At 38.4% G+C, this 137,381-nt stretch overlaps 9 protein-coding genes and 2 long non-coding RNA genes across 21 annotated transcripts; 5 read left to right on the top strand and 6 right to left on the bottom strand.

Moving 5' to 3' along the window:
• Window positions 1-4,727: 4,727 nt before the first annotated feature.
• LOC149041873 (uncharacterized) lies at window positions 4,728-7,525 on the bottom strand. The gene is made up of 2 exons (XR_016179306.1): window positions 7,387-7,525; window positions 4,728-5,246 (listed from the first exon to the last, which is right to left on the bottom strand). It is a non-coding gene; the product is annotated as an uncharacterized LOC149041873 (long non-coding RNA).
• Window positions 6,135-15,770, top strand: LOC113671588 (testin). 2 transcript variants are annotated; one of them, XM_027187835.2, is made up of 7 exons: window positions 6,135-6,345; window positions 6,475-6,560; window positions 9,921-10,221; window positions 10,670-10,900; window positions 13,085-13,303; window positions 13,800-13,948; window positions 14,227-15,770. In XM_027187835.2, the coding sequence occupies exons 1-7, from the start codon at window positions 6,232-6,234 to the stop codon at window positions 14,951-14,953; spliced, it is 1,827 nt and encodes a 608-aa protein (XP_027043636.2). In that variant the 5' UTR covers window positions 6,135-6,231; the 3' UTR covers window positions 14,954-15,770. The 2 variants fall into 2 exon arrangements, with proteins under 2 accessions (XP_027043636.2, XP_027043644.2); XM_027187843.2 differs by having other exon boundaries at window positions 6,175-6,345; window positions 6,475-7,305.
• An 83-nt stretch (window positions 15,771-15,853) lies between these two features.
• Window positions 15,854-18,278, bottom strand: LOC149041872 (uncharacterized). Its single transcript, XM_089180823.1, has 2 exons — window positions 18,092-18,278; window positions 15,854-17,535 (listed from the first exon to the last, which is right to left on the bottom strand). Exons 1-2 carry the CDS (start codon window positions 18,129-18,131, stop codon window positions 16,007-16,009), a joined length of 1,569 nt encoding a protein of 522 aa, XP_089036949.1. The 5' UTR covers window positions 18,132-18,278; the 3' UTR covers window positions 15,854-16,006.
• A 2,019-nt stretch (window positions 18,279-20,297) lies between these two features.
• On the top strand, window positions 20,298-74,862 carry LOC113671721 (dystrophin). 5 transcript variants are annotated; one of them, XM_089180816.1, is made up of 73 exons: window positions 20,298-20,928; window positions 21,089-21,267; window positions 23,529-23,590; window positions 24,359-24,454; window positions 24,724-24,801; window positions 24,902-24,994; window positions 25,705-25,796; window positions 26,150-26,230; window positions 27,014-27,129; window positions 27,772-28,082; window positions 28,777-28,992; window positions 30,205-30,386; window positions 31,742-31,886; window positions 32,115-32,281; window positions 32,713-32,875; window positions 33,223-33,405; window positions 33,775-33,936; window positions 34,437-34,769; window positions 35,014-35,337; window positions 35,805-35,981; window positions 36,413-36,562; window positions 36,834-37,160; window positions 37,507-37,827; window positions 38,306-38,431; window positions 38,544-38,726; window positions 39,104-39,424; window positions 41,468-41,641; window positions 44,698-44,847; window positions 46,357-46,674; window positions 48,290-48,529; window positions 48,656-48,794; window positions 49,307-49,440; window positions 49,739-50,011; window positions 50,396-50,567; window positions 50,647-51,021; window positions 52,226-52,440; window positions 52,796-52,948; window positions 53,273-53,434; window positions 53,796-53,971; window positions 54,264-54,414; window positions 54,607-54,918; window positions 55,338-55,605; window positions 55,855-55,997; window positions 56,120-56,236; window positions 56,402-56,617; window positions 57,125-57,279; window positions 58,924-59,110; window positions 59,768-59,904; window positions 60,025-60,217; window positions 60,746-60,979; window positions 64,984-65,118; window positions 65,615-65,840; window positions 66,106-66,166; window positions 66,379-66,440; window positions 66,729-66,803; window positions 67,192-67,402; window positions 67,746-67,831; window positions 67,923-68,002; window positions 68,217-68,294; window positions 68,734-68,845; window positions 69,028-69,082; window positions 69,198-69,237; window positions 69,339-69,410; window positions 69,840-69,979; window positions 70,354-70,425; window positions 70,643-70,690; window positions 70,830-70,868; window positions 71,168-71,192; window positions 71,300-71,391; window positions 71,512-71,743; window positions 71,842-72,109; window positions 72,199-72,254; window positions 73,437-74,862. In XM_089180816.1, exons 2-72 carry the CDS (start codon window positions 21,210-21,212, stop codon window positions 72,213-72,215), a joined length of 11,487 nt encoding a protein of 3,828 aa, XP_089036942.1. In that variant the 5' UTR covers window positions 20,298-20,928; window positions 21,089-21,209; the 3' UTR covers window positions 72,216-72,254; window positions 73,437-74,862. The 5 variants fall into 5 exon arrangements, with proteins under 5 accessions (XP_089036942.1, XP_089036940.1, XP_089036943.1 ...); XM_089180814.1 differs by lacking the exon at window positions 72,199-72,254; XM_089180817.1 differs by lacking the exon at window positions 72,199-72,254 and having other exon boundaries at window positions 71,842-72,130.
• Window positions 24,235-31,057, bottom strand: LOC149041871 (uncharacterized). The gene is made up of 4 exons (XR_016179304.1): window positions 30,918-31,057; window positions 29,918-29,986; window positions 26,510-26,655; window positions 24,235-25,401 (listed from the first exon to the last, which is right to left on the bottom strand). It is a non-coding gene; the product is annotated as an uncharacterized LOC149041871 (long non-coding RNA).
• A 2,927-nt stretch (window positions 74,863-77,789) lies between the features above and the next one.
• Window positions 77,790-84,353, top strand: LOC113671605 (neuronal acetylcholine receptor subunit alpha-7). The gene is made up of 8 exons (XM_027187854.2): window positions 77,790-78,064; window positions 80,084-80,247; window positions 80,634-80,678; window positions 80,810-80,919; window positions 81,511-81,655; window positions 82,108-82,363; window positions 82,553-82,725; window positions 83,337-84,353. Exons 1-8 carry the CDS (start codon window positions 77,998-78,000, stop codon window positions 84,024-84,026), a joined length of 1,650 nt encoding a protein of 549 aa, XP_027043655.2. The 5' UTR covers window positions 77,790-77,997; the 3' UTR covers window positions 84,027-84,353.
• A 464-nt stretch (window positions 84,354-84,817) lies between these two features.
• Window positions 84,818-91,766, top strand: LOC113671626 (neuronal acetylcholine receptor subunit alpha-7). 2 transcript variants are annotated; one of them, XM_027187881.2, is made up of 8 exons: window positions 84,818-85,047; window positions 87,487-87,644; window positions 88,204-88,248; window positions 88,592-88,701; window positions 88,787-88,931; window positions 89,371-89,611; window positions 90,126-90,298; window positions 90,544-91,766. In XM_027187881.2, exons 1-8 carry the CDS (start codon window positions 84,969-84,971, stop codon window positions 91,183-91,185), a joined length of 1,593 nt encoding a protein of 530 aa, XP_027043682.2. In that variant the 5' UTR covers window positions 84,818-84,968; the 3' UTR covers window positions 91,186-91,766. The 2 variants fall into 2 exon arrangements, with proteins under 2 accessions (XP_027043682.2, XP_027043675.2); XM_027187874.2 differs by having other exon boundaries at window positions 89,371-89,626.
• Window positions 90,348-103,992, bottom strand: LOC113671642 (neuronal acetylcholine receptor subunit alpha-7). Of its 3 annotated transcripts, XM_089180820.1 has the most exons (10): window positions 103,764-103,992; window positions 103,548-103,671; window positions 101,062-101,185; window positions 100,473-100,600; window positions 100,150-100,194; window positions 96,225-96,334; window positions 94,903-95,047; window positions 94,337-94,592; window positions 93,518-93,690; window positions 90,348-92,720 (listed from the first exon to the last, which is right to left on the bottom strand). In XM_089180820.1, the coding sequence occupies exons 3-10, from the start codon at window positions 101,138-101,140 to the stop codon at window positions 92,013-92,015; spliced, it is 1,644 nt and encodes a 547-aa protein (XP_089036946.1). In that variant the 5' UTR covers window positions 101,141-101,185; window positions 103,548-103,671; window positions 103,764-103,992; the 3' UTR covers window positions 90,348-92,012. The 3 variants fall into 3 exon arrangements, with proteins under 3 accessions (XP_089036946.1, XP_089036945.1, XP_089036947.1); XM_089180819.1 differs by lacking the exon at window positions 103,764-103,992 and having other exon boundaries at window positions 103,548-103,721; XM_089180821.1 differs by lacking the exon at window positions 103,764-103,992 and having other exon boundaries at window positions 93,518-93,657; window positions 103,548-103,718.
• A 1,544-nt stretch (window positions 103,993-105,536) lies between these two features.
• LOC113671615 (neuronal acetylcholine receptor subunit alpha-10) lies at window positions 105,537-113,074 on the bottom strand. Its single transcript, XM_027187865.2, has 7 exons — window positions 112,895-113,074; window positions 109,954-110,159; window positions 109,568-109,612; window positions 109,186-109,295; window positions 108,594-108,994; window positions 107,899-108,071; window positions 105,537-107,451 (listed from the first exon to the last, which is right to left on the bottom strand). Exons 1-7 carry the CDS (start codon window positions 112,992-112,994, stop codon window positions 106,837-106,839), a joined length of 1,650 nt encoding a protein of 549 aa, XP_027043666.2. The 5' UTR covers window positions 112,995-113,074; the 3' UTR covers window positions 105,537-106,836.
• Window positions 113,075-115,821: 2,747 nt separating this feature from the next.
• Window positions 115,822-122,886, top strand: LOC113671653 (neuronal acetylcholine receptor subunit alpha-10). Of its 2 annotated transcripts, XM_089181027.1 has the most exons (9): window positions 115,822-115,946; window positions 117,475-117,671; window positions 118,192-118,355; window positions 118,864-118,908; window positions 119,643-119,752; window positions 120,174-120,318; window positions 120,755-121,010; window positions 121,530-121,702; window positions 122,109-122,886. In XM_089181027.1, exons 2-9 carry the CDS (start codon window positions 117,587-117,589, stop codon window positions 122,850-122,852), a joined length of 1,722 nt encoding a protein of 573 aa, XP_089037153.1. In that variant the 5' UTR covers window positions 115,822-115,946; window positions 117,475-117,586; the 3' UTR covers window positions 122,853-122,886. The 2 variants fall into 2 exon arrangements, with proteins under 2 accessions (XP_089037153.1, XP_089037154.1); XM_089181028.1 differs by lacking the exon at window positions 115,822-115,946 and having other exon boundaries at window positions 116,798-117,671.
• Window positions 122,887-122,956: 70 nt separating this feature from the next.
• Window positions 122,957-131,390, bottom strand: LOC113671661 (neuronal acetylcholine receptor subunit alpha-10). Of its 2 annotated transcripts, XM_027187912.2 has the most exons (8): window positions 131,140-131,389; window positions 129,729-129,883; window positions 128,671-128,715; window positions 128,041-128,150; window positions 127,150-127,294; window positions 126,517-126,784; window positions 125,645-125,817; window positions 122,957-125,224 (listed from the first exon to the last, which is right to left on the bottom strand). In XM_027187912.2, the coding sequence occupies exons 1-8, from the start codon at window positions 131,204-131,206 to the stop codon at window positions 124,466-124,468; spliced, it is 1,722 nt and encodes a 573-aa protein (XP_027043713.2). In that variant the 5' UTR covers window positions 131,207-131,389; the 3' UTR covers window positions 122,957-124,465. The 2 variants fall into 2 exon arrangements, with proteins under 2 accessions (XP_027043713.2, XP_089037152.1); XM_089181026.1 differs by lacking the exon at window positions 128,671-128,715 and having other exon boundaries at window positions 131,140-131,390.
• Window positions 131,391-137,381: the final 5,991 nt, after the last annotated feature.

Genomic DNA, 137,381 nt, shown 5'->3' with positions numbered 1-137,381 from the left:
GCAACGGTATCGCTTTCGTGAGTCGTCGAGTAAATCTCTACATTCGTTGCCACTTTCATAAATATATCTCGTTTTACCGGCTAAGCAGTAATTTTTGGCAAAGACGTCGGTCACTACCTCAAGCCGATAAATAACTTATGAATCCTCTCTTTTCTCTCTCTCTAATCACTTTGGTTGACAGAAAAATATTGGTTTCAGAATGACTTCTTTGTATTGTAAGCGATAATGTCATTAATTACGTTAATTGACAAGCGGCCTAAAAATCGCCTGCAATTAATTATAATCGTTCACAAAAAGTACATAGAAAGTTAAAACGTGAGGTATTTGGTTACAGTTGAACTAATCGATGGAACTTTCATTCATTTGATATCTGAATTTTCTCAAACAATTTGTTCGTAGTAAAAGGGCGAGCGAAGTTTTAATTCCAGTTCTACAACAAATATACGCTCTCGGTGAGTCTTTCTAAGTCCGTTCAATTTAGACATTTGTACCGTAAATTGCACAACAGAAACTGACGGAATTCAACAAGAAAAGGCCGCAGTAAATCCCCTTGTGTCTCATTGGAGTGTATCGTTCGAATTTAGTTTTTGTGGAGGGAAGACCAGATTTACACACGTCATTGCAGCAAACAAACAAGTAAACTGTCACAAATTCAAAATAAAAAATTTGAATGTACTAACAATTTCTTTCCTCGCTGTTTACTTAACGAACAGAGGTAAATCTCTGTACATGAATTAATCGTCGATGAGAGTGAATAATACTTTCCGTAATATCATGGACTGTTTTTGAAGAAAACATTGTGGTAACAGTCCTAACCAAACTAGTTTCGTTGTTTTTCAAAAGGGAACATGCGCTCTTTTTTCTTTTCTTACGCGCTATATAATTGACAGGTGTCAGATTGTGATCGACAGATACGTATAAAATGTTTCAAAGTTTGTTTAGAAGCCTTGTAAATAGAGATTACTTCATGGAAAATGCGCGCGTACGATTTTTATTCACGAGTTGTGTAGTATTAGAAAACGAACGAGTGAGCGCGGCGAACGAGTGAGTTTTCTGATACGTATCAACGAGTGAATGAAAATCGTACAAAGCATTTTCCATGCTGTAATGTGTTTATTTCATAGGTGCTGAGGTTTTTTCGTGTTGTCTTTGGTAGACAAATAGCACAAATGGGGCGATGAAAAGCGTAAAAAGTAGTTTAAAAATTTCTCAACAAGTTAATAAAAGTGCATAAAGTTCATAACACTTAAGCTTACCTTTATGATTGATTATGCTGGCAGAATAGCCCTTTTTCTTCAAATGTCGTTCGAAGCTGGCCATTAAACTTCGAAGCGAAGTCGGCTCGTACTCGTTGCCATCTTTAGTGCGTAAGGAGGTAATAAATTCGCTAATGAATTCATTCAACTCAGCCGCTGGAATATCTTCAATTTTCCTGTCTTCGTCCTTCGTTTTCAGAAATCTTTCAAGCAATCTTACATCTCTTTCAGTTTTTTGAGCGGTATTTTTGTTTTCGTGTTCTAAAATGAATTCTTCAACTGAGTAAACAGAAGCGAACCTTCCCTCGGCCATTTTTCAAAGCGCGCGGGTTTTGCGCAACGGCTCTCGCATGACGTTCTCTTCAGTACGTTCTTTCATCATTAGTGAAATTTCGTCGTTCGCGTTGCTGATTGGACGAACGATAATTTTTCACGGTGAAATTTTGTCGTTCGTACTCCTGATCGGCTACATTTAGAATCAGTACGAATTTTATTCACTACGATTTTTGTGGGTAAATCTCAGTACCTATGAAATAGATCACCTTTATCATTACACAAATGAAAATGCTTCAGTGAAGCATCTCTCTTTAATTTGCGTCACCTCTATTTTAACTACCATTTACTCGCTCAAAAATTGTTCAGTTTATGGAAGATCTTGCCGTATTTACAGCCCTAAATCATTCGGGTTCTTTCGGAAAGAATTTCGTTAAGTTTAAAAAAAAAACCTTTTATTTACCGGCTAAGGGTCGGTCCATATGTTGAAAAACTGTGACCAAGGTTTTTAAAATGCTGGCCGAGGCTATTGACCTCCCAACCGGCCATATGTATAGTTCAGCATGTAAAATAAATGAAAATGGGAAACGGATCCACTCGACTGGAGGGAAAAAAATTACCCATCAAACGAGAAAGTGAATTATAAGATATATTTGTCCCGTATTTTAGCTCGAAAGACAAACCCTTTAGGTCTGGGAGAAAGAAGAGAAAAAGGATGAATGTTTCGTCCCCTGTGGCAGATGTATATTATAAGCCGACACGTACATAAAGTATAGTTTATAATTTACCTTTAACTTGGTTTTTCTTTTTTTTTCTTTTTTTGCTCCGTCAGACATGATATCGGTTTTTCAATTCATCCCAAGACAATTTTTTTTGTTTGAATTCGTTTTAAGAAAGCAATTATACCAATAAGAAATAAATAACAATCATCAAAACTGAAATAGAACCAAAAATTAAGATATGACTGAATTTTGAATTCTTCATTCATGCACTGTATCTCAGCTTTGATGATTGCTATTTATTTCCTATTTGACGTTTTTGTAGGATATATTATATTCATACACGTATTTTTTTTCTTTTCATTTTGGTGGTCTGCCCATCTAATTCCCGAAGCGCTTTCTGAGATTCCCGATCCCTCTCCTACTGCTTTCACGCCTGACAAAACAGGAAAAAATCAAAAGGAGGACGATACAGCTGTTTTGAAACGCCATTTGACGGGGGTAAATCTGCTTTTTGTTCGACACTTTAAATATCAAACAAAGGAAATTTGTTCCTCTTTTAGATTCTGGCGGTACGTTTTTAATTTACGCCTGCGTGAAAGAGATATCGCCCGAGACCCTTCGCTCGGTCGTGTTTTGATCAAAAACGCCTTGTTAATTTCACGCCACCGCTCGGAGAAAAAGTAAAAATGACGAGGGAAAAACTTTACCTTCAAGTTAGAAAATTAGCGAAATAGAAAGCCACAATATTATAGTTTAATATTTCAGAGGTACATTGAGTGCTTTTTCCGTAGAGAATCCGCACGATGGTAAAACATTCGAAAATTACACTCGATTTGAGTGAGGCGTTGAAGTGGGCGTGGTCACTATGTTCATGTTAAGACTATTTGTACCCCATGAGTTTGATATGAGGAAATTGATTTGTTAGCATTGATGTTATTCTAATTTTTCTTCACGAAAGGAATTAATTTGCAGGGCATGGGGTCTCCAGTCAGCGAATATTTAAACACTTTCCCCAAGTTATTCCCAGGATCTCTATTCTAAGAACAGATACATTGCGCAGGAGATTTGATCAAAGCAGGGACAAGTAATTTGTTGGAAAGGAAGTCGGACATGTTTTTGTGTCTTTTAAGACATTTAGGAAAAAACCCAGCAAAATATGATGCTTACCCGGATTAATATGATAGTTTAACTGCAAATAACTTTTTAATGCGGTAGGGAGATTTACTTAATCTTTTCTGGAATGTTCCTGTCTCATATGTGACCATTTTTCTTCAGATGGCTAATTAAAGATACGATAAATCTTTCGGCGATAATCGGCTCGCTAAATTCCATCAATTTTTACAGCCCGAAAGTATTTTGAATGTATCAGTACATGGCTAAATATTTCCATATTAACCAGGGCTTAAAAAAATATAATAGCGTAAATCTCTGTACTTGTAGTCAGGCAATGTATGTATGTTGAAATCCTTTTCTGAGTGAAGAATGACACAGTTACATTCGGTTCAATGCAGTGCATAGTAGTGTTATTGCGTCGACATCTGATCAGTTGTGTTCATACTTTTTCCTTCCTCTTTTTTATCCCTGTATTTGTCATCATTATCACTCATCGTTATCCTGACCTTGCTATTTTAAGTTTCTTATTTTGGTTTTGTTCGGTTAGGTGGAAAACGAGGAGTGCGGAGTGCGGAGTGCGGAGTGCGGAGTGCGGAGTGCGGAAAATGAGGATTGTGGAAACACAGGCAAGAAATGTTCAAAGGCTTCTTTTTCGCCCTCGATGGATGTTTGATGGCCGAGGCCGAAGGGACTAAAAGCAGTAGTAATTATTCGCGTACCTGTAATTACGGACATAACACAATCAAAGAATATTATGGAATAATAGGTTATCCTTGCTCCGCATTTTCTACACTCCACATTTTCCACGCTCCTCGTTTTCCAGACTCCGCACTCCTCGTTTTCCACCTAGCCGTTCAATATCATCTGCAAAAGCTGATAAGAGGAGTATTGGTACTAATATGGGAGAAAGTGGCTATTAATAGGCTGTGCAATTGATACCATAGCTTGAGGTTTCTTGGCTTCCTAGCGAGCGCGACATTTTCCCTCGCGTGCTCCGCGTGCCGCGTGATCTTTCATTAGTGACGTGGTTAAGTGATCAGAATTTACGGTAAAGCCAAAGAGTAATCTTCTTGACAAGACTTGCCTGATAGGGAAGACTTAACATGACGCCACGGCCCCTCCCCCGGATGGAGTCGCTTGTACTTTTATATAGGTAGGCTTAAATGCCTCTTACTTGACGGTAGTGCCTTTATGTTTTTTTCCTATGTTCGTTCGTTTTGCTGTGATTGTTTTTTTATTTCTATCAGTTTAAGACACGAAACACCGAAGCTCGTTGATCATCGAGACCTGCCAAATGAAAATAAAGTGGTACTGCATTCTATAAATCAAACAAATTGACTTAAAAATTCAACCGGCAGACCTGTAGAATTAAAATTAATTTATACCGAGTTGTTTCTACAATATTTAGTTAATCGACAACCTTTATTCCTTCCTTATCAACCACACAAGAGGCTTCCGATATTGTTGAAACGGAGAGGTATGTAGGAAACGTAAGCATACTCCATTATGGAATCTCCGTAGCTAAGAGGTACAGAAAACGATACGGAATTAGAAGTCTGGGGCTAGTTTACCTTCGTAATTAGTTCAATGCGCGGTGAAAACGATAAAAGTAGCAGAGCCACAAAAACGTTTTGTTCGGAATTCTTCTTGTAGCTTCGTCGCGCAATAGTGTTACACATTAGCCATGCAGTTACACAGGTTGGTGCAAATTCTCAGCAGGAACCATACACTTCCTTTGCTCCAAGTTGCCCGTGACGAATGAACGTTACACCTCTTCTGGAACTGTGACGTCTCTGAACTTTCTGTCGCCAGACGACATCATACGCCGTTTTCTAATATCCTTACTTGTATCACAAATAGAATTCGGCGTCAGAAAAAAATTCTTGGTGGGAGAGAAAAACAAAGAAAGAAAGCAGAAAACAGATTGTTAGGAATGTGGATGATTACAGGAGATTATTTGCGAAAGTATTTATCGTGAGTTAATAAACTTGAATTTTCCGGGAGATTTACATATCAAAACTCTTTCTTTCCCATTTTGTTCGTCATCAGAGTTTGCAGGATATCAAGAAATTTGTAAAACTTTGATCTTCTGCGTGAATCATCGGTAAAAATATTTTGTCTGAGCGGAAATTCAAGCTTGATTGACAATCTGTTCTTGAACTTTGACAGTGACAAAGTGAGCATTCAAGATAGCATTGATATTTTTGATTCAAATCTTATCTTAACTCGCAAACAAAAACACAGAGGATTTCTTAAAATAAGATTAGCTTTAAATTATAGATATTGTTTCCATATCTACATTTAATGTAGCGGATGCAGTTTAGAAAGTTTAAGAAAGCGCTAAGGAATTCAGACAGAAAGTGTCCCAAGGTGGATTATCGTGAAAAGCCTGTTTCCGGATTTACATGAACAATACCAGGCATTTTTTTCTCTTTAATTAAAAGCACCCGAGCCTTCGTGTAATAAACTTTTCAGCATGTTTCAGAGAATCCTTATTTTTTTTTTTTTGCATTGGCTGTACGTTATTTTTTTTGTGTGTACATCCTGAACAGTTGTCATACTCGAAGAAAATCTCGTACCCTGTGCAATGAATTAACACCCTCACTGTTGGTTTTCTCTCTGTTAACTCGTAATAACTTTTAAACACTTCCGGAAGGCGCACAATTGTCCTCTTTTTTCTACGCACGTAGTGACACACAACTTGCGCGCATTTCCTCGCGTGTCCGTCCGCCGCCCGCGCGTCTAAAAATGACATCCGGCGCGCCCTGAGGGACTGAAATATGAAAACCTTGTTGGATAAATATCAAAGCGGGATTTAATTTCGTCAATGCATCGCGCTTCGCTTAACCTCTCCAGTGCATGCCACAATGAACGCTGGACGCTCTAGAACGCGTACTGCTGAGAATATGGACAATTTTCACCGCTTCCTGAGTACCGACGAGATTAAAATGGGTTCGGAGCGCTCATCTGCATCGAAGAAAGTGAGAGAGACACTATCAAATCATTTTTTTTCCCCATAATTATTTAAATAACGCCTCTCAGACGGCGACGACGGGTCGTAGTGGAGGCTGGCTGGTCAAGCTGAGTCGAATCTTTCCTTTTGTTCTCAGGGAATTTTACTACAGAATCTCGACGAAGGAAAGCCCTGTCTTAAATGTGGAGAGAAATGTTCTGGTTTCAGTTTGCACGTGTGGCGGTAAGTGGCGCAAACTCAAGCATCTTAAATTTGTTTATTTTTTGAGTCCATCTTACGCATACTCTCAGTCGGGCTGTCAGCGAGCAAAATGCGCGCACGAACTGAGAATTATTGAAATCGAAATTTTAATCCCGTTGTTTAGACTAAAATTATTCTGTGTGTCACTTAATTAAGTACAATAAAACACTTTGAATTTATTACGCGCCGTGTCGTTCCCACCCGCAGAAAATAACTCTAGAGCAGTAAATTATTCGCTTTCGTATAATACTTCTTCGCTTTGATTGTCTCTTCAATTTTTCGCATGTTAAGGGTTTGTTTAAAATTATTGATCCCTTAAAGCGCCTTTCATATCTATTGATCCACTTTATCATTTCGCGATCTCTACGCTAAAGTATCATGAAAGTGAAATACCCACACTGGTTGCTAGAATGTAATATGTCAGTGCGGGCTGGCAATAGCGACTTGTCATTGTGGATATGTGTCAAGTTGCGAGCTGCCGGAGGGCATTAAAACTTCGATTTTCATTCATTAGCCGCTTCAGTGACTAAATACACAAGCTGTGCCCATGTAAAGCCCGTTATGAAAGTGCCTCGTAGATAATTTTTTTCTGTTCGACCCCTGCCGGTTTGTTGGGATACTTAAAACATTTCGATTGCGTGAGAAGCCTGTTTTAACACTTTATGGAGACTGTGAAGAAAGTAGAGACGACAAAGCCTCCTCAAAAACCACCAAGACCTAGTATAAGGTTAGTGAATTTCAATTTCGCGAATGAATGAACACACTGTGTAAGAGCTCATTTTAACTAGTACTGATTAAGAACAGATACCTTATTCGTGTTTCATTGCTTGCCGCTTTGATCAAGAAAACACACTCAAGAAAATTTCACTTATCAGTGCTTAGTTCAAAGAATTAAGACTTGGTGAGATTTTTTTGAACGTTCCTAGCGTAGGAGCAAATTTAAATGCACAAGTTCTCAGTTCTATTCTTAGCCGTAGAAAAATCGAGCGATATTGACATGTTATTTTTATACATGAATCGTGACTGCCGAGCAGATATCAGGAAATCGTGGTAGGCTGTACTGCCGAAGAATGGCCGACGTCTACAAACGAAAATTACATTGCAGGAGATTTTTAAACTTTCATTTTTAAACGGGAAAGTCTTGAGTACTTTGACAACAACCGTATTATTTTGGACAACCATTTCTCGCGCCTGTGAAGTGTTTACTTTGTTAGACAAGTGAACAATTGCGTAAAAAAAATTAAGAGTTTTATGGACTGTCACCAGATTGGAATTTTTTCCCTTTCCGTTTCTAATGATGCTTTCACAAAAGAAGAGGCCAGATTCTGGAGAGATCAGTCTTAGAAGGCGTTAAAATAACATTCTTCAGACACGTGCCAAAATACCCGCGGCGCACTGTAAAGACAGCTTTTAGGACGCAGCGCAAAAATGACCGAGTGAACTTGAATTCCGTTTGGTATCAAGAGAATTTCTGAGTAGTTTTGTAACCAAACACCGAAAGTTATTTTGTGTCACAGAGACAGACTAGTCGTTATTCTTGACGATCTGTGCGTAATTATGTTAATGGCTTAATTGCCCCTGAACTTGCAAACTCATAAGAAGCGAGGAGTTTCTTGCCGGACGTAGTCCTGGCTCTGTAATCGCCACAAGTAAGCGATCTCATGTGAATGCCCTTGATTGTACTTGCGTCTTTTTAATCTTCCTTTAAGGACACATATTTTAAGTTCCTTGAAGGAAAGTTCTCTGGTCAGAACGCACGGCGTTACTAATTTTCCGAAAGCAGCAAAACAACAAAGGATGTTTCAAAATAAACTAGTCACTTTTTGTTTCTTCAGGATTCCAGTGTAAACGCAAAATAGCCTTTAAGCAAGTCAAGAGATACTGCTAATGTTTTCCTAAGGATTTTATGTAATATCTATGCATTTCTGTTTTTAAAATGGCAGAAAATATGCCGCAAAATCTTATTTAAGGACATCCGTTTTACTGGCCATTAATTCTTTCAAGAAAACTTTGCCGAAAACCACAAATTATTCATGAAAATTGATTAACCATGTGGAAATCATTCGAAAGTAGATAAAATTTAGGACCTGAACAATTAAATTCTAAATCTCCATGTTTTCTGCGATCAAAGAACAGAAGATTAGAAGAAAATCTGTTACGAAAAAAAAGTTCTGAAAAAATGCCTTTAAAAAATTCCTACTGGTGATTTCATGATCAACTTAAGATTGCGTGTTACAGAAACATAGCTAAGTTTGGTTACGATCTGGTGGATATTCAAGCCGTTCAGTTTCGGAGAAATGTGAGATATTGGGTTGTGGTAAAAAGTCATTGTTCTATTGAACCCTAGTTATGGTATTGAGGTAAGCCATCTGCCGGCAGTGCGTATACATTGTTCGAACCTCGCATACAAAAATACAGAAGTTGCAGTTCCTCGTTTCATTTAGAGCTGGTCCTAATTTTCGGTGTAATCGGCTTCTGCTTAGCTGAACAATATTTGTTTTTTTCATCGTTAGGAGTTTTCCGTTTTCATTAAGCATCTGTTTACAACCTATAAGTTTATTTTTGAAATGAGGATCCCAGAAACCAAAATCATCGTTTTTTCCTTGAAACCAAACTTGCTCTTGTTTCCAAATAACTATCCCACTGCCTTATGGTTGAGAATTTTCTTAGGATAGCGGGTCTGATTTTAACTTTAAAAAGCATAAATCCTTTTATAAAGCTGTTGACTCTTCGTAGTGTAAATATTTACTTTTCTTTTAAGATCAAGTTGCGGAATTGAACTCCGCGTACTTCTCCAAATTTTGATCATGACAGACAAGAAACAATTTGGAGCGATTACCAGTTGAGTTAAACCAGTTAAATGAAAGGGTGATTAGAGCAGTTTATACTTAATGAAGTCATGCAAGCGCAGAAATGCAATTGCCAGAGGATGAAGCACTTCAGACATCTGCTATACTTTTTTAACCCTTTGACTATTTGTAACTGTTTAGAATTTTCTGTTCTTTGAGAGAAACCCACTCAATTGTAATAACCGTTACTTGGGGTTTTTACAATAATCTACGCGTTACGCGCTGTTCTTTCACAGAAAATAACAACGGTACCAAGAACCGTACTAACAGTTTGTCCGTCAAGGTAGTACAGGTAATTTGAACGATGAGGCATCTTCTCGAATTAACAGTGTAACAACATGGACATGATGGCATAATTTAGGACAAACCTTATCTTTCATTCATTTCGTTATGTCGTTGGGCCATTATGTATTGGGCGTGAACCAGACTTGACAAGCCCTGTTTCATCCCTGGTAACCTGACTTTTTAAAATCGTCCAAATCTTTCTCGACAGCAAAGTGTGTGCGAACTGCAAATGTCCCCGTGAGAACCATGATGTGTCTGTGGATGCTGATGCTGATGTCGATGTAGACGAAGTTGAATTCAAAGTAAAAGGCCTTAAAATCAACTCGGACACGAACCGCGAAGATGATTTACCGTCCCCTCCCCCGTTGTCAAATAACAACGAATACCAAACGATGAAGATATTTACTACTCAATCTTCCTTTGTGGATAACGATTTGTTTCCCCCACCTCCCCCTCCCTCAACGGCCTCAGATTACCTTTGGTCTCCTCCTGGATTGACGACTGGTCAGGTGAGGAAAAACAAATATTCTTTTTTTGATCAAAGTCTATTTGGTATTTTGACAAATTTGTGTGTCCTCGTCAATTTTTTGCATTTTTTGAGGAAAAATCCTTTACCCCATTTAGTTATTAAAAGTATCAAATAATTTTTTTCTCAACCCGAGTACCTTGGTACGCTGCGGTTTAACGGATAAATCGCAATCCAGGGAATGAATATTGGCAAACCGCACCTCGCTTTCCGACGAATAAGATTCATTCCTGTAGATAAAGTTACCTTTGGGGGAATGAGAGTAAATAGAGCTAATAGATTTGCGAATAAATCTGGAAAGACCTGCTAATGCTTTAAGCCAGGAGGTTTAAGTTACATGTACCCACACAAAGAAGAAATTGTTGAACTAAGATTATACCTTAACCAGAAATGTTCATGTAAACTCGTGCTCTTGTCTGGATCACAAACAGGTAGAGGCTTACATGAAGTCCTTACCAGAGGATAGAATTCCCATCCCTGGGTCACCTGGAGAAGATTATTATATAAAACAGCGCGTATATCAAAACCCTCCACAAGACAAAGCGCCCGTGCATTTCTCAAATATTCCAGAGCCTCAAAGAGAAGCTTTTGTTCAATTCTGGAACAACGAAGATAATGCGAAAGGAACCGGAAAGGTCAAAGTTCCACTTGGAAGAAGAGAGGTGAGAGGATTGCTTCTCCTTCTTATCATTTTTTTCGTTTCAGCTCCTTTTGAGGGGAGAAATTAGAAAGCAAGTGCACGCTTAGAGGTATAACAAAGAGAGGCTGTCGATTGCATACACATTTCTTTCATCTCTCAACACTGATGCTAAATATGTCAATTTGCAACATTTGACCTCCTTAAAAGACCCTAATCCTCATACCAGACACAATGCTGGACTAAGTTTTTAAATGACACACACACGTCTTGAAAAGGTACGTGGCCAAGTGTAGCCACAGAACATCGTTACTGGTAGCAGTTCTTTGACACTCGGCATGACTTGTGTTAATGGACTGTTTGGATTATGCTTAAGTGAAAAAATTACAGAGAGGCACCATAAACGATGGGTAGTTTCTCTGGCGATTTTCGCTGAAAAACCGACATAAATGTGCTCTCCTCGATATGAATAGAAAATTGTAACGTTAGAACTTGTTAATGATTTTAAAACAACTGTAATAGGATTGTACTGTCATTTTTTTATTGAGTTTTACTTAGTTACTTGGTAGAACACGTATTACTGCAATGCTTTTACTTTCCCTTCTTTCTCATAGTAGTAGACTAAATTGGAGAAAAATGGGTTTATCTGTGTATCTACTCTCGGTGCCCCTCAATTTCAAGCAATGATATATGAGCTCGGCGTGTTTATTTTCTTCTTTAGCATATAAACTTTTAAGCTTTGCAAGTGCACACATGCCAAGAAATGTTCATACCTCCTAACTCTTTATCCGCTGCAACAAAAGTTTCATAAGTTGGCTGGATAATCCGCTGATATTTTAATCCTCCTTAACCAATAATTTGTCCAGTGTGCTTTAAATTAAACGCCATGGAATTTAATGTACAAGAAATGATTAGCTTTAGATGAGCCTAGATAAGAACACTACCTATAGTAGTTTGCCAAAACCGTTTAGATATGAAGAGAATGCGAAGGACGAGGCTGTAGATGTTTACACTAATCTTTCAAGAGTTCTTAAAGATAAAGCTTAAAAAGGCGTACTTGAACATGTTAAGTTTGTCGGGATGGCTTTTCAGTGTACCAAAACGGCTCTTACTAATAAGAGTTCAAGTTACCGGCCATTTCAGTTAAACCTATTTAGTTGGGTTGTTAATGATGTGCTTCAATTATGTAAATATATGCGCAAAATTACTTACAAATCTTAAACCCTTCATACAATTTTGGGTAGTCTTTCCTTTCCGCGTATAATTGCTATGATTGCTTTTAGTTTACACGTATGAGCGCTGTAAGCTACTTTTCTATCATTGTTCACCTGCACAGATCGTGAAACTAACATAAGATGTATGCATGTCATATGGCTCAGCATAATCTCTCTCAGTGGTTGAGAGAGACCAGGCTCGAGGCGGCCGCTTGTTGCGCGGGTGTTGCGAGAACCACGCCGTCGAATTCATAATTTATTCCTATCAATACCACAGCATAGCAGTTTGTCTTCTTGTGTGGTGCAAGTCTTAACCTTATCTCAAATTTTACGATAGGTCACTTGTTCATCCAATAATTTTGTATTAAAAATGAATTGTCCGATGCTTGTGAAAGAATAATTCTTGAGTGGTAGGACGCGGCATTTTGTCTCGGCCAAGTGACTCATCCATGGTGTTGTTTTTTCATGATCAAACGCCACCGAGGTGCAAAAGATGAAATTATTATATATAGATTATTCCTGTTCTTCCCATGTTTCTCAAATGTAATCCACTTAAAAGCGGTGAAAGTCTGGGTACCTCACAAAGACCCGGGCTACAGAGTAAAATCGTTTTTGTCTGTAATAAACGAGCTAACAAGCCTCTGGAGCCTCTCCGGCGATATCTTAATTCACAGGGATTCCAGATTAAAGCCTATGGAGAGAGAGAGAGAAGGAATTTTCATTCTTCGTTTGTGTGACCCGGATAGAAGGATGTCGTATCTAGTGTGCATTTCTTTGATTATAAGACTAGGATATTAAAACTGAAGGGGTAGAGTTGGGGCAGCTCAGGGATGGGGGTGGGGGGTGGGGAGAGAGGGGCTTACACAGGAGCTCTGGACGATGAGTTTACCAAAGAGGTAAGCTCTTTAAAGCATTTACGGTCAGCATATCTCTTGTATACATAATTAAAAGTTTACCGTGTGCCAATTTACGTTTGGGTTCCTGTGCTTCTTTAGACTTGCCAATCGTGTTTCAAGACCATCCCTAAAGGCGACGTAGTGGTTTCAGCTGAGTTAGACGACAGTGAAGTGTCATGCTATCACGCTGCATGCTTCTGCTGCGCGACTTGTTGGGAGCTGTTGGTAGACCTCACCTACTTCCAGTATGGAAACAAAGTCTACTGCGCAAGACATCACGCTGAGTTGTCAAGGCAACGTTGCTATGGATGTGATGAGGTAAGATTACCCGCCACAATTTGTTATGTCGTTCTGTGGTCGTCCAGCTTTATGGGAATAGCTTGTGATATTGCGAAATCTTGAGTGGTCATTATAAGGGCTAACGGTGGAGTTGTTTATCAGTCAAACGTTTTTTCATTTGATTTGTCATCACTTATGCCTTTGCTCTCAATACCATCTGTAGCTCGTTAGCTGTGATTGAAAGGTTCACCAGTATCTAAGCAGCTGCGCACCAACCCCTCCCCGAACCAAACATTAACCCTAACTTTTTATCATCTTACTGTTGTCAAGGGACGGGTCAGTGTGCTGTTGCTCGGATACTGCCATCGATCCAAGGTTCTGTGGCTTTGATTGAGTCAGTAGAGCTGTTCTTCAAAAGTTAAAGTTAATTTTTTGTTTCAGTGTGTTGTATGTCTTTGAGACACATAACAGACTTTGACTAATTTAGCAAACTAATTCTGAAGTTCTATTGCTCCCTTTATCTGCGCATACTCAGCTTATCTTCACCGGGGAATACACCATAGCCATGAACAAAAGCTGGCACTTGGGTCATTTCCGATGCAACGAGTGCGACGTCAGCATCACCGGCAAGCAGTTTATTGTCAGAGACGAAAAGCCCGTATGCGTTGACTGTTTTGACTGCAGGTGTGTTCTATTTATTATGAATTACGTGACTGTGTGTTGTACGTAATATATTGTTTGCAAGTATGTTCTTATCTTTTCTAGGGAGTCAAATTATTAGCAGTTGTTGGACAAACGGGAACAATATTGTGAGATTTTGTCTTACAATTTTGCGTCTGAGATCTTTATTTCATAAATAACTAGAGGGTCACTCTGGAGCAGTCTTGCAACTGCTACTTCTGATCTTCCATTCTTTATCGGGTAAACAATTTCAATTGACAAAATTTCTTCTTTTGATGCAGATTTGCCAACGTGTGTGACCACTGTCATGGCAAGATTGGACCTGATGCTAAAGACGTATCAACAGCTGACGATCGACATTGGCATGAAATGTGTTTCCTGTGCGAGCTGTGTCGGAAACCTCTGCGATCAGACGGAAAATTTACTTTCTACAAGGAGCAAGTTCTGTGTAATGATTGCTACATCACTAACTTCCAGAAGACGTGTGCAGGATGCCATTATGCCATCGAGTCTGGGAGCGCGCGCCTAGAATACAATGGCACCTACTGGCATGAAGAATGCTTCAAGTGCGCCGTCTGTCGGGAAGCTATCGGGACTAGCGGTTTTGTTCCAAAAGATGATGAGTTCTACTGTCCCGGATGCTATCAGAATTTACATGCCAAGCGTTGCGCGGATTGCGGAGAGCCACTCTCCGAAGGCGGTGTCCTCTACAACGAACAGACCTGGCACAAGGAGTGTTTCAGTTGTTTTACCTGCCATGAATCGTTGGCATCTCGACCATTCTCTGTGCATAGTGGCCACCGCTACTGTATCGAGTGCTATGGAAGGTTCCTGGCCAAGCAGTGTGAGGTCTGCTTTAAACCAATTATCGGCGGTGAATACTTCACATTAGAGGAGTCAAATTTCCACAAAGAGTGCTTTAACTGCACTCGGTGTCAGCGGTCTCTGGCCAATGAAGGATTTGTTAGAGAAGGGGTTGAACTTCTATGCGCCAGCTGTGCTGATTGAACAGAAGCGTACAAATTAAACGAATAAGACTTCATGCAAGTCCATATCGAAAAAATTACTTAATCTAACAGAGCAAAATGTTATAAATTTTTCGTAAGTTTCCAAAGTAAGCTTGTTTCATTTCGGTGGCAATGAAAAGTCTTTGTTTACGTCCTTTTAAACCGACAATCCCGGCGTATAAGTAAGTTGATCTGTTTGCTAGTAAACGAGCTGACAAGAGGGACAGACATAAACGATTCAACTTATGGGTGTAAAATTAAGTGTTGACGTTTTTCCTGTTTCAGGAAATCTTTCATCATAGCAGTTTACTACGCTGCGAAGAAGCATGAAAATTTAAGTAAAAGTTGCAAATGTTTCTTTTTCTAAATATATATCGTAACAATGAAGATAGATTATCGCTCGATGCCAGATAATGATGTACTTACGAAGTTCAGATTTTATTTTTTTTAACAATCGCCCTTTCTTTTTCCTCGAGCAACAGCTAGTTCTGTTAAATACGTTTTAGCTGCTAATGTCATGCTTAAAAAATTATATGCAGAAATAATCATATATTGATGATGCCTTCGCAACTTTTTGTTGCACAATTCTTTTTCGGAGGGCCTCTCTAAAGGGAATTTGGGATGGGGTATGTATGGTGGACGGTATAGGAGGGCTATAGACAGGCTACCTATTCTTCGCTAACATACCTTCAGCCTTCTGCCGAGCTGTTTTGAGGGTTTGTGCGAACTTCGTTTCTTGTTGACGTAGGTTATTTGGATACCAGTTCTGTTGATTTTTGTGATGGTTAAAATTTTTATCAATAAAGTGTTTTCCAGAATTGTCGTGCGGCAGGTAAATGCCATTCAAGTTGAAAGAGGAACGATTATGTAGTTATCAGAACAAGACTCGTACTAAAGTTATGATAATGAGACGCATTTTTTTACTACATGGTTTAAGACTTCTATTGACAGTGAGGCCTGTATTTTAATACCTTTTTCTGAAACCTGAGAACAAAGTGAATAGCATCTTTATATCTGTGGTTGTGCTGAAAAGAAAGTTAAAATCTCTGCCTAATTAACAATTATCAATCTTCTCCTCAGCTTCGTGTAGTGTGCTGAGAATCACCAAAATTTTGTTTGCATAATAATTTACAATCATATAGACAGTAACTATACAAACAATAAGATGCGATTTCCATTTTACATTCCATACTTTAAGAACTGGAATATTTCTTGTACGAGTTAGTATCATCACAAATATTACGTTGAACATGATCTCTACAAGCAGCGCTAAAACTATACGTATCAAAAGATCCACAATCATTTCCTGGTACTCTTCAGGACGCAGGATCCGGTGAATTATACCATAAACTGTCATAAGTCCAACTGAGAGGACAACTGCGGCAGCGCTAGACATCATTTCGTGTATTGTTAGGTCAGCGGCTAGCCTCTGAGATCGACGTTCCTTCATTTTGGCGGCACTAAATGGTCCTGTGGGATCTGCTTCCAACTCAGAGAGTAAAATTCTCTCATACTGTGATTTATCCTCGTGAGATTCTCCAGCTTTGACGATTAGTTGGTACACTAGGTGAACTGTTTGTTCGCCGATACTTAACGCAATAAACGCCCAAAGGCTTTTAAATTCGGCCAGCATAAATTTCACTGCTATGCAAACCGCGCTAGATGCAGTAGACACCAAAACATATGAAAAGCCTGGGTTTATAACGTACAATCCTGAGACACATTGCTTTGAGAGTATCTTAGGTATTATGCCGACTGAATATGAAAGAGCAATCATGGCGACTTTTAAAATACCTTCGAGTTGCGCAAACAGTGGACACAAGACGTACGCGAACAAATAAAACACTGGGGCCCCTATGATGAACTGCGCACAGAGCTTAAATCCGAATAAACTTGCACTAAATATATTACCTCTGAAAATACGCCCGACAGAAAAACTTTGGACAAGAATCATAATTAAATAAAGAATATTCAGTGGATATGGAATCCACGGAGGGTAGTACAACCCATAGACAGCAACCAAAAATCTGTAGGCGAGATCAAAGAAAATTCCAATCAACGTAAACGTAACTAAGTTAACTTGTTTGATTAGAGGCCATCTGAACACAAATAGCAACATCAGTGGCTGCCAGAGGTAGAGAGTTGAAGCCAGGTACGATTCACCAATGATACGCGGTCGCTTTTTTTCTAGAGGGATGGACGAATCACGGAGTGCCTTCCAATCGCAGACGAAAATTATCTTCATTTGAAAGTATATAAAGAAGATGCACCCAACACCTATAAAGCCACCAGTTAGCACTGTTACCTGAAATGCAAACCAGGCACTCTTCTTCAAGGAGACTTTCATTGCTGGTCTGTTTTCTCGCCATGTGGATGTATCTGTGGAGTTTCGTGGGTTTTCAAATTCTTCACTCAAGGTATCATCTGCGTTAAATTGTGTACAATCAACAGGCAATTCTCCGGTGAATGAATCCTTGTCTTCGGAAAGTTTGAAGATGTGTTCTGTGAACAACATGAAGCCGCTGCAAAGCAGCTCAACAGGTACGGAAAGGAATTCTGCTATCATTAGTCGTGGATGATAGACTGTTTAAGGAAAAAAATAGCTCATTTTATAACAATCTATGTTTATTGAGGAAGCACACGTCTCTCAAACTTTCGAAAGTAACACGTTGAATTTTGATTTGACGTGGAGAGAGTGGACAAGAAGTGATACCTTGGGATTGCTTCCTTTTACTCTTATTGATTTTTTTAGTATTTCACTATTTTAATTGTTCATAGGAAATATATGAAATCGTTGTAAACAATTACAAAACAGACCCTGAAAGAACAATAGCATTTGGGGTCGTAGCTGATCGCGACAAAAGAACAGTTGAGACCGTTTAATTCGCGAGGAAAAGTGCAACAGTTTTAGAAGAACATCCGTTTTCATACACACGACGTTTTGTTGTTGTTTTTTAACTTAAAAACCCAAAATGGCAAGTTTCGAACCCAGTTCGAAACTTGCTATTAAATTTCGAGTTGATTTCATTTGTACGCACGCCACGACATGTGGTTTCTATTTACTCGAAAGTAAACTTGTTAGCTTTATCAGAATGGCAAAAAAGTAAGGCTGTTTTTCTATTATGACTATTTTTTTCACCTTCTGCCTTCAGTTCGTCTGGCTCAGCGATTACAACCATTCTGTGGATTTTAGTGAAATTAGCAGGCGATCGCTACCCAAAGTGCACCTTTATAGAAATCCAAACTGTGTAATTGGATCGCGTTAATCACTGCCACTGCTTTTACTGACTACCATATTTGGAATCAGTGAAGTTGGTTCAACTTCATGTTTACACAATATCCTGAGTTTCAGGTCCTCGCCGGGGCTGTCGGATACAACCAGATGCTTCTTAGCAGTTTTCGCTGGTTATTTCATAATTCTGTACAATTTCTCCTCCATGTTACATGTAAACAGCATTCATAAATTGTAAAATCTGTGTGGTTCGCCTGTAATTAGCGTGAAAAAACCCTAAGTATCATCCAACTCGTTTGTTTGAAGCCAAAGCGTACCAAAATTGATGACATCGGTCAGTTTCTTCTCATCGCTATACACCTCCCAAACTCGTCAAACAGTTTCCACTTACAATGAAAGGGCTGCTCAGCAGCTGAATGAAACAAAAAAAATCAAGTCACGTATTCTTCTTTGATGAGTCACACGACGCTTTACAGTCTTAAGACCGAATTTTATTCAGTAGTGGTTGGTAACTGCCATATAAGTTTTTCTAAGAGATCGGTTCACTTGGTTTCTGCGAATCATTTTACTTCAACAGAGACAAGGTATGCTAAAAAGTCAAGAGAGCCATTTACTTCGTGCATATGCATACTGCTTCCTGTCACTTATAGGAAAGCTATGCTCGCTAGCGGGCTACCCACAGGCCAATATAAACTCCTAGATAAACAATTCATCGGAAAACAACAGGAAATCCTATTCTTTAAGTGGAAGAGGGACTTAATTGTAATGAAACTGATTTTCATCAAGTAAATACACTTTTTTTCAATGTTAGTTGCGTCAGTCAATCAGTGGGTCAGTGAGTCAGTGAGTCAGTCAGTCAATCTGTCATTCAGTCAGTCAGTGAGCCACACAATCAGTCCAGCTCGTCAGTCAATCAGTCGGTCAGTCAGTCGGTCAGTCAGTCTATCATTCAATCATTCAGTCAGTCAACCAGTGAGTCAATTAGTCAGTCATTAAGTCAGTCAACCAGTCAGTCAGTCAACCAGTCAGTCAGTCAACCAGTCAGTCAGTCAGTCAGTTAGTCAATCAGTCACTCAGACGATCAGTCAGTAAATCAGTAAGTCAGTAAGTCAGTGAGTCAGTCAGTCAGTCAGTCAGTCAATGTTAAATTGGTAAGCTTCTGAGTATAGTGATCGGACTTAAAAACCAACTGATCATGAGTGGCTCATTAAAGGACCGTTGGACTTTGTGAATAAACCATTGCGTATCATGACAATCATATTTTTATTCCAGCTTTTCACTAATAGAGTTTAATTTCGCTCGAAACTGTCTTGACAAACTACTTTAGAATAACCCAAAACAGGTACATACCATGAGTGGAAACAAATCTTTCTGGGGCTTGTACCCCGACGACGGTTTTAATAGTTGTACTTTGTCATTCCCACGCGCAGGAAGTTGTACTTGTTTTCCGCTTTTCCCGTGATTTTGTGTCACATACAATACATCAATGGATTAATGTAATTAAACGATTCATGGCCACGCAACTTTCAAAATTTTGAGAAGTCACAACAGGATTTAAAAATCGTTCCCAAAAATCGAACAGATATTAATAGCGAAAGTGCAATATTTTATCAGCGCTTCTTGAGCATTGAGACGAAAAAATAAGGAGTTGGTTTTCAGTTGTATTTCAATTACGAGAATGATATGAGTGTCATGACATCGAATGCAGAGTGCTCTTACATGCAAGGGTCTGCTAAACAGATTGGCAACTGACAGATAGATTGCTCAAAACGTACAAAACACAAAGGAAATTATTTGATTCGGAAAGAAATACTTTTTCTAGTTCCTTTCCTGAACTGTACTTATTCGTGAGGTATTAAAACGTTCGATATCCATCCAATGTGTGAACGATCAGTTTTGTTGATTTCTGAGCGAATATAATTAATCGAACTGCATTGTTTTGCGTGATCTCCTGTAAGTTAAATTATCTCTTAAGGGGGGATACAGTTGAGCAAAAACTGAGCAAAGAAAACAAATCCATCAAAAATCGGGAAGGGTTGGACTCATTTGTTTAAACCCACGCTTAGCTGTCTCTGTGTTTTGCGAAGCAAAGAAAGAAGCATTCTTCCTTCTCTCGACGACGCTTTTACGAGATTAACAGCCTTGGGGGCACAATATTATCTTTAAACAAAGGTTTTGAAGTAATATCCTGTCTTTAACCTGTTTTAATAGATATTACTTTGCAGTTGATATTTCTCTAGGTGTACAGATGATTTTACACTTAACAAAGCGAATAATTTTTCAATGAAATTCGATAAATTTGATTTTAGCCTTCCCTTGTTCTGTAAAGCTGTAAGATATCAAATTAGAAAATCTTATCAGTTGTTTTATCTTCTCTCCTCAAGTATGTTTTACCAAGAGTTTAGTTTCGTGTGTCTTGAAGATGTCCACTATACCAAAGTGACTTTAAATTCGCCACATAGTTCACATATCGTACCTAAAGATCTTATTGGCTCAAATCAATTACCCATTGTCTTACTTTTTGCCGCGTCCGAGATCATTTGAGTCCTTGCTCCGCATGAGCGAATATTTCAGAAATATTTCATCGCTGATGTGTTGTGTCTCTGGGGCACTCCACCTAGTGCTTGGAATATCGTAGTACGCTGTAGCAGTCGTGGTTCAATTATTCCTTCGCTCGGTACTTCAAAGGAAGTTCGTGGGTCTTGAGTCGAAGGATTGTTCGCTGGTTGTGCAACACATGTCAGGTACGGGCGCTCTCTCACTCACAGACATCGACTGCTCTTTTCGCTCCCTGAGCGTGCTACATGAAATCATCTGGTTTTTATTGAGTCGATGTATTTAATGTTGACTGAGCAACAGATCGAAGACTTAACGATACCCGTGCCTTTTTGTATCCTTCAGCAGTTTTGGAATGCTTTGTCCCAAATGTTGATGAACGATTGATTTGCTGTGGGCGAACAAAATCTTTTTGCAAGCAGTCATTGACAGAATTTCAACTGAATCTTCAGCTGGGAGGTATTGAATCATGAGTTTTGAAGAAGACGATAGTGGAACATTCACGCTGCGAATTAAGTCCCGTTCAGGTAAGATTTGTGTTTCGTTATGGAGTACTTCCCATGACGAAAATGGACATCTTATAAACATCCAAGTGTGAATTCAGCTGTTCGATCGTGATCTCTGTTATCGCATGACTGAGTTCTAAAGCGTCATTTTATTTCGGTGACACCTATTTTGGCTGTATTGAAATGTTCTCCAACCGTCAGAGAGAGGCCTTTTGTTTTTATACAATAAATTAAAGGGAAGCTTCGCATTTAAACGAGAATTTTCTTAGGTGTTGTCTTCCGAAGGTTTCAAGCATGTTTGTGAGTCCACGCTCTCGAACGGAAGGGTGGTTTTCTTGCGGACAATAACCTAATCCCGCAATTGTCATCAGGATAGAAAGTTTCTTAGACTTAAACAATAAACTTAATTTTTTCCCGTGGGTTTTTTTTTCGCTCTCGGGGTAAATAATTTCAGCGTTGAAGCGAAGCAACTCGTGCCAGTTGAGTTCTTAGGTCGCTTTCGCCATGTTGTTTTGTTAGTCGTTCACGGCTTACTTGACGTGTTTTTATACTCTTTACGTACCTTCTTGTTCGGGCTCTTCATCCTGACACCTAAATGGATAAAAAGTGCTACTTTGTTTACTATTAGGATCTTTGAACTCAAGCTTTGAATACCAAGTCATTTAAATCTGGAGGTTGTAGACGGTTCGGCATTCAAAAATTGTTTTGAAGATTGTTGTAGAGCGCAATGTGCTCATTCCTTCACTTTATGGACATAGCATAAGCGGCTAGCCGTTATGACAACACAGTACATGATTTCCATAATTGACCTTAAAAAGCTGGGGTACTTTTTTATTTAAGTTTTTTAGAGAAAACATATGCCGATAATTGGGAAATTAGAACACCAATGATTTCACTAACAAGATCGAATAAAAGGTCAAATGCAAAGTTTTTTGCGAATTTTCACCATGCGAGATTTATCTTGTTATGAGTCGAATACCTCGCATTTGAGAAATGCCTGTGGCTTTTTAGGAGCTTACTGTCTCTTCACTCTTCACGTGTTCAATTACTCCGTTGAAATCTACATCGTTGTGGATTTCACGAGGAATGGAACAAGCGAATTTCACGCAACCCTGTTGAAGCAAATGCGCTCATAAATTGAGGACACTAACATATCAGCTGATCAATTTAAGTGATTTTGATCCAGACATGAAATATTTGCATTGTCAATATCCTTCCGTGGGAAACCACAATACATTTTACATTTAGAATTTTGAACACACCAATTCAATTAGCAGGGGGCTGAGATTTAAAACATTAAGAGTAAGGTTAGAATATCAGTAAACTCATCAAGTAAAATCGAAATTTTACCCTGGGTTTGTTACAAAAGTAATGTTCATTTGGCATAGAAGATAATTCATTACCTCAGCTCATTACATATTAAAGCAGTGGTGAGGTAATTCATAACAGTTAATTTTGGTGTTCAAATTAATTGATCTACATATATCAGAGCTAAAGATTTTTTTAAAAATTAAATGTAATTTGATCCAGTTATGATTCCCTACAGAGTACCACAATGAGTTGTAATTTTAGAGCTAAACCTAGTAGCTAAACTGTGGGCAAATAAAGGGAAATTAATCTATTATGCATGATGGAATATGCAATGTGTTTCTCTGCCTTTGCTGAGCACTTTTAAGTCAAAGTGTACATTCATACCACCTAAATGCTTTTGTGCAGCTTTTTCAACTTTGAAACCCTTCCAGTGATTGGGAAGAAATGTATCATTCTGAATATTCTATCTTTCTCATTTCTAGATTTCAAAGGGATTCATTTTCCCTCCAAGATATTTTAGCCATTTTTCCCTCATTCCTGTTATTTTTGTTTTCACCATTTCTCTATCTTAATTCTCCAATTTTTTTGTTTACCCCTCTGGCACAAGAAGCTTGATGATTGTTGTTGATCGATCAACTGTTTGAATGAAAATTTATTAAAGAAATTAGAATTATCATGTTCTTTCATTGTAGAAATTATAATTTATAAGATCATAGGTCATTGGATTCTCCCTGTTTTTGTTGATATTTCCTTTATGTTTCTTCAAAGGAGTCGAATGTTTTCTCTCTGTCATGCTGAAATATTGGATAGTTGCATGTACATGTGATATTGCGTACTCTATATATGTACCTTTCACTTATCTTCATTCGTGTTCTAAATATAGATCTGTCATTGGTTAAAAGGAAGTTCAAATTCTTTTAATGTTTGTGTATATGCTCTCTGATTAATTTCCTTTTCTGCTCTATTTTTAGATGAACATGAAGGAACACAGAAGAAAACCTTCACAAAGTGGATAAATGCACAACTAGCCAAGGTACAATACATGTTTTCTCATATCACTTGATTTCTGTGATGTTTTTTCCATTTTGTTACCATCTCTGTTTTTTTTGTCTCCGGGGGTGATTTCTTTAATGTCTATAGCTTATGTAGTTGTATAATATATACTTGTGATAGTTCTTTTTCACTTTGATTGGAAGTAGAGAAAAAAAAGGCCTTATTTTACATGTGGTAAGGGCTTTCAACAAGATTTAAAGTAGAAGGCAAATGAGAAATATTAGGCAGTAAGGTTATTGCAAATGCCATGTTGTTATGTCAAATTACATGGGAATTATTTGCATGAATCTTCCAGCAAATTCTGCACATGGGATGGAGTTGTGCGTCTAAGCTTGTTGCGTGCAAATTATGCATTTAATTCCTTTTCAAACTGATGAAAGCTGTTGTACAATTTTTTTTATGGTGTTTCATCAACTGAACAATTTTACAATAGAAATTAATGTAAAATGAGGGGAAAGTAGTTTGCTAAAGATGATAGACAAGCCTACAGTTGATGACAGCTCTGGTGATGAGCTGGGTGAGTTAGGGGAGGGGGGAGGCAGGAGGGGAGGAGGTACCAGTTGGAACAACCAGGATAATGCAGATATTTAGCACATGCAAATTGTAGACAATCATTTTGGTCACTTTGCACAGAAGTTAAGGGCTAGTTTATTTCAACAATTGTGGTGTGATTGTAGCATTTACTATTATACACTTTTTGGTGGTGTAATTCGAATTTTTCAAAACTATTCATTTTCTGTGTTGGTAGGCTGGCAGCGGCCAACAAGTTAAGGATTTGTTTGAAGACCTAAAAGATGGAACCAAACTACTTCTGCTGCTGGAAATTTTATGTGGAAAACGAATTGTAAGTCTGATAGATTGTTGTAATCTTGATTTCTGTGTCATATAAATGTTTTTGTAATTGAAAAAGCAATTTTTGTGACTCCCCTTTGAAATGTATACTGCAGTTACATGTCATGTTCTATGTAACTTTAGTTACAGCTCAGAGTATTTACAGTATTCTGATTTCCTTTAAAATAAGTGAAATTTTGAGTGCATGTAATTTAAAAAGACGTGCAATTAAGGCTTAATTCTCTATGTCTTAAAATCCATTTGTTTTGCATTGTTTGATAGAGAAGTGAAAAAGGACGCACCCGTGTTCACTTTATGACCAATGTAGACAATGCCCTCCGGATCCTCGAGGAAAACAATGTAAGTGGTTTTTCCAATTGTTTGTGTTGATTCAAACATGTATGCATACTTATCAGGCTTTTACCAACATGAATAAATTATACTTTTTTCTATTGATCAGGTACGACCTGTTAATATCAGTAATGATGACATTGTTGATGGAAACCCCAAACTAACCTTGGGGCTGATGTGGTACATCATTTCACACTTTCAGGTATGAAGACAAAAATTTTTTTCTACACTAGTGCGTTATATTATTGACATGTGACAATTGTGCTCTGTGGGAGGAGCAGGCAAATGCACCAAGCAGGAAGATACATGTATTGTCTTGTAAATGTGACTGACTTTTGGTCACCATGTCACACCATGCCTCCACACAGGAAGGGTGCTTATGTTGTACATGTAAATCTCTCAGTAAGAGGTTTGCTTCCTGACATTGCATGACTTGCATCCAAGGGGTTAGAGGAATCTTGTACCCTCAAGAACTGCAGGTTGAAAACACACCCTACAAGAGGTTGAACTCCTTCCTGGGATTGTTGAGATACTCAGGCTTTATCACTTTGCAATGAGGTGTAAGCTCAATGTAAGGGATAAAGGCAATAATGGGCTGGTGGATGCTTTCTGAAAATGTGACAGTCAACAGGTCAAAAACTGACAAGAATTCTCTGACTTATTAACCAGGGGTTTCAAAAACACCTCTTACGGCCATCTGTTTAGCCTGCAAGCAGGCTCTTATGTTTGGGTATGGTGTTTATTGTCCCCAATCTGCTCCATCAACTGCTACTGCAGAATGGTATCATAAGAGATGTGGTTTGATATGGAAATGCTAATATAAATGTACAGCTTTATGAGACTCATTTAAAATTGTGTAGAGGATCACATCTATGCAGCAAGTGATAAATAATTCAATGTCTTGCATTGTAGTTGCAATTGCTGCTCAAGAATTTGATGTTGGATTCTGATTCAGAGACACCAGAGGAGAAACTGCTGGCTTGGTGTCGTCAGTCAGTTAGGGGGTGAGTGATGATGTCAGACAAATGACACATGCAATGCATTATGGAGTGCATAGATTACAGGAAATAACAAGGGATGTACATGATGTAGCTTTACTTTTGTACTTAAAGAAATTTCCTTTTGATGGGAATAAGCTCTGAGCTAATATTTAGCTATTCTGAGGATTTTTCCCTGATTTTACAACTTAAAATTAGAGACATAGTTATACATGTAGATATACAATATGTGGTTTATGTAATTGAGGATATGGTGTATTTTGATTGCAAGGTATAACAATGTATTTTGGGTGAATTGATTTCTAAATTGGATCAAAGTACTATGTTGTAGTAATATCCATCAATGTTTTTTATATTAGATATGACGGTGTGGATGTCAAGAACTTTACCACAAGCTGGCGTGATGGACTGGCATTCAATGCGTTAATCCATAGATACAGGTCAGATGCTTCTTAATTTCTTCACTATTTATTGTTGAAACATGTACTTCAAGACATCCACTGCTACGTGCCACTTCCACTTCCTGACTTGTCTACCACCCACAATCTATTACCTGATATCTACCACCTACCATTTCCTTCCTGCCACCCTTCAGGAGCAGTCTACTACATTCATCTATGACCTAATAAATGCTTTTGATCATCCTCACCCACTATTTTTTAGTTGCCACCCATTAATCATCAAATTACTACCCACATCCTTGACCTGAGACAACCCACCTCCTCCTTCCTGCTGTCCGTTGAAAGGAGTCTATTGCCCACATCCATGACCTGCTAAATGCTTCCCATAATACTCTACATGCATCTCATCCCTTGAAGTCTGCTGGTGATTTACCACCCACATCCACGACCTGACATCATCCTCTCTGAAGAAGTACAAAATTAAAAAAAGAACGACAACAAACAAAACAATCGAAAACCGTTGACTCTCAAGTATTTGATAAAGGAAAAGAAAATTGCAAGTTCTTTGTAGTTGCTGTACTTTAACCCTCTAACTCCCAGATGTGATTAACATTAACATTAACACTTCTCCCTATTATATCTGGACATTATCCAGCAAACAGGTCATGAGAATATTCAAACTTATCAGGTAGAAGTTGTTATCTCGATCTGACACCAGATTCTCGTAACGTATTTACAAGGAAGTGTGTAGCAGCTAAAGGGGAGAATTAACAATCGGATCTTGGGAATTAAAGAGTTAGCAACATTTTTTCTCCTCTTCAGACCCCATCTGTTTGACTACAGTGACCAACTGGAAAAGAATCCTTCCGATTGCTGTGAACACGCGTTTTCCGTTGCAGAGCAGTTTCTTGATGTGGACAGACTTTTGGATCCTTCAGGTACTGATTAAATTTAAGACAGGTCAACTTCTAGCTTTACACAATAAAATATTTTGTTCTCTTCTGTTCAGTCTGGTTTAACTTTGTTTAATCCAATGTAAACGATGGGTTATTGTAGCGTCTGGCCTCTGTTCGTGAAGTTAATGGAAGATTACAAATGAGGCGATTTTCAAAAGCAAAATTTCTTAGTTAATAATTTAATTGCGCAGGACACCATCATCCTCAATCCTTTTAACTGTACTTATGTTGGCCAATTATTGCTACAAGGGACACCTAAGTTCTTTGCTGCTGATAATCCTTTCTTCTACTGACGGTTTTAACTGGTACATATGTACATTGACATGCGTATAAATACATTGAAAAATTGTACCTCATATGTACATGTGTGTTTTAAAGACAAATGCTTGAACATCCATTATTGAATGTGTTGTGTTATAATTTTTCAGAAATTGGGCAGCCGTAGCTATCGTGTAATTTGTCTAAAACATCTTTAAAACAAATGTTATTATATCATTTAGAACATTCAGGAGGGAATTTTCTGGAATATCTGGAAACATTCAGGGTAGTTAATCTGAGCCTCAATAAATTTAACAGCGAAGTTTTAACAGCCAAAATTAAATCCAAGTGTTATATATTTTGCAGATGTTGTGCGCGACCGACCAGACAAGAAGTCAATCCTGATGTACGTTTCGAACTTGTACAACAAGCTAGCACCTGGCGTGACTCACATGACCGTACAAAGGAACGCTACGAGTACATCGTCACGCAAGATCGAGAAGTCGGAACACACTCATACCGTGTCGAAACGCACGATTAGCAGCACGTATCACACTGAACACACAGTGAAACACGTGAAAAAGGGTTATGATGAGAGAGAACCCGTGAGATATGTGACCACCACAAGTACCACAGTGAAGGAGCCGCCAATACAACACTCAGCCATTACCACTGTGGTAAGTCTACAATCATATCATATAATTATATCACATGTAAGTCACTAAAAAGCCGATTGAACTTGAAAGGTAAACCATAATTAAAGACATCGTAGAAATGTAGTTTGAGAGAAAGTTATGCTCCGACGATGTTCGAACACGTGATTTCCAGATACCAACTGCAACCAAGCCACATGGGTGTGAGGAAGATATGAACGTAATTTGCAATGGTGATAAATTTGAAAATGTGTTTTCAAATCTCAATAAGAGAAAAAACATTTCAGATTTCAAACAGGATGCTTGTGAATTTTTTCGTTTTCTGTCTCCAGGGCCTCTTTCGGCGTGTTTATTTTTATCGCTCAGTCTCGTGATATTCACACGTTTAGTGATCATAACTTAAAGTTTGTAAAGTAAGCAAAACAGTGTTACTATTCAAATACCGAACACACTGAGTTGCAACAGTGGATAATCAAAATTCCTTCAAGTTGTCAGATTAGATAAATCTTTGTAATGATATACGGTCCTGGAAACTAGAACAATTATGACGGAAGCCATCAGATTCTACGTGGCGGTAATTTTCGATTCCTTATCTTCATGTTTACCAGGAAACTTGGAGAATCGCCCGAAAATTTTATAAGAGGTTCAACGTGCTATAAAGAATGCTCAAGAGCTGTTGTTGATGACCCATTTTTTAAAATTTTTTTTTCATGCCCAGGTTGAACGTAGTCAGGAATCTGAGAGACCCGACTCCATGGTCAGTGAAACCAGCAGTATCCGAGATTCTGTCGGTTCGTTTAAAGAGTGGGAAGACTACAACACTGCGCTACAGGATGTTTTGAATTGGCTGTCAAAGGCAGAAAGAACTTTGGAATCACAAGAGAACATCTCTGGTGAAGTGGACGCCGTCAAAAAGCAGTTTCACGGACATGAGGTAAATACCACTTCCTAAAAACCGACTTTGAGGTCTGTTATCTTTACAAGATATTAACTCGACACAGTACGTTCGAACAGGAACTATATTCCTCAGTACGTGTTCATACTCACTAAACGTACTTATACGTAACCAAACATGCTATTAAGATGGTAGTTGATATGAGGATCTTCGACGATATATGGAGAAGTTCTAACCGTTTCTCAGAATATTTCGAAAATTTCTAACTACGCTGTGCTTTTAGGATCTTTTGAAGGTTCCGACGTATTTGCGAACTTTCCAAAGATTCGATTTGTAATGAAATGAATTTCATTTGACATGCGCCTTGAAATTCACATAAAGCAATGATTCTCGCAGATGAGCTGCAATTTTTAGCAACTGCAGAAAAGAAGGGTGAAAAAATTAGGCTTCGACGGGATTTGCCTCCCAGTCAGAAGTTGAGCGCTACTAACAACTGAGCTACGAAGCCACACTTTCGGAGTGGGGCAAATGTTCAGAGGCTTCTTCTCTCCCGCGGAGGAAACTGATACAATTTGTAATGAAATAAAATTCATTTGATCTGCGGATTGAGAACCAAAAAAGGCAATGTTCCTCGCAGGTGAGCTGGAATTTTAGAAATTATCGAAAATTTAAAGAAACGTGAGAAAATTCAGGCTTCGACAGAAGATTGCCGTAGGCTTCTAGAGGCCTTGCCCTCCCAAAATACCTGTTTTCAGATTTTCGATAGTTGACAACATAAAATGCGATTAAGTTTTTTTTAAATATTTTTAAAAGTTGTGATTAAGGTGATTCCTTAGAACAAAAGTTATAGAACAATTTTTTTTTAACTTTCTTTAAATGTACCCTACCAATATCTGTTTCGAAAAATACAATAAAAAAGATAAGTCACCGTGCTTGTTTAAGAGATATAAAGGGCCAAACTTACCTCATTTATGTCTGTACTGGCACAAATCACGCGCGTCATTTCATCGGTTCACGGTACATTTTGCTGTAGCTGTAAGCAAGGGTTTTTAAAATAACACTTGGAAAAATTTAACAATTTGATATATAATTTGTGGGAAAATCACGCAAATGCGCGCGCTTATACGCCCTATTACGTGATTTTTATGCGTAGTTGAGGATTCGCCGTGCAATACTGAGGAATCACCTTGAGTTAAAAACATATTTATTTGAATGAAAAATGTTTGCAAGAAAAGTTTTTTCTAATTCCAGGACTTCATGATGGAGCTTACCTCTCATCAGTCGGAAGTGGGAGCTGTTTTAGAGTTTGGTAACCAACTGATTAGCGAGGGGCTTGTGAACGAGAAGGAAGAAACTGAGATTCGAGAACAAATGATCTCACTCAATGACCGATGGGAGGCACTGAGAGTTGCGGCCATGGACAGGCAGACAAAGTAAGTAAAGCTGGTGCTAAACATTGTAGCTCTGGTGCTAAACTCTGAAGCGTCGACAGAAATAATAGATATTCGCTCGCACAAACAGTGGCCCACAGTACATGTATTAATTTTACTTGGAAACCGTCGGAAGTTAGGCATGGTCAAATCGTATGACACACAGTGGGAAAACTCTCAGCGGTTTCAGTGATTCGAGAAATCTGATTGGCCCGCTATCTTGTGAAAATGCGTGATCGTAAAACCAGAAACAAAATGGCTGGCATAAACACGCGTTTTTTGTCAGTCAGTTTTTTTACGTAAATATTTTTCTTGTGAGGAAAAGTAAAAAAAAATCTTCAAAACCTTTATTTTAAAGTTTATTTTTCATCTTGATCATCTCTAATGTACGGAACTTGAAATTTGTAAACGTCCTTACCAGGTACAATTTACTAAAATACGAAGAATCCATTATAGCCTCGTTTGCCCACCGGAATAAAGCTTTTCATGGCGCAAAGAAAATATTACAAGATGTTAAAATAAAGCAAAGCTTACCTTACTCACAGCCGCGTTTGGTGGGCACCTAACCCTGAATGACACCACAAGAGATAATGTCCCCAGTTCTCCCTACACCTTTCACTGAACATGCATTTAGCGAAATTTTGCCGTCCACTTGAAAAGTTGAGAATGCCCACATCTCACCGTTACAGGTAGAAAATGACATTGGATTTCAACAACGGTTGTCCAAAGTTCAATGTTCAACTTATACGAGCTTCATAGAGCGTTGTAGTGTCCTCGGCCTCTCATGACCTCTGATTTTTAGGCAAAAACTGTACCTTAAAGTGTCAACCCAAATGTTTTCTCAAGCACACCGTTTATTTCTATTTTGGACGTATTTCTTTTGAATGACTGTCTGAGAAATCTTTTGTAAGAAAAAATTTTCAAAGATTTTATTTTGTTTGCGGGCAGAATATTAATCTTGCTTTTTGGAATAAAGAAAATATCACGGAGAAAATAATAGAGGAGGATATTACGTTTTCCCTGGCGCGTGATCAGCGCGCGTCTTACAAGAATGTCGGCTTTATGGGCGAACATCGCAATTGAGGAAAGTCTTCAATTTATCACTTGATGCCCTCATGGACACGAAATCACCAGTGTTCGACAAGTGGAACTCGGTCGGCGTTCTAAGACGTATATACTTGTAGACATGTATTTTTAGCGTAACGTTTTCTAAAAATAGCATGCACCTGGTATACTGCTAGTAAGGCGATAGTCTGGGGAGACTTGGACACTGTTGCCTTTCGGGGCTTCTACAATTTGTTAACATTGGTGGAGAAAATTGAATTCTAAAATGTTGTGTTGTTGTTTCCTTGCGTCAGGCTTCACATACAGTTGATGGATCTCCAACAAAAGCAGATCAATTCCTTGGGCGACTGGCTGGCTGTGGCCGAAAAGCGAATCGAGAGCTCGGAAAACATTGGCTCTGATCTGGACACCGTGAAACGCCAGGTGGAAAATCACAAGGTATGAGATTCACTTTGTATTAATTTCCATGACTAATTTTCTAACATTGCAGGCATTTGTAAGTTCGTCGATTCTCTCCTTAAACTTGCTAAAGATTCGGAATCTTAGCGCTCGTAATATTGTATGAAGTGAAGGTAGGTTTGGCCGCACAAGGAGAACCATTCCACGGCTACGTAGTCTATTGACTTACTTTCCATTTGTTGGTATTAACCTTGTTGGGTCACACAGTTTTTCCAGGAAGACCTTGAGAAGCAGCAACTGCAGGTGAACTCACTGACGCACATGGTTGTTGTAGTTGATGAGAGCTCTAATGAGAGTGCAACCGCTGACCTGGAGGAACAGCTGGCGGTTCTTGGGGAGCGCTGGTCAAACGTTTGCAAGTGGACAGAGCAGAGGTGACGCAATCTTAATTAAGATTCTCTGTGTTGATGTCTGGAAAAAAATGTTTCCCCGCTCGCTCAAATTCTCTCGTCTCGGATTTGGTGTGCTGAAGTTTTTCTTTTCCCATTTGAATTTTTGAAGAAAGCGATCCTGTAAATGAACCCAAGTAAAATAATGGACTATCTATCCTATAGGGGGGATTTGCATGCCTATTATCACATATTAAACGCCTCTTGTGGCTTATTTACGGAGGATTTTGGGGGCTGGCAGTCTTTTTCATTTTATCTGCGATTTCTGCAGGATTGTTTGAGTGACGTGCCAAACGAAATTCTGTTTTGTTCAATCATTGTGACGCTTGGTCGATCTAGTTCTTTCTTCTCGTCATCCTTTTGCATGGAAATTTAGTGTTATTGATTTGAGAAATTCTTTGTTGGTGATATACCAGGTGGTCTATGTTACAAGAAGTGTTGAAGAGTTGGCAAGAGTACAGAGACGAAGAAAGGAGACTGTCTAAATGGTTGAAAGAAAAGGAATCACAGATTGAAGATATCAAGCACATTGACTTGGGCGATAGCGATGTTGTAAAGAAGACGGTGAAAATCTTAATGGTTAGTATTATGTGTGTCGTGGTGACCTTCCTCTTGCATAAAATCCCAAGTGTATTCTATTGTTATGGTTTTTTAGTCTAAAGCATCTTAAGAGGCGAAAAAATGTGATCCATTTACGATTTATGGTTTTTACTTCAATTTTGAGTTCTGTCATTCCGTTTCCATAGTAAAATTGAAGTTAGTCAGTATTTAATTTCTGGCAGTATTTAATATCTAGCATTATTTAATATCTGGCCGTATTTACCTACATTTTGGGCTGTAGTTGTTGAAGCTGGAAATTTATTTTTGTCTTCAGGTGTTGTGAACGCCATGTAACCAGTTTTATCCTTTATTTCTACTTTGGACAGGCTTTAGAGCAAGAGATGGAAGCACAACAGGCCACGTTTGGAACTTTTAATCTTGCTGCCGAGAAAGTAGCTGAAAACTTAGACGAAGACTCGCCTGGAGTCACTGAGATTCAAGACAAAATGGAAGAGTTTAATGACAGATGGAACAAAATTACCACAGAGGTTTCTAGTAGAATATCCCTGGTAAGGAATGGTCTGGCGCTCATCGAATATTACGAAAATAACTCCGCTTACGGGTTCTTCGTCTGGCTTTCTCCTGTTTTAAAGTTAAAATTCTAAATAATTTTTACGTTAACTTCATAGAAAATCCAGGTAAATTGAAACGAGGACCTGCTGTGTGACCTATCGGTCATGTTCTTTGAAAACACCAACAGCAACAGGATCTTTAATAATGTTGACGACAAAGCATACGCATGCGCTGTGAGGATTCAAGCCGATAGGGGATTTTACCTTTTACTGACCTTCATCAGCCGTAACCGTTGGGTCTCTTGTATTTCTCGTGCCCTGTACGTTGCATCAAGAGTAAATGTTTACTAAGAATTTTTGCTTTAGTTGGAAGGTATGAACGTAAAACTGCAGCATTTTCTGTCTGACTTGGTTGATAAGAGTCAATGGATCACAGATACAGAAACACTGCTCAAGTCCCCCGGGTTTAATCTGGATGATGAAAACATTTCTGGTGATAAAGTGGCTCAACAGAATGAACTGGTTGAGGTAATAGATGGAAAATATATAGGGAAATTTTAGCTTGGTCTTCGAATGGTAAAAGTCGCTATTCATTTGTGACGTGTGACGAGAGACATAGGACATAGTATTCCCAAAGCTAAATTCGTTGATCAATCACTAATGACTAGCTCTAGAAAATTTAATTTTCATGCCGCACCGGGTACTGCTCTGCAGTGCAAGGAAATACCCCGAAAGACTATAGCATTCTGGGCGATGGAGTTACCAACGAGGTTTCTAGGCTCAGATCTTTGTATCTCGCTGTCTGATTTATTATAGAACTCGTTGGGGACACATATTATGATCATATTTCACAAGTATTCTATACAGTACCAAGATCAGCAGCGATGAAAGCGTGATGAAAGAGTTTTAGTTGCATTATATTTTCGACTGTGAACTTGAAAACGAATTGCGTGAAACAGACGGATTGCATGTCTCAGTCGCTCATGATTTGGATGTATTTTGAGAAGAGTTTTCTTTCGCCTCCACAGTCTCTTGACAACGCTAGGAGACAGAGAAAATCAAGCGTGACGACCGTGCAGAAAAAAGGAGAAGAGTTGATCGAGTACTGCCGTAGTCAAGGCAACATACCAGTGTCACTTGAACAATCGCTTAGCAACTTTACCGACCGCTGGAATTCCGTAGGTAGCTTAATTGATGATTGCAGGCACAAAGCTTTGCTGGCACGTAGGAGGCGGGAGGTACAAGACTTGATGATAACTCTTGAGGCAGTGATCAAGGATGTGGAAAGAGTTATTCACAAGTTTAGTGCTGAAGTCCCTGACAATGAGTATGAGATGAAATCACAACTGGAGTTATGTAAGGTGAGTGGGTGAAATCAAATTCCTTGTAGCTCAAAGTTCAAATGCGTGAAATCAAATCCCTTGTAGTTCACCTCCTATCTACTGGTTCTATTCTTAAATGATGGATTTACACCTTTCTGTGATTTTGGGATCAGTTCTCTTCGATTCCATACTGATTTTCCTTTATACTCACCCGTGTTGGGTTGCCAGAAACCCGACTAAGCTAACGTGAGCGTTGATATTAACATAAACTGTTCCACTGTAGATAAAACTCGAGGAAATGACCGTCAATGAGGTCTCCATGATCAAAGTGCGTGAACTGTCGCGGAATCTGAGTAAAGAGGACAGACATACCCCACACCTCCAGTCTGGAGTGAAACGACTGGATGACCGCTGGACAAAAGCGCAGGCGACTCTGGAGGATAGACAGAAACAGCTGACGGCCGCACTAGAGTCTGGGCCCCCAAAGCAGTTCCTCAGCACAATGGACGCCGTCCTGCTTAAGATTAAGAGCATGGAGTCACAACTCGGCGCGGAGTTTCTTATTTCTGATACAACATCTCTTGAGGAACAGTTACAGAAGTACAAGGTGTGAAGGAGATTTATGATTCATTTTTGTCTTAAGAAAAGTGTCATTTGAATTGATTATCGTCAGAGGTTTACATTGAGTTCAGTATAAAGTCACTCAACTCCTTGATCTCGTTTCTCAGCACAGAGCTGAAAATGTTGTCTGCGAACTTAAGATATGTAGGCAACATAGCAAGAGCCGAGTCATGAAGTCGAGGCGTCATGGTTATGCAGACAAGAGAGAAAAAAGATACAGAAGCGAAAGAAGGCACTTTAAACAGCTGACCAGTATTTCTACCTTGTAACAAAACACAACTTACGCTATGAATTGCGAGGGAGCCTGAAAAAAGTTATTTATCTTCTTAAACATTCGTATTCCCTGTTATCGTCTGTAAAGACTGATATAGTTGTTTTTCCTTAGTCTTCAATGTTCTTCGGGCCCACAGAAAAATCTTCATACGTAAGAAGTATTAATTTTCTCTTCAACAGCAACTGCAGGCGAACATGACTGAACAGCAAAGAAACATGGACTATCTCAATAGCACTGGAGACAAGTTTGTCAAGTCTCTTCCCCGACAGCGATCAGAACAGCTCAGGATGAAGCTTGCAGATCTGAATGATAAATGGCGGGACATCAATCTTCACGCCGAGAAGCGACAAAACCAAGTAAGAAAGCCATGTCCCTCCGGGCTTCGTGATAAAATAAAACGTCTCTCTTTGGTTATTGATTTAAGTTTCAGAAACGCTTCTGATGAGCTCTCTTCAGTTGACAGATACCTTGTGAGAATATTGTCATGTTTAGGACAAGGTTTTTCCAACAAATACTCTAGTCTTTGGATGGTGTTCTTGGAAAAACGTTCCTGTTTGTCTTGACCCGTTAACTCCCATGAGTGACCAAGACAGAATTTCTCCTTACAATATCAATACAATATCAACCACATAAGTGGTAAGAATAAAGAAAAATATCAATTTGGGGATAATTTGTTGATCCAATACTAAAGTCTCTGAACCAACATTATAAGAATTGTCTGGTTAACAGTAAGGAGATTGAAAAATTTGATCTGGGAGGTAAAGGGTTAACTTACTTTATTTGTCAGGTTGGAAAGGCCGTCAACCAAACTCGACAATTTACGGAAGAGATCCGAGGATTGTTTAAATGGATGACAGACGCTAGTGATTTCCTTAAGGATCAGGAACCTGCCGCTGGTGACCCGGAAACACTGGAGGCTCAACTGGACCAGAGCGAGGTCCGTTTTTTTTTTACTTACCTGCATTCTTACTTAATATCTCATGGAATGAACATCCATCTCAGACATATACTGTAGCTGTGACAAATTGAAATAAGTGTAATCCAGATAAGCCTTGGAAACACTCGCATTTCGTTTTCAGAGATGATAGGCGGCAAAGTGAAAAAAAAAATTGAAATATGTTGATAATGTGGGTTACCGGAAGCTTTTTTTTAGGGTAACAATGTTTCTGTTGGCTCAATCTTTCTGTTTCTTTAATGTTGTTTTTCAGGCCTTGCAAGGCGATGTAACCAAACTTCAGCGCAAGTTGGACTCTTTGAATGAAACTGGGACATACATGATAAGCAAAGCTTCACCAGCTTATGCCGATAAACTCAAAAACGAGTTGGATGAACTGAACGGACGCTGGGAAGAGCTGGTACGTGTGTCGCTCAGAGTGAAGGATAATTTGGTCGCAGCTCTTGAGAAATATCAGAAGTTGAGTCAGGACATGAAGGAGATCAGCCATTGGATCATGCAGGTGGAGCGGTCCATTGTTGATGATGAGGGAGAGATCACGGGTGGTGGCATCACCAAGGAGAGGATGGATCATTATAAGGTAGCATTACGTGTCCAGTATTGACTCGCCTTGCATTTTACATGAACTTGACTGCAGAATACCTTGAGACTCTAACAAGAGAAAGTTGTTCTCAAGATGAGGGCGCAGTCTTTTTGCGTTCCAAGCGATTTGGGTCGTAGGTGACTTTTGTTACAATTGGAAAATGTTCATGTTGGTGTTGTTATGAGGGTAGGGTTCAGGGGTCACGGAAAACAGGAGTTTCGATATGATATTTTCGATATCCTTGCATTTCTTTGCAAAAATAGTTTTCTTTTTGTGTTGCAAGCTCATAAATGAGTCTGGAATTGATAATTACCCTAAATTTTTGGCACAATTTTTTGTACAGGAACTACAACAAGATATATCCAAGCGCGCGCCAGTAGTTGTTCGAATCAACACGACTGGAAATCAATTGATTGACCGCACAAAACAGGGCAGCCCTGCCCTCTTGAAAGAAAACTTGAAAAAGCTGAATAGCGATTGGAACCGTCTGAAGACAAAGGTTGCACAGCGGCAGCACGAGTTCAAGCAGACTCAATTAGAAATGGAACAGTTTCATGTGTTGATCGAGCGAGATTATAAGCTGATTGGTGAACTGGATCGAGTTGTGGAGAAGAGTTATCACGTTCTCGAGGGGACTGAAACCGAACTTGAGGAAGCTCTAAGGGTACGTCAGGTTTATTTTAAGGTTCTGAAATTATAATTAAGTATAAAGGAACAGAGGGTTGGTAAACTGGGTTAAATTCACTCATGCGGTTGACGCTTGGCACCATGGTTAGACCCATGGACTCATGATTGGAGGACTTGGTTGGAGCCTCGATCAGGTCACTGTGTTGTGTTCTTGGTCTACGCAATTTACTCCTATATAGACTAGCAATGCTTCCCTTTACCTCGGGGTTGGGTTGTTAATGGGCCAGAGGAGCAAACCATATTGGAAACTAGTCTTGTGGCTGAACGGTCACTTGCAGTGGACAAGCATCCCAGGCAAGGTAGTGACAGCCCTCCTTGTCGCTTCCTGCTACGGAAACCATGATAGGTTGTGACAGTAATGGGTGCTTAAAATCTTTCTAACATTGATTACCACATACCCTCTTTAAGCCACTTATCTGTGACTTTGCACATTACTTCTGTTTTCCTCCTTGTAGAATCTAAATCGTCATTTCGCAGCCATCAAGGAAAGCGGTCCAGGCTCGGTGTCAGATCTTGCCAGGCAGCTGACGAGCAAAAGAATCGCTGTAAATGTGATCAGAAAAGATATGGGAGAGTACGAGGTCAGTTAAATTCTCATTACCCTGTAAAGGTTCGTGTTTCTTGAGTGATGATCAGTTTTCTGTAAATCCTTCTCCTTGCTCACCTAATCCTGGCTGCTTTTGTTATTATCAGGATCGGTTGTCCGTCATTAAGGGTAAAGTTGACAAAACACGCCAGGTTCTTGAAGGAGAAATACAGCGAAGGCAGCAGATGAAGAAAGACTTGGAGACAATTAGGATGTGGTTTGTCAAGATTGAAGTTCTCATCAACTCGAAACTCGCCAAACACGAAGAGATGGACGAGAGGGAAATGAAGGTAAATGACAAACCTAAACAAGGCACTGAAATAAAAAAGCAAATAGACATTCTGACTGATCGACAGATTCAAGGAAAGAGAGCTGGAAAGACAGAACACAACGACTTGTTGGAAATTATTTGGCCATTCAGATGAAAAATTTACATATCTTTTATTCAGCCGGACTATGAAATAATCAACACATTTTTTAGTAAAACACCTTCGTAAATTATTTTTTTTTTCGTGTATAATGCAACTCGTACAAAGTAGCCGAAAAAGAAAATTAAAATCTTTCTTGAACCATTAAGAGTCAGATTGTACGACTTGTTCCTATGATAAAGACGCAAATGATGGGGATATCACAAGACGACGTTGTTTCTTCTTTTTTGTTAAAACAGGCTCTAGAGGAGGAGTTCTCTCTAAACCAGTCACTTATGAACTCAGTGGAATCAACGGCCACTGAACTCAGCAAAACCCCTAAAGGATCTGTCTACCTTAAGGTGTTAAAAGATCTGGAGCAGATTAGACTGAAATGGACAACAATCCACACTAAGTTCGTAGACCTCAAAGAACAACCAGGTAAAAAACTAGATGCGGAGTTTGACAAACTTCATGGTCAGACATTGACTGATTTGGATAAAATACACAGAGGTGTGAAAAAGCTCAAGTTAGAATCTGCTGAGCCAAGGAATATCAAGGGTCTTTTGGATAAATGTATGGTAAGTTGTTCATATGGTAATGTTGTTCGTGAAGGTATACTCTGATGATTATTTTTATACTATTATTTTGTTATCATAGTATTATTACTATTATATATTTTTAATAATAATCGTTATCATTATTAGTAGTACCATTTCTTAGGATCTTCGTTTATCGCTAGGCGTAAACATACAGTCTCATATCAATAACAGTTTGCATTTGAGAATAATTTACTTCTTTATGAAAAGCACTCTTTACTAAAGCTGTACCGACCCTTCAGATAATTAAAAAAAAAACAACATTCGTAAACTAAAAATATATTTTAACATCTTGAGACTCTGATTTGTTTTTTAATGAACTTTGTTTTGGAATTAAAAATTCTGGGTGCGTGACCCTAGCGTAAAATTGATGGAATGAACAATACCTTTAATGCTTCGTGTTGATAAATCAGCTTTCCAAATTTACGTGAAAATATGCACTGCTTGTTAGTTTTGGTTTCCAACTGATTTTCATATCCTAATTGAGCGTTCTGAGACTCGTTTCAAAGTTTATCAAGTCAATCCGTTGTTTAGATTTTAAATAAAGTTTCTGTTATTGTGCATGGAAAAATCCTTTAACCAAGAGGACTACCTTTCATTACTTTCCAAAATTTGGTTTAATGCAATGTTGGTGAATATATTGATAAACACAATGTTCATTGGTTTTTGAGGCTAGATCTTCAGATAATTTGAGGTTTCCTTTTACCAAGATTACGATAAGGGTGGTAAAGTTTGGTTTTGAGCGAGAGCTTTTTTAATTGTCTTGATGCAAATGAGAAGAGTAAACAGTGTTGTTGATATTTATTATGTTTACCAAGGTCTCTCTTCCTGCAAATCTGAGGCAGACCTCATTTGCTTACAAATTACCTGTTAGAGTTTTTTCCTAATAAAAACTCTACGGTGTGAAATTTAAGCTTGAAAATTGGATTCCAGCCAAGTTGTAATGACTATTTCATGGGGTCTAAATTAAAGTTCCATTATTTTAAGAATTTTAAAAACAAATTGCAGCTAGATGTTTTTAAATGACCTCCTGAAGAGAGTGTTTTAGCAAGAATATTCTTTTCAGTCGTCTACAAGAGTTCGTAAATTTCTAATGCAGATTATTTGTGACCACAATTTGTGGGATCATGTTGTCGTCATTTTGTAACAAGCTGCGATCTGTAGCCGAGGTAATTGTGTTACACGTTTTGTTCTTCGAAGCTTTGCCTTCGTATTTTCCTTTCAGCTCGGTGCTAAAACTGAATGATTCTCGAATCTTTAGACGAATTCGTTTGTTTTTGTTGCCGATCCTCAAATTTTCTTTTGTTTTGAAGAACTGTGCTTCTTGTCGCAAATACTGGCGGTTGAGCTTACTGCTAAAAAACCTTTGAAAAAACTTTTAAAATCCTGCAGTGAACACATAGAAATTTGGTGGATTTTTTGTTTTTAAAGCTAATTACACCAACCGTAAGTCGTCTTTTTCTTTTTTCTTTTTTTTTTTAAAGGCAGGCTTCCACGGAGCTTGGTGTTAATTAGGCACGTCTCTAAGCGAAAAGTGAGACTTTTTTTAAACTAAGGATTTACAATACTCGTAACTTCGTAACTCGAAGGAAGTGACATCTTTCGTTGTATGTCTATGCTTCGTCATTTGTTTTTCAAGTTTGCGGAAAGATTTCGCTGTCGCGATGTATTCATTTCTCGTTTGCAAATATATTTCCCTATTTTTTGACCGGATGTATCTGTGAGCGTCAGCATATTTTGGTTTCACAGCGTTTGCTTTGTCTCGGAGCAAGGCCCACAAGGATACCTTTGCTTTCTTTCAATAAGGAAGATCAATGTTTTCATTCAGGATGGCCTGAGGTCGAACCTGAAAATTGTTGTCATTCATTGTTGGTGTTAAGATGGATGGTCTTTGCCATCGATTGGCCTCTCGGTATGTTGAGAAGTTTTGCTCTGTTTTCAGAGCTGTCATGTCGTTAAGCACAGTTCATAATAGTTGTTGTCAGGTGAACTTGGGCTTATCACAACGTTCTTCTCTCGCTGTAGTCATACAAAGATGAACTGTCCACAGTTAAGAAAGACTTGGAACAAGTCAAGAAGCTTGGCTTTCAGATTATGGAGCGAGTTCCAGAAGAAAAAAAGTCTGGGGTCGAAAGACGAGTGGAGGAAGTGGTTCATGAACACAGGGAACTGGAAAAGAAAGTACGAAGCAAGGACGAGGTTAGTGCATGCTCTGTAAGGACAATTTTTAGCGATAGTAGGATTTTCTGTGCGTCATGTTGTGTAAGATAAATCAACTCGCTTTCGCTTCAATTTCAGGTCGGATCGTCCTACCATTTATCAGTAATCTTGAACTTACTGTACGACCCTAAATTTTTAATTCCCCTTCCCCTCCCTGCTACTCATCTCGCCTGTCGCTGCTCTCACAAGTCCCCTCGCATAATGGCCTGGTTTCCTGTTTGATAATGATGTAAAGGGCAAAGTTCTTTAATCGCTGTCAATTCCAGCTGTGCTTCAAAACCAGTCAGCAGTTTAATTTTAGCATATTACTGAGCTGACATGGTCAAACCCATTCCCCCTCACTTCTTTACTGTTGCTTCGCCAGGTTTGTTTTCTGTGGGAGTATATTTGGTAATCAGGTTTTACTTTTCTATTGAGAAGGCGGACCAGTCTAATTTTCTTTCAATTTGGGGGGCATTTGGTTTAAGTCTTGAATGGGGAAATAATTTGGATTGCGGTAAGTTTGAAGAATGTGAAATCATCTGGGACTTTTTCGTGACTTGTGGCTTGTAATCTTGTTACATTTTCAAACCGTGAAAATCACGAGAAAATCTCATTTGTTATTTTTGCGCAAGATCCGAAAGGAAGGGATTACTTCGGGATTACTTTGGGATTACTTAGCATTCAGATGTTGTTACCTTTTAAAGTATTTTTGTGGTGATAAATGTGAATTTTTTTTTTTAATTTAACAATTCGCTCCCGACTGGACGTCGAAAAATGATCATTTTTGTTTTGATTAGTTTCTTTCTATCATGTCTTGCCATTGACAAGTTTTTAAAAACCCATTGAGGATTTCCGGGAGACCCCCCACGTAGAATTGAAGTCAATGTTTTCAATCTTCTCCAGGGAATCAAGAAGAGTGAAAAAAGCTTAGAAATTAAAAGGAAGAAATATATAAAAGTTAAAAAGAAAAAAAAACGAAAATGGAAAAAAAGAGAAAATAGAGCAACTATTTCTAGAAATGCCGAGAATCGATGTTGTTTATATTTCATTCTATGTTTTCTTTTTTATCAAAGTAACCGACATGTTTGTTGTTAACTTGGCCTCCTTCTTAATTTAACATTGCATGGTTGTTCATGGACAGTCTTTTTATCTTGCTTTGTTTCGTAATTCATCCCTCCTAGCATAGCCATTGAAATAATATTGAAATAATATTTCTTTTATCGCAAATTTTGAGAATTTACCCATGTTCATGATTCTTTATTTTTTTGTTATAATCACCGGTTTGTCGGAACATGCTGATAGAATTAAAAAGATTCTTTCTGGATTAGTCTGCAAGAATCTAGAGAAAAGTCTTATTAATCTGACATATTTCGATCTGCTTGGATTCTTGTGATTTGAAGATGACAAATGATTTTATCAGCTTTAAATTCTAGATTTATTATTTTGTTTTCAATCTTTCTTGTCAAAGTACAGATTAATTGCCTTTCACAGGTAGTTAAATGTGATCTATTTTTGGTTCAACAAACAGTAGCTTTTTCACGCCGACTTCAGCAATTATGAAATTGAAAACAAAATCTGCAATTTATTCTTTCATTGGATTTTCATAGCCGACCCTCCCTGATTGTTACTGATAAAGCTGTGACATCTGTTTTTATTCCCTTTGGATTAATTATTCCAACGGCGTCGTTGGATTGTATGATTGCAGTCAAAATTATCGCTTCGGTTATATGTTACCAGACTTCGGCACTGGTAAACTCATTACACTGGTTGCATTGAAATCCCCGGGAAGAATGCGGTTTTTGGTGAGATACAAAGGTAAACGAGTTTTGAACTAGAAAAGAGTGTGAATTTACGATTAGTCTTTAAACTTTAATATTTATTCCTACGTTTTAAATTGCGAACTCGTTAAATTAAATTCAAGCAATGTTTAAAAGGCGATTTCCAAACTCCGCCGTATTTTCTAAGATTTCGCTCTCTGCCGCATATTTGATTTTAAACGTACGATCCCAGTTTTCTAAAAGAAACCTGATCGTATTTAATTCAGGAATGTTCATGTATTTCCGAAGGTTGTGGTTTGGGCCATAGTCTCCAACGAAATTTCTTGCTGTGATATTTCTGTTGCAGTGATAACTTTGAAGTTGTGTGATATTTGTTGTGTTAGTCTTTTCATGTTGTATGCTCTTTAGCGTACGTATTTCGTACTTCACCCCTCATATTCTGAAAACAGGAATCACAATGCATTTATGTAAATTCACGAATTGCATATTTTCTAAACCACTTTCTTGTGGAGATGCTATTAGTCGTTACTGGATTTTATTGTGACAACGTTGTAAGTTAATCTTTTTTTACTGCATATTAATTTTGATAACCGTTAACAGTTCTCGAAAACAGGACTGCTTGAAACGAGAAGGGAGACAGGGAAATTATTGTTATTATTCTGAAGTTACTTTACTACTTTGAATTATGGGTCATTACTTACTTTACTGAGATCAGGAGAACCTTTGTACAAATCTCACAGATAGATTGCACTGTTTTCACTCGCTAATACCGAATGAAAATTGTTGTGTTTTAGTTCGGCTGGCTTTTGCATAAAAACAACGATAAATTTTTCATTTCACGGCAAGTCTCGCGGTGGACGAGGAAAGTGACGTGACAAACGTGGCATGACGAGATCGTCTCTTTCATGTGACAAAGTGTACGTTACAATTATGAAAGTGTCGGCACCTTCAGATGGACCTCATCGATGATTGTTTTTGTGCTTTTTGTCATAAAATAGAATTAAAAAAAAGAAAAAGGAAAACACCTCCATACAACAATCCTTCTCGAGTTTCAAAGAGATCCCGTGGAATTCTTGAACTTCGAATCTTTTTTTCAGAGTCTGTACTCTGGAAAGCATTTCTGTAGAAAAATATGCATATTGCTGTCCGTATATTCAGGAGTTTTGGTGGGTGTTTTATGAAATTCGCCGACTTATTAAATTTGGCTTGGTAACGGTAGCAAAGCAAGTAACTATAACCACTGATGTTTAACATTGCTGATCATTTCATTCCTAGTCTCTCCGTGAAGCGTTACCTTTGGCCGAGCGCCTGGAAAGTGATATGAACAGTTTGGAAAAGTGGCTGGAGGACAGGACTACTGAAGTAAAGAAGAGAGAAGAGGACGGATTCCCAGAGGACGTGGATGGCGAGATTAAGTGGAACAAGGTTAGTTTTAGGGCATTGATGACAACGACAACATAAATAAATAAGAATCTTCTCCATCCTCAGCCATCCTTGTTTTGTCTTAGATTAATGCCTTTTGGGTGTTTTTCTATCTTAGAGAACATTTATTTCGTAATAGTTTGCAATCCGTTAGAATCCTCTCCGTCCTGCGTCTTTCTTGGTCTATTATTTCTTCTCATTTTTTCTATCTTTATATACTAATATTTTGAAGTCATATACAATTCGTGTCACTCCTCTTCATCCTTTGTCGCCTTGTTCCTTCTTGGCGACAAAGGATGAAGAGGAGTGACACGGGTTGTATATGACTTCAAAATATTAGTATATAAAGATAGAACAAATGAGAAGAAATAATAGACCAAGAAAGACGCAGGACGGAGAGGATTCTATTATTATTGGCTCACTGATTTTTTTCCTTTTTTGCCAAACTAATGAACTTATGTACAAACAGTGTCAATCTTGTCCATCCTAAGCCTTTCATGGCTCCTTTCTGGTTCAATTTTACCTCTTCGGTGTTTTTCTCATACCAAACTTATATTTTGTTGTCATTTCCGATACATTTTAGTTGAGTTCATCCTTAGCCATCTTTGCAACTTCTTTGCGTACTCTTACCACCCTTGTGTTTCTCAGACCTGCGATCAGACGGTCCCTTTTTTCGGGGAGCACAATAATTTAAATCGCAAGAGCCGGGGTTGGGATTGTGATGGTGTCCTTTTTCCCTTGCTATGCTGCCTCCCCCCTCTCCCAATAACTTTTGCGCCGCCACAGTATTGGGCTCCCTCCAGAAAAAGAACGCCTGGTCGCAGGTTAGTGTTCTGTCTGTTCAATCCGACATTTTGTGATGTCAGTCAATCTGGAGTTAGTTTTGTTCTCCACAGCAGGAGTGATTGCGTGACTCTTTATGTACACTTTATTAAGCCCTGTGGAGTTTCAGTTTTCAATTCACTCAAGAGAATATCATTCTTAAACTTGTGTTAGTTAGCCAATATAGATATTTCTGGCCTCGGTCTCTTTTGGTAACGATCGCTAAATTCAAGAGTATAATATTAACTCAATTATCAGCATCTGCGGCGCTCGAATCCAATATGGCGATGTTTTCGTAGTTTTAATTCAGGCTTGTTCAGTGTATTTGTCTGTTACGAAGCGACCGGATAAGGAAAAACTCCTAGAAAAATGTTAACCAGGAAAAGAAAGTTTTCTAAAGATGGAAAAATGCGCCAAGGTTTTGTTTTGACGTATGAATCTCGGAGTCGTCAAGCAAAGTATTACAAGGTAGTGTTCTGAGCGGTTGAAACTTGAATGAGAGCTAACATCCTAACTGTTTTCTTTCCGTTTTGACTGTATGTTTCAGATTATCTGAGCAAGTGTATAAAACTTTGACTCTTATGTCAATACTTTTGCTTCTTCAAATTTCTTCTAGTGGAGAAGTAGTTTGTTCTAACTAGTCATTTGCGTTGAATAGTTATGTAATGTGGGTGTATTTTCTCCGCTTAGGGTCTCGTGCAAGAGGTCACTGGCAAAATGTCAGACGTGCAAAACCTCACACAAGTTGGTCGTGAATTGGTCGACTTGTCTGAAACTGGCCAACTTGTGAACTTAGAAGACCGACTAACACGGATCAATAACGCATGGGAAGACTTGAGTTCAGCGGCAGAACAGCGAATGTTGACCTTGCCTAAGTACAAGGCAAAACTGGCGGACTTTGAGAAATCTGTGGATCAAATGAACCAATGGTTGGAGGATATGGAAAAAGAAACCAACAAAGTGCAGCCAAAATTAGACGAAGCGGACGTAGCTAAGAACAAAATTGACGTAAGTGCTTAAAAATTTTAAGTTTACTCTTTAAATTCTAAGAGCGATAGTATCTGATTTAGAATGCAATATTGGTTTCGGTGAAGCGTACGCGGGGCTTGGATAGCAAAAATTCAGATACTATTGAGGGCAAATACGTACCTTAAGTCAAGATTTCTGTCATATTCGTGGAATTAATACTAAATGAAATGATACACTTTCTTTCGGTAAACCTGATTTTTTTATGTCTCGAAATTCAAAGTAATAGTCCAGCCCACGCATATTCCTGGTATGTGATAATCATTGCGATATTACAGTGAACCCTTCTCATTTTTTGTCAAATTTTAGAACAAAGAAATGCCCAATAACTCATATTAAATTAATAGCTCGTTTTTCACTTAAAGAAAGCAGAAGTAATCTTAGAATAAATAATGTGACTTCCGGTTACAAGTGCACTACAAATTGATGGTTCCAAGCAGGACATGAGCGGCTTGGCTCGTCTGTTCATGTGAAGGAGAATCAAACTGCAACTTTGCAAATTGCCAGTCACGAGATTTAACTTCGTAGCGAATCCAATCGAAAGTACTCTATTGAAAATATCAGCGGAAGCCTGCGGTTATTCTAAATATTTCAATTATATCTCCACTCCTGTTCGCCACACCACAAACACTTGTAAGATAAGAATATCCCCTCATCTATATCGTCTTTTGTCAGATGTCAATATAAAATCTTAACATTCAAAAATCAGACGTGCGTATGATGTGATTTTCCTTGCATCTCTACCATCGACTTATCACGCAATCATTTAGGACCCTCCTGATTTAATTAAGTAAGGGTGGCTCAATATAATTGAATTGTGGGCTATTGTGATTTTTTTTTGTTATTGGGTGGGCGTGCAATATCGTAACGACTATATTCTTCTCGCCACAAAATCACATCGGATATTGAATCAATAATAACCCCAAGTCGTAAAAGGATGTCTCTTAGTTTCAGGAGGATGTCTCTTAGAGTACCGTTAAACATGCGGCAAAAGTTGGTCGAGAATGATAGAAGCATTAAGCAGACTTTCATTTTTTTTTCTCTGCTGAAATCATACGAGAATAACGATTGTCGCAATACCTTTTAGGTCTTGTCAAAAAACCCTTCATCTAAGCTACAAACCCTTTCCTTTTCAAGAATGATAAACATTTGAAGTATCCCCCGGCTTAGCTGGATACACCGTCATGTTGGTGGGCATTGTTAACTGGGAAAGTTATCATCTGGGGATTATCTTTCATATACAACCTCAAATTGTCACGACAAGCTGGTCTTTATATCGTGCACGTTAATTGGAGCTCTTTGCTTTAACCCTTGGAGTGACTGGCTTCAAATTTCTCCTTACATCATCATCCTTAAATCAAATGTGAAGGTCATGAGAATAAAGGAAACGATCAAAAATTTAAGAAGCTCCAAATTGTCAAACAAATTCTCCTCGTCAGTACCACAGGAAATGTTAAGAGAACTGTGTCGAGTGCATGAATACTTATGTAACGGTGTAAAGAGTCAAGTTAATCTTCGTAAAAGTTCCAATATGAACTCCTCCTACTAATTGGGAAGTGTTTTTAAATGGTCGCTCTGTTCGTTCATTCTGTTTCAGGAAATACAAGAAAGCATCAAAAATCGCGAGCCTCAGCTGAATCTAATCAGGAAGCAGAGCGGTGAATTCGTTCATCGCGGCCGTCCCATCATGGAACCTTACAAGCGTCTGCTGGACAGAAGGTGGGATGACTTGTCAGCTAGGATAGGTCAGCTGGAGCAAGACCTGGATGAGGCCAAAAGGACGGCCGCGGAGGCCAGAGCTAAAGGGGGAAGAGTGGAAACAGAGATTATCGTCACAGTGAGAAAGTTTTCTTTTTTTTTGTGTAACTAATTATTACGGATGCAACAATTTCACAGTTAAAAGGTAAACTATGGAAGAAAATGTATCGAAAAAACCCTCTTGATCTGGTCTTTTTATGTTCAGGAGCGTAAGACAGTGTCGTCTACTCCCGGGGGGTTAATTGAAGAATATCTATCGAGAGAAAAAAGGACAGAAACTGACGCAGGACTCCCAATCACCACCATCACCACTCACAGGACCTACACAACAAATTCGGCTCCAGGTGAGACTTAGATTACGTATGTAGCACATGCAGCGGTGAAAAGAGATCTCAGAGGAAAGACCGTCCCGTTTATGTCTACTTACGTAAGATCAAATGATGGAAAAAGTTATTAATTCAAACAAGCGTGGAGAAAAATGTCTGAGTTCCCCGCGCGGAGCCAACCTCAGACCGGTATGGAGCCGTAGAGAAATGTTATTGATGTCGGCCGTATACTGGGCTCATACGCGACAAGCGTCTTGTATACTATTGTGATCAACAAGATCGAAAGCGTCGTGTGTGTATAATAAAGATAAATAGTTAAGTTAACATAGCATCGAGTCACGAGCTATAAAGGTCTGAGCTTCAATTGCTCTTGGGTGACTCCAAGGTTTTTGTTCATGTTTCCTTTAATTAAGGATCTGTAGATCGCACATTGATCCAAAGTAGGTGTAATCTAAAACGAGTGATGTGGTATACAAATAGTAATAATAAGCTTTTTCCTCAACTCACTGCCATCTTTTTTCTTCTTTTAGGGCACTACGTGGATGATGACTTTCAGAGGCGTTTAGATCAGATTCTTTTGGATATCAAAGGTTTGGAAGATCTTATTCGTGACATTCAATCTCCCAAGAAATCATCTGAGAAAGAAGTCAAAGAGAAAATCAAGGTAGGACCGGAAACCATTGGAAGAAGGATGTGCACTGACAGAAGCTCGCATTTGATTTGGAAATCTTACATGAATCGAGAGTTTGGAGACAATTTTTAGTCAGGCTCTTATTGGAGTTCAGTTAGGGAATTTTAGACAAATTAATTTTAATGGCATTCTTAGATCCCTCCAAAAAGCCTAAACCCAAAGTTGGATGAAAAAGCGCTCGGTGAACCTATGTCAAATCTTAGAAAACGCCTTACATACCTACGTGTGTGTATTGGAGGTTTCATAAACGCCTTGTGGACCTCTTCTTTAGGTTGCGGAAATTCAAGTTGACAATCTGCAGCCCCGCGTAGAGCACCTGTTGAAGGAGAGTAAAACCTATGCTAATAGGGAGGGGGCACGGGGAGATCACATCCACCAGTCGTTGCTTGATTTGTCCAGTCGTTGGGTGAAGGCTTGTGATGAAGTCGAGAAGCAGAAGAAAGCTGTCCGTATTGTGCCGAACTGGTATCAGTTCAGAAGCAACTTGGATGACATTGATGCGTGGCTCAGAAAGATGGAGCAGGAAAAAGAATTAACGGTTAAGGTGAGGAGGACTGGGTCGATTGTCATACTCAACACGTGCTGCGGTGTTTTGAATGGTCACGAACAGTAATCAAATGTTAATGAGAGAGAGGAGTCTTCTGAAGGAGATAAGATTTCTTTGTTTGTGTTTTTTTTTCCTTATTGTTTTGCGACGTAGGATATAAGATGGACCGAGAACTTACAATTCTAGTTTGCTTATGAAGGCGGATTAACAGTTGCAGATGGAAGAGGTGGAAATGAAGCAATAAAAAAAAAAAAATGGAAAGGATTGAAAAATGTTGAAATTTATGAACTTGAGACTGAATAAAGGAGAGATTTTTCAAGATTAACAAATGATGTCTTACTCCATCAATAAAATGATGTTGTCTTTCCTAATTCTTTAAAGCCGGAGGAAATCGAGGAGCAACAAGCGAAATACGAGATGGTGTTTAAGAATATCGAGGAACTAGACAGACAGGGAGTTCAGATACTGACTCCTCGCGAGATTGAACGACTGAGGAAGAGATTCAGGGACATTCACACCAAGTTTATGCAGTACCACAGGCCAGCTGGAGACAGTAAGTGGAATGTCTTGATAAACATTTTACTTCTTCTTCTTTTCTTACTACATTTTGCCTCTTGTTTTTCATCTTTCAGCGACTTCTTATCGCATCACAGTTCACACTGGTGACGTAAAGGATGCTGGTACGCAGTCGAACGTGTCTGTGATGTTGTTTGGTGATAAAGGAAAGTCGTCGAAACTTCGCTTGGACAAATCCGAGACATACAACACCAAGTTCTGTCGCGATCAGCTTGATATATTCACCGTGTACAATATTCCACAGCTCGGCGATTTGCACAAGGTCCAAGTTTGGCATGATAGGACTGGACCCAAGCCAGATTGGTTCGTGAAGGGATTTTACATCGAAGACAGATCAACTAGAAAGGTTTACTTTTTCAATTGCAATGCGTGGATTGGTCGAGATGCTGACATGCAAGACATCAAGTGTGAAGGTTACACCCTACCAGAAGGTGAAAAATAAGTCTATACAAAAATATTCTCTTTGAGCCCTCAATCCTATGGAGGCAAAGCTTAGTTTCTTACAAAATTAGTAGCAACAGTTTTTCATTCGAGAAGTCATCGATTTTGTTCAATATCTTAAAATCAGACTGCCTCGTCAACTCCCCAAAACCTCTCGAAAATTGGTGATAGCAAACGATTTTTTCTACGAAATCTTCGTTGGTGAAGAAAATCTTACCAAGGGGGTCCCATAAACAAATAACGTATCGTTTAACCTCGTTCATGTTTAACCATGCTCATAACATTCTACAACTTGAATAGTACAATAGTTGAATTCAAACACAAAACTGCGACTCAAGGATTGTAATCTGAGAAAGATGTACGAAAGTTTACCATGGCAAGGATATAAGGGTTTACAGGAAAAGGCCTGGGACTTTACGTGAGATATTCAATGCCACAAAGGTTCGCGTTGGTTGATTAGTCGTACATTCATTAAATTTGCTTAACAAATTGACAGTAAAGATGGTGCGAAGAGAATTTCAACCGGATGTTTTCATATAGATTAATTTTGATCAGTGTCTGCTTTGTTATGTTAAACTCTTTGTATTTTCCACTACATTGCCGCGTTGTCGGCGAGCGTAATTTCATTTGCTTTTATTGGTGCATTTCAATATTTTGCGAAGTAAAACCTTAGGAAATGTTGAGATGAACAGTTTTGTTTTCAAGTGTTACCTGTTTTGAAAAGAGAGATACTTATACTTTCCAAATTGTCATTCCAACCACGTGTTACAAGGCCTGCTATTGGTTGCAGCTGGGCGACTCGCCCAGTGAATAATAATTTCCATTTCAATGGTCGAATTTCAAAATAGAGTGTTCGGCTGGTCGTTCAAGTTTGATCAATTACGGAAATCTACGACTATTTTACGACTTTTTTGTCGTTCTTAGTTTGTTTTGATTGATGTTAAGTGGCCGTGGCTTATAGTTGGTTGCACTTAAGGTATGATAGAATTTTTACGAAAATTACTGATCCAGTTCTGTGTACGTCCGCCGCTAACACCATTTTCACAGATTAAGCTACAAATAGCAAATTTTGAACTTTATTTCGGCATACCAAACAGATCATTCAGATCATTACATCATTACAAAAATACTGGTTCTGTAATTTTTCGTGATTCTCTGTATTCTGATTGCTGTTTCCACTTTCTTGCTCAACAGAAGGCGATGATATTATGACCAAGGCGTCGCTAGCGCGAGTCCGCTGGCAAGTAACCCTTGTGGACCATGAACCTGCCTTGACTCCCGGATGGAAGTTGGTGGAGGACATTAGAAAACTTTCGGATGAAGTCCATGAAGCGGAGCTGCTGTTAGAATCTCCTGAGTTACAGAAAGCAGACTTTGAAGACTTCTCCAAACAAGAGGATAAATTGAAGGTTAGATAATCCAGCTAGGTGTTGAGTCACATGTCTCACAACGCATTTCAGATCAACGTCAGTAGCTGAACAACTGGGCACCTACCCCTCCCCAAACCCAACATTAACCCTAACTTGTTATCAGTTGACTATTGTTGAATTTGGGGAGGGGTAGGTGCGAGGTTGCTCAGGCTCTGGCATTGATCCGATATTTCTCTGATGTGAGGACTTAGTTTAAGATTGAAATCAGAGTGTCATGATAATTATGCAGTCAAAACTTTAATTCTGTACAGAAATTATATTTTAAGAAAAAGAAAATTTATTCTGCATTCGCTTTTCTGCGTATTGTTTTAAAGTATTTCTTTTCTTTTTACAGCTGGTAAGCGAGAAACTGGAGAATTTTGAGCCACGTGCAACTGGAGTTCTTTCTCGAAGTGAAACTGTTCAGTCCGCCTGTAGTGAAAAGGAATACGATGCTGTCAAGAGAGCCGCCAGCAAGTTTAGACTACAATGGAATAACCTTAATCAGGTACGTTATACACGTTACCAACTGAAATTCAATATTCTACTTTTTATAAAATAATACAACGAGGGTTGATAACATGAAAGGGTGGAGCCAAATTAACTGCAGCCTGGGTAGCAGTCTTTTTCATTTCCTCTTAACCAAGCGAGATAGGAAGTTTGGCTTAGCAGGAGTCGCGTGAAGGTCTGGTACTGAGAAAGTATATACAGGAGGAGGGAAAAGAAACGGTAATGACTGATATGCAGGCTAAATCGGCTTGGTGACCAATCAAAAGAGGCATTGCTGTCATAGCCAAATTAATCGACTATTTTTATCATTATTTTGGCGCAGGATTACAAGGCGCGGTCGCTTCGCTGGGAGAAGGCAGTTGCAGTGTGGAGACAATTCCACTGCGATCTTAAAGACGTGACGTCATGGATGACACATGCGGAGAAAGTTCTTAATGAGACATCCGGGGAAGTTGAATTTAACGCCGCCAAAAAAGAACAAAAGGTAATGTACCAGGGAAAAAATCGAATGTTTCTGTGATATTACGCCTAACAAAGCGAAAAGTGATGTTGTCGTGCATTTTACGTTTTCCATCCGTATTTGTTCACTCTTTTTGGGTACGGCGACACCTTACTTTGATGTGTGGTTGAGACTTGTTTAACTGCGTTTTAAGTGTGTTTGATATGCTGCTGAATCTGTTTGAATTGCGTCCGAAAACTATTTCATCACGCTCAGTAAGTTGCGTTCAACACGCATCTCAGCGGTTAAGTACTCAAAGTTTTGCGAACTTTGCTCGGCACAAGTGTTTGCGTTAAAGCAAATCATCTATTTGCCACCGTAACCGTTGCGATATATTTGTCGTTAGGGTCTGGAAGATGGTATTGCCCGGCATCAGAGCACAGTCAATGCCATGAATACCGCTGGCCAGGAGATTATCAGTAAATCGACAACAGTGGAGGCTGATATGCTCCGTGATAAACTGACCAGCCAGAACAGGCGCTGGGAATCCATCTGCAATCAAGTCGCCAACAGAAGAGACAGGTTACTTAGCGTATTTAAATTGTTTCTATGTCTGACTCACGAGGATTTGAATTTTTATTTGAAAGAATATCTTGTGATAGACCCAAACCATACACGATTTAGAGTCGAGCTGCAGTAGGATTGGACTGGCGAGCTTCCACGATTAAAAGTCATGTAACACACATTGATTTGGTTTATGTCCCTTTGGAATTTGGATACCTCGTCGATCATTACGCTGTCAACTTCGTGTTTTTAGATATATCTTCGTCGCGGCTATTACTCTTTGAAATTAAATTCTCTTCCCCTACCTTAGATTTAAAGAGGAAGCAATGCAGATTGAAGAGTTTTTGGAGGAAAGTGGAGAAATGCTGCAATGGATGGACGAAGCAGATACTGAACTGCAAACTAAGGATCCATCACCAGCTGATGAGGATGGACTGGTGCAACTGATTGAAAAAATAAAGGTGAGTCAGTTTTGATCCAGAAGAAAAAGGCTGTACTTTTGGCTGATCACAGTAATTTAGAATGAGATGAGACGGTGATGGCGTGAATTCCTCTGTTTTTCATTTTCAATTGGCGATCATTCTCTGAGAGACTGAAGACAAAGCTCTTCACCAACTGGTTTGTTTTAAAACGTCTCGTGGTTTTATTTATAGGGCGTTCATAAGGAACAAAACGACAGAGAAGATACAAAGATAAGCATTCAACAGACGGCAGAAAGACTTCTGTCCAAACCAGCTATCTCTAAACCCAACTCAGAGACCATCAGAACGAGGCTGGACATCCTCCTCACTCGATGGGACATTCTGCGCGCAGATATCGCCACGCGTACGCGCGGAGTGGAGTCTAAGCTTAGACGCGTGACAGAGTTCCTTATAGATCTAGAAGAGCTCAGCTCATGGGCCTCTGGGACAATAAAACTGTTAGAGAAGGGAGAAAGTGTGGAAGCTGTTGATATTAATCCCAAGGTTTGTTGCGTCGTTATGATAATAGTAAAAGTCAAATTTCTCGATTTAAGAAGGTTTATTTTGCTGTTTAAGCTCGGTGTGTTTAATTTTCAAGTACTTTGATAATTGATAAACAGCTCTTAAGTCTTTGTTCTACAGTAAAAGCTCGTCCCACCTGATAAAATGTAGCAGAAATCATTGAGTTAATACAGTGAATTCTCACTTGACAAACTCCTACTTTTGAGAAATCATTTTAGAGTAGAGAAGAAAACTTTCATGTCAACGAAAAACTGAGGTAGAGAGGTAGTTTGTTTGCTGACCCGAAATATTTCATGGATTGAGCATCAACAGAAGTAACGAGGGACGCTTCTTTTCCTTATTGGGACAGTGTTCTTTATTTATTCGTTTTAGTTTATTTATCCAGTTATTTTTTATTGCAGACTATTCAAGAATCAATGAAGTCTCGTCAACCGAAGCTTGACGCAATAAACGAAAACATGGCGCGCTACAGACGTGAAAGTAAACTTGATGGAAACCAGGTCCCCAAGTCCCTGGAGGTTAAAGTCAAAGAACTTAATGACAATTGGAGTCGAATTGCGTCACTGACCGCTAATATGTTTGCTCGCCTTCGATCGCCCCGATCGATTGTCGAGGAGAAACCTCTTCACTGTGTTCCTGTTCACTCTGGCATTCCGATGATCATAGAGGGTAAGTGTAAATGAGTTTTTTTTCCTTTTTTCGAGGAATTCCTTCCCTCTTGTATTTTCGATTTAAGTGGTTATAGCAGCGAGGAATAGTTATGGAAGTTTTTTCGCATTGGCTTGTTTATACTTACATACGAAGCCAAATCATTCCGCTACATCCGTCGTATTTTGGTTCAGTATTGTTTGAAGAGTTGCGCCACATTGCAGCTGCTTAGGAAACAAGTATTTACTCTGTCTTTTATTTTATTTCAAGAGCGAGTATCTCCATGGCCGAAGTTCGACAAAGCAGTGTTGGAACTTCATGACTGGCTGGATACGTTGTCAGAGATGATGAAAACAGAGAAGATAGTACTGGGAGATTCTGAAGACATGGAAGGACTTCTGGAAAAACAAAAGGTGTGCTAAGATTCAGTGGATTCTCATATTTATCTTCTCCTTTGTTCGAGAACCAAACTTGTGTCGCTCGTTATCTGAAAGCTTGTTATACTAAATATTTTTATATATTTTCGTTGTTTTAGTCCATAGATGAACAGCTTAAAACCAAACAGCATTTGTTGGACGAAATTGCTGAAATGGGTCAAAGTCTTGCTGATGATGCGCAGACCGAGGAAGACAAGTTCTTGATTGACAGCATGGTGAGTGACGTGGGAACATGTCACCAATTGCGTTTTTGGATTTAAAAAAAGCGCACATCGAACTTTCTTAAGTTAGAAACTTCTAAAATCTTATGTACCTTTAATTTAAAGTGTTCAATAGATTAACCAGTCTAACCAGGTGACTTTATTTGGACATTTGTGCAGGTCAGCAAATTAAAGGGTCATTGGGAGACTATCGCGGACAACTCAGGCGTCTGGCGAGGACAGATCGATTACTTGATCGAGGAATGGAAGAGATTCGTGGAACTTCGGGAAGAACTACTAGAATGGATCAGGAAAGCTGAGGCCTATCTAGAGAGAGACGAGAACGTGTACGGTTACACGGTCAGCGAATTGGAAGAACAGATCGACAAACATAAGGTCAGTGATGTTTAGTTGAATAATGGGAGACAGTTGTTGATTGGTAGTCACGAATGAAAAGGTTGATTTTTATGTAAGAACTAAGCAAAGCCACAGACCCACCAGTTTTGAAGGAGGATGCTTGACTAGCTTGTCCCAAGTTGCTAGACAGGTCGTAAAAATAGGGTCTTCTTATTCAAATGAAATATCCAAGAAATCGGTAATGAAGGAAGCGCTTTTTATTAGTGTAGTTTAATCATACGCTGGGGCATGAAAAATTTTTTTCAATGTCTTTCTTTATCCAGAGTCTGATGTGATCGACAAAAAAGCTGTCATTTTAGGAATAGTTTGTCATTCAGCTAATTCTAAATAAAACAAATGAACAACCTCACGATCACAATGTCAGTTCTGATTCGATAACTTTCGGATTTGTTTCTTGAGTGGGGATGTAACTGGCAATACACGGCAGGATAATTCCTCATACCCCTCTGGTCTCACTTGATCATAACTTTCTCTGAATTTACACAGGAGTTCGAAGATGATGTGGAAAACTGGCGCGGCAGCATCACTGCTGTGAATCAGTGCGGTGAACACTTGGTACAAGAATTCCCTCATTACGAATCGGGAGAACTGAAAAACTCCATGTCAGAGGTTAACGAGAGATGGAGTAACATAACTGTTAGGTATGATGGGAGCATTTTTTAACTTTTGTATGTCTGAAGAGAACTATTTCACGACAGGATTTAATCGAAGATTTCTGGAATAATCACATAATATTAATTTACAATGAAGCCTACATGGGTAAATAACGCCTATTTTTAAGTTGTGACAAATCTCATTTCATACTTGTAGTCAATTCACAACAGCTGTGTCCAGTTCCGGGCCGGTGACTTCGACTACCCGGACTGTATCTGTTTGTATTTTACAAAGAGTCGGGTTTTTTGCCCGCTTTCGTGTTACTCAAGTTCAGTCGTTAAATAACGCTGGTATAACACCTTTTTTATTATTGTGCCTTTCCTTTCTTTCCTCGCTGGAAATATTAACAATAAGAAGAATAAAAAGCAATACAATTACCGTAAAGACCTGATTATTTTACGATGTTGTCCTTCGCTAAGTAACGGTCGTTTTGCAGCATTTTTTTTCACTTTATTTCTTGTAACTACATGTTGTGATCTTTGGGTTAGGAGTCATGTGTTTGTTTGGCTATGAGATGATTTTCCAAAAACGGAGAAAAGGAAAACACTGAAAAAAAAAATTGAAATACGTTTTGTCATTCAACTCTTCTACTAATTCAGACTGATGTGATTTCTGTGGGAGAATTTTATTGCTGTAGAAAAATATTGAATTGGGATATATATGCATATAATTGTAACAGCCACTGACCCTTGTCATTTTTGGATTGAGAAGTCCTGGTTTAACAAAAAATCAAGATCAAGGTGTTTTGTCGTTTTTGTCGAGGTCTAAATGTTTAGAGTTGATCGCAGTGAATGTCTCTTTGTGAAAGCCGCAGTTTTCAGAAATATGGTCGGCACTCGTGTGAATTTGTGTGATAAAGCTAAGACTAATTATTGACTGATCGATTAGACCACCAATCGAGAAAAAATAAATAATGACAGATGTGATGCTAATTAGCTGATTTTGAGAATAAGATTCTGAATGAATACTTCCGAGATCAGATAAAATTTTTGGGTTGAGTACTTTATGTAATTTGTAAAAATCTCGTACGATGTGAACGGTCCTGGGCTGATTTCGCACGTTAGTCACAATGAAAAGTCGATCATATTACGCCCATCTTATATCAAAACGCATGTTTAAGAAGGAAGAATCGAAGCCCTTTGTGATATGATGTTACAAAAGTAGAAAATAGTCCATCAGCTGCCATGTCTGACCACTTTAATTTTTAAACTGGCGTGCTTTTGGAATGGTTTGTCTTCGCACACTCTCTGACGCATCTTTTCACAAATTGCCGAAGAAGTGTTAGTGGAGCCGAAAAAAAAAAATTAAGTCAAGTACCTGTAAGAGATCAATTCTCAGATCGTCTATTCATCATGCGTTGTTGGAGTTGCTTGTTTGAGAGGTAATCTTTTATTTTACAATTGCTAACCCATCGGGTAGATGCTGATAAATATAAAAGCATGATGCACACGTTAAATTTAATTTTTTGAAAAACTGATTCGGTTACGAATGCGGCCAAATCAAACTGCGCCTTGCATAGGATTTATCTGTTGGACCCTGAAGTGATTTGGCGGTTATTGTTTGTACGTTTGTATAGTATATAGCAGGCTTTGTCGTTGTAGTATTTATATGGGCGCTTTTCATTTCTTCAGGTCTGACTCACGTAAGAAAAATCTAAAGGAAGCCTTCGACCGCATGGTGCGATTCCACGAAGACATGATCAATGCTTTAACATGGCTGACGTCAGCAGAGTCAAAAGTAGCGGAGTTAGACAGCGCGGTGGAAGCAACAAGTACTGAGGAGCAGCAAGACATGGATGCACTCAGGAAGGAATTGAAAGTAGGTCTTCAGTATGCTGCATTGTAACACTCTTTTTCAATTCTGTTGACATGTGACAAACAGTGAATTTTTCTTGAAAGGCAATGCGTGTCAGCGTGCTGTTTGAGGAGAGAGTTTTGTCAATGATATATTTGAGAATCATATTCTGAAGGCGAAATATAAATATTAAAAATTGTGATAATGAACTTTGTTGATTTAGAGTAACAGGTTACAGTGTTAATGATACACTTGCGGCACTCGGAAGTGGTGATCTAGATGGGTAAATCGACCATATTCCCTTAGCCTGAGGAGAATAATTGTGGTAGTGTAATAACTTTGGTAATTGTTAGAGCAACTTCACTTTCTTACACGTTTTTTAATCGCCTGTGGGGAAGGGGAAAGAGAGCAAGATATGACGTAATCTTCGGCCAATCAGAGCACGAGCACGTCTGTAATCACCCGAACACCTCCACTAAAGCGATATTTTTTTTTTTTTTTTTTTTTAAAGCGATATAGTCAAATAAATTAATAATTCGTCAGCACAAAAAAAAAAAGCAAAAACAAAACAAAAACAAAAACAAGGGGAAATTTTCCTACAAGGGCGTTTTTGTGTGAGGGTAATTATCCAGAGAGTTGTAATTTTCTGAGGGTTTAGATTGTTTTATCATTGGGTTTTAGTTCCTGGAAGATGACATTAATGGACATCAAGAAATGTTTGCTTCACTTAACGAGAATGGCCAGCTGATTATGGCCGAGATGGAGCCTGGGGATGTGCTAACCGCTGTTCAAGCCAAGCTTGATGATATGAATGACAGGTGCTAATTGCATTTTTTTTATATTATAAATATGGTGTATGACTGTGTGTGTCGTTGTTTACGTTTTGATGAGTGTCTGAATTAAATTAGTTTTGTTTTTTTCCCCTTTATTATTGAAAGATGGCAATCACTCAATGTTCGCACGTTGGACATCCGAGATCGGCTGGAGGACACTGGTACCGAGTGGCGCCAGTTGTTGATGGACCTTCAGGAGATAATCGATTGGATTGCACGTGCTGATCAGGAGCTGACCCTTCAGCAGCCAATAGGAGGAGATGTAGAAAGCGTGCGCAACCAGAACGAGATGCACCAAGTAAAGATTTTACTGGAATATAAGAATGTAACTTAAGATAGGACTTCAGAGCCATCTTAATTAAACCGATTGTGGATCAATATCAGTATCTTAGCAACTGCACACCTACTCCTTCCCTCACCAAACATTAACGCTAACTTGTCATCAAGTGACTGTTGTTGTGTCAAGGGAGGGGTAAGTGTGCAGTTGTTTAGATACTGACAATGGCCCCTTATTGTTTCAATTTTTTTGTCGTAAAAATATTGCTTTTATTTAGCAGCAAGTTTTCAACACATGCAGTTTCTGATTTGGAGCTTAATTGTCGAGAGGTCTCTCGCTTTCGGACAAAAACGAAATTGTAAGGAACAGTCGATGTGATATATTATAATAAGTGCATCTTATCTCAAATTTAGAAAAAACGTTTCTGGTAAATAAGATAAAATGTCAAATGAGTGGCTAGACAGGAGAAAATTTCGAAAGGCTTTCTTAGGGTTCCTTTGGTAGTGGAAAGAACTATTGATGTAACTCTTTTTGGTCTCCTTTGTGTAGGCTTTCAAGGGCAAGCTTAATGTGAGGCGACTGGTTGTCGATCGCGCTCTGGACGATGGCCGGAGGGTTTTAGAAGAATATGAAACGGACCGAGCCGCTGACGAACCAAAAGATTCACCACGGGCGCGCATTGCGCAGAATCTCAAACGCCAGATCGACACAGTCAGCGAACGCTGGTCAATGTTGTGCCGGCGGTCAGAGGATTGGCAGCACTGGATTGATGAAGTCCTAAGGGTAAGTACCTTTCATGGAACGGGAACGAATTGTGTTCTTTTTTGTTCCGAATTGTGTTCGCTTATTAAAGGGGGTGTCTGTCACTTGTGCCATTTTTCTTGATTTTGGTGCTGCTTGCAAAACTTTGGCTCAGAAACGTGGACCAATTTGCAGTAATGGGCAATCTATATGTTCGCGGACGATGCGTCTCAAATATAAAGAGAGATAAATGGATGCTTTAAAAAAAAGCATGCACTCCTGTTCTTGCACCAGTTGTTCGAAGGATCGATAACGATAATTCTCTATCCGGTGAAAACCGCTGTACGTTTTGTCACACTCGTCGTCAAGAACAACTTAACAAGTACTGGACCTCTGGTTGACAGTCAGTGGCCATGTACCGTGGGGGGTAGGGTGATGAACAGTGGCCATGTACTGTAGGGGGTAGAGTGGTGAACCAGCATATCGCATTGTGTTCGAATACAATAGGGGATTACGCTAAAAAAGGTGGCCTTTCCAAGTGATGTATCACTCCATCTGGTAAACGGTGGCTTTTAAGAAAAAAAGAGGAATTAAAAAATAGTTGGGGAAGGGTTATCTCTTCCGGCTCTCTCGTGTCTTATTGAACAACACTCGATTTTTAAAACGGACGATTAGAAGTACCAGGCGGGGTATCATATGTCGGATGCATTTATTTTTGGAAGTATTCTGCAATTTTTATTGAAACTCGAAGGGTATCAAGATGCACTTCAAATAGAGAATAGTACTGGTATTTCTGTTTTGTTTGTATTATTTATCTTTCTTCATCGGATACACCTTTGATACAAAGGAAAAGTGTAGAGTATATAGATCATCTGGAAACCACCCATATCCGGCCCATCGTATCAGCGGGCAATACAGCTTCATATTTCACATTTACTCTCGCACTTAGTGTTGACTTAAATTAAGTAGGAATCAAATCGTACAATATCTAGGATCTCCGTAACTGTGTGGCCAAATGGTGAGTACTGTCCACTACATAAAGGTTATTTGACACAGTTGTTCGCTTAGGGTGAAATTTCATTCAGAAAATTTGGGATGATTTATTGCATTTGTGATTGTTTTTCACGGAGGTTATTGGAGCGAAGCTATCATTCATTGTTTTAATCAGTCCTTGCACAAATTGATGTTTGTACGTGTCCTTGAAATATGCAGCTGCTCACTCTTTCCTCTTCCTTTTTTCGGTGAGTGATGCGTTGTTTTGTGATGAACAAAAAATCACAGGAGTTTATCTCTCTCGCAGAACGGGGAGCCTGGATGAAACTTAACCTTCGCGCACTGTTTAGCCCTTGTTTCGAGGTTAAATATTGCATTTATTTAGCGTAAATTGTCGCGTAAATTGTCCCGTGAATTGGTTTATTTTTTACCCTAAAGTTTCCACGCCCTCATGTTAACGACCAGTTTTCGAGACGAACATTTCATCATTGTAGTTTGTATTGAGAAGCCAAACAACAGTCGAAAGATTTCAGGAATTTCCCACTCATACGAATTTTGACCCTGGTATTAATGGCAACCCGATCGTAATCCCATGAAAGCTGGGCTGTTCAGCGAAGAAAGAAACTCTTCTTTCCTTAGAAACAAGTCAAAAAGCCGAAGTAATGATTCGCCAATTTATTGACGTTGTCGATTTTATTATCAGGAAGCAAGAGATGTTCGGAACCCACATACGAAAATTTGAACAATGATCCTGCATTTAACACTCACTTTCACGCGCTCAGCTGTAACTGGACAATAAACGCTATTAATTTGTTACAGAATTTGTGTACTGGAGAAGAACATGAGGCTTGTTTCGGCATTTAATTCCTATTCTTTACTTTATTTATGTCCTAACATGAAGTAGTAAGAACGCGCGAATTCGTTTCCGCTGCGGAAACATTGTGTAAGATTTCTCGTGCTTTTACCCTGAAGCCAATCAAATATTTGTTTATCTCCATAATGCACATGTTGAGTTAACGTATTAGTTTCAAATTTGATTCATTTTTTGCAAATACCACGCAAAGTTTTACGCCAATTTCATTTTTTTAAAAGTCAGTATAGGTTAAATATTCACATGTGGAACTCAATGACCCTGGTCACGCAATTTTACTTAGATTTGTCACGTGGAATTTTGCATTAACAATGAATTTTTGAATTAGGATCTTTACCAACAGAAGAATTGATAATCTGTACTGATTTTAATTGGGGAAAGGCTCATCTAGTGAGTTTCAGATCAGTGAAACCCACTACTTGACCACCATGCGATTTTTTATGCAGCGGAAAAAATAATGTTGGTGTCAGTTTGGTTAAGTAACGATGTCTGATATTGACGCTTTATCGCAACAAAACGGAAACAATATGCTAGAACTGAAATCATTTGATATCTCCTATAGATCTTGTTTTAAAAAAAAAGTATCTCCCACATAAAATGTTCGAAACCACTAACCCTGCAACTCCCAAAATCTGATTGTTAATTCTCCCCTCTAGCTGCTACAGATTTCCTTGCATAAGAATTATAAGAATTTGGTGTTAGATCAAGATAACAACCGCTACCTGATAAGTTCGATTATTCTCCTTACCTTTTTGCTGGACAATGTATGAATGTTATAGGGAGAAGTAACATGTTAATCACTTGACTAAAAAGTAAGTTAATTATTGATAACTATTTATCATTTGAATCGTTTCCTTTCGGTTTCCTTTGCTCTTGGAAAAGTTCCTAGATAAGTATAGTTGTTTGTGCAACACGCTAGTTTTCTATTCGATATCTGCCAAAAACAAAAAAACGCTTCTGCTATTTGCCTTCTTTTGCAAATCTGATATCAGCAACCTAAACCCGCTTCGGACATAAGTCGCTTTAATCTTGTTTATACAGTAAACTGCTCTCTTTTTTTTAATACGTCCGCGTCTAAGAAATGAAAATCGTGTCATCCGCCGCAGGCTTAGTTATCGACTTATCATCCTGTGGATTTCTTGGGTCTTTATTGAAAAGAGGATTTATTACTAGGTTTTTATGTAACTTCGTAGATATGCAACTACTTTTGTTTTACTCAAATTACGGATTGAAGTAGTGATGCAACTGATGCACATGCCCCGATAAAGCTGGAACATGGATTATCTGTTTGATAGTTTTGTGAGAAAACAGTTTCTGTCTGCAGAAATGACTCGGATTGTTGAAATATTTATTCATTTACGAGCTAAATTTGATATCGTGCTGCAGACGTTCTTGTCTTTTTAATACGATTGAGAGAGTGAGAGAGACACCAAATGCAGCATTTTTAACCGAACTTTTGAATGTTTTGGTTTGCAATAGCTTTTGTTTTCCTCATGTTAGACATTTCGGTATTCCTGTTATTTGTGACTTTTTTCTTCTTAAATAATTTAGAAAGGAAGGATTTATACTTCTTTTCATTTTGAACCATCGGCCCGTGTTTGTTATGTAGGGAGAACATCATTCAAGCATCTTATCTGTTACACAATACTTCTAAACTGATTATATTCGTTGAGACTTCCGCAAAGGCGTGCCTTCTTTACTACTTTAAATTCAGTATTTAGCACTCCTCGTTATGAGCAAGCTTTCGTTTTTGGTATAAACACCGCTAGACGTTATTTAGGTGGAATGTAAGATTCACATTGAAACTACGAAAATAAGTTTTGATATGAAGGTCTTAGTAGTGCTTGATATAATGCTGTTTCGTCCTGTCTTCTGTGCCTAACGTGACCCTTATTGTGGAATGATTCAATCCAAGTTTTTTTGGTAACAACGGCATATATTACTCAGTTGTACTATGTTAGGTTAATGAGAGTTTGTATAAATCCTCTAGCGTTCTGTCACAAATGCCGCAATCTGATCGGTCACGCTTCTCGCTAACTTTTCCGCGATTGGTAATGATTAACTTTTGTGAAGTGAGAAGCACATGGTGTGACATACATGTATCATTATTCAATAAAATGGTCAGTGTTCCAGAAAATTCCCAACAACTCCCTAATTTTGTTTTAATTTTTCTTCTAAACAGAAGTTGCAGCTTTTCCAGGGTCAGATGGAGGAGATTGATGTGCGATTGGTTGAGGCCGAGCAGGTGAAGTCGAACTGGACACCAGTTCAAGATCTCGTCATTGACTCGCTATCCGAACAGATGGATGAACTCAAGGTAATGATAATCGCGGAGTGGTTTGAAACAGATTGTGATCTCTTGACTGTCCCCGCAGTGTGTTCCAAATGTTATTTGTCAATGTTGTTTTGTACAAACGTTTTCCAAAGAGTATTGTGGAAAAACTTTACTTTGCCATAGGCTTTCTCAAACTTAATCGACACTTGAGTCGTTAAATAACGTGTCCTGCGCAGCACCATTAGTTTCTTTAAATAAGAGACTGAACTTTTGCTCTTTAACTATTACTTTTAATCATGATGACATCAAGTGTTAAAATCATGAAGTAAGACTCCTGGCAATGCCTAGCCTAAAAATCAAGCTGTAGTATCAGTTTTTTGTCAATTCTTAAGTCCTGAAATATTGACTATTACAATTGTGAAGTCATCGGCCGCCTAGACATTTATGAGTTTTTTTCTGTCGACCATGTAAAAGAGAGTGCCTTCTTTACATCCAGGACTTCGCCTTACACTCATCCGGGATATTTGATCTCTTGTAGAGTCTCCAGGAACAAATAGCATCTCTTCAGAACATGTTTGAGACTCTCAGCAGCACAGAGAGCGAACTGAGACACAAGGGTGTGTCGCTGTCGCCAAGTCTTCAAAACCGGATTGACCAGTTGTACCGAAGATGGAAACAGTTACAGATCCAACTGCTGCAAAGACAACACGCTCTGCAAGAAGCCTACTCCAGCTTTGATTCTTCATCTGTGCAAGGATTACACGGTTAGTAGATATCATTCATTACAGGCGTCTTCTTAGGGAGTACCAGTTAGGTTCATAAAATAGCGACAGTTTGCTGAGTTGCTACGTGTATTTTGCTTTTTGTTTTCCCCTATCTTCCCTTGCTTTAAGAATGCAAAATGACAGCCGTGCAACAGTTCGCGAAGGAATACTAAACGTTCGTCGGCTGTGAATTTTCTTTTATGTGTATTTGACTTGTCATTTCAGTATGCTGACCTGCATAATTTGCTTTCCTTTTATTCATCAGCGAGTGTCGAACCACCCTGGGAACGAGCGGTAGCACTGAACAAGGTTCCTTACTACATCAAGTAGGTTTGCAGTTTTTACCTTTCTTACTTGCTGTATCGATTCCTTTCTTGTTTTGTAAGGCGTTTCTCAGCCGAAAATTGTTCGGTTACCATGTCATGTGCTGCTTACTTCTTGTTCGTGAACCTTTAGCTTGAACTAGTAGACATATTGTCACCGAAAGTCAATTATCCGTGATGCTCATAATTAATACTTCTTCATAATATTGTCACAGCCACAAGACAGAAACAACACAGTGGGATCATCCCAAGATGACAGAGCTTTACCACCAAATCGGTGAGTACTCTTCTTCTCAACACTTGGTTAGGTTTCCCTAACTGTTCCCTGATACCTATATGCTACCCATGTATACTCCTGGGTGGAGACACGCTCTGTTACTTAACTTGCCCAAGACCACAACACAAAGACTCTGTTGGGGCTCAGACCCAGACCTCTTGATCCGATGTCCACACGGCCAGCTATGGGGCCTCCGAATTTCCCACTTTTTGGAGAGTAAGTTAAATTTTGACAGAACTATGCTTTTAGAATGACTTTGTCCAATTTTCTCGTGTCTTTTCTTTGCAGCGGAACTGAATGATATCAAGTACAGCGCTTACCGAACGGCTATGAAACTTCGATGCATTCAAAAGGCTACTAGTTGTAAGTTGTTCGTTTTTTTGTTTTCTTTGTTGAGTTTTTAGTGCTATTCTTATTTCCCTACATGTTCCATAATCCCAGTAAAGGAGTGTCTTTTAATGTACCTCATTCGCTCATGTTTAAAATAGATCTAGAACTGGCGACTATTTTCCTCCACAGAGTATACGAGACAAAACGGGACTTTCTTGATTTCGATCCAAGGATAATATTCCAAAGTCTATTCTAAACTGGTTACGATGGCAAGGCCTTGAAACAATATATTCAAGTTTGCTTCCTTGACCTATGGTTTATGATATAAATTTAATTTGAAGTGTGGATAAATATCAATTTTACTCTTGTAAACAGACCTGTGTAATTTATTAACTCTTAACACAATTTTCTCGCTTAACAGTGGACCTGGTGACACTGAACAATGTGATGTCAGCCTTAGAGCAGCACAATCTTAAACAATCTACGAACGATTCTCTGATCGGTGTCCCGGATATGGTCAAGGTATTGACCACTATATATCAAAACATTGAGGTGCCAGCGGATTTATCGATGACCAGCAATGAGTTCTGTGTTGACCTGACGCTTAACTGGCTTCTTAACGTCTATGACAGGTAACTATTTTGATGGTAGTTTGTAAGCATGGTTACCTTTCTAAAGTAAATGAGTTGGCTATTAGGGATTTCATGAAGCCTCCAAGCTGGTTATCTTCGATTTATTTCGATGGATATTAGCCGACTTCTCATACCAGGACAATTTGACCCGCTCTCTAAGACATAATTAATCACTGTGGGGATGGGAAGGCAGCAAGTGTTCGATCAATTTTTCCGGAGTAAAGCAAGCTTGAAAGTGTCTTCTTCCCCGAAATGTTCATTTGTATATAAGCGCGCTTTCTTCTCAAAACATTGTATACTACAAGGGCATTTAAAATTGAGTCCTTTATTTTTTTTCTTTTAGCGGGCGAGTTGGAAAGATCCGTGTTCTTTCTTTCAAAATTGGTCTGGTGACAATGGCGAGAGCTCATTTAGAAGACAAATACAAATGTAAGAATTTGAAGGTTTGATTTTTTTTTGTTGACGCTTATATTTCTTCTTGCGTTGTCCAGCTAAAAAAAAGGTTTGATGCCTTTTTCAGATTTATACCGGCTTGTGACGGACGAAAAAGGCTTAATGGACCACAAGCAACTAGGATTGCTCTTACATGACTCACTGCAGGTGAAGCTTAAAGCTATTTTTATTTTTACTGAAATTGTACACCTAATATCGAGACAAAGAGGCGGCTTTTATTCGGTAAATACAGGCATTTAGTCAGGAGCAAGATATTCTCCTGGTCTACTATTTAAACGGAGCCTTCTCTCGAGTTATGGTGTTTCAACCCGATAGTTCGACCGAATTTCAAGATTTTATTCCCATTTGTTTGTTTTTACAGATTCCTCGTCAACTCGGTGAAATTGCCGCCTTTGGTGGCAGTAACATTGAACCGAGTGTGAGAAGCTGTTTCTCGAAGGTAGGCTACTTAAGGACTCCAATCTCAAAGTTGTTGAAATTCACCATCTGAAATCATAAAGTTGTTGCCAACAAGAACACGAACCATCCTCTCGAGCGAGCAGATGCACGACTGAAACAATTCGCTTCTTATTGTGTTATTTTACTCTGAGCTCTATTTGCCTCCTTGCGATATTTCCCGCTCTTCTGATTAGCTTCTTTAAGTATTTTAATGAATTTGTCTAACGAGACCCAGTCGAAATGCGCTCTAAAATCTCTATATGGTGGTCGCAATTATCTCGTCGTCGTCCATGTACTAATTACCCCAACAGACGCCACAAATCTCGTATGTCGGTCGAGCTCAGTTTAATTCGGCAAGCACAACTTTGGTCATAAGTTCAGAAAGATCATCGGTTAAAAGTTTGAAACTGATTGCATTTATTGCTGTCTGTTGTCAACAGGCCGGAGAAAAAAAGACCATCGATTGTGCAGAGTTTATGACATGGCTCTCAGTTGAACCTCAGTCTATTGTTTGGCTGCCAACACTTCACAGACTCGCCGCGTCAGAGGCTGGTAAGCACTTTACTTCCCTTTTTCTTTTGTGATCTAGTATTTCTCTATTTCCTTTATACCCTAGGTAAATTTGCATATAGCCGTGAAATGATTAAAAAATTTCCGATGTTACCTATTAAAAGACAAAAAAGCTTTTGGCTTTGTCTGTCACTAATGTTCTGTTTTTTTGGTCTCTCTTACAGTGAAACACAAAGCCAAATGTAGTATATGTAAAGAGTACCCTATCGTTGGGTTTAGGTATGTGACTTTTCTTCAAGATCACCATTCCATGTTTTTTTCTTCTTTTTATTCTCAAGGTCTTCCTTAGTGCATTAAAAGTATATCCCCTTGAAATGCTTTTCATTTGTTGCAGGTTCCGTTGTCTAAAGTGCTTCAATTACGATTTATGCCAGGTACCAAGCATTGAATGTGAAGTGTATTGCTTTGCTAACTGTTAATAACAAATTCAATTCTTACTAGATTCCTAACTATCGTATTTGTCATTCCTCATCAGAGCTGCTTCTGGTCGGGCCGAGTCTCCCACGACCATCGTCTCACTCACCCAATGCATCAGTACTGTTTGTCGGTGAGTAGTTGCTTCGTTGTTAGATTGACTTTGTTTGATTGACAATTTATCCATTTAAGTGTATTAGTTAAGTGTTGCAGCTGGTTTCAGGTAAACGCGATTTTCTTATGGTCAGCGCGCAGGTAATCTAGTTAGAGGTGTGGCTTCGAGCCTGGCAGGACACATAGACACAAGACACTTTCTCTTTCTAATGCCTTTACACTGAGAACAATAAACGATGACCCTTGTGCTTGTGCGCATCTTGGTTCGTGTTAAGGCTTCAGTTGTCAGCCAGTCAAACGATCCAGTCGTTGATATTTTTTTTTGTTTTTCTTTATGTTTTTTGTTTTTTGTTCCACCCTTTCTCGTGTTTGCTGCTGTGGTACATGTAAACTGTTGCACTCTGTATTATAGGTAAGATTAAGTATTGTTATTTTTCTTTTTATTAAGACCACCTCTGGTGAGGATGTGTTAGATTTCTTGGCCATGGTTAGAAACAAATTCAAGAAAAGGCGATACAAGAACAAACCGCCACGAAAACTCGGTTATTTACCGATTCAGACTGTAATGGAAGGAGGAAATCTCGAAACGTAAGTTAAGCAAATGATGAAGAATGACTGTGAAAATCATATACGTGCACTGCGGTTGAAGAAACGAATACAAGCGATCCTCGCATTTATGAACACTACTGAACTAGCAGTTGAAATAAAGCCTTAAAAAAATTCAGGTCCATACGGGATTTGAACCCATAACCTTAAGCAAAGGTTGTTTGGTAAACCGCGCAACAGGTACAAAACTGTATTTTCGTTAGCCAGTCAAAATTAGCCCTTTTATTCCGAGAGAAAATGGACAAGAGGCTTAGTGTTCGTTTCCTTTGCATTCCATGTTGTTGTATACCTTTTGTTTGTTATTTTTTCCCTCTCTGTTGATAATCACTTTCCTTTCTCTTTTTCCTCTTTTGTAGGCCACCCATGCCGACTCCTCAACAAAATGTCAATCACGAGGTACACAACAGACTAGGCATGTTTGCTCACAGGTGCGTGAATTATTCACATCCAATTTCTCCCTTTACTTTCCTTGTATTGTTTGGCAGAAGAGTGAACTGAAGAAAGAAATTGGTTTTGAAGGGATTGTTACAGGAAGGGTATTTCCCGCATTCGGGAAACAAGAGCGTTGAGACTTATTTGAGTAGTCCAGGAGGTAGGTTGCTAGCCAAACAGAAAAGGTGATTTTTTTTCCCCCCTTGCTTGCAGGTTGGCCGAGGCAGAATCAGAAGGAGGAAAATATAATCCACAGGATTTGTAAGTCTTTGCACGACTAGGCTGTCTTGTCCTTTTTTTTGCGTTGACATTTGGTCTCAGTAAATGTGTTGATCTGCCTGGATTTGCCGTCCTGCGGTCATGATTTGATAAGGGTTAAACCTGTATTGTTATTTTGCAGGGACGAGGAACATCAGCTTATAGCACAGTACTGCCAAAGGTAATCATTTTTCCACCATCTATCTGTCTGTTTGTCTGCCAACGTTTCCTAGATGTTTCCGTACGTTTTTCATTACACCTTAAATAAAACTTCTCTATGGACACTTCGGATATTAGCTGTTTGAACTGCGCTGAATTTTTAAATCGAATTTACTCTAGGCAGCGAATTAAGATAAAGTGGTGCCATCGTTTCAATTATCTGTAGACATTAAAAATTAGTAGACTCTGTTGTTCCCATGTAGCTTTTTGAAGTTGTTTTTCTTCATCATATAAATAGTACTTTCTTTTCATTATTTACAGCCTAAAGAGCGATACAGCAGACGCGGTAAGAACTTCACAACTGATTTACCAAATGATGATTTTCTTGAGCCCTTGAAGTTTGTCGCGATGTCTCTTATTTCTGTATTATGACACTCGTTCTTGTTGTCGTAGCCCAAAAGTCCAACTCAGATTGTAATGGCTTTAGATGCGGTAGAAAAAGAAGATCTTGAAGCTGAGCTTCTCAAACTGGAAGAAGAAAACAGGTCAGTATTTTGTGATAATTTATGATAACGAGCTCGTCATCTTTTGCCCAAAAGTCTTTATCACCAACAATGATCAACAGGTTTATTGCTTTCAACCTCATGCGTCATTTATTTTGCCAGGGACCTCCAAGAAGAATACGAACGGCTCAAGTCCATTAGAGATCAGTCTAGCCTTCCACCTGATGGTGAGGCATCTCCCGGGGGACCTCAGAACAGAGATTCCGAGCTGCTAGCAGAAGCTAAACTGCTGCGTCAGCACAAGGGTCGCCTGGAGGCGAGGATGCAAGTATTGGAGGACCATAATAGACAGTTAGAGGCGCAGTTACAGCGACTTAGACAGCTACTCGATCAGGTGCAGGCAAATGATGATTACTGAATGACCCAGAGCAGAAATTTCTCAAAAATTCTCCGCAATATCTCATACGTATATTATCGTTGATCTCTTTTTAGCCGGGTCAAGACAAACAGAGCGGGGCTCAGTCCTCTGAACGAACCACTCCGTCTTCCTCCATCAGCTCGCTCGGAGACGGTCCGTATTCCCCGGTAAAGTCAGGTCGATCGGGAAAATCCCGTGGGAATGATAGTGATTCCGAATCGGAACCTGGTGGGACGAACTCAGGACCCATAAAGAATGGTTTTGCCGGTAAAGGAAGTGAGGATCCAGCTTTAAAAGAAGTCATGAGTCAAATAAGCTCTTCTTTTCCTCCTGATCAGAAAAGTGAGTGAGGAGCGAGGCACGGTAAAGCACCATTTGGTTTGTTGTTTGTTGTATGTTTTCAGTGACTAATGCTGTTAACTCTTGTGTAGTGTCTGCTGAAGCCTAACCAGTGGAATCTAACCCTGCATGACTGTTGACTCTTCTGGTAAGAGATCTAAACTTACCCACTTTTACAATCAAACTCTGCACAATAATTGATTTGTCCAAAAAAATTAAAATAAAAATAATAATAAAATCCTATCATGAGATCAAAAGAAAACAAAATACAGCAATCACTAAAAACAAACGCCTGACACAGCCCGCGGCAATCAAGATCACTGTAGTCCTCGCTTAGTTGTTCCTGCAGTAACTTGCTTTTTTTAAGGACACAAAGCTCTCCCGTAACCATCCGTTTCAGCAAGCCTGTCACAAAATTACTTCTCTGTATCCACCTGCACTTGCTGTGATGCGTCACGTGCACTTGCACTGAAGCTGACTTGATACTTCTAACTCGTAACATTTAAACGTGCATTTGAAAGAAATAGCAATGCATAGTGCTATGTATACAATTGTTATGATAAGTCTATTCGTCAAGAAGGTATTGAGAACTGTACTTATTGTTCGCCATTTTGTTAAAAGGGAAGTCTGCTAATCTTCTCCCAGGTTCGGAACGTAGCATTAAAACGTGCAATACATAGCATAGCATTACATAGTGCTGTGTATACAATTGTTTCAGTTGTTATATAAGCCTATTTGTCAAGAAAATTTTGAGAATTGTACCATTTGTTCTCCAGTTTGTTAAAGGGGAAGTCTGCTAATCTTCTCCTAAGCTCAGAACGTAAACATATTTGTTGAAGAAGGGAACTACTTTGAAGAAACACATCAATTTATGTGCTTGGATAATTCAATTAAATTTACCATGCACTTCGCACATTACGTCTATCAGAGCAATCTTCACTTGTATGTGGAAAATTATACGGGGTTGCCTAAGATTTGCTTTATTTCGTTGTGTGTTTGATCCAGAAAAGTCGCCTAGTCTCTCAACCAATCAGCTTCAAAACAAAAACCTATGGCGACTTGGTCACTCGCGTTTTCCCGCGCTTCGAACATTTTCCTTGTTTTTGCTTCGAGTTCTCATAGTTTCCTGGTGAACTCTTCTTACTATGAATGGTTTTCGTGATTGCTTTGGTTTTGGATTTACAAAACTCAATCGAAAAGAACCCGAAGCACGAGTTGAACCGCGAAATTTATGAAGACAGTCTTTTTTTTTTCGCTGAAATGCCAGTACAAGTCCAACCATGTTTAGCTTTGATTGGAGCTGATCATTAATCCATATTGTTTGTTTTAGGTGCAGACCCCGTTGGACATTTGTTTGCTACTGCAAAAGATGTTAATAAAGCTGTGGAATCTCTAGTTCAAGTCATGACAGATGACGAAGCTGAGTAGTAATGGTAGATATTTGGGCTAATAACTTACATTATTCAGGACAGACACTAAGGAACATTTTGTAAACATTTTGTCTAGGAGATTGTATACGCGTATTTTTACTGGTTTTCCCAAAGATTTGCTGTATGGGATAATAAATACCTGCTCACTCGCCACTCAAATCAGTGCTCGAATGTTGTATTCTACGAGAGCCGAATGTCTCCGAATTTGATCGTCGGGTGTACTCGACTTTCGGCGACGGAGTTGTGTCTCGAAGAAATCACTACATCTGAGCGAAATATGTTTGAGACGGATGTTGTGCGAAGTAGTTGTTTAAGGGCAGACTTCGTTATCTGTTAATAAGCGGTGAAGCATTACTCGTTATTCAAAACTACCTTTAAAGACTTTTTTCTAATTGTTAGCGAAACTACTGCACTTTTTAAAATGCAGTTTTTTCGGAAATTTGATAATTCATTTTTAGTGAATTGAATGATTTTCGTCGAAATTTTCTGTGGAAAAGTTACGAACAGCTCCACTATTAACCAATAATAGATAATGATAAATTGGTAAATTAAATATTTTAAGTGCTTTTTAATTTTAAATGAACAGTTCCAAGTAAAAACCACAAAGGTAGCACTTTCTGACGTGGTTGGAAATGAATTTTGTGAAATCAAACCAAGACGTTGTAAGTTGACTGGCATGAGGTACGATAGCCTCTCCTAATAGCGTTACTCGACGTGTGCGAAATAACAACGTAGGGTATCTTAGGTATCTTAGATTCATCTTGTTAAATTTTTCAACATGGTTCTCTTTTAATCCATTTAATATGTGTAATCTGTATCGTCGTCATCCTAGTCCTTTTGGGAGTAGCTTTTGGCGTATTGATCGTTGTTTTAATATTTGTGTTATTTTCAAAGTAATTGTTGACTTTGTTAGTAAAACGATATGAAATACTTTAATTAAGCGCCATTTTGCACTTTTTCAAACTTCAGTCGGTATAATTTCAAATGCTTAAGTAAACATTAGACATTAGCATGTGTAGCTTTAGAAATCCTAAGTTATGTATTTTTGGCCTATTATAAAACCTTGTCTTGGCGAGTGAAGCGAAGGCAATGCAATCTATTTAAACAAAATTTCGTTTGTTTTAACATGAAGGTGAAAACTCTGCTGTAGCTGGTAATACCAATACGATCAAGATGATTTCAAACAATTCCAAAAAGTTTAGTTGGTCTTAATGGTGTAATGGAAGAATATTTTCGTATTGAATAATGTTATTTTCGTATTATTAGTTGAATGGTATGTAAATTTTATAGCGTAATAAAGTGCTAATAAACTTGTTGCTTGTTCAATTCTTTTTTTTGTTTTCAGACGAAGTTCTTTGTGGTGTTTCGAAAATCTCCTAATTTAATCCCTGGATAAAACAACTAGTCATTCTTTGCTGAAATGATGAGATGCCATTGTAAATTTAATGAACCCTATCACTGTCAAGAGTGCTAACTCTGTAAGTTCTCCCTACAACATCAATACACTGTCATGTAGTAAATGTAAGATCTTAGCGTGCAGAATGTTGTCAATTGTTAATTAGGGTGTCTCTAGAGTGTTGTTGCTGTTTCGCGTCGTCTTTCCACCGGTAAGTTAGCTTCTTTTGTTTTCCATATCGCATACTTTCATTTACTATTGTTTCATTCTTAATTATTGGTGTCAATTACACTTTTAGTTGTTTTGCATGCATTAATTTTCAGTTTTTCCTGCGGATATTAACTTAATTTTCCCTGTTCAGGATGCCTTTCTTTTCCCTGTTGTCGCGCTAGTCGCATTTCACTTTCGAGCAGTGTCTACGTTATTCATTTCGTCTTCGGACAGTGTTTTCTCGTCGAGTGCAAGTGCAGTTTGTGAGTAATCGTAACAATGTAAGTATCATCGTTTCAAGTAGGCTGTATTTCTTTCCTACCACTTTTACACAATCAATTGTTGTAATTTTGTATATTTTTTAGTTTCAACTCTCATCGTTCTTCCACATCAATAAATCGCCTTTTTTATGAGTTAATAGTGGTGTTGGAAAGCTACGGTTACCGCAGTCACAGTAAATGATGGAAAAAGATAAAAACATCAACTAAAGAAAAAAAATTTCGTTAAAAACCAAATCTTCATTGCTAAAATTAAAAGAAACGTAGAGAAACAAGTAAGGAGAAATGATACCGAGATCCTAAAGGCCACAGGGTCACTAACCGGTCGATGTTTCTTAGGTGGGTAGTCGTAAGAAGAAAGGTGATGTTTTTTACATCTGTGCTTGTCAAAAATTGTCATGTCAGTTTTTGAGCAATAAAATGAAGCTTGTGAGGGGCAAATGATTGACGGTGAAGATTACTTAACGCAGAGACAGCAAACAGCCTAAGAGAAAACATTATACGGTAAATTTCCCACGACAAGCGTTCGTTTGGCCGAGATATCAAATGGGTTCCCTAGCTAACGTATGTTGAATGACGTAACAGAGACCTTGCAAAACAAAGAAAACGGATTTAACTATTCTTCGATGGAGAATATTTTACACTTAATGTATGGTCCCAAGGAAAACAGTTTGTTTTGTTTTCCCGAGAGCCCTGATGTTTCACGAGACAAAGTCGCGGGAAACATGAGGACTCGAGGGAAAACAAAACTAACTAGCTTCCCGAGAGACCATACATTAAGTGCCTTGCTATATATTTAGACTTTTTCTTAAACAATCACATGGCAAAAACAAACAAACGTGTTGTTGTATTCGACGCGGGGGAAACAACTGCGCAATTGTGTACCGGTCGAGATACATTTGAATTTGATCAGGGGCAAGTGACCGAGAATCAACTCATGACATTGCTCGTTTTGTTGAGTGGAAGTCTAGGTGTGTAACAATCTCGAATGTTTGCCCATAGACAGTCACTGTTGTCCTCAAGTCGCTTGTTGCTCGAAAAAAATTTTTTGGTTTTATTTTCCCTAAATTTTGCAATTAATTTCTTTTTTCTTATATTTTGTTTAATCCTCCGTAATGAAAGGTTAAAGCTGAAAGATATGCAATGCAAATTAAAGAGCAATCATCTAAATTTCGTTAGTGACGTCGTCGTATTTGTTATCAGAGTTCTTGTTTGTAGTGTACAGTGGAACTTGTATTAACCTTACTTTTATTGACCTTATTTTCATTAGCGCAGTTCTTAAACAGTTCTCCTCTTCCCCACCGAATAAACTAGAGGAAATGGATAACCTCTCAATTTCCGTACAGAGAGCACGCTTTTCCATATGTTAAACATATCTCTTAAGAACTTATCACAGGATTTGTCTCCATTTCTTCTTCAATTTGGAAGTAGTTGGAAGGTTCATGACGAATGGCAGCCGATCTGGTCATCAGACAAACATTAGATCCTATAAGAAAAACGGCCAGAGAAAAAATTATTTTTAGCGGCTTTAAGTCGGTACTCGTATTTCATCAATAAGTTTGAATGAAAAACCACACCACCGGGCAAAATAACCCTTTCGGATCATCTGATTGGCTGATTCAAATTCATAAAAATATCATTTCCGCGGCTCTGATGTAAAAAAAAAATTAAAAAAAAAAATGAATAAAATTCAAAGATAAGGATAAGGATTTATTCCGTTCTTTTGCTTTTTGGAATTTTTCAGCTTCATGCTCACTGGAAGAGATTGAATTTCAACCCTCAAACACGGATAGAACGTTTGAAAAAGCTTTTTAGCAGATGAGAGGAGTTTTTATTTAATTAATATTCAAAGCAATATTGTCTTTTTCAAAGAGAGACTAATGATTCATTCACACCAAAGCTCAAACACGTTCGAAAGCTATTTTGTTTAACACGATTTAAAATAATTGTCTTCAAAGAGGTTTCTGAAACTGATGTTTGTCCACTTTATGTAAGGGTCATTTATCTTTCGTGTTTCTGTCACCAATTTTCATTGATTTAATTCTGGTTTGACTCAACATTTTTTGTTGCTGTGAATGGGGCAAAAGAAACGACGGAAAACAGTTTCGAAAAGAGATTAAACCGCTTCAAATAATTGAATAGGAACACTCTATGAAGTAGATGAGCAGGGTAATGTAACACACCCCACCCTTTTACCTTCGGCTAGTTGATGATACCTTGATGATAATTTTGCTTTCATTCCAGTTATTGTGACTCTAATGTGCTAAAGGCATATTTTGAGTTGTTCAACCCATGAGTTATACAGACAGTATCAGTTGTGCAGACCCTTAGGTGAATAAACATGTCAGTTGTTTTATTTCTCAATGCGCGTCATATCCGGTGACCCTTGGTAAAAGTAACCCTTCTCTAGGTTACTTGGCCGCGGCGGCGGTAAATACGCGTTGAAAATAGTTAAAGCGAATTTTTTAACAGTCCAGACGGCCGACCAAGACTAATTACCAATGACATAGACGATTGCGTTAATAGGTCAAGGTAGTTACGTCTTGAAGGGGACGTTTCTGACGCTTATTGTACAAGATGACGGTTTCGACGCAGACGTTTGTAAGGTTTCTTGCCCTGATTGCGGCAATCTTTGGTGTGAAAGGTAAGTGAATTTGAAGGTATAGGATCTTTCTGTAATCTTATTTGGGTTTTTTTTGGTTGATGTCGATAACACCTTAATTAATTATTTGCACGGCTTTTGTTCGGGTCTTTACTGTTTGATACATTCTGGCCAGTTTTTGTAGCTGTATCGTCGAAATTTCGGACGTTTAGATTAGTTTGTGAGAACAATCTGTTCATAATCTTACTCATTTCAGAATAACAAGATATTCATCAAACTTGAAATCATTCTTTAAGGTGGCCAATAGGCTTGCCTGGTTACGATTCCTGTCCTTGGTATTCATTGTTTCAGAAATCAGAAAAACTGATGCTTTTAAGTCAGAACGCATTTGCTTTTAAGCCATAAGCATTTGAGACATGTTTAGTAACCGATTTCCGAATGAGAAGAGAACGTATATTTTTTTCCGATCATTTGATGATACTTCCCCCTAACATCTCCAGACCTGATTTGTATTTCATTTTCCACCGAAGGCCATGAAAATCCATTTACCCGAAGAAGATTTCAGTTTCTCCATCACTGTTGGATTATATTTCATTAGAAATTTGCATTTCTTGTTGAGTCAATTTCAGTCAATAGAATGTCAACCGAGGAACAAAACTTTGACAAGCTATCATAACGCTGGAAAAGTGTTGTTGTACATTGTACGGTTTCGTACATCATTTTTTTTTGCCCACATTTTTTTAAATTTTATATCTGGATCATTGTTAAGTGGAATTACTGAGAGATACTTGAAAATTCAACGACCAAAGTTTAAATTTCATCAGTACTCGAGAGGTTTAAGAAATTTTGAATAATCCTCACGTTTTCTAAGAGGATTTGTCGGTGGTTATGTATTTTTGAGGAAAACCTGATTGATCATGAATTGGAAATGTTAAACACGCATTCATAGAATGTTCCACTTCTGGGACTGCATGGTGAGGATTTCAAATCCAACTCGACTTAAGCAAAAGCAATCGTACTTCGAAAAATCTTTTAAAAATAATGAGAAACGCTTCTAATTAACACATTTCATCAGTAAACATACAATCCAACTCACGCCGCAGGGCTTACTGGTACAGAATCCCATCGATATGTATTTGAATCGCTAATATCTTAGAAATGAAGCTTATCATTCTAAAATCTTTTAAAAACAGTGAGATCAAAACTAGCCCCCGAGAGGGCCGTGTGGATATAAAGCTTTACGTGAACCGTCGCCAGCTGAACTCTGTGATTTATTCAAGAAATACATAACGAGGCAGAACGAAAGAAAATTTTGTTCGTGTGACAAACAAAACGATGAAATTTTTGCGAGCATATTGTCTGCTAATAAACTGACATCTAACATAATATATTTATGGTAAGAAACCTTTTTGTGTTCTTGTATTTACTTAGGATGTCAGATAAGCCAAAATATGTTTTGCTTTCCTTGTATTCAGTCGACGGTAGAAGTCTCACGCACTACAAACATTTCCTTATGACGGGCTGATTCTTTTCTTAGAATTTTTCCCACTAAATCTGAACGACGAGCGTAAAGTTGATTATGAGAAGCCTAATGGGTGCCGTTAGCATATACCCTTTGCCGATTGCAAATCAAGTCTCAGGTCTGCACGGTCAAACCATTTCTGTTACGAAACGGGGCGGGCACAGGCGGCACACAACATATCCGAATAGAAATGACGCGACAAAATGCAGAGGTGGATCTAAAGCAAACTAGGCAAGATGTATCTGTCACATTATAATTAAGTATACTGCTATCAATTCCTCGTCTAGAGGGTTTGTTGTTGAACACCCTTTGACTTTTATATGACTTCTTTTCAAATTATTTGGATAAAGTAAGGACGTATGTTCATGAAGAAGATTTTAATTTGAGCCCAAAGCTTTCGTTTACGTCACCAAATGCTGTGCAAAGTACTTATAAGGAGTTCTGCCTCTTAAAATGGCTGTTAACTAAGCTCCGCCTCGAAAGAGTAACTTATACGTACAGTCATGTTTTTGCGGCGGCAATTTTCGCATTTCTTACAGGAATAAATGGGAGCTGGAATATGTCTTTGATGGAAAACGGGGAGGCCAAGCTGAGAGAGAAATTATTCAAGACTGGTTACAATCCTGAGTTACGCCCCGTTCTGAACAGAAGCAGTAAAGTCACAGTAAAGCTTGGTGTCTCTTTACATCAGATCATTGATGTGGTAAATGATCTTTATTACTCGAAGTTTGAAGATGCTTATGAATATGCTATATGGTTTTCGCAGTTATATCATCAGTTTTTTTTCCATTGCTTGAGCGGCCTCTCACCACCCCAGGAGGGTGGTGCTTATGCTTTAGCCTCATAAAGAGAAATACTGAATAAATTCGCAGATAAAAACTTGCAAAATGATTTGGTAATTCTCTCTAAGGGCCAACTAAGGGCTAACGCATGAAAATTCAACTTTAAAAACTGCTCACGGTGGCCAATTTACATTATCAACGCAGTTGATAAAACCAAATGATCTTGTGGTATCCCCCTGCCGATACATCAACAAGTAACCCCTTTCTTCAGATGAAAACTTTAACTCTTTTTTTTTCATTCTTGCAGGACGAAAAGAATCAGCTAATGCAAGTCAGTCTCTGGATACGTCAGGTTCGATACATGCAAGAGATAAATCTCTCAGTTCTATTTTGTTTCTTCAGTCTCCTCAGTTCATGTTTCTTCTTGATGCTTTGTCATGGTTATAATTATATGCTACACCAATTGATGAATTTGTTTCTTAGACCTGGTTCAATCCATTCTTGACGTGGAATTCTTCGCATTTTGAGGGCATCAACCAAATCAATATCAACGCAAACAAAGTTTGGATACCAGATATTTATCTCTATAATAAGTACGAGAGTCTATTTCGTATTTGTTTTCATGTTAATATTATATCTTTTTTGGATGGTGTACGTTGTTGCGTAGTGATGTCGTAGTTTTATTTACTTATTTTCTAACGAGGGTGTGAATATTTTTTATTTTTTTCCTTTTGGAGGAACGAATCAAAAGTACAGTTTAAGAGCCGCCTACAATATATTTTCACTGTTGATGGAGCCATATACACATTATTTACTCCTTAAAGTTTAGAAGGTCTACACTCCAACATGATACAGCATGGATGTAACTTCTCGAGGACATTCCGATTGTCTGTTAAAAAAACAAAACCGCAAATTACGGCAAACGTAATACCACAAATAAGCAATAAGAATTCAAAGTGAAAAACGAATGGGCAAGTCATAAATGGTTGTAGTTTTGCATCTGGCTGGTAAGACCAATCACAGATCTGAATTGCTCTGAACATGAAAAAACGGGTTGTAGGAGGATCAGTTTGTATCAATTAAATCTCTCTCTTAAACCTCGAATGCAACAACAACAACAACAGCAAATATAGAAAACAGAACGCGTGGACAAGGATTCATTTAAAAGTATGTCTACTTTTCAGTGCCGATGCTAATAAAGATGGAGCACTGGACCGATTCAAAACTAAAATAGTACTCAGTTCTAAAGGACGAAACATGTGGCTCGGCCCAGTTCTCTACACCTTTTCTTGCAAGATAAACGTGAACTTTTTCCCTTTTGACGAACAGGTAAGTGTTTAAGCGGTCTGTGACTAAAACGGAACTGTGTGTTACCTATTAAAACAATAAATGTAGGTTTTCATTTGATAGGCTGGTGTGTACTAAAAATGACTATTTGGCAAATTCTTAACTTTGAATTATATATAGTATTTTTGGTCGTAGAATACAAGTTTCTCGAGGTCTTTTCAAATTAAAAAATATGGTTAACACAATTTGTGTAGAATAGGCTATAACCAGAGTAAAACAAAGGATAAACGGAGGAATGAGTAAGTGCTCAGTTTCGTGAGTGCTGTGAAACTTTTCTATTTCCTCTTCTCCTTCTTCAGCTCAAAAAATTCCACGACCTTCGCTGAAAAACGGCAGGTTTCCTGTATTCTTAGCCCAGATTGTCCTCTATCTCTTTTAGCCTGCAAAGATTCACGATTATCATTTACTTGATCTCAGTTTCGATTTCTTTTTAGTTCTGCTCGATGAAGTTCGGTTCATGGACGTACGATGGTTACCGACTTGACATTAAAATGGAATCAGATGAGGGCGACACAAAGAAGTTTGTAACAAACGGTGAATGGGACTTGATTGGCCTTCCAGCGAAAAGGAATGAAATTGTTTATGTATGCTGTCCTGAACCGTACCCAGATGTGACGTACACAGTCCATATAAGGAGGCGGACCACTTATTATTTTGTGAACCTGATAATTCCGTGTGTGCTAATAACATGTAAGTTTCCTGACGTAAAACGGTTTATATCCACTGATTGACAGTTTCGGTAAAAAATAGGCGATTTTTTCCAAAGATTTAGCTCAAAAGAATGACTTTTGCTGCGTGAGTTGAGGTAGGGCGACGTAAAACTAAGTGATGGGTCTCTTGCATATCAAACAGCTCTTTTGTTTTCTTCCTAATTTGTAGCCCTGACACTGCTGTCGTTTTTCCTCCCCCCTGACTCCGGAGAACGCATCACGTTGGTGATTACCAACCTACTGGCCATGACTGTGTTCATGTTGATTGTGGCAGAGATCATGCCGGCTACTTCTGAAGTTATTCCACTGATAAGCATATATTACACTGGAATCATGTTTGAGGTGAGCAGATGGTAACATGAAGGTAGTGCCCTTAAATAAATTCATCAATTCCTCTTTACCTCCATGTAAGTGCAAGTTCCATTACGCATATGCTGAGCGCATAATTAGGACCAGGCTTGTTTGTTGTCACAGAGGAAGGCAACCTGCAGTCGGCATTTTATTGTGCATGCAAAACAGCAGACCCAGACGACGTTAATTGAAAAATTCGCTCTCTAAGCGTTATTCACAAAAAAAGCTCTGTTTTTTAGAACTAATGTCACCATGCATCTAGTGAATATTTGACATGACCTTCAAAAAATTAACCAAAACTCAGTGGCATTGGAACACTTGCTGATGGACATGCCGGCTATGTAACACTCCTACTGACATCTCTCTCGCCTAATTTGACTCATTTCCAAACTTCAATCAAGCTCATCTCATTCATAAACGTCACAGTTTTTTTTCTATATTTTGATTTTTCTGGGGCACTTTTTTCAATGTAATAACTTTATTAAATCTTATTTCCTGCATGCCTGACCATGTATTATGGTTATTTCTAGAAGAATATAAATTCTGATTACTTTAGGTAGTAAAATGGGCCACAACTGATGTAACTTGTACATTTGCTGCAGGTCGCGCTCTCTTTGGTTGCGACATGTCTGGTGCTTAAGTGTTACTACAACAATCCCTCAGTGGTGGAGATGCCCATGTGGGTAAGAACTATCGTGCTGAACTGGATGGCCAAAATTTTTCACGTCAAAATTCCAGCAGGCTTGATAAACGTAATCGAAAAACACGTGCAAGAACAAGAAGCAGCCCAGGAAGAGATTGACATAGAGAGGCGGAGTTCCACTATGCCACCGACAGTCGCGCAACGTGAAAGATGTTTCACGTCTATCGGAGAATTCTACTCAAAATCCAGAGGAAGCCTGCAAACTGCTGGCCGAAACCGCTGTAGGACATTCTCTTCAGAAAGAGATTCAAGCGTAGATGGGGAAACCACACAAACTACTGCAGGTCCCAAGCCTTTGTACTTTCCTTTCATCAGCAGTCTTCGCTCCATTAACGAAGATCGACCATCTGCCCCAAATATCCAATTGTCTTTGGATGCGACCATGAGAGAATTACTTCTGAAACAAGATAGTTTATTGAAGAACGTCCGAAGGCTGGTGCACGTGATGAGAGAAAAAGAGGAAAGTGAAATTAAGAGAGAGGAATGGAAACTGGTGGCCTCTGTCATCGATGCTTGTTTCTTTTGGGTTTTCATGGCCGTTTTGTTAGTTTCTAGCCTCGTTATTTTTCTGCAGGCTCCAAAGTATTGATAATAATCGACTTATTAACCCAAATATTGCGTACGGTTGACGTAGGTGTTCAAAAAAGCATATTACTGGGACTTTCTGTGGCGTTTGATGAAAGAAATGAACATTTTCGTGTAAACGAAGTTTGTTGTTTCTTTCTGATCCGTTTTCAATGTATTTTCCATCGTAATTATTTAAAATCAACTGTTATACACGACTGATGCATTAATTCAAATAGTTAATCGAGAGGTGGGGACTTCAGCTAGTGTAAGTGCTTAACCTATGACTGTACTTTCAAAGAAAACCTACATATTCGTAATAAAAATTATTTGTTGGATCGCGTAACTCACAACAAACAGCGAAATTAATTCAAAACGATGTAAGCATTCCTAGACCAATGCCGCCGTCCTTTTTATAGCACCGCCAGAAAGTCGAATAAACAAAAACAAATTGTAAGTAACCTTCCTTCAACGATTTTTGCAGGGCTTCAGTGTCAAACCCCAATTATTCTCTTTTAGTTCCCATTCCTCAAAACCCTGTTGCTTCGTTCTAGGTAAAAATCCTTGCTCTTCTCCATAACTCTCTCTCTAAGCACTGCTGTCCTTCCTCTCCAGGCTTCAACCTCAGTTGACCGCAAAGTTTTCTTTATCTTTTTTAAGAGGCAGTTCTTTCTCGCCGATGTCAAGGGAAGTCATGCAGCGGTACAGATAAAGGATCTGCATAATAATCAAACCTTAATAAACCTGGAGTGCGTGCTCTTATTGTTATTTTTTTTACGCTTTCGATGGTCTGATAAAGAGCAGCTGTATGACCCCACTCTTTTGGTCACCTGTGCGCCATTTACAGTGTAGCGGAGAGATATGAACAAATATGCCCCTTTAACCAGATTCCTGTGCTTTGGTTTGGCTTACTGACACGATTTAACGGTTATTACACAGGAGTGCATGCACTAACTGGCTAACAAAAATGACGAGAAGACACAGAATCTTCTCTGGGCTTCTTTTGAATCTCTTGTATTTGACTGTCGTAACATCTTCAAGTGTGGGTGAGTAGAATAACAAAATTTGTGTGAGGAAAACCTTAGGCCATAATATGTCTTTTCTAATTCGATTGCATGGGAGAAAGTTCGCAGTAAATGTAACAAGTCAACCCTTTTCACATACTTTTCTTTAAGCGTTCAATACCGATTTCTTGATATGCAATTAATGTCAGCAATTTGGATATTATGGCAGTGTGACTAGATAGACCTTATAATTAGAGAATGGATTTCCGTGAGACAACTGAACGAGTCAATGTAAACCCACTAGCTGTTTCACTGAACTTGTCAATTTGACCAGTTATGGATGTCATAACCGCTATGTTTATTACAAACCACTGTCAAACAAATGTTCCATTCCCATGAAGGAGATATCTGAATCGAATCTGTTTTCCTTGGTTGGAGAAATGTTCCGTCAATATCACAATACCATATACTGCAACAGATTTGATACATTAGCGGTGTGGTGTACAGTGAAACTCTGCCAAGGGCGGGCGAAGTGTTTCCAACATGTCGCAAGATCAGACGGAACAAACTAGAATTGGAAATAATCCTCTATCTCATAAGGAGATAATCCTCTTGGAATGGAATGACTCATATTTGTGGCTGGGGCACCGTAAAAATCGAAAGATAACCATGTTAGCTGTAGAGGCCTTTAACTTAACCACCAAAACTCCAATTTTTTTCCGATGAAAATCATGCGCTAAACCGACTTCGACGATATCAAAATTTCCGAGTATTTCTGGCTATAAACTAAGATGCAATGAACCTTTTATAGTCTACGTACAGTTTGATGTCCATCATTACTCACGTTCCATAAATTCAAATCTGTCGGATCGTTTCAGACCGTTCTATCTAATCATATCGGTTAATCTTCATCACATTCTCCCTCGCATCGCGCTCAGATTAGCATCAAATTTGTGTTTGACGGTAAAAGCCTGTCTTTTTCGGCATATGCTGACAGGAGCCTGGTTTACGAAGTCGGGATAATACATTTCTAACGTTTATCGTGTAAATAGTCCATGCCAAGCACGATAATGGCTCCATATGAGGTCGACATGCCACAATCTATAACAAGCTTTTCTTTTTGGACAAGAAAGTGAAATAATCGAATTTTCTCCTGTGAGGGTGTCAGGTTTGGAGGCTTTGCAGGCCACAGTGGCACAACCGTAACCAAACCCCTTTAGTCCCCTTCCCCTCGAACATGGCTCAGTAAGATGGACATCTACTAGATCGGCAATTTTGATTCCCTTTTAGAGCAATGCCCCCCCCTCCCCCCTTGTGGAAAACAACGCCATAATTTACTGCATCATCGGAGAGAGAGATAGATGTGATCGGTGGAATTGTGGCAAAATTATAAACAAAAAACCTTGAAATTTAATGTTTTTTTTGTCTTGAGCATATCTGAAATTAATATTTTAGAAATCAGTTTCTCGCAATAGTCATTAACTATCCTTGTGAATTTTTTGTTCATCCATATCTTCCAAGGTTTCTAATATAGCGGTGCTAGCATTGGTCACCCAGGATCACATACGGCAGTATTAAGTCATTCAGGCAATCAAGCCCATTGACTCGTTTCAGTTTGAGAGTCTGGCCAGAAAAAAATTCATGAGCGTGCAGATGTGAGATTTAATCTACACGATTTTTGTGAACGTTATCCGTTAACATACCAGGGAGTTATTACGTGATGAATTTAAATTCAATAAAGAAAGGACTGAAAGATACGGACTGACGTCTCGCTTGATTTCAAGAGATAAAATTTGATGTGATTTAGTGACCTTTGTGAGCCCAGACGGCGTGACCTGCGTGCGAGAAACTGAACTATTGTAACAGATGTTTCATTACATATCTTTTCCTTTTCAGTTTCAGCTGCCTTTTTTATTATAATAGATTAGCTTGCCCCGTTGAAAATACTGTTGGGTCGCAATGACAGGGGAAATTAACTGTAGATCGCAACACACCTTTACGAAAGCACTAACGTCCCTCGAACTTTATTTTTAAGTCTTCCTCAATCTGGTCCAATCTCTCGGTTCTCTAAGAAAATGCTACTTACTTCAAATTCACTTCACCCTCATTCTTTAGCCACACTGGTTCTGAGTGACTAATCGATTACTATCTCTCGGACTCTCACTCACTGAGTACTGGTATAACTCTAAAGAACATGCTTTTCTATTCATTTACTATCGGCAGGCCTGAGTAGACATGTTAGGCTTTTGACCTCGGAAGATCAAACATCTGTTGTCAGAACACTAAACCAAACATTTCTGCGAGAATCTCACAAATGAACAACAATGTACTTAGTGCTTGCAATCAACTGAATCAATATTTGAGTGCGTAAGCCAAAACCCAGAACACACCCTCTTTACGCAGAGTGGTAATGAATACTACCTACAAGTAGTTTGTCTCTTCTCACATGCAACTTGTTGTGAATTATTTTACTTTCTGCAGATGTCGATGTTAAGCAGAATAACTCAGATAACGAGGAAGGAAGGTTATGGCGGAAACTATTCCTCTCGAACTACAATCCTGAGCTCCGACCTGTTCTGAATATGAGTGAAAAAGTCACCGTTGAACTTGGAGTGTCCTTACATCAACTCATTAAAGTGGTACGACTTAGAGTAACTTTAATTGATTGTCGAAAGTGATCCGAGATTGCATTGGTTTTGCTTTACTCCGCTCTGTGATTGGTCCAGAAAACTTGCGCCACTCTCTCACTCGTCAGATGCAGAACTAAAATGATTACGACTTGGTTTCCCGCTTTTTCTTAGGAAGTTTTGTTGTTTTTGAGTTCTCATTGACCCTTAAAGGTATTCCCTCTCTTCTGATTGGCCGTTGTGATTCCGTTTGTGTTGGTTTTACGACTACTCAATGGAAAAGCGCTTAATTATGAAATGGCCGAATAATGATATACAGGAGGTCTGACTGGCTACTCATCTATTGTAGGAGTTTGGGGGAAGGCTCAAGAGATTTAAAAAAGTTGAATCCAATTAAATCATTATTAAGCACCTAAAAATAAAACCAAAATTAGTTCTCCTTGTAGGTGAAACATAGACTGTATTTACCCCCTGATTTTCTTTGCCTTTTGATAAACGTCGAACGGGATTCTCTTTTAAAGTTGCATTGAAATATCGCAATTACGCTAAGGTTTTATTTTGATGATTCAAGGACGAGAAAAATCAGTTGCTGCAAGTGAGCCTGTGGATTCGTCAGGTAATTTTTAAGTCTCTTTTCCAAAGTAGTCTTGCAACGATTAAGATAGTTTGAACAACAGTAGTGTGTTGCTGCTCAGTTTACGTGACAGTTGCTTCGGAGTTCCCTCGGAGTTCCCTCGGAGTTCCCTAACCATGTCCGAATTACCATATTATATAATTGATAAGAGGGTCATAGGAACTGTGACCAGAATCCAAAATAGCTCTGCAACTCAGTGAAAATGGAAAATCTTAATCACACAACTCTTCCTTTAAATAAACTTGTGCTCGTTTTATGCTGACCTTGCGCATTTTTGTCCACAAGTTCTGATTTCAAACCTTTTGGTTTCTGTCCTTTCATCTAGTCTTGGTTCAATCCATTCTTAACTTGGAACAAATCAGATTATGAAGGAATGGATCAGATGAACATAAAGGCAAATAAAGTGTGGATACCAGATATCTATCTATACAACAAGTATGAATGCCAATTACTTTTGAGGTTATGATAATGTTTACTGACGCGCCGAGTGTATTTCAGACCTATATTTTTACCCTTCCAGTGCCGATGCAAGCCAAGATGGGGCCCTTGACCGATTCAAAACTAAAATAGTACTCAGCTCTAACGGTCGCAACATGTGGCTTAGCCCAGTTATCTACACGTTCTCCTGCAAGATAAACGTCAACTTTTTCCCTTTTGACGAGCAGGTTAGTTTTAAACACATTTTCTGTGACTAAAACAGAATGAAACGAACCTCTGTGTCTGGTTTATGACAAAGGAAAAGTTACCAGATCCCTTTTGACGAGCAGGTTAATTTTAAACACATTTTCTGTGACTAAAACAGAATGAAACGAACCTCTGTGTCTGGTTTATGACAAAGGAAAAGTTACCAGATCTGGCTAATACACAGGAAAAGCCTGCTAAAAGTTTAAGTGATGAGTAAGACTACAATTACTAATTTCAGAGGAAATAAACAAGACCTCGTTTTTACATGATTTGTTTGGTTTATGAAGTGAAACGAATTTCCTTGACCAATCAAAAAGCATTGTAAAGCGAAATCAACGCAATCTTGGGTTAGTTGAAGACAATCAGTTAACACCCTGATGACGGCGTCGATTTAGAATTCTATTTACTTTAATAATTTAGCTCTCTTCAATGAAGTTTGGCTCATGGACTTTCGACGGTTACCGGGTTGACGTCGTAAAAGAGGCAGACGAAGGTGACACTAAAAAGTACGTTTCTAGTGGAGAATGGGACCTAATTGGTATACCTGCGCAAAGAAATGAAATTATCTACGCGTGCTGTCCTCAGCCTTACCCGGATGTGACGTATACAATCCATATAAGGAGACGAACCATATACTATTACATCAACATGATCGTACCATGTGCGTTAATAACATGTAAGCCAACTAATATTGTAGTCTAGTTGGGGATTAGTTGGAGACGAGGTGGCCTACTGGTTAGTGCACTGGACTCCGCATCTCGAGGGTTAGGTCCGAGACCTGGTCTGGTCATGTGTTGTGTTCTTGGGAAAAACACATTACTCAGACAACGTCTCTCTCCTCCCAGGAGTATAAATGGGTACCAGGAAATTGCCAGGGAAGCCTGGTGAAATGTTCGGGGGCAGCCTTGCGACTGACTAACATTCCATCTAGGAGGGAGTATAGGGAGGCAAAAACTAGTAAACCCGGAAACAAACCCTTTTAGCAAAAAACGAGCTCCAAACTCGAAATGCCCTCTGTAATGGATGTCTCTTTTCAGAGGCAATGGAGCCGATATCATTACAAAGTCAAAAATATATCTCTTATCAGCACTTGGTTTTATCATAAAAAATTTCCAGACTAGATATTAACCAAGAGACATTTCAGCTTTTGAGTTATTGTTTTCGTTTGTATGTAGCCCTGACACTGCTGTCGTTTTTCCTCCCCCCTGACTCCGGTGAACGCATCACGTTGGTGATTACCAACCTACTGGCCATGATTGTGTTCATGTTGATTGTGGCGGAAATCATGCCGTCTACTTCTGAAGTAATTCCACTGATTAGCATATATTACACTGGAATCATGTTTGAGGCGAGTAACTGGATCACATTCATTTTTCATCAGAAAGCGAAACCTTCTCTGCTCTCATTCAAAATTTATTTTCAATTGAGACAACACAAGTTAACTGGGGCTACCTGACCCCGTCTGGTTGCGGAGATGTATTAGCATAATTTTTGAGTCGGAGTTTTTAGCTTATTTGTACATGGAGGATGGATTTTTCCATTACAAAACAGTTCAACAGTTTTAACAAACCGCGCTCTCCAATATTTCAATAGGTTGGTCTCTCTTTGGTGGCAACATGCTTGGCCCTCAAATGTCATTACAACAATCCGTCAGTGGCAGAGATTCCCACATGGGTGAGAACTATTGTCCTGAACTGGCTGGCAAAATTCTTTCGCGTCAAAATTCCTCCAGGACTCGTGAAAGTCATCAAGAAACATTTCGAAGAAAAAGCTGAAGCACGGGAAGAGATTGAGTTCGAGAGACGAAATTCAGTTCTTCCACCCACGGGAATATGCAGAGGTAGCATTTCACGTCGTACTTCCGCCTTCTCTGAGCGGCGATGTAGCCATGCATCAGAGGCTACGTCATCTATCGGACTCCCTCAGCTGTTTAACACATGCACAAACTGTTTGGAAACTATTAACGAAGAGCATCCGACTACGGATGACAGCTCTCCGCAGAATATTCCTCTCTCTTTAGAGATCTCCATGAAAGAGATGCTTCTTAAACAGGACAATTTGTTGAAGAACGTTCGAAGGCTGGTGCATTATGTCAGAGAAAATGAGGCAAATGAAATAAAGAGAGAGGAATGGAAACTGGTCGCCGCTGTTATCGACGCTTGTTTCTTTTGGTTATTCATGTTGACATTAATCATATCTACACTAGCGATTTTTCTTCAAGCTCCAAGTTACTGAAATCTCTAACTCAGAAATAGCCTCTAGATACGGCCCAGCCTAAATCAGAGGACTTTTTTCCAATAATTGTTATCCGGCAAACTATTGCTAGACGTACCTACATTTGATTTAGACCTTGTTGTAAGAAGCACAGATTTACCTTGTAAACCGGCTATTTTTTCCCTTAGTATCTAGATGTTCGAAATTTACAGCTTTATTCTTTTAAGCATTTCAAAATTTAGGGAAAAGTCATTTCTTATGGCGTGAGTTCCCGTCAATAAGAGTTTATAGGGACCATTTCTTTCTGAAGACTGATTAGCATCCTGTCGAAACAATGGTTAAAATTGCAATGTCTTTCCGTAAATTTTTTAAAATTAAACTCAAAATTTTTTCTATGTTATTGAAAATTATTTTTGCTTTATAACGTTATTGATTTGCTCATAATTATAATAGAACTATTAATCTTCTGTACAATATAGGTCGACAAATTACTACCTTACTGATAACAATAGGGTCCTCTTAAAGTATTTTTAATTCATCTTGCTTGAGAACATATCCGCCAATTGTCTTCCTTAATGCTAATTAAATCATTTATACTTATACAACGTTCCTATTTTTATCTTTTCATGATTCATTTGGGTGAAAATACTCAAAAATTCATGTATAACGAATTTAAAAATCTTAACTATGTCTGAATATTAACCTCGACCTCCTATTAACTCGTTTGGTTGATCCCAGCTTGTAATTTTAAATATTTCAAGTTTTTACAAGAATTCCAGACTTAGCGACATATCTTAGCTGCATAATTCTACGGTTCTCTTCCGTAGCCCTAACTGCATTACTCACGTTTACAGTGACTTCCCTACGCTGAAAATCATTATGGTGGATCCAATCATGATAATCACAAACAAGTAGAGGAAAAAGGAATCTAGAATCTCCGCAACTAGGATCCACTCCTCTTTTTTAGAATCATACTCGTCCTGTTCTTCAACAGCTCGTACCAGTTTCTTCACATAGTGCACTAGGTGCTCTTGCTGATGGAGCATGGCAGTGATAAGCGAGTTTGAATTCGAATGTGCGGACGTGTTCGCTCTGAGATCATCATTATTTATGGGAGCATTATCGTACACGGACTCCCTCCTGACTGAAGCTCTCGAAGGATATCTACTGATGTTCCTGGAGTGAATTCCGTGTCCCAAATGAAGCATATCCACCGTCATCTCATGACAAGTTCCACATTTGTGTGCATTGTGATGTTCAAGTAAGTTAATATTTGCCTCTGTGTTCCTTCGGCTCGCGAACCTTTGGTGAAACAAATTAAAATTTGGGTCCATCGACTCTGCTACAGACAGGGGTCGGTTGGATTTCTTTTCTTCTTCAGCTGCTTTTTCTTCCTTTTTGCGCATTTGCCTTCGTTTTCTTTTAACTTCGATTTTCAAAAGTTTACCCAACCATTGGATGATTACTAAGCGAATCCAGAAAGGAACTTCTGAGAACGAAGGGTTGGTGAAGTAGCACTTCAACACTAAGACAGTGGCGATTAGCGAAAGACCGACCTTTGGAATAGAAAATGAGAAGACATTTGATACAATATGTAAATTAGATCTCTTTTATCATCTGTTATGCCTTTATTTCTAACGACCATGTAGTTGATACCAAATCTGGTGTCATGTTAGTTAGGAATAAAGTGTGATCAGTGAACCTTCATCATCACATACCGGTATTTCGTATAATGAAAAGAAAAACACAGACTCTTGCAGAAAAAGAGGTAAGTTTTGTACGGGAAGTAGGGAAAATTAATCCAGTGAAGGGTTCTATGAACAGGTAACTCTAAAGGGCAGCGAGGTGGTGAGCATGCGCAGTCGCTGAGAAATGCCAAAGAAACTTAAGTCACTGGCTTATGGCTTGGAGAGCGCTAAGATAAATATAACTTATCTGCATTGTTCTGATTGATTTAGACCATTTTGTTGTTTAATAAAATTCCAGTTTTGTATTCCCATCTAAAAAAACATTTAAAATTTAATGAGGAAGCTCATCATCAGCAGTGGTTAAATGGACTTAAACGTCTTTATTTGTGCAGCTGTGCAACAGATGATCTCCCCTGATTTCTGAGCAAACCGTTCCGTTAGCAAATGGTCAGTTCTGGTCTAAATCTAACTAATTGAAATTATACACGACTATCTCTCCATTATGTTATTTTTCCATCTTTTTTATGAGCCACTCAAATATAAAATGAATTCGGCGCCTTTTAGCTCCTTTACTTCAAAACTACAGGAGCGCGGTGTCATTACTGTGTGACAATACAATCGAAAAACAGAGAGCAAGAGGACCGTTTTTTTTTCATACAACTTACCTCTATAAGGATACTGAGGAAATAAACACTGATGATTGGCACTACCTCAGATGTTTGTGGTAATATGTCAGCAACAATCAGCATGAACACTGTCAGAGCTAATAAGGTAGTGATCACCAACGTGATTCTTTCACCAGCCTCTGAGGGAAGGAAAAAGGACAGCAGAGACAGAACTGGTGAAAAAAAGAAAAAAAAAAGAATAGAAAAGAAACAAAAAAATTAGCTAGCTCTTCAGATCTGTAGTTAATTAATTGAACAGTTTTTCACTGCTATAGGCGGAGATTGCAGACCAGCAATGATCGAGTCTGCTCCTACGGTCTCCGGCTCAAACCTTTCAATTGTTGGAGACTTGTAACACGCATAATTTCATGCTCATCAGAGATTGATGAGCACGTAATTACATCAATAAAATCTAAAGCCTTTAACGTCCATGAGTAACCAAGACAGAATATCTCCTTAAAATATCAATACAATGTTAATCAGACAAGTGCTGAGAGTAAAGAAAATAAGTATATACCACAGAAGTGAATAGTGCTTTATGGGCGCGCTTATTGGCTTGTTTGGAAGTGACTAGCAAGTACTGTTGAACTCTGAGCAGCCGATGAGACAAAATGGTACGAGTCAAGAGTTCAATCTCCGACCATTTTCGGTATATAAATGAACTTATTTTTTGATATCTGTGTGGTATATACTAAAAAAAGTATTCACCTCAGTGTCGGTTCGCAGCTCGGTAAATATCCACCTGAGATCATGAGATCTTAGGAGTAAAAGGGTTAAGAAACATATAATTGACTGTTACAGCTGATATTTTTAACTTACGTGTGATTAGAAAACAAGGAACAATTAAATTGACGAAGAAGTATGTTGTTCTTCTCCGTAGCTTTAAAGTGCAGGTGACATCAGAGTAAGGCTGCGGGCAACATTCATATTTCATGACATTTCTCCCACAGGGGAACCCTACTAAATCCCATTCTCCATTCACTTGTGTTGTTTTGGTATCAGCGAAAGCGCTTTCAGCTTTCATATCAACACGCCATGCGTCATATGTCCACGAGCCGAACTTTAGAGAACATGTCTGAAAAGAAAGTATAAAAAGCAGAATCGACAGCATTCACCCTAAAAACAACACTTTTAAAAATCATACGTCATTGCTTGACGAAACAGTGTGGCAGTCGATACGCCGCGATCCTCATTAATAGCCAGACTCTTTTGAGCGTCAGAAAGAATTATCTTTACATGACCTTTGTCCGGGGTAAAAAAAAATTAACAATGCAATTTACTCTCGTGAAAACGCGTACAGTGACGTTGCAGTGAGAATATACATGTTGAGTTACGATCCACGTAACTGTAACTAAGTGAAATGCGACGGGTTAATGTTTACTCACCTGCTCGTCAAAGGGAAAGTAATGTACGTCAATTTTACATGAGCTCTGGAGTATGGAGGGTGCTAGCCATGTGTTAGTGCCATTGTGATTCACCTTTATCTTGGTTTTCATCCTATCCTGAGCCCCATCGCTGGAATCGTCCGCACTAATAAGTAAAACAACAAGAGCCGGCTATTTACACGAGGTCAATTCCAAACTGCAAAATTGACTGAATACCACAAGTAACTATTTGAGTCTGTCGGTTTGTAGTAAACACCAGAGGATAGACCATTGCCTTCAGTTGAAACTTTGATATCCAAAAAGGCCCAGCAAGTGTATTTTATAGCCTGGTGGAAGGAATTGATAGTGTTTATAAACTGAGTTGGCTCCTCTCTGGTAGAGGAGGTAGCTCCGATACAGTCGTCAATTTAGCGATCGTAGAGATCATTACAAAATTAGCGTAGTTAGGTCCCAATTTGGTACCCATAGCTACGCCATCAGTTTGTTGGTTATAGTTTTCCCCACAAGAAAAGCAATTGAGTGTCAGCATCAGTACGGCTAGGCGGAGCAGTGTTTTAGAGGTAGATTCCTTAACAGTACGAACAAAAAATGTTCGAGGGCCAGGAGACCTTCACCATTGGGAGAGAGAGTAAAAAGAGTGAAAGGAGTTTGTCTTCATCAATGAAATTAAATTTGCGAAAAACTTCAAGTGCGTGTTGGCTGTCTTTTATGTATAATAGTAATGTTTTGACGATGGGAGCCATAATTTTGTCCAAATAGCAACGCCTTGCTTAACTGAAAAATTCGTCGGTCTTTCCAGAAATAGAAACAGAAATTAAGTCCTTACTGAGGAAGGATCTCTCTTGGTCAGAAAATGGATTTTTTTTTAGTTTTGCTCCCGATCCATGGGTTGAGATAGTGGCGCAAGTTTTCTGAACCAATCACAGAGCGAAGTAAAGGAAAAACAAAACAATCCCATATTACTTTATAGATACTCAATTGAAAATCGTTCATAAACGGGCATACTATTTACCTGCCCTTATTTTCTTAAGAAATAGGAAATGATAGTGAAGAATATTAATACATGAATATGAAAGCGATCTTCGCAGTTATGAACACTACTTAATCAGTATAGTGAAAAGAAGGCCTGAAAAAAACTCAGGCCTGTACGGGATTTAAACCTCTGCGATACCAGTGCAGGCCTGAATTTTTTTCAGGCCTTCTTTTCACTATACTGCTTAAGTAGTGTTCATAACTGCGAAGATCGCTTTCATATTCACGTCTTTATCCGCAGTTAAAATGTATGACTTTCATATATTCACAGCTAATATAAATACATTTACTTGTTATAGAGGTAAATGTCCGGTGTCCATAATTTATCCGCATCGATGTTAACTTCTGTTATTCCACCATAATCACTCACATTCCACCGCAGTAAAGGATTTACCCAAACCTATACATGGAAAAAAAATGATTCTCCAATAAGGCGAGAAGAAAATGTCACGTTACTCCTATGAGCTTCCTACGACTAAAACCTATAGACATCTAAAGCTTGTCAGACAAAACACGATGTTATGCAAATAATTTACAATTGATTGATAAGTGATTTAAAGTGGATGCGACTTATTTTCCCTGAGACGGAAGAAGATTGAATTTTTGTTATCGATTAAGTTTTTTTTTTGTAGATATATTTTAAAAGTCAATCTCATACAAATACAAAATATGCAGCAATTGGTCAAAAGAGAAAGGAAAAGGGAAAGATTCTTCAAACCCAGGATGTTGTTCCGTTTCCAAAGAATGGTGCAAAGGGCTCCTAAAATTTCATCATCTGTTTTTTTAATAGCATATCCTGTTTTGTTTTTCATTGGCTTCCTATTTCCTCACTCAAATGAGTAGTTCTATTTTAGAACCCCTTTTCGTCAGGTTCAGAGCAAAATTATTCTATCTAAGAATCCTTATTGTAATCTGTGTTAACCTCTTTTTTTGCCATAAAAAATGCATAATTTTGTTCCTCCTCTAATTGAAGGTCATAGAAGTTCCTCAATTTTCTCAAGCACGGCAAAATGAATTGACCATAGTGATATACATTAATTAAGAGAGAAAAAAAGCTATTTACGTACAGTTACCTCTACATGTACCCTAAGGTAAAAACAAGAACAATGTATGGGCCATGTATGGGCCATTTAATATAAAGACCTTCACTAAATAAGATCAATCTAAGCTTTGGTTAAGAATCATTAATGAAAACTCAGTTACTGCTTTTTCTTGCAACAAAAACCCTGTTTTTTCAATAAAACTGCATGTTTTTGTTCCATTTCAAATCGAAGGTCAGAAAAAGTTATTCAGTATTCTTTAACGGGGTTAATGATATACATGAAAAAATTACTTAGTTCTGATTGGTCAAGATAAATGCAGTTTTCAGGTAATTCAGTGCAGAAGAGAGTTAATTCAGTGCAGAAGAGGGTTAATTCAGTGCAAAGAAAGAAACAAATCAGACATTCTGATCGGTCAATAATCAAAGAAACTCACAGATAGCCAATCAAATGCGAGCCTTGGATGTCGCAACAAAATTTGAAAATTTGCGAGCGAAACAATGGCCGGTGTTTTAAGTAGGCTTTCTTTCGCCACCGCAGCTGAAAAACAGCTTAAACAACGAAAACACTGTAAAAAGCACTGCTTTTTGGTGGTCGGTTTGGAAAAAGGGGTGTTTTGAGAAGGAGTTGCCGAGGAAATCGAAAATTACGAGCCGACCCAGCTTAACACTTTGCTCGAGCGATCACACGCCGAAAGTAAAAAACATAGTTAAACCTCGGAAACGACGATTCCATTTCATCGGAAGTGATTCGGACACAGACTGAACAATTCCTTGAACTGTTTAGCCGGACTTTGAACTTTTTTGCACCTTAAAGATGTGAAGATATCATTGCATAATTTATTATTGTTTTGATCGTACGCGGTTGTTTTGACCGAACGCAAGGTTTGAATAAATTATTTTTGCACTTGACGCGCGCGCTTTGCTTATGTTTAATTATGATGAGCCATCTCGTATTTTTCCATGTATATTATTAACACGTAATCACATGATTTTTCTCGTGCAATTTGGAATAAACAAGCACTTGTTAATTTTTTCAAAGACCACAAATTGCACTCGCCCTACGGGCTCGTGCAATTTTGTTAGTCTTTAAAAAAATTTTACTCGTGCTTATTTATTCCAAATTGCACTCGAAATCATGTGATTACCTATACAAAATGAACTGATTATAGTGATATGAGTAAATGAAGAGGAGAAGATATTCATGTACACAGATTTAGGAAGAACACATTTCACTTCAATCAAACTGCTACATGTACCGTGAGGTCATGTAATAACAACTTTTGGGCCATTTAGTTTAAAAAAATTTACGATAAAGAGGATCAATTTTAACTTTTGTTAGGAATCCGGCCTTAATGTGATCTTAATTATACTGTTTTTTTCTTTGTTTCCGTTTGTATTTAGCTTTAGCTCCATTATAAGTCTCTGGCGTGAGGGGCTGGGAAACAACCATCTGTGTATTTGACGTTAAATAAAGTATCTTATCCTATAGAACGCCTAGAGATACAATTGTACAAAATAAACATATAACATATTGGGAAAGGAAAAACACATATAAGATGATCAGCCGATTGCAGTTAGAATCATTTAACCCCGGATTTCTTCAATCAAAGCGAATCTCAAGAACAAGGTATAGATTATTGTCGACAGAATCCCTGATGTTTAGTCCTCTGAATTCTTTGTCACGTTACAGAGCAATTATTGTCGCCTCGATGAGATTCATTACATGATATTGGTTATTTCTTTTAAAAAGTGATCACCGACGAAACATGAACTGCTTTATTTTGCTGATAACTTTGGGTCTGGCGATTTCGTTTCCTCTCGCGTACACAAAGGACAACGAACAAGAAAAGATGGTAAATATGTACAGTAGCCATTGTTCCTTAATTGTCACATCTCAATAACAAGCTATCGTTCACTTTGATTTACTGTTCATCATCATTCAGCTTCTTCTCAATTTTGATTTTTAAAACGAATCAATTTGTTTCCAAAGAACGAGTTTAAGCCACTCAACTCTGAGGGCGACAAGGCTAAAATGGACAGTCCACCTGGTAAGTCAGGCTCCTTGTCAAATATATATGTGCGCTGTGGCTGCGAGAGGATAAGTGCTGATCCCAGTGGTAGAGAGGACGCTTAAGCTTATCACATATGAAACATGCCTCGGCTGATCAGTTCTTTTAAGTTCAGTGGTAGAGCATCTCACCACAAAATCAAGAGGTCTGAGAGTGGATTACATCCCCATCCGTCGACTGAACTTAAAGTTAACCAGTCCTTTTCATTTTTATTCTATTGGGATTAACTTTTATTGCACACGCGCGTCTTTTATATTCAATCATCGTTTTTCAGGAGGACATGGCTTTGTTGCTGCCGTATCATACTACGGAATTGCACATCATCCTATGTATAATGATTACAGTGGTGAAGGTGATAAATCACAACCGTTAAATATATAACCATTATGGTACTGTTACAAAACTTTAACGCCAAGAAAACGACAACAGCTACTTTCCCGCCTAGTTTTTCGCTGTTAAAGTAAATTTGATACATTGCCAATCTACCTCACTGTACCAAATACTAGATCACTCTTTATGCCAATGATATAGATACAATTGTGCTAAAACCTACGTGAAAAGGTCTTAAAGCTATGATCTTAAAACTATTCAATAACCTCCGTGGTTAAATTTACGGCCTTCCCCCCTTAACTTCCTCACAGGGATTTTTGTAGTTGCTGTTTCTGTCCAAATAAAGAAATGGCCGCTTGAATGGGGTCTGACTAAATCAATTCAGTATTCCAGTGGCTTGGTTTTCAATAAGTTTTTGTTTATGTTCTCTCAATGTATCAACAAGGGTTTCGTTTCCATATAATGTCAGTGCACAGGTTTTAGTTGTTCATTCTGATTCCATTCGGATTGATCTTTCATTTTAAATATGATTAGGCCACTCCTTTCCTATCCCAATTAATGTTGACAGCTACACGCCGATTGAGATACTAGAGATCGAAATCACCATGGTATAGGGAAAGGCAAGGAATTCATGGTGAAAAGAACGTGTTATTTGCAAAAGCATTTATTTAAGTATCCGTAATATGACCCGCGCTGAAGATTTTAGGGGAAAAACGTATATTTTCAAAGTTAAATTAAACCGTTATTAAATAACATGCAGATGTGTGCCATTACCTGCCTGATGAAAAGACTCAGTTTTAGAATTTGATTTCTTTCAACCTGTAAAGAAAGTAAAACAAACAACCCAGAGAGCTGTCTTCCTAACCAATATGATTGTACTGTCTAGCTTAAATAACTCTGATTATGCAAAGCCGGCCCACTGGTAAACACGAAGGACAGTGTGAATGAAAGGTCCAGAGAGTTTTCATGCGCTTAGGAAGCATTCACTACTACTCCTGTTTCCGCGACACATCTTAGTGTCATTGTCGTTTACTTCAGCCAGAGAGTTCCTGAAACCGTGCGATTTCTCGACAGGATAAGATTATCATGATACATACCACATCTATGATTTGATTCAAAGTTATTCCAAACTGCACTGTAACATTGTCCTTGATCGAAAGGACAGGACGACGAGATTTGCTGTGACTCAAAAGGAATTCTACCAGTCTTTCGTCGTAATCTCCATCTGTGGAGAGAATTTTTTATACTTGTATCGTTGAAAGGAAATATTGTTTTTGCCATAAACATAAATGTTGACCTCTTGTCCTTTAATAAATAGTAGAATCCGTCAGGAATTCACATCACTGACTTAGAGAGCAGACATATAGTAGTTACTCATTAACTCTGTCTTGATCATGTGCACTTGTTCCTTTTGACCCGAGGACTTGTCTTTGTCGCCTTTCCTTAAGATTTTACTTAAGAAATGTGTCGTTTCGAGCCTTCAACAAGGATTTGATTTTTTTTGACGTGAACTGAAAAAATACTTAAGTTAAACTAAGGCAGCTGTACCCAGCAATTTGCCTCTTTTTGTGGCTTGCAGGGAACCCGCGTTGCCCAGTCATATTACACAATTTATGATGATACGTCGCATTTCTATAATGAGTGATTGTCTCTTGAGGTCGTAATTGAGTGAAACATATTCTCTACCTTGAAAGTTTTCACCAATGCCTGACTTAACACAATAACACACTACCAAAACAAAGATGGTCGGTCGCATGTAGTACATCTCTGCAGAAGTGTCACTGGGCTCACTACAACCTCGCAGCTCGATCTGAGAAAAGAAAAGAAAACAAATAACCACGAGCTTTTGTTGCTCCTTATCCCTTTAACCCCCAGATCAAATTTTTAATTCTCCTTACTGTCAACCATGCAATTCTTATAATGCTAGTTCAGAGAGTTTAGTATTGGATTAAATATTTATCCCCAAATTGATATTATAACATAGCTAGTAAATTTGTCTAATCAAATTCAATTGCGCGAGCGTGCTTCATATTCCTATTGTGCACGCTCATGACGTCTGCAAACAAATCCCTCGAGAAAAAATTTTCCATCGGGTTGAAAATGTTATAAAACGACTAGTTCATACGTCAGCTGTGCGTTCATCGAGATATGAAGCACTTGGGAGGTTTGGAGAGCACTCAAGAAGCTAGAGTTGCTCTCGGCTACGCCTCGAGCAACTCTTTCGCATCTTTCGTGCTCTCCAAACTTCCCGCCTGCTTCACATCTCGATGAACGCACGCTGACGTATGAATCAATTGTTAATTTTACTTTAGTCGCATCACTTATCTGATTGATGTTGTATTGATGCCGTAAGGAGAAATTCTGTCTTGGTCACTCATGGGAGTTTGCGGGTTAAACCCATTTTTGGCTTCAGTTAGACGTTTCCATTGCAGCACATGTCATCAGATTGGCAATCTCCCCTTTGGCCGATGAATATAATGAGGTGCTGAATCGAGCGATAACTAAGTTGGGCTTTTTTATAATAGTATCGTCCATTCCGAACAATATTAAAAGATAACGTGTGATCAGGGAAATAAAGAGGTTCTTCTGTAGAGCGGCTCTGGGAGGAAGTCGAATAATTTGAACTGCTCGAAATTGAATGTCAATTACAAAAATTTCTTGGGGCAGTAATACCAGACTGTGAAAGAGTCATTGATGGCTGTACAGCGACAATGACATCATGGGAATAGATGTATGAATGACTTCAACTCTTTAGTTCAAGGAACCTACGGACAACATTTTTCAGATCTTTCTTAAGAGCCCATCAGCTGCTTCCTACCTCTTTCCTTTGCCCAAAGAGTCCTTGAAAACTTTTTTATATTTCGGATTGTTAATTATCGTTTAAGTTTGCCGTGAAGTTATTTCAATATTGATTTTTAAAGAGAAGCTTAGAGTGACTTAACAGCAAAAAGCAATAAATAACTCCTATCAAACCCTCTTTTTCTTGTTATTTCCAATCTTAAAACACTACTCTTCAATGTAATTAGTTAAAAAAGACCAGTGTGAAAATTTAAAGCTGTACTTTCGTGCATAACCTCTCGATTATCAAGGTCAGTAATTCATTTCATCCGACTTTTAGTTAATCCGTGTAAAATGACAGACCTTCATTAAAAGTTTCCGCTCTTAATTAAAAGAGAATTATGTTCTGTACAACACAAGTGTTGTGTCGCGTTTGCTGCCGATTGCTAACTCCACCTTCATACTAATAATTCATTGCCAAAGAAACCCTACTTTTGCCGTATCTTTAAAAAAGAAGGGATAGTAATCAATTAAGACCCTTGCGATTTCAACGCATTTTATCTATAAGATCGGAATTTCGAAATTCTCCAGATACTGTTTGCATAATTTTCTAATTTAAAGAAATGACTATTTCCCTAAGTTTGGCGATGAAATATGGAGCGATTTTCGTTTTATTTGAGAGTTAAAATGGAGGATGGATGAGCTTACAGATGGACGATTATAAAAAAAAACATTTATAGATATGTTCGGGCTCATCAAATTATCGCCAAGGGAACAAATTTAACATTGTACTGTTTTCTGAACATTCCATTTTCTTTCTCAGCCTCTACTAATTACCATGGGTAAAAAAGGTCACCAGAAGGAAAAAACGCTGATGCAATTCAAGTCATAGGCAAAATTTGCGTAATATAACTGTTAGCTCTTAGGCCCTATAATTGTACTGGATTTGTTCACTGATGAACACGGTAATTTTGAAATGCACCTCTCTTAAAATAATTATATTGACTTAAGAAATAAAGTGAACTATGTTATTGTACTCTGCATGTTCTCCTAGGATGAAGAAAAGTGAGAAGAGTCCGAGAAAGATGTTTCAGTCTCTGATACCTTCTGAAGTCTGCCACCATAATATTAATTTTTATTTTAAGGAGTCAAATAATTCATAGCATAAACACTACGTTCCAAGTTATCTCCACTTCGCTCCATAACTTAAATAGACCTCTTCACGCCAAGCTACTTCCTAGCGCTTCATATATGCCGCCATGTTTTTACCGCTATTATATCTGCGCCGTTTTCAGATGAAACTTCGCCGTAAATTAATTCCAAAAACTGCGCATGAAATACATCGCAATCGGCCGACACAAAAACATTTACACACAGTTAAAACAGGTACCTACCGAACCAGGTTTACGTTGGTTGTCTTGACGTTTTAAATCACAGTTCGCTTAAGCAGCGTTTTGGATCGCGTGATCTTCTTAATTTTCCACTGGCCAACACAGTTACCTTTGAACAATTTGGCTGCTAAAACGCACCAAAATCCAGGTCTTATTAACAAAATCCATAAGAGGTATAATAAGGTTAAAGGTGGATTACACTTCAAAGAAATTCCTAACCTGCTGTGAGAAAATTTATTTGACTATCACTTGTCACGGGAAATGTCGTGTTCATCTGCTAATAGAACACGTGCACTTCATGTTCCTCACTTTTCTTTTCACATAAGGTCTCAGACCCATCCAGATAGATCAAGTCTTAGATTACCCTCGGCTTTGTTTGATAGAAGTTTTCCATAGTTGTAACTTGTTCGTTTTGTTCTGACTGGGACAGCAGATAAACCCATAACAAATCTCACGTGATCGAGGGAGTTGCTTCAAACTAGGCTGTCTAGAATATACGCAAACGCTCAGATTCAATTAAAAAAAAAAAACAAACCAAAACAAAACGAAATAAAACAAAACAAAACAAAACTTAAAACACTACTCTATCACCATTTGTTTTCACGTAAGTAAACATTTCGAACACTAGCAAAATTTGTTTCTAGTTAAAACAAGTCTAAACACTTTGCCGTAATGTTTGTTGAGTACTGTCACGAGCTTGAGGTGCCATGGCGGTTTCGGATTTATTTGCTTTGCTTACAGCTGAAACAAAAGAACAATTAGAATATGGATAAATGAAAATTTCCCTAATGACATTCACATAATACCGCTTCTTGAGATGTTGAAAACACACAAATGAAATAAATCATCAAGATTTAAAAGTATAAATAACTAGACTGCCTTTTTCCTATTTATCACATTTAAATAAAATCAAAAGTAAAAAGTATAAACGTTTTTCTACACCATACTTTGAAAATTCTAAATTCTAATTCTCTAAACCGTATAATTAGCAAGCAAAGGAATTCTACTAACTTGCTTTCTTATCAGGGAATCAGAGATCAGCACAGCGCGAGCTAACAGATGTATAAACAAATAAAGTGAATATACGGCGCCATGAAGGCTGCGAGTGTTCTGCTTAGCTTGCCCACATTAGTCTCCGATCAGAGAAGCGTTTTAAATTTACACGGCGTTAAGGTAGCAAAGCAAGGTGACGATATCTTTTCAACAGAGACATTTGTGACCAGATTCAACCGTCACCAAATCACGATACTTTCTACTGGGAAGGAAAAACACGCAGAAAATTAGGCTTGCTCGTGGTGGCATGCATATATATATATATATATATATATATATATATATATATATATATATATATATATATATTTGTAGATATATATATGGTTTCATTTTGTTATCACCTTTGGATTAAGTTAACAACGAACTTAGACCTTTCCGAAGTGAGGGTTTTTGATCACTTGGATATCTACTTTCTAAGTTAACCAAATCGAGTCTTAGGGATGAGAAAGTGCTTCAGAAATTAGTAAACAATTCATCCTGTTTTGAAGTTCCTTTTCCATATCAAGACCATGGGTATGTAATACGAAAGCTATGTTATCAGTGACTTGACATCAAATTTATCCCTTTGCTTATAGAGATTACTTTTGCTCACATTTTTTTGTTACGATCTGACCCACAAACCGCAAAGAGGAAGAGGAAAAAGCGAACGATGAACGCTTTCTGTTTATACAAAATTACGTCTTAGTGCGTCGGAAATGGAGTCACGAAGTTGATGTTTGGAATTCCAAATGCAATTTCTCAACCTTAAAGACTAAAGGAGACAGCTGATATCGCCGAAAATGTTTTGCAACCTTCTAGGATCTAGCGCCAAGAACCGCATTTTAAGAGGTTGTAGGTGATATCTAGGGAGAGAGGTGCGAAGTCATACAAAAGCCAGGTGGTCAGTAAAATCTTATTTCGCTCGTTTTGGGTGGGAACCAATCCATCGAGCCCGCATACTCAATTTTTGTTTTATTCAAGTTACATCTATCAGCCAACTGGAAAATTACAATAGAACCATTTACTTGAGAACGTTACCTATAGTTTCCTTCTTTATAATTTGTTGTAAAATGAAGATCATACCCAAGATAAGTTTTCTAACTTTAGAATAAGAATATCGTGACTAATCTTGCTAAAAAAATGTGTTTTACTCAAAAATTGAACAAAAAAACGACTTCAACTAGCACCCTCGGGGCCATAATGTGTAATGATGGATCTACGTTTACATTAACAACAGTTTAACAGGGTGGACGCAAATTCTCTGATATCCAACCATGCATGTTTTGGTCAAAATTAACTCCCTCAGAGTTCAGAAGTCAATGCTAACGATCACCGGGCACGAATAAAAAATCGCCGTGAAAGAGAAATCCGAAAAAAAAGGAGTAAAAATATAAAAACACAAGTAATATTACGAAAAAAGCAAAAAAAAAAAAAAAAAAAAGGTACGGAAAAAACAAAAAGCAAACAAACAGGTTGGTTTTCGTCCAAAAACGTTTTAGATGTGCAGTGGGCTTGAACGTTGCCTAAATAAAGTTAATGTTCTTAAAGTGTGATTTTAACTCAATAATGATCTTAAAGAAAATCAATACTTATACAGAAAAATATATTTTGAAAATCCCAAGAGGGGAATGAAAGGTTTAATTTAATTTTTGATCCATCCGATTCAACCAACTAACAAAGTATTAAGATCGAGATGAAACGTCAAATATTACAACGAAATCCGAAATGGACATATCAAGCAATAAGGAAATAAGGAAATAAAGACCCAATTATAGTGCGAGCTATTATTTACAGCGTCAAATATCTATACTGAAACAAATTTCAATGATGGATACAAAATTCAATTTTTTTTCAAAGGGCTCCTCTATGGAACTTGATCGACATTGTTGTTTCAGAAAAACGCATAGGGAGAATTTTCGTCGGTTTTAAAAGCATGTTTGAGTCAGTCTAAACCCCGCCTTTTATCAGTATGTCATTTTGGCGTAACACCAAATTCTAATATCAAGCTTGCATAATAACGCTTGGTAGTTAGAATGTAGAATTACTAATCTAAAGAATGCGAAGGTTCAGCAAAGAGTTGTTAAGGACAAATTATCTTTAATTTTCAAAGCTTGTGAACTTTCCTTTCTCGACAACCCTGTATAGCCTATGGCCGAGCCGATAACTAAAAGAGGTCAAATTTTGTCAACTTCGATCAGTGCGCGTGAAACAGTCTCACGCGTCCATGCAAGGCAGTCAAGAATATCAATTTCGTGCGTTAATCGTATTTTGGAATCTGAAAAAACAAGGCAATTAGCGAAGCTATCAAAGTGAGCGTAAAAATCCACATGCAAGTGGTGTCCACGATTGACGCAGCCATCATCCACTCTTCGCGTTGCTTCCCTTCTTCGTCCTGCGCTTCTTGAGCCTCCACCAGTTTTTCTAAAGCATTTGCAATGGCTCCCTGCTTGTGCGTAATGGCTTTTGTCAGAGAGGTTTGGTCATCATATCGCGTCTCTTCTGTGACGTCGTTCCCAACATAGGATCTTCTATGTTCTCTGTCGTCTGAAGACGTTCTTCCTTCAGTGGCCCACTTTCCACTCGCTAATCCAGAGAGTCTCCTCTCGAGCAAACCAAATCTTTGATTCAGGGCTTCGTTTCGAGGTGAAAACGCCTCGATGTATCCATTGTCTGACCTCACAAGTTTACGTTTTTCGAATGGGGCTCCTGTTTCTAGTGGGTTTTCCGAGTTGTCATCACGAAGTTTCTTGTGAAAAAGCTTTCCCAAGCAGTGGAGGACCACAAAGCGAAGCCAATTTGGCATCTTGTGAATAGAGGGATTTGAAAAATGATACTTGAGAACCACACATGTCCCAACAAGAGCAATTCCAACCTGAAAAAAATTTAAGGAAGACTGATCATCGTTTCAATAACTAGAATCATTAGCGGTCAAGTGATTTGATGTCAACATTTCTTCCATAATTCTACTTTTACCGACTTAGCGAGGAAAGGTAACTTGAATGTAACATGGCTTCATATTTTCCGCTTTACAAGAGTTTGCCATAATAACTCCCTACTTAGATATAGTTTTCAGAGTATCTAAGCCAACGGAAACGTAGAGTTATTATCTAATTATCTATTTTTGCACATTTTTCGCGTTGTCGGTTAACGAAAATGTACAAACTTCAAATTTAATCCTTCGCCCTGAAATCTACCAAATATGACCCTCTGTAAAGTTGTGCCATAATGTCCGTTAATGGTGGCACTCGTTCCACATCTTACACCAATGATTGTTACCCACTAAGTACTAAAAGTTACTTCGGTCGTGATGGAAACATACCTCGAAAATACAGCAGGAATAAAAGGTGGATATGATAGATACGGCATCTGATGTCGGAGGAATGATTTCAGCCACCAACAACATGAACACTGTCATGGCAAGGAGATTAGTGATGACCAATGAGATGCGTTCACCAGAATCAGGTGGAAGGTAAAAGGACAAGATTGTGAGACCTGTGGAGAGAAATAACATTCAGTCCGCATCACAGTGTTATTGTAGATGATAATCAAGCTGCAGTGGTGGTTAGGACGGAGAGCATCTTGCTATGTGTAGATTCAACACCTATTTCGTAAACTTTGCCCCGTTTACTAGGGATACAATTCTAATGAGCTAGACTCAATAAAACTGTTTTATTCCACTCTCGTATTCGTTTACTGACAACGGGTGTGTAGAAAGCTACTCTGCAAAATTTGTAAGAAATCACTCTCTTATACGATATTCTCTACATTGTAATTGGTTGTAGATAAGTACTGAAGGTCATTCAAGGTTGCGTTGATTATGTAAACCGATCAATGTCCCAAAATCACTACAGGCGGTGCTTCTACCTCTTGACATAATGTTCACACTCATCATCTGACATGTGTCACGCAAGAATGACGAAGTCTCCGACACCTATATCCTATTTATGAGCGTATTGAACATTTGAGCTCTTTAATGAATGCATAGCTTACGCCCCAGTACCAGTACTCACTTACCTACAATAACAAGGCAAGGGATGATCATGTTGAAAAAAAAGAACAAAGTTCTTCTCCGAATCTGCACTTCGTAAGTGACGTCTGGGTATGGCTCTGGACAACAAACGTATTTTACGATATTTCTTTTGCAGGGAACAGCAACCAGATCCCACTCTCCATTACTTACAAACTTATCAGAAACACCTTCATCTGCTTCAGGCCTTAAATCTAGTTGAAAGCCATCGTAAGTCCATGATCCGAACTTCAACTTACAGTGCTGTTCGTCGAAAGGGAAGTACTTAACGTAGATCTTGCAGGAGCTTATAAGGATTACTGGAGACAACCAAAGATTGGTACCATCACTAGAAACCTTAATCTGTGATTTAAATCTCGCCAGGGACCCGTCTGTGCTGTCATCGACACTGTTGGGGAAAAAGGAAATAAAGTTGTGAGTACACTCAGAAAATAGTCACACAAAAGTTTTGATTGCGTTAATGTAATTTGACAGCTGAAGTATTTATCATTCTAATAATCAAACACAGACTTACGTCCATCTCTTCAAACCCTTTACAATCGTCCAATTTTTATGCCTGTTTGTAACGAAACTACTTACTTATTGTAAAGGACTAAGTCGGGTTTCCAAACTTCTGTTGGGTTAACATTAATAGTCGTAATTCCTCCGTAGTGTGTTGCATTCCACCGGAGGAAAGGATTCACCCATTTCTAAAGAAAATAGCGAAAACTGATTCAGTATATTCAGCATGTAAAACTGTACACACTTCATGTGCTTACACTCGTACACTCTCCCCACCCTGGAGTATGGACTGGGTACCAGTAAAAAAGTTTGTGAAACATGATAAATTATTGGGGGGGGGGGGGGGAGGGAGGGAAGGAGTAGCTGAGAAGAACCGGAGAAGAACAGAAGTCCTACATTTGCCTGATGCTTAAAAAAGGTTAAGCTCATGGCCCAGAGACTCGAAGACCTTAAACCTTACCTGCCTCACCCAAACGCTAAGTCGCATGAGCTCATTTCTCTCGTCCTGCAAACAAAAACCAAAACACGCTAAAATAAATCGTATGTTTATCAGTTGAGAGGTACGATCTTTGAAAAATTAAGCCGTGCAGGGTACCTGGAAGTGTTGGGCTTATAATAACTTTCTACTCATGATTTTTCAGTCTTTGCTCAACTATATTAATATCGTTATAACTCGCAACAAAAAACAACAGATAGGAAGAAGAAAAGCTTTGGTCTGTTTCCACTAACCCTCAGTGCTGACCTGAGATAGGGAAAATTATCAATGACATTGAAATAAGTTTGTTATTTTATCACAAAAGCCTGATCAAAAAGGGATACAATGTATCTCATACACCACGTACTCACAATGTCAATGAGTTGATGCACAGATATACCCAGTATCACTGTAACATTGTCTTCCTTTCTCAGCGCCGGCCGTAGCCGCTTGTCGTATCCATCGAACAAGTCTCGGAATAGGATCAGCTCCTCACGGTCGGGAGACATGTGGGTTATTCCACTCGTGGAAGAATGGTGCTGAGACGAAGGCGCGGTGAAAGGAATTTGTGGGACCCCTGTGTAACCATTTAACAATTTTGAATTAGTAGTTGAATGATATATTTCCACGTCATCGTTCTCATATTCTATGCTGAGCCTGTCGTATGATGACGTCGTTCCGCGTTTTTCAGACCCTATCCTTGGCAGTTGTCTTGAAAGAATTGTTCTGAGAGACAATGCTTCAAGAACTCATTCAATGTCACATTTTGCAGTGTTCTTGAGGATGTCCATATATAGAAAAATATGCTTCAGTTATAGTTCGAAATCCGAAGTTTTATTCCAGCTAGTGCGACAAAACAGACATCGCAAGTTTTGTTTAGTTTTATAACCCGAAGACGATGTGTAAGTTTTGGAAACAATAATTCTTTGTCATCATCCATCGGCAAATTAATTAAAGGTAAATTAACTGCCCAGGGGCAGTCTGACTCGTCAGTTTATTTAAAAGCGTTGAGTGTTGTCTAGTAACTTGTTGTAATAGAATAATTGTATTGAATTTCACCTCATCGGTATGGTAACGGCGAAGAAAAAAATTCAATGAAGTTACCTTTTATGTATATCACCAAAGGGTGTAATTTGTTTGTAAGAGTGGAGAAAAAACCAAGTAGGACATAGTCACACACCAGATCAACGGTATCTCAGTACTTTGCTATTGTTTTAAGTGTCTTGTGTAATTTAAGTATTGATATCCCTTTAGACTATGCAGAGTATTTAAAAAAAAATTGAATGAAGATAATAAAAGTATCCCAAGTAATGGTTTGTGAGTTATGTCAGTTTTGCAATTAGGTTTACCGTTAGTATTATAAGCAAAGTATCCTATAACTGCTACGAGGAACATAATTTCGAAAAAAAATTGGAAAAAAATTAGCTTGCCGCTGCCAAACAAGAAGCTGTCGATCTGTCGCCTTTGCCGCTCACTTTATCTACAAACTTTCTCTATCATCAAACAGTTTTTGCTTCCTCACTGACTAAGATGTTAAAACAGAGCCATCAGGGAGAGTTATAAGGATTGATTTATGTTCTTTAACTTGATGTCACATTTTGCAGTGTTCTTGAGGATGTCCATATATAGAAAAATATGAGAAGTGAACAATCTAAAACTCTCTTTCGAAAATTTCAGAACACATGGTTATCTTGTATAGTTAACTTACAAGCCGGTAAATGACAAGATGCTTAATACCGTCCATATCTTTAGAACTATAGAAGTTTTGATTAAGGAGAACCATAAGCTTCCTCTCAAGATATTAATCAATCCAGAAATTTCCTGAGTCCACTGATTATGGGCTGGAGTAACCAATCACTAACTGTCTTGGCCTGGGAAAAAATCCCCTCTCAGGTGAAGTAATCCAGAGTACCCAGACAAAAACACTCTCTCCCCTCTCCTCCCCCAACCCTCTCAGTGTCCTATTCAAATCGTATTTAATCACACTGGTAGGTTTCACGACAGGAGAACATTTTAAAAGTGGCGTAACTTCCTCTAAAGGAACCTGACTGTTTATTTCAAAGAGGAAAAAAAAAGTATTTGATAGTTTGGTTCGATTTCACCAAGTAGAGACCACATCGATTGCATTTGTGTTTATTTGTAGATTCCTTAACTTTGACAGAGAAAGTCCCAATTGGTGACATAGGGAAAAACAATGTGTTGTTGTACCAACATGACTACAACACTCTATCATCTTAAAGCTCACACAATACTCTGTTTGACTGCCTTAATCACTGTCATTTTTTGGATAAAATTGTACTAAAATATAAATGCGTCTTCGCCTTGGAATGTATTAAATGTGTCGGTTGAAAGCTTAATGAAGGTAGCCTACCCGTCAACTTATGTTAGGTCAAATTGCTATCCGCGAGAGGGTGATTTTGTGCGTGTGTTCATGTTTAGCTAAATTTTTAGAGTTATGAGTGGCTTTTATGAATAAGCTTCTTAAGAAATGTTTTATTTTTGCACCTCAATCCATTTATGAGCCAGTCCTTTGATGAAGATAACTTAAGTTCCGTTTATTAATCCAAACGGCATTTCCCCTTGACCAACACGCACACCAAATATCGCCATAATAATTCACCGTTATCCACTTCATGATTGTCCCACATCAGTTTTATTTGCTTAATCCGAACAAAGTCACATCTGGACGACATAATCACCAAAAAACCGTAACTTTGTCGGCCGTGAAATAATAATTCATATTTCTCCCTTAACTGACAAGTGATATAGGAGCTCTCCTGATACGTTTCAGTCTCCGGCCTAAATTCCGATGTTTAGGATAATGATGTCTTCTACAAGCGTGGTTATTAAAAGTGATTTTATGCATGACAATCCACAGCAATTGATCGAGTCAAATACAGGAGCTCACTAAGTCGGGCAATGTCAGTCCTTTTGTTCATAACTGTTGCAGCGCAAGTTTTTCTAATGAGTTATGACATCAAATATTTCACTGTAAAAAGAGAATTTTCTCTTGAAAGCTTAAAAGCGAAGTCAGGATCAATTCCTTATAAGATCTACGACGTTTTCCTAATAAAAGCTCCTCTGTTAAGCTACAATTTTCTGTTTTCGTGATACAAGTATGGAAATAAGTGACAACTCCCAAACTTTGCGAAACACTCACCCAAACAAAGTCAAACACATTTTACTTTTAAGAATGCCTAGCAATTTGCAGTTTCTAGAAGATTTATCCAAACGATGGCTTAGTTTGACGTGAAACGTTTGAAACATTAGCTATTGTGATATAATAATATTGAAAAGTACATGTTTACATACCTGTATTGTTTGCGCCCAAAACGGTTTTTAACACGGAAAAACACAATGCCACTGCCACAGCAAAACTCATCTTAATCTCAGGTTGTTGTCGCACGAACATCTTTCACTTTAACAGTTTTACTCCGCCACAAAGCTGCTTCTCATCACAGTGAAGAGGGTTAAAATTCGTCGACAGAGCGATCCTGGAACTAGATAACATTATGTCAAAGTTTATCACTTTGTTGACTTTGTTATGCGGGCGGAAACCACATGAAGCATGTTTTGTTATAGTTCTACATACTGTGCCTTTCAGAAGACAATACTCAACTGTTTAAAATCAATCACCGATTTATTTATATTTAAACATCTGACAAAACACATCAAAGCTACAGAAGAAATTGTGCACGTAGAATCGAAGCTAATACTTCTTTTTTTATGCGGATCATGAAAAAATTCTTGGACTTCAGTTGGCGGTGTTATCTGAACATCTCTAAAGAACAAGAGAAGGGTTAGTAACTGATATGGAAGATACATTGATCTCTTAAATGTGAAAAAACTTTGGAACAATGTCGGATCGGATGTAAAGAAAAGACACTGTTTTTAATAAAAATAAACCTGCGTAATATCGCCTACAAGACGATGATCCACAGTAGGCCTAAACAGTAAATGCTTGGTTGACAACCGAGAACAAGTCAACTAAGATCAAACAAACCCAAAGAGTTCGTGAATTTGCCAAAATGCCCTACTGTATGATCAATTACCGCCAAATTTCTTTGCTGAAAGGTTGCTAACCACAAGTGCTCTGTTTGACCCGGTCGGTGAACCGAGGAACTACATATTTATTGGCTTAGAAAGATTTCGGCCACCCTTGGTGCATCTTTAAAACGAAGGCTTTTTTTTTTCAAGTCAGCCGTTTGTAACTTATTATCGTGATCCCAAGCCACCCTGATATCGTTTTGGTTTATCGTCACCTTTCTAGGATCTTTCTTCCCAAACAAACGTTTTTTCCAATAGTTCTCTTCTATTTATAGACACGGTTTAAGCATTGCAAAGAGGGGCGATTCCTTTAATTCTGAGTAAATCTGGAAAAAAGTTGTCGTTACCATGAGCTAACTGGTGGGTACAAATCGTGAAAATTTCTACTTATAACAATTACTGTATCAAAGTATGTGAGACGGTTGCATTATTTTTGCATTCAGGCGCCTCACCGCTTTGTCGCGTATCTATTTCGGGGCCCTTTGTTGATGATAATGAAGAGTGCACTTCACCTGTTTACACCCACATCATTAATTTTCATGTTTATGAAACTCGACCATGCTTGTTTGACAAAATTAATTTAGTTATAAGTCTATTCTTAAAAATGGTTTTTGTCAGCAGAAGGCAACTTTCAAAACTGCTCTACAATATATTTTGATTAATGAAACTTGATCCCGAACGAGCCTCGTGCGACACAATAGACGACAGGCCTTGTAAATTTGGAACAACAACCTTTCTCTTGGCTTTTAATCTGTTCGTGATACACTTGCATGGAGTTGAGTCTACGCGATTATCACGGATACCCAGTTTCCCCCAGTGTTTTGGGTGTCCGAAGGACCAGTTGAAAGAGTGGACTATTAGCTCTTTAAAAACAAAATAAATGAAAAAAACTTCATACATTTTTTTTTTATAATTCAATTAGGTTTAATTTCTCAGATCAATCTTGTCTGTTGTGAATCAGAAAATGGTTCAGAGATAGGATCACCGCAACCCACAGTGTTATTATTGATGTGATAAATTTGTCTTCAAATACAAATAGACGGGTGAAAGTTTTAAAATGCGAGCTGATAAATCTCTTTCTATACATAACTGAACCGCTCGGCTTACCAGAATCAAACGCATTTAAACGCTGTCAAGGGATGAAATAAAGAATTAGCTAGGATGTCGGGTATATTTTCTACGATACCCTTTAGTTAATTAATGTATTTGACCTTAATCGGTCTTTGGTAAGCAATCCAATGGCACTCATATCCTCTAGCCCAGCCATCTGTTTTCACGCTATCTTACCACATAATTAGGGGCGACAGAACCGGTCAAACGAAGTTTGTATGGCGGTTTTTATAGTTTGTGCTTGTTAAAAAGATGTTGTTAATGGTTCTGGAAATATTTACATTCAGAATATACAGGGACTTTTATACGCGCGGTAAATTTATCATTTCAGTGAAACTTATGTTGAGGTAAGGAAAAAATGGAATTCCAAACTCCATTTTATTTTATCTCAGCAATATGCCCGACAATATATAATCAGCTGTTCATTTTACCAATTGTTTCACCATGCAACGAACGGAATATACAGAGAAGATAATCAAAGGACTGAAAAGATACAGATAATAGTCTGGATGGACTCATTTAACAATAGGGGAAGTTAGAATTTATAAACAACATTTTCTTTCTGGCCAAGGTCAGATGTTTTATTCTACGCACGCCTTCCAGAATTAGAAGAAGGTCACGAACTTGTGTTTCGGGAAATGTTCCAGTCTCAATTTAGTTCTCCCCTGAGTGAATTGTTCACATATGAGGATTGATGAAGTCCTTCAATTAACGAGGCAATTCTGCCAAAAAAGAATGCAATTTACACCTCTCTTCTCAACTTCTTACTAACAGGGCCTTACCAGGGAATATTGACCCGAGGTCGTGGCAGGGGGGGTGTACGGACCGAGGGCAGCAAAAGACAAAAACGACCGAGGACCAATAATTTCCAGTACAGCTCGGGCAAGCAAAATTAGTAATTAGTTTTTTTATTATAATTACACGGCACTCAGACCAGACTTGTCTAGGCAAAGATAAAGGCCCATGACCGTTTCCGCGGAGACGGTCTGTATTGCAAAATACGGGCTAAGTAAGAACCAATCAGAACACAAGTATTTATCTCACGACTACATTGAAATAAAGTAATTATCTTCAGTGTGGAACAAGAGTGGTAGTTGTATTAAGGCATAACCGTTCGGAAAATTAATTGTAGGTGACACGAAAACATAAGCTTCTCCTGAGTCAAGAGTCTGACAGCGTTCAAATTAGAAGCTCATCTTTACCGAAGGTAACTGATACATGATGCGTCCGATTTTTAAAATTATTTTATTAATACACTATTTTAATCATGTCTTTCACCAAGCTTTTTTCCTCCCTAACGTACTACGTACGTAACGTGAATTTTATCAAGATGGCTGTTGAGACGATTCGCCTTCCACTTTAGTTCGACGAGTGTTTTACAATGTAAGCAAGAGTTTTCCTCGTGGGTTTGGAAGTGATTCAAAACGCTCATTTACATTTTTATTTAAACTTTGCTTTGACGCCTCTATCGGCCCCAATTAAAAACGTTAAGATAGTTACCCGCGCTTAAAGTTAGAGTCAGAAACCTGCTTGTTTCCAATTATCATAAATGTAAATTAGGCTTTTGAAATTGGAGTGAGCCACATTGTTAAAGATATTAAGTTGTAATCTCTCTCTAAAGCGGTACAAAATAGAAGATTTAACCGCGATCGGCCAATAATTGTTTAACTGGTGAGTCAGTATAACATTAGTAGAGGATCGGTGAATTCCACGATATACATTTAGCTCTGTCATCCCCTGAGAAAAAATTGGAATTGCTGTAACCAACACAGTGCCTTTACTCGAGGACAAGACTTTTCCAAATGTAATTTTTAGGGCTGGAATGATAAATTTGCTTAATGGAATCGTAAAAAATTGGCATGTGTAACTTTTCGTTTAAAAAAAATGTGTGAAATAATGAATATACCGGCTTAGTCTAAACAGATAACATCACAAACGTCTGTTAGGCATAATTTTCACTAAGACTTCCAAAGCAAATGAAGACGGAAAAAGTTTTGATCTGCTTCTCAGGCGTTGAAATTACCAGAAGAAAACACTTCTATTTTTATAGCGAGCGAGTGGAGTTTTTTAACTTGAAGCATCATCAGATACATCAGAGCTTCACCTGAAATGCATTAAGGCGGTTCTTTATTTCGGTATATCAATATTCCTTAATTTTCTTATTAATTTTTTTTTCGCTTATTATTTCATTTTGAAAGAGACATCGTATTAGGGGAAATAAAAATATTTTTCAATTCCTTGATAACAGGATGATGTATGCATAATAAGCTCTGTTGGTAGGGAAGTAATTTAATCACAACAGCTCTTGTTTTTTTCGTTTTATTTATTTTTTGGGGGTTAATTGTTCATTCCATCGTGCAGTGAATCTCGACAAGAGCCAAAGAATTACGATGATAGACTTTTTGTATGAAAAAAAATTCAAGTGTGACTTGCCGCGCCAAAAACATCCTCTACAAAGGCCCATCAAATGCTCTCCCGGCCACAAATCCTTTGGAGAAGCGGACCAATCATTTGCTAATTACACTATACCGCATCCTCTTTAACTCTGTAATTCAACATTTTAAGATGTTATTAACCGGCGTGGGACATGATTTTGAATTATTTGTTCAAAAAGGAACTAAATGCCTTCAGGGGACCCTAATATAACTGGGTTTGAACACGTGTAAAAGCAACTGCATGTCTATCTATCACCATATTGACGACTTTTCACGGGAGGTTTTTATCATTTACTCTAGTTTCAGTTTCTAAGAAGGAGAAGGATTGAAGACAATTGCCAGAATTCTCTATCGTCCGTAGCTACGTACTGATTTTGAGACTGGAGTTTGGGTTTCTGCTGCGTGTGCTAAGATGTGGCTTTTCATCAGAGATTTCACCTTTCCAAAAATAATTTTTCTTGCCATTTATTTTCTGTCAGGATGTTCAACAAAACAAGGTAGGTTAATCAAAGAGAATGTGTTTTTAAAATCTGCAATGAAACAGGCAGGCACGTCCGCATTTTCGAACCAAATACGAATGGTAACCGCATATGTAAAACTGATTGAATTACCTGTGGTGAAAATGAAAAGCGTTCTCATTGTGTTTCACTACCACTGTAAACTTCAAATTTGGGTTTTAAGTCCCACACTTATAAAAATTGCAGAGAAGAAGCACTTGATTCCTGAAAAAAAATAAATTTAGAAAAAAAAACTCACAACGATATGCGCCTTTAAGGACCTGCTTTACGCTGACCTTTTTTTTTCGAAGAGTACTAACTGTGTATAGAACCGCACGGTTTTGTTTCATGAATTGTAGATGAGTGTGGGTGTCCTTAACATTACTGAATTGCTTGTGTGTGTGGCCGAGATTTAGCAGCCATTTTAGGGCAAATTAGGTTGCTTTTTTTAAGTGAAGATGTTCACTTGATGCAGTTTACTAAATCAAATTTTTAATTCATTTAAATTGTGATTGACCAGTGCCAGGAAAAACTGCACCTGTGATGAGAATAGACGACGACGACGAACAGCGGTTGTTGAAATACTTGTTTACCAACTACAATCCACATTTGCGGCCTGTCGAGAACAAGTCAGACCGCGTCACTGTCACCTTTGGCATTTCTCTTCACCAGATCATTAATGTAGTAGGTTTCCTGTATTTCACTAACTTCTTTAGAAGAAATGCTGATAATAAATCAGAAATTAGCACATTACAAATATCCACCTAAGCTTCCTTTACACCCTTAGGCTTAATTCATGTCTGCCAGAATCTTATTTTCAAAGAGTTCCTCGGAGATTTTTCGCTATGAAATTTCAAAAAAGTCGCAAATATAGACAACGATGTAGAAAGGCTGTCCACTTCTGTTACATAAATATTCAGTTAAGTTACTGATGGGTTTTGAAGTCTACCGCGTAGACTTGTAGTAAGAACTACCCGTTTTCTAGGCTCAAAAAATAAAAACAAAATAAAATAATCTCTCGCTTTTTTCAATACGACTTACCAGCGAAAACAGAGGTTGTGATGTGTTGTGTTTTACGACCACAACTCAATCCAAACAACCGGAAAGTATTAAACTATTACGCGATAGGCTTGATGCAACTTTTCAATGGCTACGAGAGATTCATATTTTATTTTTATTTACTTTTCTGCAGGACGAGAAGAATCAGCTCTTGCAGACCAGTGTATGGGTCAGACAGGTAGGAATTTCTGTTTCCTGGATACCTTACCAAAGATGGTTGCACAATGTATCTAGTATAATATCTAGTATCGTATAGAAGACCAAAAGGGATGAGTGAAGGGAAATTGAGCTTTTTCTAGTTATACATATAGATTCCACTTTGCCGTGCATCTGTTTAGTCAGATAGATCACAGATGACGTCAAAATGTGGTAGGAACGGAAAAGAGGCACGCAAGGAGCAGCCGAGTGTGTCACTGAAGCTCTTTCAACATTTTTCTGTGATCTATTACTGTACAAACCCAAGGCAGTATGGAATCCATAATTTGTTTTATACGATAAAAGAGCCAAAATGATGTGTCTGTCTTTCAATAGATCTTAACTAAGAACCAATCGAAATGCCTGTATGTTTAGCTTCTCATATATTTATAAAAAGGCATAAATAAAGGGGTAAGTTTCTAAATAAACTGTGGTGCTGCGTCGGTGGGAGAGTATAACAAGGTAATTTAGTATTATCAGCTGAGTTGATAACACTCGAAGCGTCAGCTTTCAATTTGCAAACCCTTTACGGTGACCAATTCACGTTATCAACTGATAATGCTAAATTACCCTACAAAAAAAGCATGATCAATTAAACTCAAAATTTAGTGATGTGCCACTCACACCCTTTACGGTGATCAATTCACGTTATCAACTCAGCTGATAATACTAAATTACCCTACCCTGATTGTAGAATGATTCATTTTATTCTGATAGGTTTGGAACAATCCTTTCCTTGTTTGGAACCAAACAGACTTTGGTGGAATAAAATCCGTCAATGTTCACTCTTCACAGGTCTGGATACCAGACATCTACCTATACAATAAGTAAGTTAAAAATGTAATCCTGTCAGCTAAGTGGAGTAAGGAATGTAAGAGGATGATAAACGTTTTTGGACCTGTAGCTCTCTTTGATTATTAAACCAACGAGACTAACTACCAAAGCCAGTTCAGGCATTCGTTTCAAACCCAAATTTAGAATATTAAAATATCACTTTACAAACAACACTTGTGGCACAAAAAACTATCGGGAAGAGCTTTTTTTTCGTTTACCCTCTACACGATATGCTTATATCTGTTCTTAAATGCAGTTTGTGATCAGTGAAGTATTCTATTTAAAATGATTTTATAAAACGAAAGAGAGAATTCAAAGTAGTAGTAACGAATAACATTCTTTCAATGTTGCACTTTTCAGCTCGTAGCTGGTTACTTATACTTGAAGCTCCTTATAATAAAATTTAATTTTTAGCGCTGACCACGAACGTGAGGGTGGAATGGATCAGTTTCATACACAGATAGTAATCAACTCAACTGGTTGGAACATGTGGCTAACACCTGTGATCCTGTACAGCTCTTGTAAGATGGACGTCAAGTATTTCCCTTTCGATACCCAGGTAAGGATCTCCGAAACATCCACTGATTAACATGTGATTCAAGGTTACGTTCGGATTTCAAAGATAGAGCACAGTTCGATTGAATTTTGTAAAACGAGAACCAAAGCAATCACAACAGCCATGCAATCCGAGCAAGGAAATATCACCATAAATAGCCTCTGAGAACTCGAAGTACAAACAAGCAAACCGCCCGAAGAGCGGGGAAACTCGAATGATCAAGTTGTGGTTGGTTTTAGTTTTGTATCTGATTGGTTTAGGAAGTGGCGCGAGGTTTTTGGACCAATCACATAAGGAAGTATTGCAAAAACGAAGCAATTCCGGATTACATTCGGCACTCAATTGAAGATGTCCCTGAAAATAATTCATGAGACCTAGAATCACGGTAAAGGAACAAGCAGTTTGAAGTTTTTGACAGTTATGATTCGTCTACTAACAGGCTTGTGATCTGAAATTCGGTTCCTGGACGTACGATGGTTTTCGTGTGGACATGGTACCAGAGGCACTCCTTGCAGACACGACAAAGTTTGTCAGCAACGGCGAATGGGAACTCATCTCGTTTCCAGCAAAGAGGAATGTAATCTATTACGTTTGTTGTCCAGAGCCCTACCCGGATGTTACTTACACCCTGAGAATACAGAGATTGGCTTTGTTTTATTACATGAATCTGATCATACCATGTCTGCTGATAACAGGTAACGAAGAGAAACTGCAAAAGTAATAAATTATAAGCTGAGCCATAAAAAATATTTGACTTTTATTATGATAACCTCGCAAACTAAAATTGTCCTCAGTCAAGATGATGATAATGACAATCAAAGTCCTTACTATTTTGATGAAGAAAAATTCACATTTTCTCGGTGATGAGAGGTTACTTTTAAAGACCATCTGATTTGTTCTTCAGGCATTCTATTAAGTGTAAAACGTAATTTGGATCTCGACGTATACATATGATTTTAAACCTGACGTTTCGAACGCTAGCCCTTCGTCAATGCCCGATTCGCTTTGACAAGGGGCCAACCCTCAAAATGTCAGCTGTTTTTAAAACTCTTTGTGGTGGCCAATTTTCAATATCATCTAAGTTAATAAATCCTGTAAAAACTCTCCCCCCCTCCCCCCCTCCCCCCCCCCCCACACACACACACACACACTATCGCAGCATTCCAGTTACTTTAGAAACTTATCCCCTTCATACATGTATTATTCCATTACAGTGTTGACAGTAACGGCTTTCTACCTTCCCCCTGATTCTGGTGAACGTATCACGTTGGTGATCACAAACCTGTTAGCCATGACTGTGTTCATGTTGCTTGTGGCAGATATCATGCCATCAACTTCAGAAGTGATACCAGTCATATCAATATACTTTAGTGGTGCGATTTTTGAGGTATGTCTGTCAACTCCTTTAATTTTAAAATCAGAAAAATGTCAAAGACGTAGTTTGTCGAAGAACATTTTGATCGCATTTGGTCGAATTGATATATCTTTGTTTCCATATCTTGTTATTTGTATTATATACCGGTATTAATTGAGTAGGAGAGCCCGGACTGGAAAATATTTGACTTTCGGTCATGACGCACGGACCTCGCTGCGCTAAAATCCGTACGTCATGACCTTGAGCCAAATATTTTTCGTCCGGCTTCCCTACTCAGTCAATTAATACATATTATAACTCTCAGAGTCGACGAAAATATTCAAGGACCTCGCTCCTCTGTTATCATAAATAAGTTAATATCTAGCAAGATATCCGTCTTCAGTTGCTCATTCAGCTTGATACATATATCCTCCTTTAGGTTTCACTGGCTCTTCTCGCCACGTGCTTCATTCTCAAGTGCCATTTTCACGATCCTGCTTCGTCAGACATGCCAGTTTGGATTCGACACGTTGTCTTCAATTGGATGGCACAATTACTCCGTGTTAAAGTCCCTCGCCATAGAAAACAGGACATACAAGAACTAGGTGATGTTACTTTTCTGCGCAGAAATAAAATTGCAATGGAGTACAGAGTAAATGAAAAAACCAAGATTGAGAACGCTTCCACATACAAAGCTTCATCCCCAGACCACAGCCTGGCTACACACCATAACGATATTCACTCACTTGTCAAACGGATTTCTCATTCAAAAGTCTTAAAAGGAAATTATAAATCAGGGCCTGGACTAAGGGAGCAGGAATCTATCCCGAGAATGGCCGTCTCGCAGGTGGAAGATTGGTGCATACAATCCAGCGATGTGAGTCTAAGCAGTAATGAAGATCATGGAGTAGAGCAGCATAACTCTGAGACGGGAACAGATGGCGAGGTCAGGAAGCCTTTAAACAACGGCGACAGGCGAATGGAAGAAATGCTGAAAATGCAGGAGAAGCTGCTGGAATGTGTTCAAATTCTGACCAAAGAAGTAGCCAAAAACGAAGATGTGCAGGAAAAAAAAGACGAGTGGAACACGGTGGTCGCTATTTTGGATCGTGCTTTTCGTATGTTATTTTTAATTATGTTCTTTCTGTCTACATTAACAATCTTTTATTTTTCCATGGTTTAGATAATGATCACTGCATGGCACGTTATTGCAATAAAAATTATAACTGCGAGGATTAAATGGAATAATCGGAAAATAAGTGGAAAAAAAAAGAAACAGCAATAGTATCAAAGTGGTGAAGTAAACGTTTATTTTAAGGTTTATGGTCTTGTTATGAACAACGCTGTTGTACATACGGTGGAAAACTGAATACAGCAGACAATAACCAATAGCATAACTGTATATGCGTTACTCTTTCGATCAGACACAAAGATATATAGAAATTAGAATCCAACTAAGCTGGTACTGAATCTTTGAAGAATAGTCTTAGATATTCTTAATTAGGTTTACTCTTCCAAAAACAGAAATATGTAGGAATGTAAAAGAGGCAGTTATCTACTTAGTAAATCACTTGGTATACTCAGTTTTGTAATCATACGAACTAAAAAGCGACCATAAAATTGTTCACTTAGAAAGGTTTATTGTGAAAATCCCAGATGAGCTAAGAAGCAATTACCAGGTATATTATCAGACTAGTAAAAAGGGTGATTATCAAAACTTTTCTTTTGCGATAGCTCCTTTGAGTCAATTTTGTTCATTAGTGAACTTTTTCAGTATCAAAAATTAACAGCTATTCAACGAAGTGAAGGTCGCTCGTGGTGGATATTTACCCAACCGCCAAGCGGCGAGGTAAATATCCTCAGCTAGCCAATGACACCGTAGTTGTTTTTAGCATATCCTAAAACAATGAGATAATTAAGCACAGAAAGATGATTTTAACTCATTTATTCTTGTAACGCGGTCATAATATTTTCGGGGGCAAATCCCGCGCGTTACTCGGAGGTGAATAGCAAAGGATATTTGGGATTTGAGTAACCAATCAAAATGCGCCTTCAACGCTATCCACTCTTCTATTATATTAATTGCTAGTAAGAAGTCGTAAACATTACTGGGAGGGGCCGTCATGAATGCATGCAGTAAGCTCATTTTCAGAGAAAGTTCGTGTGTCAACTGATCACGGCAAGTCCGAATCTTCTGTTGTTTCTCTGCTCTGTTCTGGGTTTGGTTTGCATTAGGAAGAAGTGCACCAGGCACCACATTGCAAAAAAAGGAAACTTTGTTCCCGCTTAATGTTGCATTTGAGTTCAAACCAGCTGAACCTCATGCAACAAACTAAACGTTATCCCAAAACATACTTTTTTTCCGCAAAATTCGGCAAAGAACACGTCAGAACTATCACTGCATCATGTCGCATTAGCCGTGTGTAAGTCACCTCAATATTTTCTACTGTAGGTCGGAGGCAATGCTTGCCCATTAAAATAAATGATCTCAACCAATATGCAGCGTCGACTAAATGTTTTGCCTGTGATCATCGGTACTTGATTATCTTTCTAGTTTAGTCATGCTACGATATTTCAAAGAAATATTTCTTGGGAAGTCACTGGTTTTTTCGCCCTTCCTCCTAGCTGCTCGACCGACCAAAGCCCTTGGAGGAGCTCAGAGTACATTTACCCCTCTCCCCTTTGTAATGACTTATAAGAAAATAATAGCCTGGTATGCACTTAAATACCAATAAATTGCTGGTATTAAACACCCAGTTAAAAATCCTTTTTTTAGCTACATCTAATATCAGATTTCTAAGACCACGCGTAGCTTGGAGCTTGCATGAAGATGATTACCGTAGAAACACACAGAATGAACAAAAACAACCAGAGGAAAAATTTGTCAATGATAATAGCTATTAGTTGCCATTCCTCCTTCATTAGGTCGCTCATCTCCTGGTCTTGAATATATCGCACTACCTCGGCTACATCTTTGGCGAGATTTGTCTGAGTCTCTAACAGCTGTCTTGTCACGCCATCAGCAGTACCTCTAACGTCGTCTGCTGACTTCACATGATTCGCGAAAACGTGCTTCGAATGCGATGGCGGCGCGATGTCCAGAAGATTGTGCCTCGAGGCAGCGTGACTGCTAATCAGATCATTCATGGCACCGCCGACTTGAATACCATCGTAAAAGTGGGGCATGCTTAAACGATTCGCGTTTCTAGCTCGCTGAATTGACGGTAAAAGGTTTAGTCTTGGCTGTATATCGCCAGGTAAATTGGGTGAAATGTGTGACAGGTGATCACGTGATGAATTACGACGCGAGGTGTTTGGAATCTTCCCTTGAACAACATTTCCAGGTTCTGAGATATCGTTCTCATCTTGCTTTGGGTCTTTCTTTGAGGATTCTTTAGGATCAATGCCATCCAGGATTTTCTTGACAGGTACCTTAGTAAGTCGAGCCATCCAACCCAACACTATGTGACGCACCCAGTTCGGAACGGGTGTATGTGAGGGGTTGTTGAAATAGCACCTCAAGACGAGGCACGTTGCGACGAGAGCCAAAGCCACCTAAAAAAAACATAATGAAAATGAATAACATGACATCAACGACTCATTTTGTAAGAATGCCGGCTGATGAAAATAGCAAAATGAGGAAAGAAAAAGCAAAGAAATTAAAATGAACGGACTGAAAAGCGGATAATATCACAAATGCATACAAACTCTTTCAAGCTCGGGAAATCACCAATGACCAGAAGACGATTTGATGTGGTTCGCTTTTTCAACTGATTTGTTAAAAGGTTTGCTAGGGCGACCAATCGTAGAACACAAAAAAGAAAATTCCAGTCCCAGATTCCACTCGACACTAAATGATCCGATGGATATTTAATTAATTTTGATAGCTAGAATTACACCTGAAAGCATACACAGCGGAGAGATGATCGCTCCCAAACCAGGATTGGTCAAAAGTTTGAATGAGTTTTAGCTTACCTCAAAAACACTGCCATAAAAGTAAACAGAGATTAGAGGTACAGTCTCAGAGGTCGCTGGTATAATCTCTACTACTAACAACATGAAAACTGTCAAGGCCAGGAGATTTGTAATAACGAGTGTGAGACGCTCGCCGGACTCAGGAGGAAGATAGAAAGACAACAGGGTCAGCGCTGAAAAGTAATACAAAGGTTGCCATGTTTAACAAAAACATTTTAAACATTCCCTAAAGGTCGACATAGTAAGGGTTTCAGCCCCTTTGAGACTTGCGTTGTAATTGGCCTCTGATGTCCAGGCAATCTCGATACCTCCCTTTTAGTTAACAGTTCAAATGCGTTGGCCAACGTTTAATTCTAATCAATCAATTTTTCTTTGTTCTGCCATTTTTTTTAACCCTTTGTAAATAACAAAATCTGAAGTTCTTTCCCTCCTTTCCGGCCTGAAGCAAATCTTCCAGCTGTCGATTTTCGTTCTCAGTCGCGAGAAATGCCATTACCAAAGCTAATGGATATGTAACTTTCGGTTTTTCTTTTCATATTTTTAAGTTTGAACATCACTGTCTGCGAGCGATACGGATTTTTCAGTGTTTTAGCAGCCATAATCCGAAAAATTCCGACAAAGGACCTTGGATTGAGAATGGTGAAAGCTTTGCCGTTCATTCATCAACCTGACCAAGTGACGCGAGAGGCGAATGACGTGTCAGCAGCTGATTGGCGAAAAAACATCGTATTTTTTTCATGTGTGTTGTAACGGCTCTTCTCCGGGCTGGAAATCCTTGTATAAAACCGTAGTTTCTATGATAAATAATCTTATCCTATGACATAATCTCTCAGTTCCCATGACACAACTTCAGAACCGAGGCAACCACCTACCTGATATAAGAAAGCAGGGGGCGATCATATTCACGAAATAAAACATATGTCGTCTTCTCAACGTCATGGTGTAAGTAACGTCCGGATAAGGCTCTGGACAACAGGCGTAAACAAGTTCGTTACGACTGCAAGGCATGCTTAGTAGGTCCCATTCTCCGTGTCTGATGAACTTTTTAATGTCTCCATCACACATGTTCTTTCCTCCTTCTGGGATAAGGTCAAGTCGAAGGCCGTCATATGTCCACGAACCGAACTTCATTTTACAGGTCTAGGAAAAAAACATTGTTATTAGCCAATTATTGTTGTTTTTTTGTATTTCAAGTTCTGTTTGATAGTTTCAAACAGCTTACTCCACAATAACAAATGTCACTTGCTGAAGTTACGATGACGGTAATTAGATACGTTATAAGTTTCTTTCTTTCCTTTGATATCACCGTTACATCAGCTCAAACAGTCCACCAAATAATAAATGATTACGATCAGAGTAATTAATTCCCTGTAAGCCTGATAGTCTCACCAATGGTATCTGGAGATGAACTGAATATTCAGATAGAATGAACTCAAACAATGACAAATCACAGTTTCACTTGCAACGTGCAATGGCTACTTCTTTTCTTACACTTGTCGGTTTACCTGTTTGTCAAAAGGAAAGTAAGTAACGTCAAATTTACAGGAGCTTGTCAGGATTTTTGGCGCCATCCACATAATGTCTCCATTTGAGCTTAAGACAAGTTTAGTCTTGAAACGATCCAGAGCCCCATCGTCAGAGTCATCTACACTGTAGAATGAACACGACAAAAAACGTACATTCGTGGAAATTACTTTTTTTTTCAGCAGCTGTCGACGGAGGTGTCCCTCAGTATTACTAGAAAGTAACTGGCTAAGCTAGTCAAGTTAAAGCAGAAAATAGGCTTTTCCTAGCGGGAATTTAAATCGATTTCAGCTTAAATGTTTATCATAGATTTTTTTTTTATTTAGAAAATGACTAATTTTTCTGAACGATTCCGAGCAATGGCCGATTTCATCCTACGAATTGGCCCACGTGGCTTGCCAGTTCTAACCAATGGTGACAGCTAGCTCCCATGGGAAACCTTGCCTCCCCCTCAACAGTTCATATTGAGCGCCTTGCATTGGGATTAAGGCCCACAAACCCAAAAAAAAAATAACCACAAAAACCAATCAGAACTTGGAAAACATATCGTTGGGAGCTTATTAGAACTGAAAGTATTTACAACTAAACGGTCTGAAGCAGGGAAAAGCGCACAGGAGTTACATCAAGGGGGTGGCGTGTGTTTTCAGACCAATCAAATGGTAAAGCAAAGTAAACCAATGTATGCACAGAGTCAGTACTAAAGTGCAAATAACTCTTATGGGATTCTACTCGTCTCTGGGGGCAACTTTAGACAGCTCTCTAAGCGGTCTCGATTGCCGAAGAATTTTGAATGACAGCAAACTTTAGAAACACTGTAATAAAGCAGCGGGTACAAGCATGTAAATGTACCGAGCGTTAAGATCCATACTCACTTGTTATACAAGAATATGTCAGGCTTCCAGAGTTTTGACTGATGCACATTAATAGTTTTTATACCACCAAAGTTTGAACTATTCCACGTTAAGAACGGGTTATTCCATGCCTAAAAAAACGAATTGAAAAATCTTAAATAAGTTCAGTAGCGATGAAACAACACAAAACAACGGCAAATGACGAAGCCGAGGGTATAATTAGCTACTGATCTACAACAATTGATTAAATAAGCCTCATAGGAAATGGATATCATATCTGAAAGTGTGGGATATTGATCGAATGAAGCCTTTAAGTGCTACTGTGGTTCTTTCTTACTTTATTTACTCCGAGCTTTCGCAGTTCTACGGCATCATCAGGGAGGACGATAAAATATTTGCGCTATGGTATCTGAAAGTGTTTACCTTTGACTTGAGTCTGAATAGATCACATGGAAAGGACAACATGCACATTTACAGCGTATTCTGTGTTGACAATTTTTAAAACGTTTTAATTTCCGAGCATTTGTGTAACTGTAGCTCGCTGGCAGAACTCCCATCCACGTAATTCTTTTGCTATGTTTGCAGTACAATCGTAACTGCATTAAATGAATCAAAGTGGAGTTTTATTGAAAGTTGGTGAAATTTGAATACCTGTCTTATCCAAACACTACTCTTGACAATTTGGTTTTTGAAATCCTGAAAGAAAAATGCCGTTATGCAATTATAATGCGGTGATAAAGATATGAATTAACTAATTGTCTCCCTCAGCTATTTCGAAAATTCGAGGACGCCTTGATCATAGGCTCTCTTCCCACTATTTTGAGGAAAGAAATGAGTTACATCAATCATTTAAGTCAAAATAAGTGAAAATTTGCATTTACTTGGCAGTTTTGATCGTAAGTTATGGAAGTATGCATTGTCTGAAGGAGTTGAAATTTTGAGCCTGTCATGCATGCCTGATGTAACAGATTGATAATGAAAATCTCTTCCTCGCCGACTTTGTGATCCAAAGTGACAACATTTTCTCCCTTGTTTGTCGTCCGATCAATTTTCAATTCATCTGTTCGTTTATCTGTTCCAAATCGCCAGCTACAATTCATATTTCGATCTAACTTTCAATTTTGTTTCATAGTCATAGTAATGGTACTATGTCCAAGATATAATTAATAGAAAGTGGCTTTTGAAGGTGGCAGCCATTTCAGTATTTTCACTTGTTTAAAGCCAAGCTCTCCGGATCTTTGTGTGAATTGTTTTAATTTACTGTTTAACATTGTTTTCATATTTCATACGAAGAGAACCTTGTTAATTTTATACATAATGATTTTGAATAGCCATTTAAATCTATTAGTAAATTTAGCAAAAAGTATGACCTTTTTTTTAATTAAGAACTTACAAGGGTCCTCTTTCGTGTTTTAATTGATTAAGATAAATGACCATGGGTCAAATTGACCTTTACTAGTGCATTTGTGAGGTTAGTATGCATTCCAAAGCAAGCCTGTTGTGCTCGAAAAGATTGAAATCATCCCAAATGAGTGACACAGGCGAGACGCGTCCGGTATCTCTCTATAATCTAGAACCAAGCTCCTTGCTTGGTTGATTTTGAAGCAAGCACTGCAGCAATAAAAAGTATAAATGACCCTAGAGCAGAGAAATGTGCTCCATTAGTAACCTTATCCCTTCAGCTTCCATAAGAACCATTTTGGACTTACCACTTCAATGATCTGATGGAGCGAGATGCCGAACTTTACTTCAACTGTATCTGTTTTCTTGAGAACAGGATGGATTTCTGGGTCATAGTTATCAAATAGGAAGTGTATCAACTTCTTCTCGTCGTCATCGTCCGTTATGCTTTTATACTTTGTAACTTTAAAAAAAAAAAAAGACAGAAAGAATATTCTTATCATCTTATATGTTTAATATGCTTGCATAGTAGAAACATTTTAAAATCCATTAGGAGCTGACTTGTTAAAAAACTATAAACTTCTTCAGCACTTAATAAACTTGGGAACCTGTCTGCTTCCTTTGTGGAAAAGTTTTTCAAGCAAGTTATAAACCCGACATGAATAATACTTTGTATTCTTCTTGAAACTGTTTGTTATGGAACATAGAGTATCATACTACGTTAAAACCATTTGTTTATTCACCAACATGTTAAGAATGAAATACAGATGAACGATTATTTCCTGAACTCCATTCTACTGATTTAGTCTTTCTCACGGTCAAAATTGCTGGGCTCCTGCCATGGAACTGAAATAAGTGTTACAAGATATACATGTGTCAAAGCATTCTTGCTAAACAATGCAATTATGTTTCACTACGACCTCAAAGGACTAATTTATTCGTCATCGTCAAAACCACTCCAGGAATTTAGATAGCCCTCATTACCGGAAAAAGTACCTTTTCATAATTGAGTTCTAAATGTGATCACCATCTGATTTCATTAACGACACCCTATTTCAATTATTCCTTGTCTAGTTTTGATAATATATTAATATGTTTACCGAAACTTCATGTGACAGTGGAAACAACTAATTCTTTCATAACGCTAAAAGATAATAAGCCGATAATTTCTTGCTAAACAAGCTGCATTAGCCAAATGATTTATGATTCCACAGCCTGGTAATTTTTCGTCTTGAGTGCCAAAGAGTTCCTTTGTATTAGATCAAATTAAGTTTTCTTTCTGTATCGTAACGGAACAACGCTTGAAAAAGCTCAATGATTTTGTGCATGGTTCTGATTGTAACTAGGTTTACTGATGGAGGGAAAATCAGGGCGCAACGACAGGTTTTGGTGCGCATAATGCAGAACGAATAAAAATATATATCTTGAAATTCACGCTGGAAACATCGCGTGTCCTAAATAGGCGTTTAGAGTGCTCCCTACCGAGTAAGGCATTTGTGTGAGCCGTACAGTTTTGCAATGTGTAAAACCTGGTAAGCTGCAGAACAATCTTCTGAAATAATCACAACCTTCACTAAAATCATTTGTTAAGTTGCTCGACAATCCTCGTGGCGCGATGTCGAAACTCGTCAAGCCGACTACACTTGAAACCGGGCATCCGTCAGCTTTAATTTACCTCAGCAAGTATTAAATAATTTCAAAAAGTCAACGACAGCCTACCTTTAGATGAACACACGGTATAGCCAAGTGACAAAAATACGATATAAACTCGCCACAAAATGGGCATATCTGCTCTGCGTGATCAGCTCCACGCAAGGGGACGACGTGTTTCTTAGGTGTACGTGGATGTATGTATCTGGATACAAAAATTCCTGACTTGAAAGCTATCCAATTCAAGCCCATTATCATAAACTGACTTCAAACGCAAGATTCACGGCCCCGGGGGCAATTTCTAGTCATAGGGTCTCGACTTGTTTGACACTAGTCATGAAAGCATTTCTGGAAACAATTCCGGTTAATCTGTTTTTAAAAACGCGTTGAACTCTTCCAATGCAAGACTTATTATCGCAAAAAGTCATGTCCCAGCTAGAAACATTTCACCAGAGACAATTATTTTTGCAGTTACTCGAAAAAAGGTGCAAATTTTTACCATTCTTATTTTGTAATACGCGAAGGTATTTTTTTAATGCTCGGAAGTAGGGTTGTCAAATGAATTTAACAATTAATTAACAGCTGGGATGTGATCTGCGTAGGGAGATATTTATAACTGTCTAGTTTATTCTAGCTTTAATCCTCTGCTTCTTCCAAAGAAAGATTAAATTTCCTATAACACGAACATTTTGCCCAACAATGCTTCGTGCAAATGATGCTTTATTGGATTAATCAAGTATTGTTTCGCGCTTTACAGGTTTTAGTCCATTGAGGCAGGCAATTAAATAACCGCACAATACAGTTAAACAATACACAAAGCTAAGTTGAAAAGGACACAAAACAGTCTATTGTAGACGTACATCTAGCTTGGCTTTAGAAAACATTTTAATGGATCCTTCGCAGCTCCTTTAAGAATTAATTTTTGTCTTTTTAATTCAAACAGTACTGACAGTCAAATAGACTTGGCTGCAACGTTCGTCTCAATTTGCGACCTTCCAAATCAGTCTCAAAGAATATACCCAGCTCTGCTCTGAGGATAAAACAAATCACAATCTTCATATTTTGCCTTCGACGGCCCAAATTATGGGTGCGCTTTTTACCACAGATCAAAGAGAAGCTCACAATGGATTAAAACCAATTAATTATTATTCTCGCAACTGTCCATTACCAAGACGACGTTAGCTATTGAACTAATGTTTCGTGTATTTTCATCAATCAATTAAGAATTGCTTTGTTATGGAGTGTACATTGGACTGACATTGGTTTATTTTATTAAATTGCAACTCAATGCTGGCTTGTAATGATACACATATGACACGCTACTGACTCAAAATGAAGGCACCTGGAGTTGACACTGCCATGATCAACATGAAAAATAGCGATCAATATTCCGAGGACCAGTTAATTTTCTAATTGCCATTTATTTAATTTCGCAGATCCTGCTTTATTTTCTGCCTTGTAACCCTAGGGATTTGACAGTATTTGATTCAACTCATAGTGCACACGCTCTGTGTGTGAATCAGTATCCAGCGGTTAAAACAACAAAAACCAGCGGTAGTACTCCACATGGGGCTATCTACATAACGATTGAGATAAAAGCAATGTATACAAACAGACGACTAAACAGCCAGCCTCTGGCAACTTCCATTTGTCGCAGGTCATCATCAGGTCGATTTGAATCTTTTCACATAAGCACGTATGCTTAACCCATGAAATTGAAAATGGCAATGGCCGTTATACTATAACTATATGTGGTGAGAACGGCATCTTATTGAGCAATCCAGTTTCGATGACTATTTTCCGGTTTCAACTCACGAACAGCATGCCGCAACTTCTTCTCAGTTTTCTATGAGAGTTACTTTTCAGAGAACCTACCGCGGCTGTTTAGTTACGTTAGCTGCATTGTAACCGATCTTTAATCGAGCGCTTTGATTGGTTTTTCGTGCCATTTCACAGGTTTGATGAGAACTAGGAGCATGATCTCAACGCAATCGAAACCACCCCATGTTTGTCGCTGGAAAAAGCCTTAATGGTAATAACATAATGATGGTAATAACATTTTTCCATGTGGATACGCTGAGCAAAAACTACTCGACATTTCATAGGAATACTCGACTCACTAAGCGAGAGTTTTACGAACCACTTAAATTTTGCTCATTGAGGGAACGTAGGTTGTTTTATTGTGCTATAAATCTCTAGTACATATGGCCAATCGCTTATAGCATAATACGAATGCCATGCCATTAGGGATACTGTAGCGTCTCTGATTATAAGTTCGTGCGAGGTCAGAGGGTTTGGTTAGATATATAACTAACAATTTACCAAAATGCAATTAACAATGAATCTCACAATACAGACTAATGGTGTGTTACCTATATCATCTGAAAAGCTGTCCACAGCTTCCAACAATTGATTTTAATATTTAAGATAACGACAAAATCTGATAACGACCCACTTGCTGGGTTCTAAATTACATCCCAACGTAACTTCGGGTTTATAGGGAAACAAGAGAGCGACAGCCGCGTCTTGCTTAACCCTCTTTGAAGTTCGTGTCAGCGGCGGCCAGCAAGCAAAAAAAGAGTGCTTTCCTTTATCAGTTCAGGTTAAACTGTAGATTCTTCGAGATGTTTGGAGCGGAAACTGTGGTTTCAACAGCCGTCTGACTATCATAGGTCAAGAATTCAATTTCGCCTCATTAACGAATTAGAGTCATAGAGATTTCTTCTGCAAGATTTTGCATTCAATAATTCATCTTCGAGGAAGTCAAAACGTTGATTAACCAGTTGCACATCCGCTGACTTTTCCTAATTGGATCCAAAATATGAAACTGGCATATAGTCCGGCTAGGTCGTAATTTGAGAAGAGAAAACACCAGGCTGATTGAATAATAAGACCGTTCACGTTTACTACTTCCTCTTCCCCATCCAATTTCTAATTCTATTTTAATGTTCCGACTTCTTATCGTACGTAGTTTTTGTTTCACCTCTTCCTTTGCATCAATTCTCCAACGCAAAGATTTCCCTCGCGTTTGATATCATTTCGCCAGCACACTTTCCTTAAGCCTATCGCAGGTTTCTTATTTAAGTGAAGTTTACTCAGAAAAATCTTACAAAAACAGTTGTTTATCATTTGAACCTACATGTGCATTTACCAAGGGCATTCGGCGAATAAGCCTTGTTCAAATAAGGCATCAACATGAATTATTTGAGTCAGTCAACTCTTTTGTTTATTAGTGTTAAGCGGGTGATGCGCTTTCAAAAATCGTTACCTGTATTCTTAAAACTTTCCCTTGGTTGATAAGGTACAGCAAGTGGAAATGCAATATTTTCTCTTGAACACTTAGCGATTCGATCAAGGCGGCAATTTTGTTAAAAACTACGGGTTTAAGCTGTCGGCCGCGAAAAGCTTTCCCTGCTTTGTTGGCCTACCCTGGAAAACAAATTATTATTTCGTTATTAGTTTTGGTCAGTTGATGAGATTTTAATTAAAAAATCACGCAATTGTGAAATTAAAAGAGAGATCGTTTTAATTTTAGTAGAAAGAGAGACAGGAGACAAATAATTATCTAAATGAATGTGCAAATCGGTTGTTTTCCATTTCAATTTCAATATTGAGATCAAGTAAAGGATTTTTGATGTCATTTTCCTAAACTGGGAGTGCCTGGATGTCAAAACTGAAGCATGATCGATCGGGTATTGGTTCCCGCGAGGCTATAATAATAACTTTATAGAACAAAGACATCTTTAGAGAATCCGGCCAGTTCGTCAAGGATAAACCATCTTTAGAAACAAACAGAAGGCATACAATTATCGTAAACGAAGACTGATTACTATGTAATAGGTTTTGCTTTCCTCGAATGAACTGTGCCGGTCATTTCTTTCTAAGGAATGATGTAGCTCTTCTCGAGTTAATCACATCTCCCTTGGACGAGTTCAAGTACTAAAAAATCAAGTAAGTATACAGGATGGCAAATAGCTGGACTAAATAACAAGTAATTAACCCTCTCACTGGCGAGTCTAACTTTGCATGCCGCCATTTGATAATTTGATGCTTTATTTTTTGGGGCCAGTGGTCTGAAATCTTACGTTGCAGAAGACTTCGAAAAACATACCCAGCCGCCCAAAAAAACTTATTTGAAGTTCACCGTTATTACATCATTTAATTTTGACTCGGAAGCCTTAGTGAGAACAGATTTGCACAGGTAAAGTGGTAATTGATCTGCAACTAATCAAAGAGCGCCTTATTTCTGATGTAGGAACACTCAGAGAGATCACTACGGGTGTTAGATCTGTTGATGTTTTCTTTTTTAAACCCTTGTTTAGTTTTGCCTCCGTGTAGTAATTGAGCGTTCTAATTTGAAGGGACGTCATCGATAATGTTATATTCAAATACCTGCTGCAGATTATCGAGTTTGTCGTGAATTTAGGTTAAGAATACGTTTCCTAATACGAGCGCGCAAATGCGCAACATAACATATTGGCATCAATAATCCCCCGGCAGTTATTAATTTCGATTGGTCCGAGACTTACTGGCTCGCTCCGAACGCGTATGTTGCTTTAGACAAGTGCGAAGGTGTAGCCCTGGAAGAGATTATCACTAGCGGTGATAATGGGCCGGAGGAAGAGGCTAAATATAATTTTATCAGTGCCACCACTTCATCTGTATCTGTTCTGTCGCGAATGATAGATGGATATTACCTCTAACTAGGCTTTGCTGCTACATCGGGTGACGGTGATAAGACTGTTTATTACACTTATCTAAAACACCAAAACATTATTAAACTTTAATTCAATTTACGATTATCTTTGTACACTTTTATGACATGAAAGATTACCACAGCAATCCCATGCAGACCATTTTGAAATCAACGCTTCCTTTTTCCTAATTTTGTATTTTTCCACTGGTTATGGTGAAAGTTCGTCTTTCCTCTCCAATTTTGCACGACTTTACATAGTGTGGGTGGCCAGCATTGAGCACTTGATATATTTCCTGACTAAGATTTCAACGCCACGTGTGCTGCTAGCATTTTGGAGGCGATAAGGTCTCCAACCACCAAAGGTCTTCAAGTTCCCGGCCTTTGACAATGAATTCTCTGCAAGTTTACGTGGTTACGTAACATTCTATAATCCAAAATCGTAAGAACTTTCATCGTCACCTCCAGAAACCAAAAACAAACAAAAACAAAACAAAACCAAGAAACGAATAATTTAAAATCTTTTAGCAAAGTTTCAGTAAGGAAAATAACGTAATCATCTGTGTTGTTTCCATCAAAGGGAATATCCATCATTGTACCGAGTGTTCTTGTTTACTGATAAAACTGCATTTCGTCGCTCGTATGCAATTTCCAATTTGTAAGCCTTATCCTGATTCCCCACCGCCATGCAATAAAAAAGTAAGTATACAGGATGGTAAATCTGAGCTGGACCAAATAACAAGTAATTAACCCTCTCACTGGCGAGTCTAACTGTGTATACCGCCATTTGATAATTTGATGGTTTATTTTTAGGGGCCAATGGTCTGAAATGTCACCGCTATGCAATAAAAAATTATACTTACTTGATTTAAAAAAATTTACTCAATAGTAGAGTGCAAAGAAACCAGGTGAGGTCGATTTAAAACTTAATCCTTCCCCAATGCATTACGTACCGTTCGTTAGAGTTCAGTATGGAATATTTTTCTCCTGTGTAAAAAAAAGAAGTCAATAAGCACTGACAAGAGGAGCTTTGATGCGGTGTCCACAAGCTGATATCAAAACCATTTGTAACCTCTTTAGCTTTCGTGACAATATGTCTCTGATGTTAATCAAAGTCGGTGGAGCACGTAAAGAATATTTTTAAGATGAAATCATTCAAAGGGGACTACAGGAATTGCGGCTTTATCATTTTTAATTAGTCCATCTGGAGAAAGAAGAAGTAGCATGTATGGGCGACTTAACAACCTCTTCAACTATTTTGTTGTTTTTCTTGTGCAAAAAAGAAATTTTTTTGCTCAGCGTATTAAGTTAAAATTGAGTTCGACAAATTCCCATTTATCTAAAGTACTTTATTTTAGCAGCTATGTGACAATTAAAGTCGAGAATCCATTGAATATATCACTTCAGTTCTAATTCAGCTAAATTGACATTGCGTTGGCCCCATCAAAGAAAGCGCTCGTTTTGTCTTCATTCATTCCCAGGAACAGCGATTGTCAGTCTTTTCTAATTGCCGTCACACCCGTACAATTATATTGGAAGACTTGAATGCTTTCTTTTTAGTAGGCTGATCTTAATTGCCTCTGAGTAATAAGACGCCTCCAGAGGTCTAATAATTTTA

The sequence above is a fragment of the Pocillopora damicornis genome, chromosome 8 (genome assembly GCF_964200805.1).
Source record: "Pocillopora damicornis chromosome 8, jaPocDami1.2, whole genome shotgun sequence".
NCBI classification, from domain to species: domain Eukaryota; kingdom Metazoa; phylum Cnidaria; class Anthozoa; order Scleractinia; family Pocilloporidae; genus Pocillopora; species Pocillopora damicornis.
This window is presented reverse-complemented; position numbering and strand designations above follow the sequence as displayed.

What these genes read in the sequence shown, in the direction of transcription:
- LOC113671588 (XM_027187835.2), top strand. Translation starts at nt 6,232, where the DNA reads ATGAACGCTGGACGCTCTAGAACGCGTACTGCTGAGAATATGGACAAT. An exon ending in TTCAGTTTGCACGTGTGGCG is followed by an intron (nt 6,561 to 9,920) that starts GTAAGTGGCGCA and finishes CTTTCTCGACAG; the next exon opens with CAAAGTGTGTGCGAACTGCA. An exon ending in TTCCACTTGGAAGAAGAGAG is followed by an intron (nt 10,901 to 13,084) that starts GTGAGAGGATTG and finishes GTGCTTCTTTAG; the next exon opens with ACTTGCCAATCGTGTTTCAA.
- LOC149041872 (XM_089180823.1), bottom strand. Translation starts at nt 18,131, where the DNA reads ATGGTTGTAATCGCTGAGCCAGACGAACTGAAGGCAGAAG. An exon ending in AGACGAACTGAAGGCAGAAG is followed by an intron (nt 17,536 to 18,091) that starts GTGAAAAAAATA and finishes TTCCTTAAACAG; the next exon opens with TCTATCATCCACGACTAATG.
- LOC113671721 (XM_089180814.1), top strand. Translation starts at nt 21,210, where the DNA reads ATGAGTTTTGAAGAAGACGATAGTGGAACATTCACGCTGCGAATTAAG. An exon ending in TAAATGCACAACTAGCCAAG is followed by an intron (nt 23,591 to 24,358) that starts GTACAATACATG and finishes CTGTGTTGGTAG; the next exon opens with GCTGGCAGCGGCCAACAAGT. An exon ending in CACTCAGGAAGGAATTGAAA is followed by an intron (nt 59,111 to 59,767) that starts GTAGGTCTTCAG and finishes ATTGGGTTTTAG; the next exon opens with TTCCTGGAAGATGACATTAA.
- LOC113671605 (XM_027187854.2), top strand. Translation starts at nt 77,998, where the DNA reads ATGACGGTTTCGACGCAGACGTTTGTAAGGTTTCTTGCCCTGATTGCG. An exon ending in TCCGTGTGTGCTAATAACAT is followed by an intron (nt 82,364 to 82,552) that starts GTAAGTTTCCTG and finishes CCTAATTTGTAG; the next exon opens with CCCTGACACTGCTGTCGTTT. An exon ending in ACACTGGAATCATGTTTGAG is followed by an intron (nt 82,726 to 83,336) that starts GTGAGCAGATGG and finishes CATTTGCTGCAG; the next exon opens with GTCGCGCTCTCTTTGGTTGC.
- LOC113671626 (XM_027187874.2), top strand. Translation starts at nt 84,969, where the DNA reads ATGACGAGAAGACACAGAATCTTCTCTGGGCTTCTTTTGAATCTCTTG. An exon ending in GATATCTATCTATACAACAA is followed by an intron (nt 88,702 to 88,786) that starts GTATGAATGCCA and finishes TTACCCTTCCAG; the next exon opens with TGCCGATGCAAGCCAAGATG. An exon ending in ACCATGTGCGTTAATAACAT is followed by an intron (nt 89,627 to 90,125) that starts GTAAGCCAACTA and finishes GTTTGTATGTAG; the next exon opens with CCCTGACACTGCTGTCGTTT.
- LOC113671642 (XM_089180820.1), bottom strand. Translation starts at nt 101,140, where the DNA reads ATGTACTACATGCGACCGACCATCTTTGTTTTGGTAGTGTGTTATTGT. An exon ending in TGAATCAAATCATAGATGTG is followed by an intron (nt 100,195 to 100,472) that starts GTATGTATCATG and finishes CTTTCTTTACAG; the next exon opens with GTTGAAAGAAATCAAATTCT. An exon ending in TCCTCAGTATCCTTATAGAG is followed by an intron (nt 92,721 to 93,517) that starts GTAAGTTGTATG and finishes TCTATTCCAAAG; the next exon opens with GTCGGTCTTTCGCTAATCGC.
- LOC113671615 (XM_027187865.2), bottom strand. Translation starts at nt 112,994, where the DNA reads ATGTTCGTGCGACAACAACCTGAGATTAAGATGAGTTTTGCTGTGGCA. An exon ending in TGCATCAACTCATTGACATT is followed by an intron (nt 109,613 to 109,953) that starts GTGAGTACGTGG and finishes TTTTGTTTGCAG; the next exon opens with GACGAGAGAAATGAGCTCAT. An exon ending in CCCTTGCCTTGTTATTGTAG is followed by an intron (nt 108,072 to 108,593) that starts GTAAGTGAGTAC and finishes TTCTCTCCACAG; the next exon opens with GTCTCACAATCTTGTCCTTT.
- LOC113671653 (XM_089181027.1), top strand. Translation starts at nt 117,587, where the DNA reads ATGTGGCTTTTCATCAGAGATTTCACCTTTCCAAAAATAATTTTTCTT. An exon ending in CCAGTGTATGGGTCAGACAG is followed by an intron (nt 118,909 to 119,642) that starts GTAGGAATTTCT and finishes TTATTCTGATAG; the next exon opens with GTTTGGAACAATCCTTTCCT. An exon ending in ACCATGTCTGCTGATAACAG is followed by an intron (nt 121,011 to 121,529) that starts GTAACGAAGAGA and finishes ATTCCATTACAG; the next exon opens with TGTTGACAGTAACGGCTTTC.
- LOC113671661 (XM_027187912.2), bottom strand. Translation starts at nt 131,206, where the DNA reads ATGCCCATTTTGTGGCGAGTTTATATCGTATTTTTGTCACTTGGCTAT. An exon ending in TACCGTGTGTTCATCTAAAG is followed by an intron (nt 129,884 to 131,139) that starts GTAGGCTGTCGT and finishes TTTTTTTTAAAG; the next exon opens with TTACAAAGTATAAAAGCATA. An exon ending in ACTTTCCTTTTGACAAACAG is followed by an intron (nt 126,785 to 127,149) that starts GTAAACCGACAA and finishes TTTTTTTCCTAG; the next exon opens with ACCTGTAAAATGAAGTTCGG.